Source organism: Mesoplodon bidens (genome assembly GCF_964165515.1).
Source record: "Mesoplodon bidens genome assembly, chromosome: 14".
Lineage (NCBI taxonomy): Eukaryota > Metazoa > Chordata > Mammalia > Artiodactyla > Ziphiidae > Mesoplodon > Mesoplodon bidens.
Genome location: NC_138170.1, coordinates 59755750 through 59897857, shown reverse-complemented (window position 1 = coordinate 59897857; position 142108 = coordinate 59755750). Strand labels below are relative to the sequence as shown.

Sequence of the window (142108 nt, the reverse complement as noted above, 5' to 3'; positions counted from 1 at the left end):
CCCCAGAGCACCTGCCGTGCACTCTCTCCTGGCCCAAGGTGACAGCGCACCCACGGGGGTGCAGAGACCAGGTGAGAGCAGCATGGCAGCGCCTGACTTACCTCCCTGTTCTCTATTATCAGAATCACTGTGTTCCTGCAGTATATGGAGCAGTTGGGGAACGGCCCTGGAGGACCACACTGACCTGGCTTTAAAAGTGGTGCATCAGGCTGGTGCAGCCACTCTCAGCCCGAGCTGCACATTAGAATCACTTGAGAGTAAAATGCTTGTTCCCAGGCCCCACCCTAATCCAGTGAAAGCTGAGTCTCTGGGAAGGGAGCCTGAGCATTGGCAGGTGGTACTGATGAAATGCTGCCAGGATTGAGAACTACTGAGCTGCCTCGGAGGGGTCAGTGTTAGAGCTGTTTCCTGGGAGAGCCCCTGTTTATGCCTGTTGTTGTGAGTCCCATTTACTTTAGCATTTGTCTTGCATATTTCATTTGTTAACTAGATACTGTTATTAATAGTTGCATTAAAATAAGCTGGCATGGGTTTGGTTGAACTCCACTTTTTTTTTACTTCTGGCTTCTACCAAGGACTCATTTATTAGGATGTGAAATTACATACACCATAGGGAAACATTCAGAAGGCTCCTAAATAGAGATGACTAACTTGACAAGTTATATCCTGTAAAAATGTGTGCTGGAGAATGCTACTCTGAATGGAGGCCAAAAGACAGTACCTGTGTCAATACTTGGGACAAAATATTTACATAAGAAATTTTGAATTGAAAATAGCATCCATTTAGCAGAATTTGCATAGAACTTACCAATTCTCAATACCTGAGGAGTTATTGTCAATTAAAAATGTTGTGGTCTACAGAGGAAGGTATCAGCAATTTCAAATTTATTAAGCATAGATTTTATTTTGAAAGCAATTGCAGATTTGTTCAAAACCTTCAAAATATGAAAACTAGCTTCAAAAAGGAAATTCTTCATAAAGATATCAGTGACACATTATTAGTGACAGATCAAGCTAGGAAACTAATTAAAGAACATAAGTACTAGGAACAATTATTCTGCCTATGATTTTGAATGTGCAGATAATTGATATAAAGTTTTTTTCAATGTCGCTTCAATGTACATGAGTTAATTTTTTGAAGCAAAATTTTATTTTGGAAAATAGTTTTAGAATATAATTATTTTACAGGGTCCTTAATCTAAAAACCAATTTGTCATCAATAAGTAAATATTTCCAAAAATAACATAATTTTAATTATTTTGGTGTTCTCTTTCATTCATTGTCCCAGTTTGGAAAATAAATTATATGGTCACCCTAGGTATAGGTATCATAATTTTGAAGATAAATGAAACCTCTTCAAACGTGCCCATTGTCGACATGCTGTCAACACGTATTTGAGTACATGCTGTGTGGACCATCAGAGGTGAAGTGCTCCGAGCTTGAGGTCCTCAGAGGCTACGGTGTGGTCAGAATTGTCCGTGTGGATGTTCAAGTCGCCAGAGATGGTGACAGGAGTCAGGATGGAGAGAGAAGCAGTGAGCCAGGCTCATGGATGCTCAGCGGAGGACAGAGGTGACGAGGAGGTTGGGAGCAGTGACAGGGCTGGAGGGCCGAGGCCGGATTCAAGGGAGCTAGGAGCAGACCCATCCCGACTCCAGGCCTGAAACACGTGGGATGAGAGAGCACAAGGAGCCCCCACTCGGGGGGCTGAGGAAGACAACCAGGCCTTCAGGTAAGAGCGGGCGAGAAGGGCTTGGGCCTCGGGGGGCTCAAGCGGGAAGGCTGCAGCGCAGGTGGGGCTGGGTGAGGTCCACGGAGCAGGGTGGAGACAAGGGTCCTGGTGGTGATGGGTGCCATGGGAGGCTTGCATATAAATGCCAATTTGCTCAACCTAAACTGTGCCCAGAACTGCTGGGCCAACACTGAAATCTTAACAACAGAAACAGAACTTTGGAGACAATCTACATCAAACTCTTCAATGGCAGAAAAAAAAAAAAAGGAAACCCAGGCCTTAAGAAGTTTGTGCTGATGCGAGGGGATAAAACTAGAATTCAGATCTCCTGTCTTCCAGTGTCCTGACTCATCTGACTGCCTTCTGGGCATCCCACAAACACACACCTGCTTCTGCACACTCGGGGGCTCTGGTCCAGCCTTTGTGGAGCTCTCTGGGTCCTGCAGACTCGGAGCCAATCTCCTAAGGCAACTAACTCTATCTTTCATTCCATGGTCTCAGCAGGAAACCTCTTCCGTGCCCTTTCTCCTCCAATTCAACCAAAACAAGCGGACGAGGAGCATCGACCAGCTTCTCCGGATGCAAGTGATGTCTAAACTCCGCTCATCTTAATTGGCCCATCTCTTGAGAGTTAAGCCTCTTTGAAAGAGGTTTCTTGGCTATAAGTTTTGCAACAAGGCTCTACTAAAAATTTTCAGCCAAACCGACCATGTTCAGATATTTCTTGTTTCTCTGGGCTCTTTAAACCCTTTGAACGGGACAAAACCTCCCTGAAGCAAGTTTTCCAGCGGCAGTCTCAGGGGGACCAACATGGTTTTATAAAGAAGACAATGCTTCTGTGACCAAGGATTTTCCAGCCCGAAAGAGGAATTTCCAAAATATAATGTTATCTTCTAGTCACCATCCTAAGAGAAGTGCTCCCTTGGGTTACCAATATATAAATGTAGTAAGTGGGAAATATGCTTGAATGCATGAATTCAGTTACTTTGGAAAGAGATATTTATTCAACTAATGGCTGTGAGGAATTCACAGTCCAGTGGGAAACCATGCACAAATGAACAATTTAAATCATATAATTAATATCATGGGGTTATGCACAGAGTGCATGACTGGCGATTGCAAACAACCTCATGAGAGAAATAATCATGAAGTGCCGAACAATTAGTGAGTGTTTGCTGCATGCTGGGCACTGTTCTAAGGGCTTCACATGTATTAACTCACTTATCCCTATGATTTATTGCAAGAAGTACTGTTATTATTCTCATTTTACAGATCATGCACCAGAGGCATGAATATGTCGAGTAACTTGCCCAAGGTCATAGGACTAGGAGAGGCAGATCTGGGAATTAAACCCAGGCAACCTGACTCCAGGGTCTATATACTTAACGACTTTGCTTCTTATGACGGTGGCACACGAAATAACCAAAGTGGCTGCATAGGGGGTTCTCTAGTAAGCTTGGCAATTTAAAATGTGTGTATAATTCTGCTAAGTGTATCTCAGGGTCTGTTAAATGTACAAAGTGAGGAGTCTGTTAAACATCCAATGCAAACTTTACTTCCCCCCATCACTCCTCCTGCTTCTTTGGACAGCCACCTGCCCTCACTTAAGCTGGGTGATTTTCATCTACAGTCCATAGTCCTTGTAGCTCCCTGAACACATTGGGCTCCCCATCCTCTTGTTAAACTCCTAATCATCCTTCAAGTCTCAGTCCAAATGCCACCTCCTCTTTGGAGACTTCCCTGACTTGCTCAGATAGACTTAGGCTCTCTGGATGCACAGTCCTGACCCACCTATTTTCCAGTGATGTCCTTAGTCCCTTCCCATTAGGGAACACAACACACACACATCACCAAGGACATGGAATGCAGGGAATGAGAGCTCTGAATCTAAGTAACCTGACAGTTCCAAACCCCTAATACAATGGCACTGGTAGAATGGGAGGCAGAGATATTTCAGGAAGAGAGAAACAGGATATGATGGTGAGAAAGAGAGAGGATCTAATTCCACGCGGACTGCACCACTCTTTCAAACCCTTCTGAGGTTCATTACTGTCTGTTACAATCACTGCTTTTCTAGGGCCAGAACCTTCTTCAGGTATCTACCCACAGGGAAACTGTTCCTCACCTTACGCTCTCATTTTTCCTGCAGAAATGAAAATCCCACTTCTGTTTACCTTCCTTTCATTCAACAAACATGTTTTAACTTCCTATTATGTGCCAGGCATTGTGACAGGTGCTGGGGTACAAAGATAAATAAGACCTGGTCCCTGCCCAAGATGCTTAGGGAGGCAAGGAGGCTTGCGACAGTGTGACACACAGTGACAGCATGCAACTTGAGGCTGAGGCAGGGGTGTCAGGAAAAGAAGCTGGAGGGAGAGGCAGGGGCCAGGCCATGGAAGGCTGTATCATTTAAAGTTCTCTCAGTTGCAAGTAACAGAAACTCTCCTCTCAGTCACTCAAGCAAAGGGGGAATTTTTGGAAGGAACCTGGGGAAACTCATGAACTCCAAGGTCAGGGAGATGGCAGAGTCTCAGAAAGGGGAGGAAGGACAAGAGCAGGACAGGAGGACCAGGTAACTCTCTCACTCTCTCTCACTCTCCCCTCCCCCAGAATGAGCTTCACCTGGAAATTGTTGCACCACCCTGCAGAGAGGGAACAGAGTGAAACTTCCCACCCGTTAAGGATTGACCTCTCCATGCAGCCTCCTTCAGCAGGGCTATCCAGCAAACCAAGCTGATGTGGCTGATTGGGGATGAACACTCACATCATTCTATCGATCACCTTGCACTTAAAAACCTTGTGAGGTTCCTTGAAGCATCAAATTGTCTTGAATGCTGACAAATGGATGTCCACAAGTTCCCGAATTTGGAAAACCAAATGCAGGCTGAATAATAAGAGTCTTCTGGCACGGCAGTCTCCCTGTTTTGCTTAGAAGCTTTATCCAAGAAAACCAGTAACTGTCAAAGACTCCTTTTCACTTCTCTTGGCCTCAATGGCTATAAGATATTACTTGTTTATAGGCCATTAGCCATTGAAAACTGTTCAGACCATCAGGGAGGAAGAAGTGCTGCCTCTGGGATCCACCTCTGCTTTTAGTATGAAGACCTAATTGAGGAGAAAAGTACTGTTTAAGTAACCATCTACGTGGAAAACAAATAAGGTTGAAAGACCACAATTTCAACGCAGGCTTTGCTTTCTTCTTTTCTTTCTTTCTTGTTTTTTGTTTTTGTTTTTGTTTTTTAAATGTCCTATAATTGAAAAATCCTGAGCTTAACTTCATCCCTGCCATCCCTCTTACACAAACTGGGCCCACAGGCAATAAGCTGCCCAAGTAAGCAAACACTATACTCGGCTTGGCAGCTGAGACTTTCTTATAAAAAATACAATTTCAGCTGAATAGCTCCTTTCTGAGACTCCTCTAGTTTCACACTTGGTTGAGGTGAGCAGGGTGTATTCAGATTAATGGCAAACTGGAATCTGAGTTCTCAACAAAGAGCCTTTACATGACTGCCCAGGACACAGAAACTGTGAGGCTCTGGAAGCCATAGAAACTGTGCAAACACCAAAACAAAACCCCAAATCAATTGAATTGTTGTTGGTCTGACATCCCCAAGGCCTCTGTAAACCTGTACGCTGATATTATGATATCGATTTTTTTTTCAATTATCCTAATACTCTACAAGTTCTCCTTGAAATTAGAGTAAAAGGGAGTTTCTTTCCAATCTCAGTAGGGGGATTGTGTGGCATTTTAAAGCCAAAGAGGGAACAGGGACAAGTCGAAGGTTACAAACTGCTGTGGTTATGACTAAGACATGCACCAAGCAAAATAAACGAGCAGACGAAGTTTTCTAAATGGCAAAGTGGTGGTGTAATTTAGTTTCCTCCTAGGAGAATACCCTCATTGAACTGGGGGACAGTGTGGAAACTCCAGGGGATCTTTCCAGCTCCTCTGACCTAAATGCAAGGCCTGGAATACCCACATGCTTCTACCTACAGAGAGGAGGCATTCTCTTGAAGTGGAAAACCAACCCTTTCATCCCAGATTCACTCTAATCCTGGCCAGTTAGCAAAGGTTTCTGAAGACAAATACCAGTCGAGCCCTGGCAGCCTCAGTGGGGAGTCGCCCACATGCGTGACAGCCTAGATGGTCCTGGCAAGGCTTGTTCACGAGCGGATCTGGGGCATCCCTCACCGAGCCCCGCAAAATACTTGGTCCTGCAGTATATCACTGAGGGCCAGCCAACACCACTGAGTAATTATCGTTCACGTGACTTTGTTTGCACCCAGGCTGGGGGTACCTAGGGATATTCTGGTGACGAGGGTGAAATCGATCTGAGACACCAGTGACGCAGTCCCAACGTGCCATGAATGGCGCATATCACAGAAAACACACAAAGCTCTATTTTCTACTCTGCAGCATCAAATCCAAGATCTTGGGAGGCTGGACTGTTACTGGAAGTTCTAAGTTGCCTTTTGCCTTCCGTGTCCCTTTTCCTATTTTCCTGATCATTACGTAGGAGCTACTCACCAGCTCAGGCAGTGTTAGTCCATCTGCTGACAGGCCCTTAAACACAGAATAAGTGGCAGATACTATATATCCATCTGGAGAAGGAAGGAGGAAAAGGAAGGAGTCCCAGTGTGGAGCCTCCCTCAACCTTTTTATTTTAAAGAGAAGGTATTTGGTAAATGAACTGTTTTGACTTTCAAGGGACTCTGGACATTTACAAAAACTAAGCCTTTTAGAAACAAGTGGCTCTAAGAAATTTCCTCTGACCAAACTCTAATTATATCTGCGGATAATATCCTTGGGTGAAAAGAAGTTCAGGACTGTCAGGCGTACCCTCCAACTGCAGACTCAATGGTAAAAACCTTTTTCATATGCACTTCCTTCCATGGAACATGATGGGGTGGCTGCCTGAGGAAAATGGCTCTGCCATGGCGCCCTGGCAACCTTGCACACCTCCACATAGGTCGCGTGGGCAAGGCTCGGCTGCAGGCTGCCCCTTGTCTTGTTGCAATGGCCTGAGATCATCATCCCAGGAACATGGCAAGGCGGGCAGTTTGTGAGGAATTGTCACAGTCACTTTGTCCACCTCTCCATCTAGTAGGACGCATTCACAGAACATTCTTCTCAGCCGGGGACTTTCCACCTGGCCGCTCCTTAGGGTACAGCTGCAGCCTATAAAGTGAATTCACTGCCTTCTAGAATTGGTGCCCTGTCCCCAGTCATGTTGCCTGTCGTCTGGCCCCTTTTGCTTTTGTGTTGTCCTCGGCACAAGGGGGCTGACTGTGGAGTAAACTGACCTCATCCACTTGGGTCCTTGTGTCTGACCTGCCAAACCTACTGCAGCGTGGCACCCACCTGGCCATGGCAGTGATCCCTGTTGCATAGGGACTGCCTGGCCACTTTCCAGCGGCTGTTTTTTTCCAGATGCCCTAGGAAGCCCTCCCTACCACAACATTGTCCCCCAAAAGGTTTCTGGGTGCCCCTGATCCTGCATATCCACAACAATGCCAAGTCCTACCCCAGTCACCTACCCCGGCTACAAATGATCTGCCAGTGATTGGGAAACTTTTTCTTACTAAGGAGCAAAGTGCAAACAAAGAGTTCCCTCTTCAGATCTATGAATGTTTGCAACTACACTGCCTTCACCACACCTGGAGTGGTGCCCTGGCAGCCTTTGGGCTGGGATGGTGCTTAGGTGTTGCCTGGGTAGATCAGGTAGGAGCCACTGCCTGAAGAACCATATGCAGAAAGACTGGCTCTGAGGCCAAGGTCCTTAAAGCAAGCTATACTAAAATCGATTCTCAATGTGTGTCATGGGAGAGGGATGGGGCAGTGTCGGCTCCCAGTTGGTGTTCACCCCTCTCCATGGTTTAAGGAGTAAGGCTGCATCTCGACAAAGCATACTTGGGGAACTAAAAGGGAGCTTTCTTAGCTTTTCCTCCTGAATAGGGCTTTGCCTATAAATTCTCTTAAATAAATCTATTTTCTGGAAAAAGCTGGGAATGGAGAAAATTAGTTTTACTTTAGTTTGACTCCTTTTCTAAGGAGGTTTCTAAATAAATCACCTGGAGACATTCAGATTATGCAGCTTCCTAAAAACAAGAGGTCTTTGTAATGTGTTGCTTTTGGTTACCAGGTCCAGAATTCTCCACAGTGAAGTTTCTCCCTGCGGCCTAAGGGTTGCAGGGGGTGGGGATGAGGAGGAAGGGAGGGGAGAAACTGGCCTTCCCGAGGGGCTTTCACGAGCCTGGCTCTATCTTTGAGGGATTTAATTGGGATAGTAGATGTGAAGGCACCATTTTTAGAAGGAAAAATAGACACTCAGGGATTTTACTTGTCCCAGAGTCACACATCTGATAACTGGCAGGTTTCAATCCAAGCTTTTCTCGGAAAAAATAAAAATAAAAATAAAAGATTTAAGTAAGTACAGTATGATTTTAGTAAATGCAATAAAACTATGCAGCAGTCATTTTGGGAAAACAACAGTCATTTAAGGTTTGCTCCTCATAGAGGAAAACAGAAAGCCAATAAGCTAAAAAAAGCCATGGAACAAATTAAAGTGAAGCTATGGGTTAAAAAAGCAAGCAAAGTGCAAAAGAGAATATAGTGTGCTACCTTTCATATAAGGAAAGAAGAGTTAAAAAAAAAAAAAGAAAGAAAGAAAGCTCTTTGGAGGGGACGTCCCTGGTGGTCCAGTGTTTAAGACTCCAAGCTCCCAATGCCGGGGGCCCAGGTTCAATCCCTGGTCAGGGAATTAGGTCCCACATGCACGCCACAACTAATTAGAATATACCCCACACCGCAGCAAAGATCCCGTGTGCCGCAACTAAGACCCGGTGCAGCCAAATAAATAAATACTAAAAAAAAAAACCAACAAAAAACTCTATGGAGCCGTGTCCATGACTTACTCGTCTTTGTATGTCCAGTGTACTCCCCAGGGACAATTTTGATCTTCTGCTTGATGGTGCTGTTTTTAGAGGTTAAATGATCAAGTAATGGTTTCATTGAAAAACATTACTTCATTGGCTTGGGATAGTCATCATGACCTTAGATTCCTGAACTTAGATTCCTGCCTTTATTGAATATCTGATTTATTTTATATAAAGGTTCCTCATACATTTTCTTCAAATGTCAGGATTAAGAGAATAGACATATTTGCCCCTGAATGTTTATCCTATTCTTCACTGATGATCAATTTAGAATGTGTCTGTTCAAGCAAGAATAAACATAGCAAATGATCTCTTTCTCCCTCCACCAAAAAGAAATTAAAAAATAAATAAAGGGAAGCTCTGAAGAAGGTTCAAATTCATAAATTCTGAATAACAGGGGATGAAGATGAAAGAAGGATTTCTAAAGTATGAAGCTGGGAGTATAGAATTATTTAAAGAAATACTGTTTTAGAACTCTCAAATACAGTATATATGTGAACTTCTTAAATGACTAGGTCCGAACAACTTTCCTGGAAAAATAAAGAAATCCTGTGCTTTTTCCTCACTGAAGAACACACTGGGTCTTACTTGATTTTGGAAACTGATTCACTCCCAGCACGTAGGAAAACAGATATTTCTTGTTACCCAGAGACCTCTCCTGTCATTTTTCCTGGGTGTGAGTTGGTGTTGCAAGCCCCCTCCTTGATCTATTTGGGCAGGAGTTTGTCTGAAGAACCTGCCAGAATAGGTTTCCTTTTATCTTCTCAAGAAAATCAGCTGTTTCCATTGGTTTTCTCTTATACATTTTATTGATTTCTGTTCTTATTTTTTATCATTCCCTTTGTTCTGCTTACTTTGGGTTCACTTTACCCTTCTTTGTCTAGTTTCTTATGGTGAAAGCCGAGATCATCAAATTGAGAGGTTTCTTCTTTTCCCATACAGGAGGTTAGTGCTATATAAATTTCCCTCTAAGCACTCTTTAGTTGCATCCCACACATTTTGGTATGGTTTCATTTTCATTCAGTTCAAAATACTTTTCCCCCCAATATTTTAAAATAGACTTTATTTTTTTAGAGGAGTTGTAGGTTCACAACAAAACTGAACAGCAAGTACAGAGATATCCTATACACTCCCAGTCCCCCTCCACACACACAGATGCCTCCACCAACATCTCCCACCACAGTGGTGCATTTATTACAATAAATTTAGTACATTAACACGTCATTATCACCCAAAGCTCACAGTTCACATGAGGGTTCACCCTTGGTGGTCCACATTCTGTGGGTTTGGACAAATGTATCATGACAGGTACCTACCATTATAGCATCAGACAAACAGTGTCACTGCCCTAAAAACCCTCTGTGCTCTGCCTATGCATCCCCCCCCTCCACTCGAATCCCTGGAAACCACTGGTCTTATTACTATCTCTAGAGTTTCCGGAACGTCATACAATTGGAATCATACACTATGTAGCCCTTTTCAGATTGGCTTCTTTCACTTAGTAATATGAATTTAAGTTTCTACCATGTCTTTTCATGACTTGACAGCTCATTTCTTTTTAGCGCTGAATAATATTCCATTGTCTGGATATACCATAGTTTATTTATCCATTTACCTACTGAAAGGCATCTTGGTTGCTTCCAAGTTTTGGCAGTTATGAATAAAGATTCTATAAACATCCTTGTGCAGGTTTTTGTGTGGTTATAAACTTTCATCTCAGTTGGGTAAATACCAAGGAGCATGATTGCCAGATCATATGCTAAGAGCATGTTTAGTTTTGTGAGAAACTGCCAAACTGTCTTCCACGGTGGCTGTACCATTCACATTCACACCAGCAATAAATGAGTGTTCTTGTTGCTCCACATCCTTGCCAGGCTAAATACTTTTTAATTTTCCTTTGACCCTTTGGTTATTTAGAAGTGTGTTATTCAGTTTCCAAATATTTGGGGATTTTCAAGACATCTTTCTTTTATTGGCTTCTAATTTAACTTCACTGTGGTCCATGAATATACTTTGTATGACTTGAATCCTTTAAAATTTATTGAGACTTGTTTTATGGTCCAGAATATGGTTTATCTTGGTAAATGTTCTTGGCACTTGGGGAAAAAGTATATTCTGCTGTTGTTGGGTAGAATGTTCTATAAATGTCAAGTAGGTCAATGTGGTTGGTAGTGTTACCCAAGTCTTCTATACCTTGACTAATTTTCTGTCTCCTTGTTCTATCAGTTATTGAGAGAGGAGTGTTGAAATTGCCAACCAACATTGTAGATTTGTCTATTTCTCCCTTCTTTCTATCAGTTTTTTTCTCCATTTATTGTGAAGCTCTGCTATTAGGTGCATAAACTTTTAGGAGTTGTGTTCTCTTGATGAATTGACCTCTTAATCATTATGAAGTGAACCTCTTTATCCCTGATAATATTCTTTTCCTTGAAATTCATTTTGTCTGATATAGTCACTGAAGCCTTCTTTTGGTATGGCATATCTTTTTCTATCCTTTTACTTTTAACCTATTTGAGTCTTTTTATTTAAAGTGGATTTCTTGTACACAGCGTTCAATGTAGGCAAGGTCTCATTATTTGTACCTAATCTGTCAATCTTGCCTTTTAATTATGGTGTTTAGACCATCTACATTTAATGGTCTACGTTTAATGTGTTTACTTCTACTGTTGGGATTAAATCTACCATCTGGTTACTTGTTTTCTATGTGTCGTATCTGTTCTTTGTTACTCTTTTCCTTCTTCTGTCTTCTTTTGGATTAACTGGATATGTATTATTATTATCTTTTGTCTCCTTTATTGGCTTATTAGCTATGTTTTTTTAAGTGGTTGCTTTAGGTTCAATAGTATACATCTATAATTTATCACAGTCTGTCTTCAAGAAATATTATACTACTTCACACACAGTATAAGAATCTTACAGCAGTATACTTGTATTTACCCTCTTTCAGTCTTTGTGTTATTGTTCTCATATATTTTACTTCTACATTTATTTTACAACCCTCTGTATATTATTTTTTGCTTTAAACTGTCAATTATCATTTAAAGTGATTTAAAAAAAAGTATTTTTTTTCTGTTTTCATCTAGTATCAATTTCCTTCTGCCTGAGTACTTGCTTTAACACATCTGTTACTCATGAATACTTTTGGCTCTTGTATGCCTTTGTTTTTGAAATACAATTTTACTGGGTACAGAATTTCAAGTTGACAGGATTTTTTTCTTTTCAGTACTTTAAAGATGTTGTTCCACTGCCTTCTAGCATATCAGTATAGTTATAACATTTAATTGTCATTGTTTACTAATTCTATCATATGCATTAATTCTGAGTCATTTTCAATTGATTACATTTTCTCCTCATTTTTGGGTTGTGTTTTCCTGTCACTTTGCATACCTGATAATTGGATCCCAAATGTTATGAATTTTACTTTGTTGAGTGCTAGATATTCTTGAATATTTAAATAAATACACAAATATATATATATAAATTTATTTATATACATATATGTATATATTTGAGCTTTGTTCTGGGTCACAGTTAAGTTACTTGAAAATAATTTGATCCTTTCAGGTCTTATGTTTAAGCTTTATGGCAGAACCAAAGCAACCTTTAGCCTAGGACTGAGTTTTTTCACAGTCATGAAGTAATAATACCCTTCTGAGTCCTCTACCTAATGCCTCAAATTTTGTATTTCCACTATGCCTGGTGGAAACATGAGCTATTCCCAACCCTATGTAACATCATAGGATTATTCTATCTGTACCTTTTGGGTGACTCTTTCTTCAGCTTCTGATATGTTCCTCACATGCTTATACTTATACTCAGCTGAAGACTTGGGGAGGGCCCAGCTAAGATCTCAAGAGATCTGTATATTCCACCTTGCAAACTCTAGCTGCCTTTGGACTCACCAAACTCTCAACTCCATCTTTTCTACTCACTCACAGAGACAATCTAGGCTCTGCCTGGGTTTTAACTCCCTGTACTGAGTCATGGACAGTCTCTCGAGGCAGAAAGCTGGGGCAACAATTTGTTTTCCTGTCAGGGATTACTGTCTTGTGCTGCTGTTCAATATCTGAAAACTGTTGTTGTTGTTTTCTCTATTTTTAAAAGTTGTGTAAATATGTTACTCCATCTTGGTCTAATTTTAAAGAGCAAAGGAAGTCCACTTTTTATATCAGAAGGTTAGAAAGTTTTGCGTTTTTTTTTTTTTCAAATTGCTTGGCTCCAAGTATTTATGCCTAAACATGTTTATTTTTTATGGCATTTCTTAAGTTTTTTTTAGCATCTTCTGGAAAACAAACCAACCTCTTCTAAGGTTTAAAAGATAATCCTCTTGGGGTAGAAAGAATGCAAGAAGAGTCATACATCAAACTTAAACAACCTTAAACAACAAATTTAAACAACAACCTTGGGACAAACTCAAGGCTATATGTAAGATGATAGATTTCTTCAAGATTTGTGTGAAAGGAAGCCTACTTACCAGGCTTTGATGTTTGATCATTCTTCAGAGAATGAGTGTATTCAAAGCAGGGTATGGACAAACAAGGTTAGAATGATTGTGATGTCCTATGGAGGAAGCAAATGTCTCATTTGGGAGGTGACTGGAGACACTATTTTCAAGATATTAGAATATCAGGATATTAGGACTCATTGTCTACAAATTACATATATTACCTTTCACAATCAGGTTGAGAGAGGAAAGATAAGGGAAAATGCAAAATAGAAATGAGTGACTAAGGAGATTCCCTTCTAAGGTTATCTAGAGATAACCTTCTAGACAAAGGTTTGTTGTCTAACCTAACAGCATTTGAAACTGACTTATCACTTGCCATCGCCTACCACGAGAAGCTGAAGAAGTGAGATACTCACTTTATCAACATGCATTAAATGTAGGGAGGCAATGTTCTGGCCAATGAGATACGTGGGGAAATCTGCCAGAGGGAGGGCCTCTGGGAATACTTCCTTTACTGTCAAAAGGAGAAAAGTCCTAACTAGTACTGCCCTTCCCCCTTTTTACCTTCTTCTTACCTTGAACTTGTATAACATGACTGGTATTGTGGGAGCCATCCTGAAGCCAAACAATAGATGAGGGCTTCCCTGGTGGCGCAGTGGTTGAGAGTCCGCCTACCGATGCAGGGGACACGGGTTCGTGCCCCAGTCCGGGAAGATCCCACATGCCGTGGAGCAGCTGGGCCCATGAGCCATGGCCGCTGAGCCTGCGTGTCCGGAGCCTGTGCTCCGCAACGGGAGAGGCCATGAGAGGCCCGCGTAATGCAAAAAAAAAAAAAAAAAAAAAAAAAAAAAAAAGATGAAATTACTCTAAGAATGGCAGAAGAGAAATAAAAAGAGTCTGGATCTTTCTTCACATTTTGAACATGTACAACCAATGCCAATAACCTCCTCCTTCTTATTATAGGGGAGGAATAACCCCTAATTTTTAGGCCATTATTTGTTTGGTTTTCTTAAGCATGAAGGCTAATTCCATTCCTTGCTGAAACAGAAACAGAAAGCAAATTGGCAGGGCTGCACTTTGTCTGAATATTGAAAACAAATGGTCCAGTAATAATGACCTGAACGCACTTGGAATAAGATAGATAAGGTGGGGCTTCCCTGGTGGCGCAGTGGTTGAGAGTCCGCCTGCCGATGCAGGGGACACGGGTTCGTGCCCCGGTCTGGGAAGATCCCACATGCCGCAGAGCGGCTAGGCCCGTGAGCCATGGCTGCTGAGCCTGCGCATCCGGAGCCTGTGCTCTGCAAGGGGAGAGGCCACAACAGTGAGAGGCCCGCCTACCGCAAAAAAAAAAAAAAAAAAGATAGATAAGGTGGCTAGTATTCATGACTCATTCCAGATTATTCTTTGCCATTTGTTTTACATGTTTGTACCTAAGAAGAGTTTTCAAATTCTTGAGAACTTGTCCACTGACTGTATAGTATCAGAAACCAAACTACTTTGCACACTCTTCCGAATGGCATGGAAACAAGAGAGGTTTGGATGCAGCAATGAGGTTCGAGGAGAGGGGGAAAAAAAGAATTGGTGTCGTTAGTTTTCAAAGGAAAGGGAAATGGAGAAAAAGAGTAACACACTTCCTCAGTTACTGATCCAGGAATCTTCAGATGAGATTCTGAACAAGTTCTTGATCTACCTTAATTTTCTCTTCCTTGTCCTTCAAGTTGCCATGGGGAATTCAGTATGAAAAATGAGTACTTCTTTTGCTTGAGCCATTCACCATTTATAATCATAGAGCCCAACAGTGAGCAGTCTATCATCTTTTTTTTAATATAAATTTACTTATTTATCTTTGGCTGCATTGGGTCTTCGTTGCTAAGCGCGGGCTTTCTCTAGTTGCAGTGAGCAGGGGCTACTCTTCGTTGTGGTGCGTGGGCTTCTCATTGCGGTGGCTTCTCTTGTTGCGGAGCACGGGTTCTAGGCACACGGGCTTCAGTAGTTGTGGCAGGTGGGCTCAGTAGTTGTGGCTCGCAGGCTCTAGAGTGCAGGCTCAGTAGTTGTGGCACACGGGCTTAGTTGCTCTGTGGCATGTGGGATCTTCCCGGCCCAGGGCTCGAACCCGTGTCCCCTGCATTGGCAGGTGGATTCTTAACCACTGCGTGACCAGGGAAGTCCAGGCTATCATCTTTGTTGTAACTTTTGCTTCATTCAAAACTGAGCCTTTCATATATACGTAGGGCATCTTCACAATTTGCAATTCACATGGCAAGCAACACTGGCCAACTTGAGCATAACTAATTATCCTAATCCTCAAGGAGGTGAGAAGAAGCTAAGAGATGAACTGAGTCCTCTGTATGTCTCTGAGGCAGGAAGAATTATCGGGAGGCTTAGACACAGAAAGCCTTCCTTCCATGGCTTTCGTAGCACACTGACAACCCATTTGCTTCCAAACAACTAGTACTCAGAGCAGAGATTGCCATGTCTTCCACCACTTCTGGAACACACCATAGTTCCTAGCAGCTGAGCCCTATGAACAGACAGTAACACATACAAGAAGACAAGTTATCAGAGATGGGGGGAAAACCAACAGATCAGAAAAAGTTTTCAGTGAAATAGGGTTGTGGATGTGAGGGACAACTTCCAAAAATAATTAGGTCCATGTAAGTAGATTAAATTACAACAAACATACACAAAAGAGTCCCTGAAACTTAAAAAACAAAAGGAAAGGAGAAAGGTCATGCATGAGATGGGAATTTGTGGCCTGAAAGTGGAAAAGTATCTCAAATCATAGGTCAACATTAATTCCTTAACCAGAAGAATTTTTAAAAATTACTTCCAGACAAAAAGAGCAAGTGACATGCGAAGCAAAAAGATTCTGGTTACCATCACACATCTCAACTGCAACTAAGAATATGATGTATTTTAGGCCACTGGACAAAAAGAGCTGTAATCCCAAATACTATACCCAACCAAGGTATCACTTACCTATTAGGATGAAAAAAGAACTGTGGCTTACCAGAGATTCAGAGAGTATATTACCCCACCTGAGGAAAATACTAAGAATCAAACAAGATATTAATTAGAAGAGAGACTTCAATGTAGAGGAAAATAAAGGAAGCAGAGGGAAATAGGGGTGAGCAATAAACCTTAATATACGTGTATATGTGTATATAGCCAAGAGCTAGGGAGGCAAAATGCATGAGACAGTCCTACACAATAAAGAAGGCCTCAGGACCAAAAGATTTCTCAGCCAAGTTCCACCTAACCTTTAACAGGTAATTTCAATGATCTCATATATAAACAATTCTAAACCACAGACAAAGATGAAAATCTCCCCAATTCATTTTATGAAACAGCATTATTCTAAAAACTTTTTATTGAAAAAAAATGTGTACATGTAAGTTAGATGAATTTTCATTAACTAAACAATGCACCGTAAACAGGCATCCAGATAAAGAAATAAAACATTACCAGCGCTCCAGAAGTCCCCCTCAGACTTCCTTTCAGACACTGTCTCCTCCCCTGCCTACTTCCCACTGAGGATAACCACTTTCCTAACTTCTAACAGCAAAGATTACTTCTGCCTGTTTTTGTACTTTATATGAAGGAAAGCATATAACATTCTTTTATATCTGGCTTTTTAGGCTGATCATAATGCTTCTGAGATTCATCCATATGTTGCACATAGTTATAAACTGTTCATTCTCATTGGATCATATTCCATTGTATGAACACACAAAAATGTATTTATCCATTCTACAGGTGGATGGACTTTTAGGTAGTTTCAGGTTTGAGGCTATTACTAATAGTGTTGCTATAAACATTCTAAAACATATCTTTTGGTGAACATATGTATGCATTTTATTGGGTGTATGCCTAGAAGCAGAATTACTAGATTCCATGGTATGAATATTTTCACTTTAGTAGATTCTGCCGAATGGTTTTCCAATAAACTGGAAACTGTATTTGAAAAAATTTGCCTTCTCACCAGCAGTGGGTAAGCCTTCTGATTACTCCCATATTTTGCCAACCTGCATAATTTTTTACACCTAATAAAATAATCCACTAAAGAAATCTATAGACTAATCTCACTTATGAATATTCATGCTAAAGTTCTAAATAAAAGATTAGCAACTGGAATACTGATTTATAAGAAAAGAATAACACATTATGACCAAGCAGGCTTTATTACAAGGAGACAAGAGTGGTTTCATGTCAGCAACTCCACACATAATCCAGCTAGGCAACAGATTAAAAGAAAGTAACACATGACCACATCAAAAGATGCTGAAAAAACATTTGATAAAATTAGCAGCTATACCTAACAGAATCTCTTGGTAAAACAGGAAAGAATGTATTTAAATAAGATAAAGATTATTTACCAAGTAGCAACACAAATATTCTAAGTAACTAAATACTCAAACTATTTTTGCTAAAATCAATAACAGAGATGCCTGCTATCACTGTTATCACTCAATACTATGATGGAGTTTACAGACAATAAAGATTCTAGAAAAGAATCTGTCAAACATTGCAAAAAACGTTGAATTATTTTTGTGTCATCATTATATTTCTACAAATTCCAAGAGACTAGTGAAAACTGCTGAAATTAATGAGAAAAGTTAGCAAGTATATATAGTAAAGTTGTATACAAGATAAGTACACAGAAAAAAACAGGCTTTTCCTTTATTTATAATAAGCCTTTAGAAATGGAAATGGAAAAAAGAATCCATTCACAGTAATGACCAAAAGGCTAAGAAATAAGAATACATTTAATAAAAAAGATGCAAGACTTGAATGAAGAAAACTCTCAAATCTTACTAAAGCTATAGACAAGACCTGAGCAAACTGAAAATGATACAATTTTCTTAGTTCTTAGAAGACAATATCATATGTCAAATTTCCCAAAATTAATCTGAAAATTTAATGCAATTTCAACCCTTAATTGGATAAAGTGATCACAAATTTCAAATGGCCAAGACAAGTAGTAAAAAGAACAGTAGGCAGGCGTGTGGAGTAGGAAAATGTTCTGCCTGATCATTTTATAAAACCACTGTTCACAAACAGAATAGAAAACCACTGTAACTGAATCCATGATACTGCCATATGTAAAGAGAACTAGAAGTGAAACAGAATAGCATATTGAGAAGTAAATCTCATCATATGTGAAAATTTAATATACGACAAAGTTGGTGTTTCAATTCATTAGGAAAAGATAGTTTATTTAATAAAGGGTGCTAGAACAATTGGCAACTCACTCGGAAGAAAGTAAAGTTGCATCCATAGCTTGCATTGTATACAAAAACAAATTCCAAATGGAGTAGACAAATTAAAAATAAATAAAATGCAGAAGCCATTCCAGGAGACTATACATGCCACTCAGGGGTGAAGACCTTAAACAACACAGAATACTTCAAAATGTTTATATATTCACAAATGTCTGTATTTTGAAAAATAAAATAATATATAGGATATATACTAGTATAAAGTTTTGAATGAGAAAAGATATTATAAATATGGTCAATAGATAAATCAAAGATCTGGAGAAAATTTTCAAATAATAAGAGAAAGAGTTTATAATACACAAAGAGCACTTATAATTTTTTTAAAAGACTGCAAATATGGGTGAAATGTTAATAAAAATGAAAAATAAAAATGAATTAAAAATTTAAATGTGAATTTAAAAATACAAATATGCAATTCACCTTAAGAGTGAAATCCAAATGGCTAAGTTTTCTATGGAAAAAGTACTTATTAATGTGGTTAATAGACAGCTTATAAGAGTTAGAAAAAAATGTTTGCAACCAAGAGTAGGAAGGCTTAATATACAAAAAGCTCCTACAAACTAGATAAAAGACAAACACAATAGAAACATGAGCAAAAATATGAAAATTAAAATGAATATAAAGGTACAAATAAAAATATGAATATTTATGGTAGGCAGAATTCTAAGATGGTCCCCATGATCTCTGCCCCTGCTGTTACTCCTATGATAATGCTATATTTACAGGGCAAAGGGCCTTTGCAGATGTAACTAAGGATACTAACCAGTTGACCTTAACATACAGAAGTTATCTGGGTGGACCTAACCTAGTCACATGAGCCCTTTAAAAAGGCTGGTAGCAGAAAACAGAGTCAAAGCATGAGAAGGGTTCGATGAATGCCTGCTAGCTTTGAAGATGGAGGGGACCATGTGCAAGGACTGGAGGGTAGCCTTTAGGAGCTGAGAACAACCCTAGTTGACAGTCAGCAAGGGAACAGAGACCTCCATCTTGCAACCATCCTACAATCCCAAGGAAGCGAATTCTGCCAACATGTATGAGCTTGGAAGTGAATTCTTCCCCAGAGCCTTCAGCTAAGAGCCCAGCCTGGCACACACCTTCATTCCAGCCTTATTGGAAACTAAATAGAGAGCCCAATCAAAGCCTGCTTGAAGTTCTGACCCACAGAACCATGAGATAATCAGTGGGTGCTGTTTTAAGCTGTTAAATTTGTGGTAGTTTGTTATGCAGAGATAGAAAACTAATACAATAATTATGAATGAAATCCAAATGACCAAAGAACATATGGAAAGTTTTCCAGATTTACAGTAGTAATGAAAATGCAAATTAAAAAACACTGCGGAATCACTATACCCACCACCAGGCTTTTTTTCCTTTCCTTTTCTTTTTTTAAAATGCTACAACAGTTTTTGCTAATGGGTATAAAGGGTAACAGTATTTTTATACATTTACTGATGGAAATATAAATTGTCCCAGCTTTTTTGGGAGACAACCTGTCAACATTTATTTAAACATTTTAAATCGACATACCCCTTAACCCAGCAATCCTACACCAGGGAATCTATTCCATAGAAGTAAAATCATCATGGTCATGAATATGTGCACAGGCACAATGACCATAACAGTAAAAACATGGTGACAAAGTAAATGCCCATCAATATGGAAGAGGTTTAATAACCTCTTCATCATCATACAGTATTACCCAGCACTAAAAAGAGTAAGAGCTATAAGACAGACTTGGAGGGATTTTTATCATACATTGTTGGATAAGAAAAGATGCAGAGGATATATATGATCCCATTTAAAGCAAACTGACCCACCCCAAAAATCTCATTTTATATAAAATTGTGTGTGTATATTAAGAAATTTAAAAGCGATTATATATGTATAGACTTGTAAGGGGCTCACAATACACATTACATTTTAGAAGTTGCAGAGTAACTGTAGAAAAAGACAAAACCCTGTATGCAATGTTTGTGTATACATATTAGTAGGAATAAGAATAGATATATCAGGCTGCTACAAGGGAGGTGGGAGTGAAATGGTATGGCGGGATATGATTAGTTTTGCCATTATGCATCTTTATTATTTCATTTATTGCTCTTTTGTGATGTTCTTTTAATTAACTGTATTAATTTATAGTACTATTAATTTGTATCACTTTTAATCTAACATCAAATCATCTCCCTTCCCTTTGTTTTTCCTCAGTACTTATCACTAATATTCAATGTATTTTACTTACTTGTTTTTTGTTTTCCCCAACTGTAATGTCAGCTACAGGTAAAGGATTTTATCTGTTCACTGCTGAACGCCAGCACCTAGAACTCTCTGGCACATAGCAGGCACTCAACCATTGAGGAAACTAATATTTTATGTATAATTTAAGGGCTCCTCTTGATGTTCATTTTAACCTGATTTCTCCTAAAAAACCTTTCAGAAGCTATCAGGAGTGTGACAGAATTACATGATAAGAAGACTGAATTCAGGGAGTTAATAATAGTTATTTCTTTGATACTTATTACTGCCTGACTTTTTTTTTTTTTTTTTTTTTGCGGTACGTGGGCCTCTCACTGTTGTGGCCTCTCCCGTTGCAGAGCACAGGCTCCGGACGCCCAGGCCCCACGGCCATGGCTCACGGGCCCAGCCGCTCCGCGGCATGTGGGATCTTCCCGGACCGGGGCACGAGCCCGCGTCCCCTGCATCGGCAGGTGGACTCTCAACCACTGCGCCACAAGGGAAGCCCACTGCCTGACATTTTATCAGGTGTTATATATTATCTCAAGTCAATCTAAGTAGGCAGATCTATAATACCCATTTTGGAGATGAAAAACCAACTCAGATTAGCTTATCTAAAGTCTCATGGCCAATAAATGTCCTGTGCCCAGGCCAAAATCCTGTTCTCTCCTCTGTGCTATACTGATCGTAAAGGAATCATGTTTCAATAATTAAAAAAGAGATAACAGTTCTTACATAATATATAGGTTTAATATTATTTTGAGATTTACTTAGTTGAATATTTCATAGTCACATAATTCACTGCTCTGTTGATGATTCTATTAATGATTTAAAAGTCGTTTGACTGTTAAATATAAATACCCTGTCCCTAACTAGTGTTCCTGAAACAATTAAGCTGTTCAGCTCCAGGTCTCAAGCCTCCTGGGCCCTGCTGGAGTGGTAGCAGCATACCAAGACAACACAGAACTATTCCTAGGAGAGGTAATAAACATTCAGACAATTACCATCAAATCTTCAAGACAAAATCAGCCCTAAGAACGTCCTGAGGGATTTTGTCCCGGACTCTTCAACTCCAAAGCAAGCTCCCCAGAGAAATGTCTTTCTTGACAACCTTCTACTGGGAGAAGCTTCCTACCTCTTTGGAGAAAAATGCCAGTCAGGAAGAGCAGGACCATCTGAGGGTCACAAGGGCAAAGAGTGGTGGACCCTGTCTGGGCCCAAGACAGTCAAGGCAGGGTTAGGTTCCAGGCTGGAGAGTTCCCCGTCAAGGGATCAGAGGCCAGGGGGTTGGTGTTCAGGAGGATAGGGGGACAGAAGGGATACCACAACAGGGCTTAGAGAGATCTCCTACTCCCCGACATGCTTTGCTCAGTTCCAAAGCAGCCAAAACTGGAAGAGCGTAGCAGAAGAGGGTGCTGCCTTGGGCATTCTGTTGCCACCTTTCAGGTGAGGTCCAAATTCCTCCCCAAGGAGGGTGCAGACCTCAACCTTACTGTCAGCTCCACAGACCTAAATACATTTGAGATTGCCAAGGGACTGGCAGGGATGTTTTCCTTTGTTTTTGGTGATCTGGACAGATTTAGAGTTTCAAAATGTGTTCTCTGATCACTCAACCAATAAATATTTATCGAGTACTTTCTATATGGTAAGGCACCAGGAGAAGTGTTGAGGAATATAAGAAAAACAAATATGGTCCCTGCCTCAAGGAGCTTAGAGACAACAGCAAACAAATAACCATCAACTCTTATTTTTTAGGTGACAAGTGAGCAATACCTAATAGGTAAAATCTGAGTTGAGAATGGGGTTAGAATCAAAGCATTCAGAATAAAACTCATCACTACCTGCTCATGCCTCAAAAAAAAAAAATCCAAAAGATTTTGAAAGATATGTATGTAAATTAGACTTATAGTATATTCCTTGCCAATCTTTGTACTCCCAAAACAATTCTAAAATTCACACAAAATGTGATTATCTGCAGAGGCAAGCTGTATATAACTTGCATACATCAAGGGTATAAAACTGCCTTGATCTACAACCTTCAAGTTCAAAAGTAAAATTATTTCTGCCTCCAGAAAGCAATGACGTTTCTAAGAGAAAAAAGTCTGCTTGCAAGTTTTATTTTTTTTTATTGTAATCATCAGATATATATTCCTAGGTATCCTACAACAATGAGAAACAAGAAGCTTATTGTCCTGCTTGTTTAAAAGGCTGATCAAAGGAATAAAAGAAAGTCTGAATGTTTCAGAGTTGGGAAAAAACTTCATTTCTTCTGACCCCGAGATATACAAGGAAACTGAACAGGTACTATTTCATTGAAAAAGTTTCCTCTTAAACGAACTGATTGTTAAATGGTATTTTGGCTAAACAAGCATACTTTCAAAATCTGTGAATGGCAATTGGCAGAATCTAACCATATCCTTGTTAGCTCTGAAGGGACACTATTAACATTACTTACGTGGTATACATGCTCTATCTTAATGTTCCATTCATTTAAACATTTATCAGATGCACAAGGCTCCATGGTTTACCTGCAAGCTATGTATAAAAATACTGCTTTTTCAGTCAGCAAAATACTAAGATATTTACCACATATGAAAGAATTCCTACATGGCACTTGAGTATTGGTGGTGAGCGGGGGTCAGGTGTGTTATCCATAAATTACTGCAAAAAGATACGTGAGACCACTGAGTTCTTTTTCTAAAATACACACTGAGCGAAATAATTCCATCAATAGGATATTCTGAAATATGTGGACTCAAAGCTTGTAGAAAAATATGTAAATATTTTTTTAAATGCTTCTAAAAGCACAAAGTCATTCAAAACAACAGAACTCATTCTATAAAAATGATTCTATCTTTTCATGAGATTACCACTTGGCTACATTAGGACATTTCTTACATGTCTGGTCTTCATTCTGACATATGCAGATGACACAGCATACCTGGGCCTATGTTAATATAGCTTCCTACAATATAATAAAAAGCTATGTTGTCTGACACTTTAACCGGGGGACTCCTGGATACTTTTGACGTAGTTCCCCAAAATCTTTAATTTAGATGACAGGGATCAATGAAAAAAACCCAGAACTGGAACCATTCACTTTTACAGATCAAAAGGCTCTTAGAGGTCATCTTTACAAGTCTTTTAAGGAGAAAGGAAGACAATGGGTAATGGGTCCAGATCAGAGGCTAACTGTGTTTTCCTTTTCAGTGTGGTCCATCTTTCCCAACACCCTCACCCAAGTTATCCAGCACCGAAAGTAAACTTTCTGATGAGTTTCTTTTGCTTTAAGGTAAGTTAATCTTATTTATTTCTGAAAAATTACTGCCTTGGTCCCACTTCCATAAGGAAGGAGTAGGTGATGTCAGTATTCATTAACATTTCAACACATTTTAAATAAACCACAAGCTGCTTATTTTCTCAACATATGCTTAATATAAAATTTTGCTTTCCATGCATGCAGTTTTTTTTTTTAATTAAAGAAAGTTTTTCACTTTGGGAATTCTCATTTGTGAATGATGGGTTTCCCTATCATTACCCTTACTTTGATGATGCTGTTATATGAGGTAATTCAAAAATATCTTTGGTTTGAGGTTATAGATTGGGAACCTGATACACACCCTGGATCTTATAAGGACATGAAAAACTTTGGCATGTGAATTAATAATACTAATTCTAGTACTCCAAGTGCTATTTAACAGATGTTTTGCTGTGGGTTCTCCTTTATATCACTGGATTAATTATCTCTTTAAAGAGGCACACAGGAAAAGTCAAAAGAGAATTAGCATCTGGACCAGTCTTCCTGTAAGGTGAATGGCTAAATAACCAAGGACGAGAGAATTTTCTATGAAACAGACCCTTCCAGTAGGAAAGATATTGCAGATTTTATTCTCCCAAATAGTCAGATCCTTCTTCAAGTCTGACCAAAAACACCATTACCTTTAGTCTAATAACAACTAAGAATAAGAAAGGGCTTAGGGTTTTCTAAGATCTAAGTGAAACTTGAAATGAGTAATTTTCCGCTTGGTGGGTTTTGGATTCTGTTTGGTTTTGAAAGTATACAAAATATACTAAATTAGAATTTGTGTTTCAGAAAACATGGAATCTAATTTTCAAAGTTGCATGTCAGTGCTTCTCCACAGAGCTAGAGCGTCCCCATCATTGTAAACGACAGGTGTAACTGAGAAGTAACAAGTGGAGGGACGTGTTATGGTTACAGCGTTGGATGAGACCAGATTTCCAGGTGTTCCTGGTGAATACTCTTAAGTGCCAGGACAACCTAGGACCCCTCAACACCTCAGTGGTGCCCTTGGGAAACCTAAAGCAGGTTAGAATACCATTCTGAACCTGGGCTGACCCCAGAGGGTCCATCAATCCCTGAAAAACTTTTGGAGGCCTCTTGACCTTCTGAGCTAGATGACTCTAAAACAACTCCAGCAAATCACATCTCAGTTCTCATTACAAGGGACAAAAGGGACATTTCTGACACTACTGAAAAATGTGTACATACCAAAGAATAGAACACTTATTACTACAGCAGCATATGAAACATCATAGAACAGTGGATAGTTTCAAGGACACCAGAAGCGGTACCTTTTAGATTCTTTATATTATTGTGGCTCCAGGTTGGAACAAAGAGACAGTGAGTTCTGAGCAGAAGCCCTTGAAAAATAATGTTGATCTGAAGGAGCAAGGGGTAGAAGGCTTATGCTTGCCTGTTAAGTAGCCAAACAAAGAAAAAATAAAAGCACATAAAATTTATATGTGTATATGTATGTATAATTTTTTAAATTATGTAACTGAACACTTGAGAAAAAATATACATATGTCCCTGAAAGTATCATGATCCAATCGTGTGGGGTATTTTAATTTTACTGGTTTTACAAAGCCCCAAACTCTCTATAATGATAAATTTCTCCACCTTCCTTACAATCAATAATTAAGATTGGTTCATTACTTTGGATTCACATCTACTTTGTCTAATACACTTTTATTTCTCTGCACCCCTTTACTACCTAACCCCCAAAACAAAATCAGGTTGTATTTAAGTATTTTAACTGCAAACCCACTAGATTCCAAATCTGACAAATATTTCAATTCATGAGACACCTATAGCACATTATCTATATTTGTACACTTTATTTAAAAACAAATAATACACTTAGAGCCACCAAAAAAGGATATCTTAATTAGCTTATCCATACCCTGAATTTACAAAAGAAACTTCTTGCACCACAAAAATTAGCATTTGGATTAATTTACATTAATTGATATTACACCTAAATTTTAAAATACCTGAAGATCAAACAATCTGGCCCAGGGATCACCAGTTGGAGGGGTGAAGGGGTGTGGAGAAAAGGAGTTATTGATGAATCTGAACTGATGATGCCCTGAGGTCAGCTCTAGTAAACTGAAGTGGAGAAGACATAAAATAACCAGTAGATTACAGGATTTGTAATCCTTCTGGATTACAAAACCAGAAGTGGTTCCTCCTAAAAACAGGTATTAGATCATATAGTTGGGATAGGTATAGGGCATACGGATTGGAAAAAAGCTGTGTGGAGAAGGGGGTTGTATTTGTTTCTCACAAGAGGCAAACTTCAGCCAAACAATGAAAAGAAAGTACGGAGGGTGGTATGTGGTAGACTGAAGGCTTTCTGATTGCTGATAACACCAAATTTAGCAGCTCTCTACAAGTCAACTAAAATACCATTCTCTAAGACATTTTCAGAGAGGAGCTAACACACAACCAGGGAAAAATCATTCTACGTTAACAAGGCACTCACTGGTTCACAGCCTGTTAAAAACCCAGGCAGACATTACAGTTAATCTAAATTAAAATGAAGTTTCTAATTTGCATCCAAGGGATGACGGGCATGTGGTCCCAGTTAAATCAAATCTAAAGCTTGACTAGCAAAGATCCAGAAAATTCTTAAGCACCCTTAAGCACCACTTCAGGAATACTCCTAGAATAAGTAAGTGGGATCTAGAGATCTCTGTTTGGCTTTATATTCACTTTTTTTTTCTCTTTTTTTTGGATTAAAAAAAAAAGATGCAATCTGTTTAATACTCTGTGAACCCGGCATCCCTTACAATGACACTGAGATCCAGTTGGATGATGGATATATAACCAATTAAAAAACTTTCAGTGGCAAAAAGCAGTAGAATGATTCAAATCATCTACCAAGGACCTGACCTGTCCTTTGTTTTTTAAACACAGATATGTTAGTTTTCTGGACCTTCTTCTAAAATGAACTGAAGGAATTGATACGTTTCAGAAAAATATACATACAATTTCTGTCAGCTACTACTTTTGTACAACCTGAATCCCAGTGTTAAACAAAATAATGCAATTATATAAATATCTAAACAACACAGTAACAGAGGCAACTTCTGAGTAAATAAAATTAATGATTACGTACTTAATAGCCTTGAAATAGCTTTCAAAGAATAAAGTAAGCTGAAGAAAATTATACTTAAGAGCTCTTTTCCCATGTAAATCAATAACAGTTTGGCTCTTGGCTGAAAGCATCACACAGACATATACTAACCAAAGACTATCTCCAACTCACTATCAACATTGATGATAAATTTTAAGCAGTTCTTTCAAAAGAAAATCAAAAGTAATTCTAAGCCTTTCAATCTGATTTGTGACATCTTTGTTCAATATAACTTAAATGACAAAGCCTGAGAAAAGCACCAACACAGATTTTTAAATTGCATCCATTATTTTAGATGTCATAAAGATTTGCTTGAGTCAAAATGGCAGCAATGACAAAGAGGTAGATATGAAAGATGCCATTTAAATACTATTCTTAGGTGGAATTTTAACTAGTTCAGGTGTTTAAAAATCATTAAAAATGATTTTTACTAGTTGAATCTTCATCACATAAGAATCATAACATGCTCTTGTGTAAAGGGGAAATATATGAAGTGCTAAAAAGTGAGCCTTTAAAAATTACATTTACTTAGCCAACGTTAAAGAGATCCCATAATTTTGGTGAATCAATAATTTCTCCTACTACCTGAACTTGACTCACAATGAAAGAATAGCCATTTTCTTCTCTACTGAAATTTCTAGGAATTCACATTCAAAATTCTTGGAAAGTACTTATGGTGCTCAGAAGAGCACGAAGACAGCGCATGAAATGTCCCCTGAAGTCCTAGAAGTTGAACAGATACATTAAAAAGACATTGATGGTCACAAATCAGGACCTTCACAGATTGGCAAACACTCACACACACACACACACACACACACGCACACGCACACACTCTCTCTCCCTCTCTCCCTCTCTCCCACCCCTTCCCCCACAAAGAAACTCAATCCTCATCCTCACTGTAAGGCTGCATTTGTATTTTTTGTTTTAAAGGCACCTCTCTTTCTCTAGCTATTGCCTTCTTGATGATATCTGTTTCGTCAAAAATCCTGAATGTTCAATGGAAATAGTTCAGTACTGAGAATGGAATACTTTTCAATTCACATTTGAATAGCCAGGTTTTCTTACATTCAGATTTTAATAAACTAGAATGACAGTCTTTAAAACAAGCATGCTAGCCTATAATGAATATAGTATATACAGTAATTTAAACATTTAGAACTATATATTATACTGCAAAAGCAAACAGCACAACACTCATCATACTCATCATTACCTGCTGTGTACACTAACTCCAAAAATGAACATACAAAACAGTAAAATGCACCTATGGTTTTATATATATATATATAGTCTATATATATTATATATATTCCTACAATATATATAATATATATTTATAAAATATACATACATTTTAGACATTTTCAAATAAATCTTCATCATTATCTCCAAAAGAAATTTATAGCAAGAATACTGAAGGAATGAAAGTCAGATAACCAAAAAATTTCTCACAAAGTTTGTTATCAGTGATGCAGCTCAATTTCCCCCCTTTTAGTCATAACTAAAATGATTATAAAAGCTAAATACTTTGCATAACTAATTATCTGTTTAATGGCAAAAATTGCTAAACTTGTTCAATAGAAAAATACTGAAGGTCATTATATCACTTATGTTAAATATCTGTCTATGGTTCAAGTAGCAAACGAGCTCCATATGACAGCTGAGTTTTGAGAAGGGTGCTGCAAGCTCCCAGAGATGTATCCATAGCATGTGAAGATAAGGCAGGGACCCACATCTCCTGCTGATTTCCATATTGTTCCAATACATTTCATACAAAATATTTACAAATGAAGCACTATGACAGCATTTCAGTGACTGTTCAAATCTGGTATTTGTTCATTTTGTCAATTTTCATTGAATTTTTGATAAGCTGAGGGAAAAATCAGACACATATATATGCTTCTATCTGGTTGGAAGACAGCTTTGGCTCATTTCTACACTGAGATCATAACAGTGCTAGTGGAGAAGAATCTCTGTTTCTGGGGACAATCTCCAAGAGCACAGCACTGGATTTCTAAGGAACTTTCAACAGTTCCATCCTTTGCACTATAGTCTACATATCTCATGGTTGTTTTCTACTTACTAACAGAAAAATGCATTTCAACCATGCGGCATAAAACGCAGGTGAAGAGAGTGGTTTGGTTTAGAGAATTCCAGTGACAGAAGGAAAGCAGGCACTGCAGACCTTGGAAAGTAATTAAAGCAATAATTGGTAGAACAATAGCCTGTAGTCATCCATCACAAATATGCCAATTAAGAGCACCTGACTGGAATTTTCCAGTATCCTTCTACAAATGTTAGGTCAGCAACATCATTTATTTACTTTGTGAACAATCAAAAGAGGAATTCGCCAAACACAATGTGGAATTCTATACCTGCATGGGAATATAAACATTTAACTGGTAGCTCATATCCAGGTCAAATCATTTGAATACACAAAGGAGTCCCTTGAGCCCACTGTGAACCAAAGCACAGATGAAATGACAAGGTAGCTGTGTCAAAATATTAAAGCATATCTGTATATCAATTAGGCAAATTTAACACAGGTCTTTAAAGAAAACTTGCCTGTATACAACAGAATTCCAGAGGCAGATAAGCAGAAATTTTAAAGAAAAACTGTCGATTAATATTGACACTATCGTGATAATACTTCTTCAGGGAGTAGACGTACATATTATCAGAAGTGACATTGTTATGCTAATGGAATACAAGGGCATAGGAATGTAGGAATTATATTAAAAGGTTAAAATATTTATGGATATGGACTTTTTTAAAGGCTGAGAGCCTATTAAAAATACATTTTGCTGAAAATTTGGGTATTAGTAACTTATTTCTAATTTCCAGATTGGTCTCTGACATTTTGGGCAAATAAGAAAGAGTGTGAGGAGAGCTGAGACAGTTGTAGGGATGAGGTGTATATACTGGGTCCAGTGGGGTCATGGAAATCCCAAGAGTTGACCATATGTGGGTCATAGGTAAGGTGCGCTCAGGGAACCCTGGTCCTTCAAGAATGGTTTTCCCTAGAAACAGTATTGATTCACTGCCTATTAAAACATGCTGTGTATTCCAGTTAGACACTGGAGGTGGGGTAGGGAGAGGGAAAGAAATAGAGAACCCTTTAGCCAATATTATACACCAAACTATTCCATCCAGATTTCCAAGAGGTTCTTCTCTTTGGAGATATTGATAAGGGAATTCCTGGGGCACAAAACATTTGCTTTATTTAGTACTTCTGCAAAAGCAGCTGCCTAAGGTTAACCATATCCTTTGGCCTATTAAAACATAATAATTATGAACTATTTTTGGTAGGTGTCAGATAATTTGAATATAAGAGACAAAGAGTAGAGATCATCTGAAGCATGGTTATGTGGGTTTTGATAAATAAGTACTTGCAAATAACTTCCAGCTTTTCAACCACTGAAAGTAAGATTTCATTGATAGGAAATAATCACTCTGGTACTATAAACATCACATGAATGAAATGAATTTTAAAATTAACAGAAATTATTATAAAGATATGACCTGCTTGCCATTAAAAATAAACAGAATCTTAAACCTGAATAAGTTAAATCCTTTAGTAAAAGCAGACTCTATCAACTATTCTTCATAATGGTGAGTGTTTTTGACAGCTAAACTTTAGAATGGTACCAAATCTATTTTCAAAAATGTAATACAATATAGAAATCTGCTTAAAAACTAAATATTTGTTTAGCATTTCTGAATAATAATATATTTAACATGTTATTGCATTTCTTTTTTTCCCTCTAATAGGTAAAATGTTTTGCCAGGTGCTTTATGAGAACAGTTGAAAGGAGAGCTAAATTAAAAACGCATTTTAACACTGCCTGGTCATTATGCACATAGGGGTTAGTACAGCAGATATGATAAAGATTACTGTTTTGTCTACCTAATATGTTTAACAAGATTTCTCAGGGGAGAACTAGGTCTAAATTTCCATTCTTCCTCTACTCATTCCCAGCCATCAACCTTTTTAGTTATCCCTTATAATGTGCCCTATTTACTCAATAGGGGCAAGCTAAACCTATGTTCTTCGCTCAGGCCTGCCTAGCGAATTAGAACAACCTCAGAAATAAAAGCTCCTATTTTGGGAAAAATTTTAAAGTTTTCAGGCTCACAGATTCAGCTGAGCTTGCAGCAACCTGAACAAACCTTAGTTTTAGAAAACGAATTGCAAAACTATACTTTAACAAATGTTCTCTGTGCTCCTTCAGCAGAACAAAAGGGCTGGATGGGTTGACTCTTGCCCCGGTCTTCTGTATCTCTTTTGTGCAGTTGATTATTTATAAAGAGCTAGAAGGTGAAGATGATGCATTGTGTCATACAAAGACTTTAGCCAGTGCATCAGCCCCAGCACTGGCTATATAGCATTTGGATGGGTGGAAAGCTACATCATGGATTGATTCTTCAAACTTTTTCCGATGAGCTGTGAACTCTTGGATACACGTTTTACTTTCTAGGTTCCATAAACGTATTGAACAGTCATGACCTATATCAAAAGAAAAGAAATTAAGAGAAAAATTACATTAAATATAAAAACGGTAAGAATAAATAAATAATCCATAGTTGTACTTACTGCCAGACATTAAGTACAGGCCATTTGGATCAACTGCTAAACTTGTAACAGCTTCTAGGTGGGCTACCATCGAGTGGATCAGTTTGCCTTTGGAAAAAGAGATTGTTACTCTTTAGTAATAGTTTACCTTATCCTGAATACAGGCCAGCTACCTCGCTGTACTGGCTTCGCCAGTCACCCCTCTTTGTGTAGTCTCTACATCAATAGCTTTTCCAACTGCTAAAACAACACGTGTCTCCCTCCCTGCTCTGGCCACGATGGTGATGAGAAACAAAAGCTCAAATTTCGGATTATATTTTTGTCTTTCACAATATGGAAGTACAAAGTCATATATGTACACAAATATTCCTTTAAGCCATGTTCATTAACTAAAACTCAGACATTATTCATCACTGACTTTGCATCCTTTAGCTACAGGCAAATTATCTGTGTTGTGGAAGCAGAAGAAAATACTGAGACAATGACAAAGTAACAGAGAGAAAACCTGGCCACAATTTTGGTGGAAACAGTATATAGAAAGAGATTAAAAATGTTAAGTTATTCATCACTTGTAGCTAAGCAAAGTTAGCAAAAGTCAACACATTTACAAAGCCAGTAGCAGATACTCAGGTAAATATGGCCGCTAATACAGTGAGTTGTTCTCCCAACCAGCTCTTCATGCATTTCCTTTAGACTAGTGAAATATAAGCTAATAAAAATTGGGAAAGCCTCCATACCTCAGTGCAAATCAGTCAGGACCAAATAATCAGTATTATAATACAGAAAAAAATTAGTCCATGGAAAAACAAATAAAATAAATCAAATGACTCAGGGGTTTGCCATCTGCAACACTAAGGCTCTTCAAAAATCAAACAATTTTAAATAAAATATAACGATCATATGCATCTACTTCCAGCAAATTTCTACTTTTCCACAATATATTCAAAACAAGAGATCATTTTATTGGTATCTGAATGAATTTTTCATTGTGTTCCTAGTAATAACCTTGGCTCTAGGGCCAAAATATAACACCTATTTACTATTAAATAAACCAAGATGATTCTATATGCTATCGTTCTTAGCAGATTTAGATGGAGTAAAAAGAAACTGATCTGGGAGAGGATTTGTGTTTCAGTGCCTATTCGCTGACTATAAAGCCACTGACAGACACCAAAATTACAGCTGGGATTTTTTTTTTTTGCTTTAACAATAATCAATTTAAATAAGTTCTTACCTGTATTGTTATCGTAGAATTTGATATGCCTGTCTTCATGAGCAGTGATGCTGATGGGAAGAGTGGGATGACTGATGACTCTATTTATTTGGCAGGAAGAGTTGGCTGCTAAAAAGAAAAAATTAAAGAGCAATACAAATTTGTCAAAGCTACTATTTCTTCACACAAAAGAGAACTGAATATCACCTAAGAGATTGGAAAAGTAAATGATATGACTTTAACTTGTCTTTAGTTCATTTATTCTGCAATTGTGTTCATAATTGCGATGTTAGGAAATAAGAATTACCTGAGCAACACTCTACTGACAAATCTAGAGTACCTGGGAATTAGAATTTCCTTTTCCACCACCTGCTATCAATGGATGCCGCCTAGAGCTTAGCCCAGAGCCACTGACATTTCTCATTCTACAGTGTTCTATGATACTTTTGCTACTTTAATAAAATTCCATTACTTTATGTAGATAATTCCCAAATTTAAATCTCAGCTCATTCTAGATACAGAGCTCTTTATCACATGGTTATCATCTAAAGATAAACATGACAAAGATAATTTTTAACTCTTTAATCTTCTCTTTCTCATAATAGAAATGGTCATTTGACAGTCTACCATGTTTGGAATCTGAAAATAGCATCTTAATAGTATTTTTTGCACACTATTTAATAGTGTTCAAAGAGATCTTAATTATACACACAATGAGACAGGCAGGCCACATGTCATTAGGCTCATAACACAGTGAATGAACCAAGGTCTAGAAAACATCTGTGACTTCCCCAAAATCACAGTAACAAAGCTAGTACCTATTCTGATTTCTATCTCTATCCCAACTAGATGACTCATGCAAATCAGGCAACTGCCAAAATTGCTACCTAAACTATCACAAGTTCTTCCTGACAGCCTTTTATGAAATGGAAATCAATTATTAAGAACTTAAGTTTAATTAGTGATTTTTGTTACAATACTTTTTACAAGAAAAAAGGGAAAATCTACACAAAGATAACACTAATTTAAGATATGTCAAAGTTAAAAAGTAATTATTATATCATGGTCTTGGGAGAAGAAGGGATGTCCTTATAAAGTACGTTATTGGGACAACTGGCAAATTTGAGTGTAAACAATAACAGCATGTGTCATTGTCAAATTTCCTGATTTTGATAATGCAATGTGCTGTCAGAGAATGTCCTTATTCTTAGGAATTACATGCTAAAGGATCTAGGGGTATAGGTAATATAATGTCTCTTAAATGGCTCAGAATTTTAAATTATACACATACACAGAGAATGATAAAGTAAATGTGACAAATATGGCAAAATGTTAAAAACTGGTGAATCTGGGTGAAGGTTAACCAAGAATTCTTGTACTGTTTTTGAAACTTTTCTTTAAATTTAAAATTATTTCAAAAATAAAGAGTTCCTAAAATTTTTTAAATCTTAGAATAGGTATCATGAAGTTACACTCATAATAGAAAATATAGTGATGCATAGCTAAAAATAGCTCCAATATTAGTCTACTCTATTAGATTTTCATGTGGTACCTAGAAATATGACATTTTAAAAGCTGAAGGTAGTCTTTTTCCAATGCTAATGGCAGGTGGCCACCCAGCCTGTTATCTAAGTGCACAACAAAAAGTCACTTGACCATGTGGAGTAAGCTCTGGGTCAGTTATATTCATTTTAAATGGTCTTAAACAAAGAGTTTAGATTAAAAATTCAGCCTATGGATATTTTTTCCTCCAGAGATAACACACCATTGACCAATATCTGCTGTAAGGTCTAGCAGGAGAATAACAACAAATTACAAATACTTTAAGTAAAGTATCCAATATATTTTGGGAGAGAAGTTTCTGAGAATAGCTTCAATTACTTTGAAATCTAGAAAAGAAGCATGATAGAAATCAGACAAAGAAAGATCTTATTTAGTAATACTTTTTAAGGAAATTTCTCCAGGTGATGGTAAATCAGACAAGTAAAAGTAAGCAAAATACAAAGAACACTAGAAATAAACTGTAGGTCTACTAGCCATCATTCTAACAACGAGTCTAAAAGAATCCTCCACATATTTATATTCAGCTTATGACCTAAAAATAGTTTACCTTTCCAATGGGTTCACAAGTACCCAATTGCCTGCTTCAACTACCTTTGACTTAATCATAGTCAAATCACCACTGCCATCAATAAGAAGAAAGGTGATTTATTCTGATTCTAACAACAAACATCTTTCATCCTTTTAAACTATACGAAATTCACTTTTACCTTAAAACATGTTTGGTCTGAACTTTAATTTAAAAAAACACCTGCTAAATTCCAGAATACAATAACATAGTCAAATATAAACAGCTGAGGGAGTCACAGTAAAAAGAAATAAATGTGCTTTATATAACTCTAAAGTAATCAAACTGATAACTTAGGAAATGTCAGGACATATTATTATAACTCGAAATAGTTATCAATAATTCCAACAATGCTGCCTTTGCTCAAAACATTCTCACATTCTTCTTTAGAAAATGCTTCTAGTATCAGGCGAAAAGTCATATGACTTTACAGTTATACATCGTGAGGGAGAAATGGAATTGCCTAGTTTAGCTTATCCATCTCACTCACTGACTTGAGACCTTATTCATTTGTAGCAGTCATTAAAATCAACATTTACGTTGAGGACGTTCAAAGAATTGACCATACTCTCTGAAGGTAATTTGAAAAATGTTCATATCCTTCTTAATTTCATATTGGCTTTTTATTTTATTACAGTAGCTTTAGGTCATATATCTAAGCATGATTTTAAATTTACTAAGAGAGGGCGAAGTCAAGAGGGCATACTAGGAGGACGTGGAATTTGCATCTCCTCACAACCAGGGCACCTACCAGGCACTGGTGGGGGACCATGGACACATAAGGGGATGGGAGGAACCCCCAGTGACCTGGTAGGATGTGGGGCTTTGGGGGGAGTGAAGGGGGAGAAGTGGAGGCAGGACGGGACTGGCCCCCTGAGGGATGGATGGGGGAGGGGAAGGGATCCCATGCCGAAGGGAGAAACTGGGGAACCATTGGGAGGGCAGAGGATCTATACAGATTGCCAACAAACACATGAAAAGATGCTCAACATCACTAATCATTAGAGAAATGCAAATCAAAACTACAATGAGGTATCACCTCACACTGGTCAGAACGGCCATCATCAAAAAATCTACAAACAATAAATGCTGGAGAGGGTGTGGAGACAAGGGAACCCTCTTGCACTGTTGGTGGGAATGTAAATCGATAGAGCCACTATGGAGAACAGTAGGGAGGTTCCTTAAAAAACTAAAAATAGAACTACCATATGACCCAGTAATCCCACTACTGGGCATATACCCTGAGAAAACCATAATTCAAAAAGTGTCAGGTACCACAATGTTTACTGCAGCTCTATTTACAAAAGCCAGGACATGGAAGCAACCTAAGTGTCCATCGACAGGTGAATGGAAAAAGAAGATGTGGCACATATATACAATGGAATATTACTCAGCCATAAAAAGAAACAAAATTGAGTTATTTGTAGTGAGGTGGATGGACCTAGAGTCTGTCATATAGAGTGAAGTAAGTCAGAAAGAGAAAAACAAATACTGTATGCTAACACATATATATGGATTCTTAAAAAAAAACTGGTCATGAAGAACCTAGGGGCAGGACAGGAATAAAGACGCAGACCTACAACAGAATGGACCTGAGGACACAGGGAGGGGGAAGGGTAAGCTGGGATGAAGTGAGAGAGTGGCATGGACATATATACACTACCAAACGTAAAATAGATAGCTAGTGGGAAGCAGCCACATAGCACAGGGAGATCAGCTCGGTGCTTTGTGACCACCTGCGGGGGGGATAGGGAAGGTGGGAGGGAGACACAAGAGGGAGGGGATATGGGGATGTATGTATACATATAGCTGAGTCACTTTTTGATACAGCAGAATCTAACACACCATTGTAAAGCAATTATACCCTAATAAAGATGTTAAAAAAATAAAAAAATTAAAAATACAAAAGAGAAGTTCATAGTCACTGAAAAAAAAACAACTTTATACTGATAATATTCCTCTGGGCTCAGCCCATAACACTATTTCCTGTTGCCATGACATCAGTGGTCACCATTACAATCCCCAGGATTCTGTGAAGTCGCGAGAGAGAGAGAGAGAGAGAGAGAGAGAGAGAGAGAGAGAGAGAAAGCCAGAGAGGACAGTAGTTTTTCTTTCTTATTTCCCTTCTTTTTCCACTTCTTTCCTTCTTTTATCTCAAAGAAACACCAAAAGAAAAGTGCAAGCCAAACAGGCAAGGGAGGCAGGGGAAATCTTTGCCTTTTCTCCATATGTTGGCTCCTAAGGATGCACCAGGCTCCTTGAAGATGTGCCCTGAGTCAAGCTATCTGGACGGAACACTCTTGGTTGCCTAAGCAGAACACCTGCTTCCCTGCTTCCTCCTTCACAACACAACCCAACTTGGTAAATGGAATAAATGTAGCCAGAGGGTTCAAAGGAAGCTGGTCCATCCCCAGCTCCTGGGGAGGATCCCAATTCCAAGTCTATGCCAAGGATGTTTTTGTGTGTGTGTGTGTGTGTGTGTGTGTGTGTGTGTGTGTGTGTAGTGTCCCCCTTGCTGGTGATTGCTTCAGGACCGCAGGCTTGAGCCCATCATCACAGGGCTCTCTCCAGTTGACTGTGACTATTCAAGGGTGGGCTGTGTCCCAAGATGTATCAAGCAGACAGGAAGGAAAAACTTGAATCGTATGTTTTTCAGGGTGAGGTCACCTCTCTTGTTGGAAATGAACAAGGGAGCAGGTTGTTCCAGGTATGCTGGCAGCCATGCTGTGACCACAGGGCAAGTTAGTCTGAGGAAAAAGCCAGCACACAAAGGAGGAAGGCAGCCAGATGAATCAGAGAAATGGAGCTGGAGCTCTGATTGTCTTGTGCCTAGAGGTCAGTGCTTTGCGATGACCTAGAGGGGTGGGACAGGGAGGATGGGAGGGAGGCTCAAGAGGGAAGGGATATGAGGACACATGTATGCATATGGCTGATTCACTTTGTTGTGCAACAGAAACTAACACGGTATTGTGAAGCAATTATACTCCAATAAAGACCTATTAAAAAAAAGTATTTAGACATTAAAAAAAATAAAAAATAAAAAATAAAAAAATAAAATAAGCTACAAGGATATATCGTACAACATGAGGAATACAGCCAATATTTTATAATAACTATAAATGGAGTATAACCTTTAAAAATTGTGAATGACAATACTGTACACCTATAACATATAATATTGTACAGCAACTATTCTTTCAAAAAGTAAAATTATGAGAAATGAACAACAGATTTATTTTATACAGGCCTATCTCATTTTATTGTGCTTTGCAGATATTGTGTTGTTTTACAAATTGAAGGTCTGTGGCAACCCTGTATTTAGCAAGTCTATTGGTTCCATTTTTTCAATAGAATTTGTTCACTTCGTGTCTATGTCAGAGTTTGGTAATTCTCGCAACATTTCAAACTTTTTCATTATTAATATTTGTTATGGTGATCTGTGGTCCCTGATCTTTGATATTACTAATGTATTTGTTTTGGGGTGCCATGAACTGCACCCATATAAGATGGTGAACTTGATAAATGTTGTGTGTATTCTGACTGCTCCACCGACCAGCTGTAACCCCATCTCTCTCCTCCTTGGGCCTTCCTAGTCTCTGAGGCACAACAATATCGAAATTAGGCCAATCAGTAACCCTACAATGACCAAGTGCTCAAATGAAAGGAAGAGTTGCACACTTCTCACTTTAAATTAAAAGCCAGGAATGGTTAAGCTTAGCGAGGAAGGCATGTGGAAAGGATAAGCCAAAAGCTAGGCCTCTTGCTCCAGTTAGCCAAAAGTTGTGAATGCAGAGGAAAAGTTCTTGAAGGAAATTGAAAGTGCTATTCCAGTGAACACATGAATAAGAAAGCAAAACAGTATGGAGAAAGTCTTAGTGGGCTGGATAGAAAATCAAACCAGCCACAACATTCCCTTAAGCCAAAGCCTAATCCAGAGCAAGGTCCTAACTCTTTTCAATTCTATGAAGGCTGAGAGAGGTTAGGAAGCTGCAGAAGAAAAGTCTGAAGCTAGCAGAGGTTGGTTCATGAGATTTAAGGAAAGAAGTACTGTCTCTGTAACATCAAAGTGCAAAGTGAAGCAGCAAGTGCTGATATAGAAGCTGTAGCAAGTTACTTAGAAGATCTAGCTAAGATAATGAATAAAGGTGGCTGCACTAAACAACAGATTTTCAATGTAGATGAAACAGCCTTCTATTGGAAGAAGATGCCACCTAGGACTTTCATAGCTAGAGGGAAGTCATGCCTGGCTTCGAAGCCTCAAAGAACAGGCTGACTCTCTCGTTAGGTGCTAACGCAGCTGGTGACTCGAAGGTGAAGCCAATGTTCATTTACCATTCTGAAGATCCTATGGCCCTTAAGAATTATGCTAAATCTACTCTGCCTGTGCTTTATAAAGGGAAAAACAAAGCCTGGATGACAGCATATCTGTTTACTACATGGTTTACTGAATATTATAAGCCCACTCTTGAGAGCTGCTGCTCAGAAAAAAAGATTCCTTTCAAAATATTACTGTTCACTGACAATGCACCTGGTCACCCAAGAGCTCTAATGAAGATGTACAGTGAGATTCATGTTTTTTTCATGCCTGCTAACACAACCTCCATTCCACAGCCCATGGATCAAGGAGTAATTTTGACTTTCAAGTCTTATTATTTAAGAAATACATTTCGTAAGGCTACAGCTGCCATAGCTAGTGATTTCTCTGATGGATCTGGGCAAAGCCAACTGAAAACCTCCTGGAAAGGATTTACCATTCCAGATGCCATTAAAAACATTTGTGATTCATGGGAAGAGGTCAAAATGTCAACATGAACAGGAGTTTGGAATAGGTTAGTTCCAACCCTCATGGATGACTTTGAGGGGTTCAAGACTTCAGTGAAGGAAGTAACTTCAGGTGTGGTGGAAATAGCACGAGAACTAGAATTAGAAGTGGAGCCTGAAGACATGACTGAATTGCTGTAATCTCATGATAAAACTTGAATGGATGAGGAGTTGCTTCTTATGAATGAGCAAAGAAAGTGGTTTCTTGAGATAGAATCTACTCCTGGTGAGGCTGCTGTGAAGACTGTTGAAATGACAACAAAGGATTACATAATTACAAAAATCTTGTTGATCAAACAGCGGTGGGGTTTGAGAGGATTGATTCCCATTTCAAGAGAAGTTCTACTGTGGGTAGAATGCTATCAAACATCAACACATGCTACAGAGAAGTTGTTCATGAAAGGAAGAGTCAGTCGATGCGACAAACTTCACTGCTGTCTTATTTTAAGAAATTACCACAGTCACCCAACCTTCAGCAACCACCCGCTGATCAGTCAGCAGCCATCAACATCATGGCGAGACCCTCCCCCAGCAAAAAGATCATGACTCACTGAAGGCTCAGATGGTGGTTAGCATTTTTCAGCAATAAAGTACTTTTAAATTAAGATATGTACACACTTAACAGTCTGTAGTATAGGGTAAACATTACTCTTATATGCACTGGGAAGGCAAAAATGTCATGTGACTCACTCTGTTGCAATATTTGCTTTATTTCAAAGGTCTGAAACTGAACCCATAAAAACTCCAAGATATGCCTGTATTCAGAATAAATATTATTGCCTTCAAATAGAATTGAAAACTAAGCATTTGGTATAAAATTAAACTTGACTTCTCTTTAGAACAGCTCAAATGCTACTTCAAACAGTACAGTTATACATGTGAATAAACTTAACCTAAAGACTTAAAATCAACTGTAAATCATTATATCCTTCTAATAACTGTATTATATGATTTTGAGGCAGAACACTTTATAATGACAAGTGTTTTTCATAGTTGACTCTAGTAGTTATAATTCTGATAACGTTTAAAAAATTGATCCAAACACAGACTACTTAAAATTGGTATACATACTTGAATCTAGGTTGGATTCTAAAGTGAGAATGCGTTGTTGTGTTTCCATGTTAAAGATGCTTGTGTATCCTTTGCTGAATGATGCTACCATATGGCTCGGGTCACTGCTCACTAGATCCACAGAGGCAGGGATTCCCAATTCTAAGAGTCAGAACATATTAGAAGAGAATGGCAGTTAGAGGGTCTACTTCACAATGTGCTTAGAATATAGCAAAACAAACGGTGGTATAAGAAGTAAATAAGGCTCAACATTAGAATAAGAATTAGCTCATAGTCATTCAGTGCAGATTGTTTCTTCCGTTACTCTTAGTCCTAGTCTATTTTATCATCCTTACTTGTTTACCACATCTTCTACCAGTCACTCACAGCTACTGTATTCATTGAATCCAAGCCTTTATTTAGAAATAAATGGAATACATATGGACTACAAGTTTTTCTGCTTCCACCTCAAATCAACCTGGGGTTTAGAGGGGCATCACAGAAATTCTTCATTTTAAAAGCCCATCTCTTAATAGGAATTCTAACTCTCTAAAAGTATGGAATTTAAGAAGTAAAAACTCAAATTGTTATTTATTGGTAGAGTTATGCAAATATCAAATGCAGGCAACTCATCAAAACCTAGGCACAAGTTATGGCAGCTCAAGAATAAAGAAGGGGCTTCCCTGGTGGCGCCGTGGTTGAGAGTCTGCCTGCCGATGCAGGGGACACGGGTTCGTGCCCCGGTCTGGGAAGATCCCACATGCCGCGGAGTGGCTGGGCCCATGAGCCACGGCCGCTGAGCCTGCATGTCCGGAGCCTGTGCTCCACAATGTGAGAGGCCACCACAGAGAGAGGCCCACGTACCGCAAAAAAAAAAAAAAAGAAAGAAAAGAAAGCCCACACGCAGCAACGAAGACCCAACACAGCCAAAAGTAAATAAATAATAAATAAATAAATTTAAAAAAAAAAAAGAATAAAGAAGGTATTTTTATTTATCATCTAGAATAGGGTAAAACTTGGAACTTATTTATCAACATAAAAAAAATAATTCTATGTATATGTGAATATAATCTGATTTTAAAAATCTGGTTCAAAATCTAAGTAAGCTAACAGTTCAAAAATGTGTATCTTCCAGAAGGTACATTAACGGCCAATGAGCACACAAAAAAGGTGCTCAGAATAATTAGCCACCAAGGAAATACAAATTAAAATCACAATGAAATACTGCTACACACCCACCAAAATGGCTAAAATTAAATACATCCTCAACACCAAATGTTTGTAATTAAGGATACAGAGCAACTGGAATTCTCACACGTTGCAGTCAGTGGTGTAACATGGAACAACTACTTTCAAAGAAAGTTTGGCAATTTCACATAAAGTTAAAACACACAATTCTAATTCTAAAGCCCAGAAATTCTATTTCCAGGTCTTTACCTGCCTGTGATTTAAAAAAAAAAAAAAAAAAGTTCACAGCAGCTTTGTTCATAATAGGAAAAAATGGAAACAACCCAAATGTTCATGAAGAGGTAAATGATAAACAGTGGTTTAAGGAAATACTTACTACTAAACAATAAAAATAAATTATTAACGTTTATTACCACATGGATGAATCACAAGAACACTACATTGAGAGGTAAACGTCAGACACAAAAAGAGCACTCATTGTATGATTTCATTTATGTGAAGTTTAAGAATAGACAAAACTAATTGATAATGAAAGAAATCACAACAGTGGGTACCGCTGGTTAGGAGTGGGGAAGGGGGATGACTGGGAAGAACACAAAGAAACCTTAGGGCAGTGAAGGAAATGTTCCATCTTGATAGGTGCAAGAGTTTTATGTATTTGTCAAACTCATGAAAATGTACCCTTAATATCTGTTTTTTACTGTATAGAAATTATATCTCAATTTTTAAAAATTCAAAAAAGGCATGCTATTTCACCAAACAGTATGCTTTTTAAACTTATACATACTAAGTTGGAAATTCAAGCAAATATATTTTTACTGCTTAAAAACAACCTTCAAATTAAATTTAAACAGTAAGAGTTTGTAGAATCATTTATTTATTTGTTTTTTTTTAGAATAATTTTATAAAACACTGAGTAAAATAAGGGAAAAAAAGTATGTACCTTGATTATCATTAAATACACTCAGGGCTGGAGCAGCCTCGGTTGTATTCCATAAACGGAGAGTGCCATCTGCTGAACAGGACAACAAACGCTGGTGTGCTGCGCTGTAAGCCAAACCCCAGACTGCATCGGTGTGGCCTAGGAGAGGGCCTCTTAAAACAGAAGGATCTATAAGAACAGCAAGAGTGCAGGGAAAAAAGCACAAATCATAAAGGTACTTAGATTCCAAAGGAAAGTAAAATATACAAAACAAAAAGTATAAAATACACCTCCTAGTTTCTTTTTTTCTTCTGAAATGTGGCAAAAACAGGCTTGGAAACATGCAAATGTAGGGTTTAAAATGTCTAAGTTAAAATTTTAAAGTACATATATTTCTCCTTAAAAAATTACATATTTCCTTCTCCCTCCCTTTTTTCTTTCCACTTGTCTTGATTTTTTTAAAAAGCATGTTAACATAAACCATTTGAATTTAATCTACTTTCAGAGAAACCACAACTCACATTCCCCAAGGAAGTGAACAGAGACCCTTTCCCTCCTCTGATGTCCTTCAGCACTTTGGATACACTCTTCAGGCCATTTGTGCTATGAATGGCAGTCATTCTTGGGAGCAAGAGGCCTCTGTCATCCCTAATGGACGTGAACTGAGACCTACAGGAATCCCTAAATGCTCAAACAGCAAGATGTGACACATGAATGATGTGCATATGGGGGAGGGGCAAGGAGAAAGCAGGGGAGGGGGTTTGCTTAGCACTGTTTCCTGATAAAAGCCAACTTGGAAATTTTACTTGTTAACCCTCACAATGAGTCTATGAAGTGGTACTTTCAAGATGGCTCACAGATGTTAGATTTAAAATGCCAGTGGTGTTATCTGTCCTATATCCTCTCTTAGTCATACCATAAAATATTTATTGAAGATATACTATGTAGTAGGCACTATGCTAGATGCAGCGGCCATGCAGATGATCAAGACACAGTACCATCCTTGTCTTCAAAAGACAATGTGGTAAGTACAATAATAGTGACAGATATCTGTTACCATGGAGACTGACTGGGATGAATGAAAGCTTCTTGGAGAGAATGACACCTAGAGTACAGATGTTGGCCAGTCAAAGGACAGAGGGAAGGCATTCCTGGCAAAGGAGGCAGCTCCTACAAAATCACAGAAGGAAAAATAGCATGCTATGTGAGGAAATTTGTAAGAAAGTCAGTATTACTGGACTGTGAAATTTGAGGCAAGAAGTGGAAGAGATGAGAGTGGCTAGTTTATGGTGGGATTTCTATGACGTATTAAAGAAATTATCCTAAAAGCAATAGGGAACCACTGAAGGGTTTCCCAGGAGAAGCAGGGTGAAGTAAGTATTTAATAAGGTAACTTTGATTATAGTGTAGAAGACAGATTGGAAAGAATCAAGATGAAGGCAAGGGGCCTGTTTCAGAAGACTGGGAGAGTGAAGGTGAAGACCCAAACGAGGACAGTGATAAAAGGGCCAGAGCAGGAGTAAATTCAAGAAATATTTAGGGGGAGATAATTAATAAGGTATAGATAGTAAAATGGTACAAGGAATCAAGGATAACTCTTAGGTTTCTCGTTTCGATAATTCTGGTAGTGCCACCAACTGATAAAGAATACATGGAAAGGGAATTCCCTGGCAGTCCAGTGGTTAGGACTCGGCATTCTCACCTCGATCCCTGGTCGGGGAATTAAGATCCCGCAAGCCACGTGATGCCACCCCTGCCCTCCCAAAATATATATATATGGAAGAAGAAACAATGCTTGTAGGGATTTATGTACAATGAGGCAGCCACTTTGAGATGTTCTGTAGGTAGTCTGCAGCCTAAAGAAGAGATTTATGAGTCAATAGCATATAAAACCACAAAGTGGATTCAATCTACCAAAGAAGATTGATGCAATGCAAAGAATGAGTTAGGGTCTGGCCTCGATAAATGTTAATATTTAAGGTGAGAAAAATAAAAGGAGTTTATGATGGACAGGGAATAGAAACTGTCATAGAGTTAAGTGTCAAAAAAGCCTATAGTGAACAGATTTCAAAAAGGACGGAGTGGTCCACAGTTTCAGATAGCCAGTATACCCAGTAAAATAAGGACTGTAAAATACCCCTTGGATCAGCCAAATTAGGTAGATACTGATATCTTGTTATATTTAAGTGGAACAGCCAGAAGGTAGAATGCAGAGGGATCATGCACAGGGAAAGGACATGAAATTAGTTAACTAGTAATTGTGTTTCCTAGACAATATCACCAAAGAGACACAGGAATGAAAGAAATGAAGGAAAGAGAGACTAAACAAAAGCCAGAGAGTCAGAAAAGGCTTCTCCTTGCCCAGGATGGGAGACACCTGAATTTACTTACATGCTGAGGGGATGGAAAGAGAACAAAGAGGGTAAAGCTTCAGATGAGGGCAAGAGAGAGCAGAAGAGAAAGAGTCAGCCAGAAACAGAGAAGAAGAATGATATTAGAGTGAAGTCTCAAAGGAAACAAGAGAACGAGGTCAAGAGCAAAGGGGAAGGGTTGGCTTATCACTACAGAATGAGGTCACCGATATCTGGTACAGGGATAAAGTAAGTAAGGAAAAGCATGAGACAGATAAATCTGTAAGAGAATCGTGGAGGGAGAGGGGGTGCTACCCTTCACAAAATATATGTTAAATGCTTATTAAATAAATGTTAGAAGGAACTTTTAGTTACTGAATTTCTTATCTTTACTTAGGTTTATTAGTAAAATTAATTCAATGATAACAAAAATAAAATATGGTTTTATGACATACTTGACACTTCATACCATTCTAGAATTTAAGGAGAATTTTAAGAGGAAACCAAAATAGTTCCTAAACAGTTTTTGCAAGGGAATTTATGATCATATCTAGTGATAGATTATAATACAGTTTTTTGTTTCATGGTGCTGTTCCCAAATCTAAAGGGCACTTCTTAATTTTTTAAGGCCTTTTAAATATTTTGGCACCATACACTTTAAAAATCATTAGCCTCTATACCCTCCAATAACTGATCAAGAAGATGATGCCACCATTCATTTTCCTTCAAAGTTATTTGTCAAGAATAGTGACAAAATATGATTACAGATTAGTAATAATGTATCAAGTACTGTACAGATGCCTACAATGAAGAAAACAATTGTCAATCAAGCCAGCATTTCCAATCAAGACTTCTTACAATCCAAGTAAGACTTCTGGGGGTGGGAACTGTTTTCTTGGGAAAAATACGTTGTTTTCTCTTTTCTTTTAGCATTATGTATATCAAATTGATTCCCAAATATAGGAGTCCTTTTTAACAAAATAAATATATGGTTCCCTTTTACCAATTTATTTTCAAAAAATCTCATTTTATCCTTATATATGCTATGTAAAATGCATAAAAAGAAAATATTTTATTCTTTCATATCTTTGGGGAATCACATACCGTAAGAGTCATAGGGATCGATGTTGGGGTTGGTGGTGTTCCAGCCCTGGATCAGTCCGTCAGTCCCGCCACTATAGCACTGCTCACCATTGCTGCTCATTACCACACAAAGCACTGGACCTCTGGGAAGGAAAATCAATTTCTATTCTCAAAAATCTATCTGATAATAGGACTTGTTAAAAACAAGAATGCTTAATTATTCAAAAGGCTTTCTCTTTTTCTGCTTTGGATAACAAATAAAAAACTATCAAAGCATTATTCATTTTTCTTCCTCTGCTAAACCAGTGGTTGGTAAACTATGGCCTATGGACCAAATCCAACCAGTGGGCTGCTTTCGTACAGTCCTCAAGCATTTATGGCTTTTACATCTTTTAAAGGGTTGTAATACAAAACCAAACTAAAAACAAGAATGTACAACATTAAATATGCAGCCAGCAAAGCCTAAAAACATTTACTAACTGGCCCTTTATTTATAAAAAGTATGCCAATCTCTGTGCTAAATCAAGTGAACAGGTACATTCCTTAAACTTAAATGGAAACAGGAAAAGCGTGCAACATGTGATCACAATAAAAAAAAGTCTCAGGTACTTTTAAGGAAAAAAGATCAGGATTTCTCATGGTTAAACTTAATTGCCTCAACTTCATTGTAAGAGAGATATATACATCATCTACACATCATGCAAATAAAATCTAATTTCAGCAAGGATCCCAATTTGGTAGTGATAAACTTGTCTCTAGCATTATATTATCTGCCAGTTTCTTTTACATTTACACAAAACACTACTAAATACAAAAAATACATAACACAAATACATACGTGAAAGAAAAGAAAATGTGCTAATTAGGCTGATTTACAATGATGTTGATTTTTTTTTTTTTTTTGCGGTATGCAGGCCTCTCACTGTTGTGGCCTCTCCCGTTGCGGAGCACAGGCTCCAGACGCGCAGGCCCAGCGGCCATGGCTCACGGGCCCAGCTGCTCCGCGGCATGTGGGATCCTCCTGGACCGGGGCATGAACCTGCGTCCCCTGCACCGGCAGGCGGACTCTCAACCACTGCGCCACCAGGGAAGCCCATGATGTTGATTTAACACAAAGAAAAAGCACATACTTACTTATGAGCTCTGAATGTATAGATAGGCTCCACATCAAGAGAAGTGCTCCTAAATCAGAGAGAGGAGGACTTTTACCACTCTGAGTTTTCAGTAGTAAACAGTATGACAATGTATATCACAAAATTGCCCCTAGAAATACCAACACTATGATAATATACCATTCTCAACCCCAGGACACAAGAAAGCTTACTTAACATGGATCATATATATTTGTGACTTCAAGAAACAAAATTCTTGTTTAGTAACAATACCTTGTTACAGCGCTTTTAGCATTGTCCTAATCTATTTGACTAAAGGAGGAGATAGCCTCACTCAGGGGAAAAAACATGGGCTTTGAAGAGAGAAATTTCTGGATTCAATTTCCAATTCTGTCACTAACTGGCTAACTTTAGGCAAATTATTTAATCTTTTGGAACTCCAGATTCCTCTATGTTTAAAATAAAACAGAAAAATAGGGATAACACCAAATATTCACAGGATTAAATGAGATTCTACATGGTAAAAGAGCCTAGGACAGAACCATACACATAGTAGAATTTCAATCAAAAGTACTTTAATTTCCTTGCATTTGCATAAAGGTTAACATGCCTGTCCTTAATACTTGTAGAAACTGTCCAAATCATCAGATTATTCATTACTCAGAACACTGAGTATATGGGTACTCTACAGGGCCTAATACTGGCCATGACTGATAATGGAAACTCGATTTAAAATCGGACTGCATTGTAGTTTTTTTATAGGCATATGATATCTCTCCTCATTACCAAAGTTTTAAGTTCAAAGGTAAACAGGCTACTGTTACTTGCAATGTGAAGATGTTGTTACTAAGCTATCACCAGCAAAAAATTTATTTCAATATTTTTCTAAATTTTAGTCAAGAATATATGATGAGACATTCACATTCTCTAGTCCAATATGATGTCCACTGTGACTAAAGAACTTGAAAGACAAAAGGCACAATTTATAACCAAGAAATACTTCTTCTCTGCTGAAGACACCTAATCTACATGAGGATTCACTTGGTTTTAAGCAAGATCTGGTTGAGCTATCTGATGAATCAAGTATTTTATCTAGTTTATATATGACTCACAGCAGGAATGTCATTGATCTCTTTTAAATTGGGCAATAGATATTCTCTACCAGTAGTAAAACTTCCATAATCTCCTCCATTTGATGTTCATTTCTACTCTTTAATAAAAGAGGTGTCAAACACTGTAGAAGGGCCCTTGCTGGCAGATGCTGGGTTCTGGACCATGTGACCCAAGGAAAAAAGGAGAGGAGTTCCAATAAGGACCCCACCAAGTGGGATCAGGACTAGCGTGGTGACTGATAAAAGGGATTTATACCAACTCATGTCTGTCCATGCTTAGAGAGGAACCAAGAGGCCAAGGCAAGTATTAGTGGTTAAATGAGAGCAACAGTGTCTTTCAGTCTAGACATTTTGGTCAAGGTCAAAAGAAAAGACCAAAGAGAGGTCTCTCACCTCTCCCTGTCCCCCTATCCCCCATCAGCCTTCCCTCCCTCCCACTCCATAAGTCCAAACCTAGTAAACAACAGGACAAGCTTGGGGTGCAGGTTTGATGATTTTAAACATGCACATATTTGTATACAACACCAGCAGAAACCTTCAGTGCAGATAAAGAGCTCCCCAAATGTGATAGTTATTTAAAACACTATATAAAGATTACAATCAGCATTCACAAACCATCAGATAATACCAATTCTCCCTAAGGGTCAGTTTTCCAACCTAAATTAGCTTGTGAGTATGAAGGGAAAAACACCCTAAATTATGTGACATAGTAAAGAAGAAAGAATTAGAAGAGATATTTGGGGAACTTAACAGAAAATGATAAAGTAAGCATTTTTCTTCTGAAAAACTATTAATTAAAATATTTAAATACAGTTAAAGGAGAATATTCTCACTTTTTGGCTGGGGCTGTTTTCTGCAAATTCCACATTTTTAATGTGTGATCCTCTGATGCTGTTATCAAAACAGGCTCAATGGGGTGGAAAGCAAGGGCTCTAATGCCATCAAAGTGACTTCTTAATGTAAACTTAGGGTTCCATGTCTTCCTCAATGCATCTTTATTGTTTGCTATCTATTAAAGAAACAAAAGAAAAATACCAATACATTTAGTTCAGGATAGGAAAAAAACTATATTTCAACATTAATTCTTACTGATTTGTCATCAAACCATCACATTTTGCAACTTTCAAAACAATATAATTTTTAAACATAAATAACCAAATCAATAGGCAAAATTAGCAATATGTTAGCAATGGTATTCTCTGAAGAAATATGAACGCTATAATAAGAAAACAGGCAACATAATTCAATACAGAAAGAGGATCAAATAATAACATAAAATAGATCTTCACTAAGATGATTTTTTTAAAAGACAAGTAATTTCAACCTAAATTATAGAATAGAAACTAATTTTGGGTAAGAGTTGAAAAACTAAGTTATCTTTAAACCTGTTAACATTACAGAATATGATGATACTTTTGAAATTTTCAATGCTTTCTGACAAAAGCTAAATTTTCTTCAAATTGGTAACATAGTTTATAAACCAGAAATATAAAATGTTAAAACTGGAAGAGACAATCAGATGTTACAAAAAAAGATTCCATTGGTAAAATAAATACATTATTATGTTTCTTTTCTCCACAGAATCTCCATCTCAACAACTGAAAAAAATGCTCTGTTTTTTCATTCCAAGTAATAGGAAAGCCAAAGAGGTTACTATTTGACTTTACACAAGCACCATGAATGAACTCCTCACACTCCAAGGCTAACAATCATGCTAGGTTTAAGCAAGAGTGGGGCAAGTATTGGTAACACACTGGAGAAATGTTAACCAGACTTACAATGACAAAAATCATCAATGATACTAACAATAGCTGCTATTTTGAGCCTTATTCATTATTTTGTACATTATTCCAAAAGGCTTAACATGCATTAACTCAGTTAATCCTCACAACAACTCTATGAAGTAGGAATTAACATTATCCCCACTTTACAGACTAGGCATGTTAGGGAAAGAGAAGTTAAGTGACTTGCTGTCTAGTAAATGGAGGAGTCAGGATTCAAAATCAATCAGTCTGGCTTCAGAGGCTATGTATTAATATAAACTATACTTCAGAGCCCAGAAGTTTAGAAATCTGCAGAAAAATCTGGACAGGACATGTCACAACTGGGGCAATAAGTGAAGACAAAACACACTATGCAAGGAACTCTTCTAAGTGGGGCTGGTTATCTTTGGGGCAAGCGGGGTTGCAGGGGGAGGTGAAGAAGACAAGGGCAACTGAACTGACTCCTGCCCACTCTTATTAAAGAGCTAAAAGGTTTTCACATGTAAGAGCACTTAGATTCCTTCCGAGCATCTTAATGTGGTAGGCAGCCACTAACATAGCTCCCAATCAGCCCACTTATTTTTACCTTTGGGAAGTCGCCTTCCACATTACAGGGCTGCTCTGTATGACTAACAGCATACAGTAGAAGTTGGAACAAATTACTTCCAAAATTAGGTTATAAAACCTTCCATCTTGAGTGTTCCTGCTCTCTATCTTTTCAGGTGCACTCACACTGAGAGAAGCCGGCTGCTCTGCTGAGGAGCCCACAGAGAGGCTCACGTGGTGAGGAACTAGTCTCCAGCCAATAGCCAGCAAGAAACCAAGGCCTTCTAACAACTACGTGAGTGAGCTTGGAAGTAGATTTTCCCCAAGTCAGGTCTGTGTAAGACTGCAGCCCTTGCCAACATCTTGACTACAGCTGCATGAACAACCAGAACTACACAGCTAAACTGCCCCCAGACTGCTGACCCACAGAAACTATGAGATATAAATGTTTATTGTTTTAAGCTGTTAAGCATGGTGCAAGTTGTTACATAGCAATAGACTGCTAATATGCTTAGTAAAACTAGGAACTACTTTTAGAAGCAAACACTAAGTTTTCTAACAATTAAGAGCTATGAAAAAAGAATGAGCTTTCTCTAGAGAGAGGACTGAGTTCTATCATGTATTAGACAAATTCTTTGTGGAGTTAGTGCAGAGGGAACAAAAGCATCTAATGGGAAGTTCTGCTTCTGGCCATGATGGACTAGATCATTAGGACCAACTGTGTACTGAGGACAGGTAGTAAAGCAGAGCTAAAAATAAAAAAATGAAGATCCAACAAAATAGTGGGAAAAAACCCAGGATCCAGGGGAAGACAGAGGCCTCAGGAAGTGAGCCTGATCTCTGGAGCTGTTTTCCCCGGAGGGTGTTTACTGATTCCAGAGGAGGTGGCTGAGAGGCTGAGTGGTGCTTCTGACAGCTTTGCGACGCAGGGGGATATAAACTGGTGTCCAGTGCCTGCCAAGACAGTAGGGCTTAGCAGAACACCTTGCTTTAGGTTTTAATTTCAAGGGCCTGTATCTTACACATAAGAGTGAACTGGAAGAACACCAGTCCTTACAAAGACCATAGATCAACTTTAGATCATCTCAAAAATTGAAAATGAAGTCAGGTGGTCCAGATTTCTAGTGGCTGCAGACATATGAGAGAAGAAAATTAAAATATACTCTCTGGGGGAAGATAAACTTAGGCCTGAAGTTATTTCTACAGACAATTTTTCAAATACAGTTATTTGGGCATACTAAAAAATAACTGTACCCATATGAGATAACACAGCATAAATGAAAACAAGCAGAAACAACACATAATAGTAACAGAACTACTGAGTCTCTGATTCAAACTTTAAAATAATCATGCTTACTATGTTCAAGAAGATAAAAGACAAGATTGAAAATTCTGGAAGAAATCTGTAAACCATTTTTAAAAAGTAGCTCTAGAAGCAAAAAATATAAGACTTCAATAGATGAGTTCAATTGCAGATTACACATAACTGAAGAGAGAATTAGCTAACCAGAAGATGAGTCATTAAAAAAATCCAGGCTGAAGTACAGAAAAACAAAAGATGGAAAATACAGACGAAAGGGGATCGGAGAGAGAGAATATAAAAAGGGGATCTAACAATGTAACTAGAGTTCTAGAAGGAGGGGAGGAGGGGGAGGAGGGGGAGAGGGAGAGAAGGAGAGAGGGAGAGAGGGGGAGAGGGGGAGAGGGAGAGAGGGGGAGAGAGAGAGAGGGGGAGAGGGGGAGAGGGGGAGAGGGGGAGAGGGGGAGAGGGGGAGAGGGGGAGAGGGAGAGAGGGAGAGAGGGAGAGAGGGAGAGAGGGAGGGAGAGAGAGAGAGGGAGGGAGGGAGGGAGGGGGAGAGGGAGAGAGGGGGAGAGGGAGAGAGAGAGAGGGAGAAGGGGGGGAGAGAGAGAGAGAGAAGGAGAGAGGGAGGGAGGGAGAGAGGGAGAGAGAGAGAGAGGGAGAGAGAGAGAGAGGGAGAGAGCTGAGAGGGGGAGGGAGGGAGGGAGGGGGAGAGGGGGAGAGGGAGAGGGGGGAGAGGGAGAGAGGGAGAAGAGGGGAGAGAGAGGGAGAGAGGGAGAGAGGGAGAGAGGGAGAGAGGGAGGGAGGGAGGGAGGGAGGGAGGTGTAAAAGCAGTATCTGGAGAGAAATGGCTGAGAACTTTACAAAACTCATGGAAACATATTAAGCCAAGAAGCTCTAAGAATTTCAAGGAGGTTAAATAAAAAGAAAATTAAACCTTAGCTGACAATCAAGGCATAGAGAAATACCAGTCACGGAAAAAAATCAGATTACCACTGAATAACCAAAAATAGAACTGACAGTTGACTTTAGCAGAAAACAACAACAAAATATAATGAAACAATAGATTTAAAGCACTAAAAAAATTTTTGCCAAGTGAAATTCAAAATCAGAGATAACAGTTAACCTACTCAGGCAAAAAAAGACAAAGACAATTTAAGAAAATCAGAAACTAAGAGAACTGGGCACCAGTAGATCTTCACTAAAGAGAAATATTGTGTTCTTAGAGTAAAAGAAAAGTGATCCCAGATGGACAGTCAGATATGCAGGGGAGAATGGAAAAAAGCAAAATAGATAATTTAAATGGGTAATTCTAACTGACTATTGAGTGTACAAAACAGAAGCTTGTAGGACATAAATGTATACAGAAATAAAATATATAACAAGAATGACATATACGCAGGGTGAGAGTTTTTTAAATAAAGTGTTCTAAAGATCTTTGCATGTAAAATTTTGATAAGGATGTGTGTGGTAATCTCTAATCTAAAAAGTAATGAAAGAGTGCATAAACTCCAAATAATGGGGAGGGGTGAATAATAAAAAATAATCAACCCCAACTCAGGAAAAAATAGGAGAAAAGCAAACAGCACAGGTGCCACAAATAGATGGCAGGATTAAATCCAAATTAAGGATTATATCCTTAACTATTTTAAAAAGAAATGGACTAAATGTTTTCTAATTTAAAAAGGTTGTCAAAGGTTAAAAAATAAAAGCCAACTACATGGTGTTTTTAAAAGACATGTAAAATATAAGGATATAAAAACACTGAAAACAGAAATTTCTTTTTTTTTTCAAAATTTGTATCGCATATGTGGAGAATGGAGTGCAAGGGGCCGTTTAGATTAGGTTATTGTAGTAGTTCCAGGTGAAGAAAAAATGGACTAGGAGGGGAGGTAAAAAGACGTACTATATGGATTTCAGTTGTTTTTGGAGGTAAAACCCAAAAGACTTACTAAAGGACTTAGCATAGAGGGAGAGAGTTTTTGATTTGCAGGAAGGAGTGAGTGGCGAGGGTTCCTCTTCTGAGCACTTCCAAGGTTCACTTAGGGATCCATCCTACATCCTCCATGTGGCAGGAGCTACATTGTATTCCCCAACAAAGATAATGAATATCAAAGTGAGAGGATTTTAATGAAGAGCTAAGATAGGCGGTGACTACTTTATGAAATAAGCAACTGTTTTTCTGATAAATGATTATGATGAGCAATTATAAAACAACTGTATTTGAGATTAAGTAAATGCATGCATGCATAAAGGTGTAAAGATCCCAATTATGGTCCAAATCACTGATAGGTCAGCCTTAACATCTGGAAAGCATCCTGTACACACCCTTGCCTAACAACAGCTAAAACTACTTCTCAGCAGGATACTGATGATGTATTAAAGAAGCAAGACAAATGTTGCCTTTAGGCAGGCATGAATTTCAACTAATCACTGGTGCCCTAAAACATAAGACAAAATCCAAATTTGGTGATAGAAAAGGGAATTCTTTCCCTTATCTAAAACCAATGAATAAGCTATACTAATTCATGAATTTAGGTAAAGCCCATAATTTTAGTCACTGCATGATGTGAAAAGTATTATTGTTTATTTTTATAATATATACATATTTTCAAAGTTCGTGATTAAAACTAAACCAAATTCTACACTTGTGAAGAAGTCTTACCATCGACACTTTTTCTATAAAATTAACTTTTTTATTTTTAAAAAATAAATAAAAACAACAAAACTAAAACTACTACTCACATCATAAGTTAATGAGTCTGCTTCATTGGCCACTGTAAGGCCTGCCAATTCTCCAAGTCCCAGTTCACTTTCAAGGGCTTCATCTGCTCCCATGATGAATGACTTCCCAGAAGAAGGAGGAAACGTCAATGCTTCCACTGAAGGGGAAAGACAAAAGAAACATTTAAAAAAACATGTAAATAGTCAACAATTAGTCTCATAAGGGCATGTCTACATTTGATTATTTTTAAATGCTTTTAAACACAATAAAATTCAGTGAGCAGAAAATCCTGAAGAATTGCTTACTTTTTTAAATATCTTAACCATATAAAGTTATCATCTAAGAAAAGTACAACATGAAACAAATCCATTGTCCTTTCTTTTTCACTATAGAGAAAAATGTATAAGTAATAAACCTATACAGCACACACAAGCTATGGAAATTTTTTCTGAAACTGGACTGGAAATCAAGAAGCATCAGTCACAGGCAATGAAATCTACAGCATATTTCTTAAGTGCCTTATCTATTTCTGAAAATCCTGCACTGAGGGGGAAGACTTAGGACCAATCCTACAGATCATAAGTTAGATATTCAATGCTTCAGTTCTAAGATTCTTAACATTTTTTTTCCTATCAAGGGCACTTTCTTTGCTTTATATCATCCTTTTTTATACATGTGTCATTTAGTACATATTCTGCCTCTATTATTAGAATTCTGCAAGATGAAATCTCTGATAAAACTCTTTTGGAGTTATTAGAATAAGAGAAAAACTAACTTTTCTTCTTATCTAGACCTGACCTTAGAATAAATGAAATTGATTAAAATTCTCACATCTATAAGTGTCAACTGAATGAATATCCTAGTGAACAGCAAACATACCTATTGAGGCCTATGACTTCACATCTTAATTCAAAAGACACATGTCTACATCAAATAAATTGTTCACCTAGAATATAAAGGCGTAACATGTGGTTTTTCATTATTTAACGTATGGAAAATGAATTCCCAGTATACTGTAATTAACTCTAACAAATAACTAACCACGTAATGGTCAAACAGTTCACTGAAAAAGTATTCTGAACATGAAACTCTATTCATCAAGGTCCCGTCAGTTTATGTCTCTCTAAAACATAGCTGAATTTAAAGCCAAGAAAGAATAAAACATATGATTTTTCTGTGGCTTTTTCCCAGGTTGTTTTGTTCATTAAATAATAATGTGAAGAGGCATATCTACTGCAAATAATTACAATACTTAAATTCAAGGAAATTAAAAAAAATAAAATTTGAAATATATTCATTAATCATTAAGATTACTTTTATGTCATTCTGGACTTTCAGCTAATGTAAATATATATATTTTAAAATCAATTTAAACATATACATTTATAAATAGATATATCAGAACTTAAAAGATAGAAAACTCTATTTATATACCATAAGACTGTACTGTAAAAAACTGGGAACAACCTAAATATCCAAAAGAGGCGGACTTCCCTGGTGGTGCAGTGGTTAAGAATCCACTTGCTAATGCACGGGACATGGGTTCGAGCCCTGGTCCGGGAGGAACCCACATGCCGTGGAGCAACTAAGCCCGTGCGCCACAACTACCGAGCCTGCGCTCTGGAGCCTGCGAGCCACAAATGCTGAGCCCACGTGCTGCAACTGCTGAGCCCGTGCGCCTCTAGAGCCCGTGCTCCGCAACAAGAGAAGTCACCGCAATGAGAAGCCTGCACACCACAGTGAAGAGTAGCCCCCACTCGCCAGAACTAGAGAAAGCCTGTGCACAGCAACGAAGACCCAATGCAGCCAAAAATAAATAAATAAATAAATAAATAAATATATGTATGTATATATATATATATATATATATATATATATATATACACACACACACACACACATATATATTTAAAAAGGGGGAATGGTTAAGAATAAAGTCTAAAATAGAATAATCTTAAAATTATGAAGATTATTTTTATGATTTCATACAAATAAATAAAATTGAATTATTCTACATGGTGACTATAACTCTGCAAAAAGTGCACATAGACAAGGACTGAAAGAGAACAAGGAAAAACAGAAAGTAGAAAATGTGACTAGACCTTCAGGTGTCTTTTTTCCCTTTTTCATTTGTGAATGATAAATTGCTTAAATATTTAAAAATATTTACGTGAGTCTCAAACATTTACTATTTATAGTAATAATAATTTAAAGTAATTTTCTCTTTGTTGGAATGGTATAATTAGAACTACCTGTGTACACACCAAATACATGGCTTCTGTGGAGCTTGGGGATGTTCTAAACTATAATTTAGAGTTGATTTTTAAGTTTATGCATCCTTTTTCAAATCTTAGAGATTACAGTTGGAATCAAACCCCCTTGAATATAAGAAAGCCTACATATGGGGAGTACTACGTAGTTCAAACATTTGTAGAATAAAATTCTTCTCTTAGAGAGCCCTTTCTAATAACTTAATTTATATAAGTACATCCAAGTGCTTTTTGTGCTCTAGTGTCTAAAATACTTGCCTTCATCTGCCCTATTTATTTCATGTTCAGGAAGCCTGGAGCTGCTGGGTCTGGAAGGTGAACCCACAGATGGCTGCAATGAGGGAAGTTCATCAACATCTCTCAAATTAGCAAGCATATCTTGCAGTTTTGACCTATTGGGCCCTAGCCCCCAAAAAGGGAGGGAGAGAACAAAAAAGAGGAAATAGAATTATCCAACTGCATCAAAATGGAGTCATAAACCTTACTCACATCTGCCAACATTCACCTTTAAAACTACCCTACTATACTATATTAAAAAGTAATTATTTTCTAAGTTTTCAAATTATTTTAAAAGTTTATTATTTCTTGAAAAAATTGTGTTTTACATATATTTTTTAGATTAAGCTAATGGAATAATATCACTACTTGCACAAAAAAATGCTCATGTGCAATTTGGACCATTAAAAATAGTATTATTCTATAATCCTTGTATACTGCTCTAAAGGCAGACAGATACCACAGACTGTGAAGCTACTGCATACATTGAATTAAACAATCACGTTCTTTTTTGTTTGTTTATATTAAGTTGCATTCATTGCCTTAAGTCCTGAAGCTATGGTATCCGAGGTGAAGTCTCATGCCCTGCCAATTACTTACCTGTACTTTGATGCTGCATTCTCCCACATCCCTGTTTTGATTGTTTTATATAGGATAGAGGCTGAAACAGATCTTCAGTAGTTTTTCCTGTTATAAGTTTAATTAAGAATGGGAAAATCTTACCCATAGTCCATTATGGTTTTTTTCCTATACCAGCAAAGAATACAACTATTTTAAAGCAACTTTAACTACTACCTAGAAATATATTCTAAGACAGTATGATTGAAGAACACAATCTGACTGGAAATATTTCTACTAGACCATATTAAAAAGACTCAACTTCTTCCAATGAGTAACAGTTCAATTTTAAAAATACCCATGGTGGTTTATAAATTAATGCTCCATATATCAATTCAAAGCTTTCCTTCAGTTCTATTTTCATTTTAAGTCTTCCAGTTCTGTTTTTATATTGTCTTCACTCGTTCCCAGACTATCATTTTATCAAGATAACCTGAACTGATGATAAACAAAATGTGCTGAACCTCAGTCTACAGTCCCTCTCTCTTCAGTGAAAGACATTAAAATTTCTCCTCCTAAAGAATCATTTTTCTTCACCATACTAAAAAGCTATGTGCCATATGCCTGAATAGTGATCAAAATCCCCAGGTCCAGGAAACCCAATAGCTTCTATTAGCAGGAATACTGTTCCAGTCAAATGGTGCAGTTTTAGACCTTAAATGCTAAATTCCAACTATAGTGATGCTTTGCTATTTGACAAGAACCTAATAATAAATATAATAGTAGATGGATTCTACATAAGTCCTGGATGCTTTTCCAACTGAAAGATCTTGTACATTTTAAGACATTCATTATTGTAGCATAATGGCTTAAATATATCAACTTTAAGTCAATCTGACAATTAAAATATTCTCCTTGTTTCTTGTGTATGACAGACAAATATTCCTTAAAATTTCAGTTTAACTGCTTTTATCATGGCTCTGAAAAGCCATAACAAACCATGTCTCACTATTGTTTAAGATTAAATTTTTATCAGTATTTTTTTTGTTCTTCTGAGAATGCTTATTTTGTCCTTTTTTAAAAAACATTTTTATTGGAGTATAATTGCTTTACAATGGTGTGTTAGTTTCTGCTTTATAACAAAGTGAATCAGTTATACATATACATATGTCCCCATATCTCTTCCCTCTTGCGTTTCCCTCCCTCCCACCCTCTCTTTTAGCTGGTCACAAAGCACTGAGCTGATCTCCCTGTGCTATGTGACTGCTTCCCACTAGCTATCTATTTTACATTTGGTAGTGTATATATGTCCAGATATACACTACCACTGTCTCACTTTGTCCCAGCTTACCCTTCCCCCTCCCTGTGTCCTCAAGTCCATTCTCTAGTAGGTCTGCATCTTGATTCCCGTCTTGCCCCTAGGTTCTTCATGACCTTTTTTTTTTTTAGATTCCATATGTATGTGTTAGCATACGGTATTTGTTTTTCTCTTTCTGACTTACTTCACTCTGTATGACAGACTCTAGGTCCATCCACCTCACTACAAATAACTCAATTTCGTTCGTTTTTATGGCTGAGTAATATTCCATTGTATATATGTGCCATATCTTCTTTATCCATTCATCTGTCGATGGATACTTAGGTTGCTTCCATGTCCTGGCTATTGTACATGGAGCTGCAATGAACATTGTGGTACATGACTCTTTTCGAATTATGGTTTTCTCAGGGTATATGCCCAGTAGTGGGATTGCTGGGTCGTATGGTAGTTCTATTTTTAGTTTTTTTAAGGAACCTCCATACTGTTCTCCATAGTGGCTGTATCAATTTACATTTATTTTTTAATAAAAAGTATAAAATGTTCTTATGTTTTAATATTAAACCTTCCTCATTGGGATTTAATTTACATTGAGAAGGCATCAAATGTCATTCTCTCCCAGTTACATAATGGTTGGTACAGTACTAACGTCAATAATGGCCACTGACTTTTTATCCATTAAAGCTAAATACTTGTAAATTCTAAGATATTTTAAATAAAAATTTACGTATTTATCGGTAACTACTAGATTTAAAAGAATGACTGGCCTTTGATAATCCCTAGCATCACTATAAAAAGAGAAAAAGAAAAGGCATATCCTTCCAGCCTTTTGCAATTTTAAACACATGCCTCACTCCAGTTGGATTTTAATCCTACTTTACACTATTTTAATATCCCAAAGGATGAAATTCCTATTGCGATAAAAGGGAAACCCATGTCCATACTGTCAATAACAGTGGTAACACAAGGAGATAGTTCAGCCTTGCTCTCCTAAGAAGGTGTTTAAGATGGTTTTCAGGGATGTTTGAAAGCTTTTGTATTTCTATTTTAAATACTTAACTAGATCTATTGTTAAACTTTATTAATAATTTGAATAAGTTATATAGATATAATTCACAGGGCTAGAAATTTCATTTTAGCTTCCATTTTTGATGTGGTACTCATTTTGTTGGAAAAAAAATCTAATTGGTAATATTACAAATGAAATCGGCCAAAAATTTAAATTAGAAAAATAAATACTTAAAAAAAGTTGTGTATCTGACTCTGTGCCCTGTATAGCATATAGTGATGAGAGCAAATGAACTGTGTGTTATGAACACATAGAATATTCAGGGGTAGAAATTAACTATAGAATATTCAGGGGTAGAAATTAACTTTCTTTCTGTCTCCAAGACTTAAAATTATAAGTAATAATTTTGGTGGCTTGCCAGAGAGTCAGTCACACTAGACGAGATTTAAAATTGTCAACAGTGAAAAATCATTACTGTAATTAAGCACATCTAATTTTAAAAATCAAGTGATCAATATGTTTGAAAACATAGTTCCACATACTCATGACACTCTGGATTTATTACTGGAATATATTATAATTCCATAATTATACACACAGCCTTTTTTTTTTTTTAAAGTTCATAATCAAACAGCTAACTATTTAATTTCAACCCCTGAGAACAAGTGAAAAGGAAAGAGGTCAGGAGCAGAAAAGAAAAAGAGTAAGTAGTTTTAGGAAAACATTGGAGAAAAAAATTGGGGGATATGAAACAGGTAAGATTTATGATTTACAGATACAATGTTTTCCACTTACTCTTCACCCCCTTTTTCCCCTTTCTCTCCTTTTTGTATTGTTCCTTGAGTTTGGTAATTACTCCCTGGTCCACATTCCAAGCTTCAGGCATGAGACACTGGTCTTCCTTTTCTAAACAGAGTGAAACAAATGAAACAGCCTTTTTCAATACAATATTGAACAATATTCAATAAAATATTGAACAGTGAACAGTAAATTCACTGTTATGTCAATGGATGGACATAACAACCATTTTCTTCATAGTAGCACTAATTTTAAGGTCATTACTTATTCATTAGATAGATACATGTCACATAAAATATAATATCCAAGAAACAAGTGATCAATTCAATTTCCTAGGTAATAATATTAAATCTCTCTTGAAATAGACATAGAAAAAAAAAAAAAAACCCTGCAAGATTTGAGCTACTTTTAGTACATTAAGCCCCAAAAGTCTATATTCAAGAACCCCTCATTTTCGGGCTTCCATGGTGGCGCAGTGGTTGGGAGTCCGCCTGCCAATGCAGGGGGCGCGGGTTCTTGCCCCGGCCCGGGAGGACACCACATGCCGTGGAGTGGCTGGGCCCATGAGCCATGGCTGCTGAGCCTGTGCGTCCGGAGCCTGTGCTCCACAGTGGGAGAGGCCACAACGGTGAGAGGCCCGCATACCGCAAAAAAAAAAAAAAAAAAAAAAAAAAAAACCCTCATTTTCATCCCATTTTCTGAATTTGATTAGGATTGACTCACAAAAAAACCCATTTCTTATTAAGTTATGTAATGAAAGAAGATTATTAAACATTTGTACAAAATAGTCTTCAGTGATCTTTTCATTTCAAAAATTGTATATTTTTGGCATGGGTTTATCAGCAAATGATCATTTTTATTTTATAGGCTTTATAAATAGCACTTTGTAAACTTATTAATCAACCTGGCATTCAATGTTTAAAACAATTTAAGTGACCTGTTAATTTAAAAATATTTAAATCAGGAAACTGAGCTTCTAGTAAAAAAGAAATTCAATCAGTAATTTTCACTATTTCAGGAGTAGAAAATTTAAAGAGTAAATATGTTATATATTTTATACTTACTATAAAATAATTTACTATATACATATAATGCTATATAAGTGTTAGCTTAGAACACTCACTTGAATTCAAGACTCATACATATACCCAACTGCTTACTCTATATTTCCATTAGGAAGTCAAAATTCAAACCAAACATGGGCTTCCCTGGTGGCGCAGTGGTTGAGAGTCCGCCTGCCGATGCAGGGGACACGGGTTCGTGCCCCGGTCCCGGAGGATCCCGCATGCCGCGGAGCGGCTGGGCCCGCGAGCCATGGCCGCGGAGCCTGTGTGTCCGGAGCCTGTGCTCCGCAGCGGGAGAGGCCACAGCAGTGAGAGGCCCGCGTACAGCAAAAAAAAAAAAAAAAAATTCAAACCAAACATACAAAACCAAACTCCCAATCTTCCCCATCCAATCTGTTCCAACTACAGGGTTCCCCATCTTATTTGAAGGCAATTCCACACTTCCATTTGATCAGACCAAAAATCTCCCTTTCTTCCAAACCCCACATCAAATATTTCAGGAAATACCGTTTTCTCTACCTTTAAAACACATCCAGAATCTGACCACTTCTCAGCATATCCACTACTTCCCTAACCTCTGGCTCTTGCTAGAATTACTGCAAATGTTTTCCCACTCTCCCCTCCAAGTCTACTGCCAACACTGATTGCCCTGGGTAGTCTATTCTCAACACAGCAGCCAAAGTGATGCTTTAAAACAAAAGCTGGATCATGTCACCTTTCCAGCTCAAATCGTTCCCATGGTTCCCCATCTCACCAGTGGTCTACATAGCTCCACTTGATTTGGTCATTTCTTACTACATTCCCCTCAGAATCACTCTGCTCCAGCCACTCTAGCTTCTTTGAATTCCTCAAGCATACCAGGGTTACGGCTATCTTAGGGCATTTGCTCTGGTTTTCTTCTTGAACACTCCTTCCCTGGATACCATGTGGCTAACTCCCTCATCAATATTGTCTTTTGTTCAAATGTTACCCTCTCAATGGGCCTTACCATGACCAATCTATTTCATATTGTAACCTGTTCCCCTCCACCCCACCCTGACCCGAGCACTCTCTATCCCACTTACTCTGTTCTATTTTTTTCTATTTCCCATAGCATTTATCATATTCTGACATACTATATCATTTATCATGTTTGTCCCTTACTGCTATATCCTGTTAGTAGAATGTAGGACCACAGGGGTAGAGATCTTCACCTAGAAGACTTGGCACATAGAAGGCATGTGATCAATATTTGTTCAGTGATTGGAATAAACCAAAATGAACCAGAATAAACAGAAATCTATTTTTAACAAGTTTCAATCCACAGTTTAAAAAACAGATAATTGGGTCTCTGAATATAAACTCAACATTTTTATTGAGTTTTTATAGGTTAAACATTTTTATAGATATAACTACCAATATATTCTACTAACAATAGTAGAAATAGTCTACTTTTTTCAGAAAGTCTAACAATCAAAAATGTTAATTTTCATCAATCACATCTTAATAATAAATTAAACTGAGTTGGCTCTTGGATCCTAGAATGTCTTCAGTTTTTTAAAGTAAAAATTTAGCTATATCATACTCTTAACTAGGTGTTATACTGATAACAACAGTAACGGAAGATCACAGGAGAACTGTGGTAAAATCTATTTGCTTGTGAGAAACTAAGGAGATTCTTAACATAAGCACAGTAATGCTTTTTTTAGGGGTATGGGGAACAGATAAAGGAAGCCCTTAAAGTGATTTAAATGCCCATTCAACTAAACAGGATTTGCAATCTAGTTTTGTTAATTGATTAAAAGTGAAATGACTTGAATTTGAATTATAAAATCCTTAACACATACAAGGCCAAACTCCTGGTAAAGAAACCTTCAGTCAACTGAAAGACTCCATTCACTCACACTCATAAACAGAAATGTCCAAGACACTACTAAAGAGTGAGACAGCTCAGATGTGGGAACAGTCACTCATTTTCACCAGTAAATTCACAGCAGGTTACAGACCTGTATCACATAATACTCCAGGCCATGACCCACACCTTAAAGCAAAGGAAGTTATGAAGGGACAATGCAGCTGTCTTTGGAGAAAAATGAATCCCAATTACCCTTGCAATAAGATTGGCAAAGAAAAGGCCAACTATTATTTATACAGATGTGTGACTCCTCAGAGAGTGACCTCAGTGTAGCACAGTGGATCTAACTATATTGGAAGAATTGAGGCCTAAAATATATAAATAACTTGATACATAAGCTCAGTAAGGAATAAGACAGAAGCGAGATTCGTTTCACTTTAACTTCCCCTGGTTTCCAATCTTTGTTCTGTTGGCGGGGGAGGGGGGGGGAGCCAGTCACTAAATAGCCATTATATTCTTCAATGACTAAGTAATTATCCCAAATAATTCTTCAAATATTTACCACAAAAAAGGAAAAGAAGTGGCATTATCGCTATCAGAGTCCCTGAAGACAAAGCCTCAAGGAAAAATTAAGATAGTTACTGTTTCCCTAACCTTATCTGTCTTTAAAGTACATAGACTGTAAGCCAAGGGAATCCTGGAATTCTTCAACCTCAGAAGAAAATTTTCTCATTCTCAGTATCTACATGCCTTCTCTCTCTCTGTCTCTCTCCTTCTCTCTCTCACACACACATACACACACCTGATAGAACTGATCACTTTTGAAGAATTTATCACAATCCTACCTTACTGATAGGACAATTCATTTCCAAACGCCTAGAATGATCTGTGCTGTAGAAGTTTGCCCTAAAATACTTGTTTGAACCCTTATTAGATGTTTAAAATATTAAATTTGTTTAGAACCATTTGTGCAAAAAAATTCTATGCCTTGTACAAAATAATGAAACTTGACTAAAATGAATGAATAACTACATCTTTTTAACTTATACTTCTTTTTGCACAGAAAATGCCAAAGATGAGATAGCTAAAATCCTCTACTACATTCTCATACTCAATTTCCACAAAATCTAGATTTGCAAGTTCTACTGTCTAGGCAGAAAACAGAGAACATTCTATATATGAATTCAAATTATTTTCATACTGTATTGCTTATGTTAAAAGATGAGGTAACTAGTTGTACAACCTTCTTTAAACACACACACACATATACCCTGGAAAATAGGTGACAATAGAAAAAAGTCCACAGAATGTTCAACATTTCAACATTACAAGAGATTTAAAGTGTTCTTCAAGATGTTGCCCTCCTAGTAAAATATTAGTTTCGTTCATTTATATAACATCTCTAGTTGGATCCAGTATGCTTTCTTACCCCAGTCTGTTCCATCGCCTGCACTTCTGGATTCATTGTCTCCTTCTTCTGATGTAACCAAAAAGTCAAACTCCTTTAGAGCTTCTTTTGTATCTCGATCTTCACTGCTATCAGGCAATACTTTTTTCCTAACAATCTAATGAAAAAAACATGCTCAATTAAAATATTAGGATATATTATGGGATTAATTTAAGTAAAGAAGACAATATCCTTTTACCACTGAATGAGAAAACCCAATTTCTCATTGCATCTTTGTTGTGTTAAATAACTGTAACACCTATCCAATTCAGTAGAAAACACAGATGTCATTTTTAAAAGATATACATTATACATTTTAAAGTAGTAATTTAAACTTTGTTAAATGATGGCTTGTTTGTTTTAAATAAACAAATGGAATCATATATTGAAAACACTGGAATATAAGACTTGCATTTAAATTACAGATAGATGAAAAATGTCCCTGACATACTGTACTATGAGAACCACAACCAAATCTTACATTTCTTGGATGTAGTCTGTGCAGCAAGCAGATACTCTAATCTAACCAAAGAAAGAAACACTTCATAAAACATTGCAAGAGTTTTTCAGAATATAACCATGATAAATTTTAACTCTAGTACATCATTCCCTTACAAAAGCTAAAATCACAAAAGCTACAAACTCAGAAATGCATGCATGCCACAAGACTGAGAAGGTATTCTGTGGGGCAGGGGGAACAATGCCCATTATTATTTCTACTGTCCCAACCTTGCATCAATTTCCTCTAATAATTGTCTATATATTCAAATTTTTCTTCAAATATTGATCTTTTAGAGACATAATCTAGATTTAATAGCGAATCTGACAAGGGCCATTATGTCTCATTTTTATACATTTAGAAATATCTCTGGAATCATAAGGTGAAGAGATCAAACATGAGAAAAGAGAAGGAGATGGGGAGGAGGAAAATGACCCAGAGTGTAATGCAAAGAAAAATCAAACTCCAATACAGGGCAAAGAGCAAGAAAGGACAATGAACATATGTAGCTTTTTGAAGAAAATGCCTGAAGAAAATAGACTTAACACAACCAACAGCTACTAAGAGCCTTATGTTTCTGTATTTTCTTAGTTGAATCTATTGAACTTTTTTTTTTTTTTATTTTTTATTTTTTTTTATTTTGCGGTACGCGGGCCTCTCACTGTTGTGGCCTCTCCCCTTGCGGAGCACAGGCTCCGGATGCGCAGGCTCAGCGGCCATGGCTCACGGGCCCAGCCGCTCCGCGGCATATGGGATCCTCCCGGACCGGGGCACGAACCCGTATCCCCTGCATCGGCAGGCGGACTCTCAACCACTGCGCCACCAGGGAGGCCCTATTGAACTATTTTTGATTAAAGAAATAAAATAACATTTTAAGAACCTGCTTGTTCTACTAAACATTTTAACAGCATAATTTTCAGCCATTCTCTCTCTATACAGCACTGCAATAAATCTTCTAAGTCCTGCTTATACATTGCTACATAGAGTTAGATTTTTAAAGTCTTTTGGCAGGTAGCTATTATACTGCAGCTGTGAAAATCAATGTAATATATAATAAAAATTAGCAAAACTATTATAAAGAAACCAATTATTTGTTTAGAAATATTTTTCTAAAGGAAAAACTAGAAAAAATTTTGGGTCCAATATTTAAATGGGGTTAAGTATGTTTATATTAGCTGTGCCTTCATTGCTTGGTCACAGAATTGCTATTATCTGCACTAATTGGAGGTCAAGATATTTATGAATTCAATTATTTAAAAAGAAACCAGTTTACAGTTAGGAATTTCTATTAAGACCACACTTGATAGTTGTAATAAACAGCTTATAGATTTTTTAATATTTACACTGATATAATGACTAACAACAAAACATAAAGCATCATAATTAGTTATTAACCACTGAGCTATGAATAATGTATTCTGATGGAAAAATAATATCTCAGTACAATCATCCCATAGAAATCACAAGTCAGCACAGAATTTCCAAATGATTAGGACAGAGAAAAGTTATCATACAAGTTTCGGCATTTTCTTTTACTACAGTATATTTAAACATGTGCTATAACTACTTGTTTGAATAATAAAAAGAGGGAGTAACTATGTGAAGTTCAAATAATACCCATGGCAGTGCTGTATTAGCACAGTACTACTGAATAGTGGCCCGGGGAAACATTAATCTGGAAGTAGTAAGTTGAGAGTCTCTGATGAAAGCAGAGGACATAAGAGAACAGAGAAATTACACTTAGAAAGCACTTTATAGTTAAACATATCACTTTCATACACAGTGTTTCATTTATTCCTCACAAAATACTCTGGGGATAAGATGGTTACTTATTATAATCCCCATTTTACAAACTGAAAAACTAAGCCTGAAGGATTAAGAAGCACAGATAATTAGTGACAGAACTGGGACTTTAGCCCAAGGCTTTGACTCGTTCCAGTCTGCTTTATTTACACTACCTTACTTTCTCCTCCCTCTTCTTAAATAAACGTGAAGGAGGAAATGTGAACACTCTCCTAAACAAAGAGAAGCACGCCCTCATCTCTTACTTAAAAAAAGGAGAAGGAGAAAGAGGGAGAAGGAAGGAGAAGAGGGAATATGAAGAGAGAAAGAAAAGAGGGGAGAGGTTAAAAAGGGGAGAGGGTGGAAGGGGATAGAATAAAGAAGGGAAGAGAAGGGCGAATTTAGATACTTCTTATTCCAGGACTCTACCATGGAAACAATAAACTTACAAAAATCTAAACAAAACCACAGAATAACCCTAAAGAAGTTTGGAGAAATCTAATGGAAGAGTTCTGAAAACGTGTAGAACTTGCCTACCATAGCAACCCTGACATGAGAAACAAAAACCACACCGATTAGAGTTGACGCCAGTCACCATCAGGCACCATAATGGGTCTGTCAGTTCTATTGTCTTATAGCACCAATAACAATGCATTGTTATAACACACATTTACCATGTTCACTAACCCTATAAAAATGTTGAAATGTTTAATGAATTAACAAAAAGCTAATGAATGAAGGCCTATAAGAAAAAGCTGCTATAATAAAAAGTCTTGAATTTGAAATCAATACAAAAACTTTTATTAGATTAAATTTCCCCAAACTTATGAGGAATTTAGATTAAATTTCCCCAAACTTTTTTTTCTTTATGGAAAAAAAAAGTTAAGGGTTGAAGTTGAAGGGTATGGATTAAAGTATGCATAATGGTCCCTAAAAATGTTTATATCTGAGTTATTCAACTCACCGTTGAAGTATCAATGATGCTTTTCTCTCTTCCATCAATGTCATCATCTTCATCTTCATCACTGAAATCTGCAGCTGCACTTTCAAGGAATTTAAAATTATCCAGCACGGAGGCAGAATCTGTTAACTCAGATTTTCTGGTTTAAAACATATACACCTTGCTCAGTTAATTTTTTAAACTCGACATAAGAATTAATCCATGATATACAGTACTAACTTCTGTTTATATTGTATTATGACACCCCCAAATCATATTATGATCTACATTGATTCTTATCTATTACATTTCCATGGATTCTAACTGGAAAAGCAATATAGGAAGGAAGTGTCTACTCTTTTTTTTTTTCGGTACGCAGGCCTCTCACTGTTGTGGCCTCTCCTGTTGCGGAGCACAGGCTCCAGACACACAGGCTCAGCGGCCATGGCTCACGGGCCTAGCCGCTCCACAGCATGTGGGATCCTCCTGGACCGGGGCACAAACCTGTGTCCCCTGCATCGGCAGGCGGACTCTCAACCACTGCGCCACCAGGGAAGCCCTGCCTACTCTTTTAAAAGTACTTTGTAATCATACCTACTACTTAGATTAATGGCAATCCAATATAAAGAACTCCCCCTCCTGATTCACTATTATGTTGATTTTTAAGCCAAACTTAATGCATTTCTTTTAAAAATATTTTTCTTATTATCTCTACCACTGTTTTTTTTCTATTTCTTTTCCTCTCTGCAACTCTTCCTCTGACACAGAAGTTTCCATAACTAAGAAAATAACTAGTAAATACATCATTTTTTCTCTGATGCAATCTTGCATTTCTGAACAGCTAAAGAGCTGAAAAAAGCAAATGTGTACATAAAGTTACTAAAAACAATATTTTAGTCAAATTAATATTACTACAAAACTTGATGCTGTTGGTTAAACCTTTTTGAAATGATTGACTTTTCAAATATGTAAGATTTTATTTTAGTTCTCTCTAAAGAATTTTAACAAAAAATTTCTTAATAGCCAGAAAAGAATGATTTCTCTCATTAGGAAATGTTATAGATAAGAAGACATTTTCCTGAAAAAATTTAGCCACAACTATGGGCAAAATTCTCAAAACAGATAAATCTTAAATTTCAAATCTGCTCAGAGCTATGTTTTTGTCTTTTTCCAACCTACTACGCTCCATCCCTATAGAAGTCAGATTCAGAATAATACCTTTATCAGTTTCAAAAGAGAGGTCAAGGCCAAAACACAAGACAACTAGAGTGGTCTTTCCTGAGGGTCTTTATAATAATTTGAGCTAATTCATTAGGTAAAAATATAACCAGGATTAATGCCTACATTGTCTACTTCTACACAGAGAAACAATCTACATCTTACATTTATTAAAACAAGTTATATAGCCTTAACTATTAATGAATACATTTAAGAAGGCTCCAGTGACATTTGCTTATAAAAGTCGTATTTTTAAACCTTTACCTAAACCCCATAATTTTAGTTTATGTTCCAAATAATAGAAACTATGTTCTCACTAGAAAACGTATAGAGCGCAATTAAAACCATTCTTCCAGCCTAAACATGAGTTAAAATAAAGTAACATCATACTCAGACATTCAAAGAATCTTTGGCTTTTTATTTCTTTAAGAATTTGGTTTTTTATTTCTTTAAGAATCATGTCAATTTTTTTCAATAAAGAAGCATCTCCTTATTTAACTGTCCACATTCATTTTAACCAGAATTACATATAATTGTATGATACATAATCCAAAAAGCAAAAAAAAATTTCTGCTATTGAATTTTTCACTTATTCTATCAATTAAAATATATATACTTGAAATAGATACTTTTCAAGGGGAAGATGAGTTACAGCATTATTAGATACATGCAAATGGCTAAGAAAAGGTTTACATCAAAAGAATTAAGCATTTATATGATCTCTGGGTCACCAGGAATGAAATTTCACTCTTACTGATTTGAAGTGAATTTCCAAATAAGATCTTTTACGAAGTTCTAATAGTGACTGAGCTTCAAGATATTAAAATCTATATTAAATCCATAAATTTCAAGCAATTAAAAAATCTTTAAAAATATTCTTAAAGTAATCATAAATGATAACTAATGTTATCTTCTACCAAATAAAATTTTAATTTTTTTATTAAACTTTATCATTAAATTACTTCTGTAGCAGTATCTAAAAGTACAAGTATCACAAGTGTCACCCATAAGCCAAAAACATTAATAAGAACTAAAACTACAGCCAAACAACTTTCCAGACAAAATACTTACCCAATCATTGCTGTCTCTTTAACTTCAGCCTCTGTGCCATTTATAACTGAGTCCTGATTTTTGTCATCTTCCCTGTCAGTGACATCACTTGAAAAGCCCAACAAAGCTCGCACTCGTTTGGATTTCACATCTAGAATAGTATCTGTGTAACCCACCTCCTGTAGATACCTGTGTGTGAAGAGGATCTTTACAATTCAGTCATATTGGAATCAGTATTCTATTGCTGAATATGTAAATAAAAACATTTCTTTAAATTCATATGCCTGCATAAGACTTAACAGTACAGTACTATGCTAGTAAGACTTGCTAACAAATAATCTTCCAGCTGCAGATGGAGCTGTCTCTTGCAGTACCAGCCTCTATGGTCACTGAGAAAAATCAAAGAACTATACAATACACCATTCATTTATCATAAGAAGAAGCTATTCCTTAATATACCTAATGGCACATTCTTTCTTCTAGGCAGGGTTGGAGTAAACTCACTCTCAGATTCTACTGAGTTACTATTTTATAATAGTAACTATAATAACCAATAGTCTTTTTACACTTCTGATATTAAACTATCATTGGATAAATTGAAATCTACAGAGAAAGTTTCTAGCATATATCTCCATGACATACAAAGTTTCTAGCATATATGGTTTCCTCCATGACATAAAAAAGACAGTATATTCCAAAGAGTCACTTCCACAGAAGGGAAGCTTCTATCCTAACGACAACTCTAAAATAAAAATAGACCACAACTCAATTGTGGGATGTGAGATAAGTGGGTGCACAGGGGTGTGTGTGCTGCAGAAAGGCAGCAGCATAGAAAACAGAGAATAGGCTTTGTATGGAGAGTTACACCTGGGTTCAAAGCCCATTTCTTCCACCTTCTTCCTGTGTAACATTAATTCTCCTGAACCTTAGTTTTCCTTCTCCTAAAAGAGACACACCTAGAACAGTGTCTGGCATATAGAAGGTGCTCAGTATCTATTAACAACAAAGATGACCAAAAAAGATGAAAAGTGGTAGTGGCAAGAACATGAAAAAGGCAAATGCCACTAATAATGTTGTTAAGAAACATGATAGACAAATGTCTACCATTAACTTATAAGCACTAACTTAGAGGTAAGTATCAAGTCTATGAGATGAAAGAGAAAACAAAGATCAAAAAGACAACCAGTCTGATCTAAGACCACTTTAAGATCTGGTATTAAGAGTTGTTATAGGGGCTTCCCTGGTGGCGCAGTGGTTGAGAGTCTGCCTGCCGATGTAGGGGACACGGGTTCGTGCCCCGGTCCGGGAGGATCCCACATGCCGCGGAGTGGCTGGGACCGTGCGCCATGGCCGCTGAGCCTGCGCGTCCAGAGCCTGTGCTCCGCAACGAGAGAGGGAGGCCCGCGTACCGCAAAAAAAAAAAAAAAAAAGAGTTGTTATAGCTCAAAGAGATACCTCACAAAGATATGTGACCAAAATGGAATAAATGTATCCTATCAAGTCAAGGTACTCATTTTTCAATCCTATCCAGTACCTATAGAAAATTTTTGATTAAAATTTGGATAGTAAATTTCAAACGTTCCTGATTTTAATCAGTTGGTTCTTGCAAACAAACACAAAGGTATTATGCTTTTCTGTTTTTAACAAATAATACTTGATACATAACTCACTTTGGCAACAAAATCACATTACATATAACCGTTTCCAAAACTGCTCATTCCATAGATAAGTTGCCTTTACTAAATAGTTACTTCCTTATTCATTAATAAAATGTCACCTTTGAGAGGCAGATTACGAGTCTTTTATTTTTTTATTTTTTTACGGTACGCGGGCCTCTCACTGTTGTGGCCTCTCCCATTGCGGAGCACAGGCTCCGGACACGCAGGCTCAGTGGCCATGGCTCACGGGCCCAGCCACTCCGCGGCATGTGGGATCCTCCCGGACCGGGGCACGAACCCGTGTCCCCTGCATCGGCAGGCGGACTCTCAACCACTGCGCCACCAGGGAAGCCCGAGTCTTTTAAAAGATATTTCTTGGATTGCTCACTATGATAACCACTTGTCATTAAAAAAAACAAAAAAAAACAAAAGCAGCACTTTAAGGAATTATTTATTTATAAAAGGAAAATGCAAAAATCACATTTAAGACCAAAGTGAAAACCCATTTATTAAATAGTAATGAAGTCTCTGGAGACTGAATTCAGCTAGAGACGGAACTCACTGGAGACTGGAGCTCATGAGGCCCTTTGGGATGACTGTGGTTCAAGTTTATAAAATTTTATTATATGGTTCACTGCTGTACTTACTATGAGGAAAGTAGAGTAAAGTTGGAAAAAAATCTAGTAACTTTGAAAAACTGAGACCGGAGGAGCGACTGGTTCAAAGTGGTGGAGTAGAAGGATGTGCGCTCACTCCCTCTTGCAAAGAGCACCGGAATCCCAACTAGCTGCTGAACAGTCATCAAAAGGAAGACACTGGAACTCACCAAAAAAGATACCCCACATCCAAAGACAAAGGAGAAGCCGCAGTGAGACGGTGGGAGGGGTGCAATCACAATAAAATCAAATCCCACAACCGCTGGGTGGATGACTCACAGACCGGTGAAAACTTATACCACAGAAGTCCACTCACTGGAGTGAAGGTTCTGAGCCCCACGTCAGGCTTCCCAACCTGGGGGTCCAGCAACAGGAGGAGGAATTCCCAGAGAATCAGACTTTAAAGGCTAGCAGGATTTGATTGCAGGACTTCAACAGGACTGGGGGAAACGGAGACTCCACTCTTGGAGGGCACACACAAAGTAGTGTGCGTGTCAGTACCCAGGGGGAAGGAGCAATGACCAGACTGAACCAGACCTGCCTGCTAGTGTTGGAGGTTCTCCTGCAGAGGCAGGGGGTGGCTGTGTCCCACCGTGAGGACAAGGACACTGGCAGCTAAAGATCTGGGAAGTACTCCTTGGCATGAGCCCTCCAGAGTCCACCTTTAGCCCCACCAAAGAGCTGGGCAGGCTCCAGTGCTGGGTCACCTCAGGCCAAATAACCAACAGGGAGGGAATGCAGCCCCACCCATCAGCAAACAAGGAGGTTAAAGTTTTACTGAGTTGTTCTCACCAGAGCAAACCCAGCTCTACCCACAACCAGTCCCTCCCATCAGGAAGCTTCCACGAGCCTCTTAGACAGCCTCATCCACCAGAAGCAAGAAAAAACACAATCCTGCAGCCTGTAGAATGAAAACCACATTCACAGAAAGACAGACAAAATGAAAACGCAGAGGGCTATGTACCCGATGAAGGAACAAGATACAAACCCAGAAAAACAATTAAATGAAGTGGAGATACACAACCTTCCAGAAAAAGAATTCAGAATAATGATAGTGAAGATGATCCAGGACCTCAGAAAAAGAATGGAGGCAAAGATCAAGAAGATGCAAGAAAAGTTTAACAAAGACCTACAAGAATGAAAGGACAAACACCTAGAAGAATTAAAGAACAAACAAGCAGAGATGAACACTACAATAACTGAAATGAAAAACATACTAGAAGGAATCAATAGCAGAATAACTGAGGCAGAAGAACGGATAAGTGACCTGGAAGACAGAATGGTAGAATTCACTGCCGTGGAACAGAGTAAAGAAAAAGAATGAAAAGAAATGAAGACAGCCTAAGAGGCCTCTGGGACAACATTAAATGCACCAACATTCGCATTATAGGGGCCCCAGAAGGAGAAGAGAGAGAAAAAGGACTCAAGAAAATATTTGAAGAGATTATAGTCAAAATCTTCCCTAACATGGGAAAGGAAATAGACACCCAAGTCCAGGAAGTGCAGAGAGCCCCAGGCAGGATAAACCCAAGAAGAAACATGCCGAGACACATAGTAATCAAACTGACAAAAATTAAAGACTTAAAAAAATTGTTAAAAGCAACAAGAGAAAAATGACAAATAACATACAAGGGAACTCCCATAAGGTTAACAACTGATTTCTCAGCAGAAACTCTACAAGCCAGAAGGGAGTGGCATGATATACTTAAAGTGATGAAAAGGAAGAAACTACAATCAAGATTTCTCCATCCAGCAAGGATCTCATTCAGATTCAACGGAGAAATCAAAACCTTTACAGACAAGCAAAAGCTAAGAGAATGCAGCCCCACCAAACCACCTCTACAACAAATGCTAAAGGAACTTCTCTAAGTGGGAAACACAAGAGAAGAAAAGGACCTACAAAAACAAACCCAAAACAATTAAGAAAATGGTAAGAGGAACATACATATCGATAATTACCTTAAATATGAATGGATTAAATGCTCCAACCCAAAGACACAGGCTCGCTGAATGGATACAAAAACAAGACCCATCTATAGGCTGTCTACAAGAGACCCACTTCAACCTAGGGACACATACAGACTGAAAGTGAAGAGATGGAAAACGATATTCCATGCAAATAGAAATCAAAGGAAAGCTGGAGTAGCAATACTCATATCAGATAAAATAGACTTTAAAATAAAGAATGTTACAAGAGACAAGGAAGGACACTATATAATGGTCAAGGGTTCAATCCAAGAAGAAGATATAACAATTATAAATATATATACACCCAACATAGGAGCACCTCAATACATAAGGCAAATCTAACTGCTATAAAAGAGGAAATCGACAGTAACACAATAAATATTGGGGGACTTTAACACCTCACTTACACCAATGGACAGATCATCCAGACAGAAAATTAATAAGGAAACACAAGCTTTAAAGGACACAGTAGATCAGATAGATTTAATTGATATTTATAGGACATTCCATCCAAAAACAGCAGATTACACTTTCTTCTCAAGTGCACACGGAACATTCTCCAGGATAGATCACATCTTGGGTCACAAATCAAGCCTTGGTAAATTTAAGAAAATTGAAATCATATCAAGCATCTTTTCCGACCACAACGCTATGAGATTAGAAATAAGTTACAGGGAAAAAATGCAAAAAATACAAACACAGGGAGGCCAAACAATACATTACTAAATAACCAAGAGATCACCGAAGAAATCAAAGACTAAATCAAAAAATACCTAGAGACAAATGACAACAAAAACACAACGATCCCCAAACCTATGGGATGCAGCAAAAGCAGTTCTAAGAGGGAAGTTTAGAGCAATTCAATCTCACCTCAAGAAACAAGAAAAATCTCAAATAAACAATCTAAACTTACACCTAAAGGAACTAGAGAAAGAACAAACAAAACCCAAAGTTAGCAGAAGGAAAGAAATCATAAAGATCAGAGCAGAAATAAATGAAATAGAAACAAAGAAAACAATAAAAAGATCAATAAAATTAAAAGCTGGTTCTTTGAGAAGATAAAATTGACAAATCATTAGCCAGACTCATCAAGAAAAAGAGGGAGAGGACTCAAATGAATAAAATTAGAAATGAAAAAGGAGAAGTTACAACAGACACCACAGAAATACAAAGCATCTTAAGAGACTATTACAAGCAACACTATGCCAATAAAATGGACAACCTGGAAGAAATAGACAAATTCTTAGAAAGGTATAACCTTCCAAGACTGAACCAGGAAGAAACAGAAAATATGAACAGACCAATCACAAGTAATGAAATTGAAACTGTGATTAAAAATCTTCCAACAAACAGAAGTCCAGCACCAGATGGCTTCATAGGTGAATTCCATCAAACATTTAGAGAAGAGCTAACACCCATCCTTCTCAAACTCTTCCAAAAATTGCAGAGGAAGGAACACTCCCAAACTCATTCTATGAGGCCACCATCACCCTGATACCAAAACCAGACAAAGATACTACAAAAAAAGAAAATTACAGACCAATATCACTGATGAATATAGATGCAAAAATCCTCAACAAAATACTAGCAAACAGAATCCAACAACACATTAAAAGGATCATACACCATGATCAAGTGGGATTTATCCCAGGGATGCAAGGATTCTTCAATATACGCACATCAATCAATGTGATACATCAATATTAACAAATTGAAGAATAAAAGCCATATGATCATCTCAATAGATGCAGAAAAAGCTTTTGACAGAATTCAACACCCATTTATGATAAAAACTCCCCAGAAAGTGGGCATAGAGGGAACCTACCTCAACATAATAAAGGCCATATATGACAAACCCACAGCAAACATCATTCTCAATGGTGAAAAACTGAAAGCATTTCCTCTAAGATCAGGAACAAGACAAGGATGTCCACTCTCTCCACTATTATTCAACATAGTCCTAACCACAGCAATCAAAGAAGAAAAAGAAATAAAAGGAATCCAAATTGGAAAAGAAGAAGTAAAATTGTCACTGTTTGCAGATGACATGATACTATACATACAGAATCCTAAAGATGCCACCAGGAAACTACTAGAGCTAATCAATAAATTTGGTAAAGCTGCAGGATACAAAATTAATGCACAGAAATCTCTTACATTCCTATACACTAACAATGAAATATCAGAAAGAGAAATTAAGGAAACAATCCTATTCACCACTGCAACAAAAAGAATAAAATAACTAGGAATAAACCTACCTAAGCAGACAAAAGACCTGTATGCAGAAAACCATAAGACACTGATGAAAGAAATCAAAGATGACACAAACAGATGGAGAGATATACCATGTTCTTGGATGGGAAAAATCAATATTGTGAAAATGACTCTACTACCCAAAGCAATCTACAGAGTCAATGAAATCCCTATCAAACTACCAATGGCATTTTTTTACAGAACTGGAACAAAAAATCTAAAATTTGTATGGAGACACAAAAGACCTCAAATAGCCAAAGCAATCTTGAGGGAAAAAAATGGAGCTGGAGGAATCAGACTCCCTGACTTCAGACTAAACTACAAAGCTACAGTAATCAAGAAAGTATGGTACTGGCACAAAAACAGAAATATAGATCAATGGAACAGGATAGAAAGCCCAGAGATAAACCCACACACCTATGGTCAACTAATGTATGACAAAAGAGGCAAAGATATACAATGGAGGAAAGACAGTCTCTTCAGTAAGTGGTACTGGGAAAACTAGACAGCTACATGTAAAGGAATGAAATTAGAACACTCCCTAACACCATACACAAAAATCAACTCAAAATGGATTAAAGACCTAAATTTAAGACACAGCACTATAAAACCCCTACAGGAAAACACAGGAAGAATGTTCTTTGATATAAATCACAGCAAGATCTTTTTTATTTTTTTTTTATTTTTTTTTTATTTTTTTTTTTTTATTTTTTGCGGTACGCGGGCCTCTCACTGTTGTGGCCTCTCCCGTTGCGGAGCACAGGCTCCGGACGCGCAGGCTCAGCGGCCATGGCTCACGGGCCCAGCCGCTCCGCGGCACGCGGGATCCTCCCAGACCGGGGCACGAACCCGCGTCCCCTGCATCGGCAGGCGGACTCTCAACCACTGCGCCACCAGGGAAGCCCAGCAAGATCTTTTTTGACCCACCTCCTAGAGTAATGGAAATAAAAACAAAAATAAACAAATGGGACCTAATGAAACTTAAAAGCTTTTGCACAGCAAAGGAAACTATAAACAAGACGAAAAGACAACCCTCAGAATGGGAGAAAATATTTGCTAACAAATCAACAAAGGATTAATCTCCAAAATATATAAACAGCCCATGCAGCTCAATATTAAAAAAACAGACAACCCATTCCAAAAATGGGCAGAAGACCTAAACAGACATTTCTCCAAAGAAGACATACACATGGCCAAGAGGCACATGAAAAGCTGCCCAACATCACTAATCATTAGAGAAATGCAAATCACAACTACAATGAGGTATCACCTCACACTGGTTAGAATGAGCATCATCAGAAAATCTACAAACAGCAAATGCTGCTGAGGGTGTGGAAGAAAGGGAACCCTCTTGCACTGTTGGTGGGAATGTAAACTGATACAGCCACCATGGAGAAGAGTATGGAGATTCCTTAAAAAACTAAAAATAGAATCACCATATGACTCAGCAATCCCACTACTGGGCATACACCCAGAGAAAACCATAATTCAAAAAGACACATGCACCCCAGTGTTCACTGCAGCACTATTTACAATAGCCAGGTTGTGGAAGCAACCTAAATGCCCACTGACAGACGAATAGTTAAAGAAGATGTGGTACATATATACAATGGAGTATTACTCAGCCATAAAAAGGAACGAAATTGAGTCATTTGTAGAGACGTGGATGGACCTAGAGACTGTCATACAGAGTGAAGTAAGTCAGAAAGAGAAAAACAGATATCATATATTAACGCATATATGTGGATTCTCGAAAAATGGTACAGATGAACCAGTTTGCAAGGCAGAAATAGAGACACAGATGTAGAGAACAAACGTACGGACACCAAGGGGGAAAAGTGGGGGGGGGGGGTGAATTGGGAGATTGGGATTGACATATATACACTAATATGTATAAAATAGATAATAAGAACCTGCTGTATAAAAAATAAATAAATAAAATTTAAAACATAAATAAATAGTAATGAAGTCTCATTTCCTTCTCACTTTGAGGAGATAAAAAATAGATGTAAGGAGACACTTTAATATTCTCTTCCCATCATCAAAAGAAATGGCTGGCATGCAATCTGCTCTGGAAACCACAGGTTTAGACTATTCACAAGCAACTGCAAAAGTTTAAACCAGGTAGCAAATTTCATTTTACTGAGGCACAAATCAAAATACCAATTTCAAATGTGATATGCAAGGGTCAGGCACTGAGCTGGTGAGTAGGTCTACCCCACTCTGAACATCTGAACCTCAACCTAGCTTTGATCCCTCTTTATACTCTGAAGTTCACATTTTATAGGAGAAACTATATGTTAGCATAAAATTTACAAACTTGGGAAATCCAAGAAGTTCTTCCATCTATTTAAAATAAAGTTTAAAAACATAACACAAAAATTACATGATTAGACTTATATTAAAACGTATGTATATTCATGTATAAAAGGTACAAGGAAAAGAGTAACTTTAAGGGTACAGAATTCTTTAAACTATAAATTTAAGCATATATAAATTAGAAGCTTTAAGCTGTACACTTCCGATAAATCTAAAATTATGGAGAACTTATTCTTAATAATTCTTACTAATATTTAATGAAAAAATAAATTCCTCCATAGGGAAAAAGTATTTAATATGAAAAAGGAACAGTAAGTCAAAGAAGCTTTTTCACAGCAGATACTTTCATGAGATACTTACTGTCTGAGTAGTTGTCGACCTTGTTTCCACATTAACTGGCTGTTTTGCTGTGGCTGCACCTCTGTTTCATTACCTTCATCTGGAAAACATTAAATCATAAAAAAACTGACGTTATATACATTAGAGGGTATCTCAATAAATTAAAAATGTCCAATAAAAATTTATAAGATTAAGAACACTACACTGTAAGGTATGTTTTAGGACAATGGAAATTCTGTTTTTAAGTTTAATTTCCAAAACAAAGCTCTAATATAAATTCATTATTGCTACTAGATTTCCCTGAGAATTTCAGAACTAAAATAAAGACTTTTCCCCAATTTTTAGGTAACCTGAGAATTTTCCTTCAGGACAAATCAAGTCACACAAGTCAAAAGTATTACGAAGCACCACATCAGAATTAGAACAAAATGGCCAGGAACGATGTTTCCAAAAAAAAAAAAAAAAAAGCCAATCTGGTAAAGAGTAGATAGATAAGAAATAATCCCTGCTCTGCATCTGGCGACGCTCGCAGCGCACCGCACCCGGCCCAGCTTCTTTCAAAATGTCTACTGTTCATGAAATTCTCTACAAGCTCAGCTTGGAGGGTGATCACTCCACACCTCCAAGTGCATACGGGTCAGTCAAAGCGTACACCAACTTTGATGCTGAGCGGGATGCTCTGAACATTGAAATGGCCATCAAGACTAAGGGTGTGGATGAGGTCACCATCATCAACATTTTGATCAACCGCAGCAATGAACAGAGACAGGATATTGCCTTCGCCTACGAGAGAAGGACCAAAAAGGAACTTGCATCAGCACTGAAGTCAGCCTTGTCCGGCCACCTGGAAGACAGTGATTTTGGGCCTACTGAAAACACTTGCTCAGTATGATGCTTCCAAGCTGAAAGCCTCTATGAAGGGGCTGGGGACCGATGAGGACTCCCTCATTGAGTTCATCTGCTCAAGGACCAACCAGGAGCTGCAGGAAATCAACAGAGTCGACAAGGAAATGTACAAGACCAATCTGGAGAAGGATATCATTTCCGACACATCTGGTGACTTCCGCAAGCTGATGGTTGCCCTATCGAAGGGTCGAAGAGCAGAGGATGGCTCTGTCATTGATTATGAACTGATTGACCAAGATGCCCGGGATCTCTATGATGCTGGCAGAAGAGGAGAGGAACTGACGTTCCCAAGTGGATCAGCATGATGACCGAGTGGAGTGTGTGCCACCTCCAGAAAGTATTTGAAAGGTATAAGAGCTACAGCCCTTATGACATGCTGGAGAGCATCAAGAAGGAGGTCAAAGGAGACCTGGAAAATGCCTTCCTGAACCTAGTCCAGTGCATTCAGAACAAGCCCCTGTATTTTGCTGACAGACTGTACGACTCCATGAAGGGCAAGGGCACTCGTGATAAGGTCCTGATTAGAATCATGATCTACCACAGTGAAGTGGACATGTTGAAAATTAGATCTGAATGCAAGAAAAAGTATGGCAAGTCCCTGTACTACTACATTCAGCAAGACATCAAGGGCGACTACCAGAAAGCGCCGCTGTACCTGTGTGGTGGGGATGACTGAAGCCCACAATGGCCCGAGGGTACAGGACAGCTGCTCCGCACTCCCAGCTAACAGTTCTACACAGTCAGCTTGTGGCTAACAGCCCCCTTGTGTCCATCCCTGGGAGGATGATGTTAGCACTGCCCACCCCACCTGCTCCATCCTTAGTTTAGTTGCCCAAGCATTACGTGGCTTTCCGGTCTAGTCTCTCTTTACAGTCAAAGAAATGAACATTCCAAGGAGCTGGAAGTGAAATCTATGATGTGAAACACTCTGCCTTCTGAGTAATGTGTCATAAACATGAATAAACTGAATTTTTACTTTAGGAACAAGTAAAAAAAAAAAAAGAAAGAATCCCAAGCCAAATCTATTTCCTTCACTAGTTATTAAATGAAAACCTCAAGCATTCTTTTTTTAAGACATTCTTTAGATGAAAACCTCCTAGGCCCTGTAAAGCTTCAATTCATCATTTGGTAGAAGCCGAATCTTTCAAAAAGATGATAAAGGACTTCCCTGGTGGCACAGTGGTTAAGAATCTGCCTGCCAATGCAGGGGACATAGGTTCGAGCCCTGGTCTGGGAAGATCTCACATGCTGCGGAGCAACTAAGCCCGTGTGCCACAACTACTGAGCCTGCGCCCTAGAGCCCGCAAACCACAGCTACTGAGCCCATGTGCCAAAACTACTGAAGCCCGCGCACCTAAAGCCCATGCTCCGCAACAAGAGAAGCCACGACAATGAGAAGCCCATGCACTGAAACGAGTAGCCCCCACTTGCCACAACTAGAGAAAGCCTGCGTGCAGCAATGAAGACCCAATGCAGCCAAAAATAAAAAATAATAAATAAATAAATATGCCTAAATCCTTTCTACACCACCCTCAGATATACTCAACTGCCTTTGCCTACTTTGGCAGCTAGTGATGTTACCAAGGAGTGGTACATCCATTCAATGGAATACTACTCAACAAGAACAAGGAATGAACTACTGACACACACCAACATATAAGAATTTCAAATGCATTATGCTAAACGGGAGACCCTAGATTCAAAAGACTACATTCTGTATGATTCTGGAATTGATATGATTTTCTCAAAAAGGCAAAACTGTAGGAACAAAAAACATATTAGTGGTTGCCAGGGAATTAGAGTAGGGAAGGAGGGGTTAACTACAAAGGGTATTAGTAACAAGACTGTATGTGTTTATGAAAACACCAAAAAGGTGAATTTCACTGTATATAAATTATACCTTAATAAAAAATAAATTAAGCCAAATCAAATAAGAATGCACCTTCACCCTCTTTTTAAAAAGTGTATTCTTATACCGAGATAAAATCCGACTCCTTGGGTGATCATTTCGTAATATATTAAAATATCAAACCACTATGTTGTATACCTGAAACTAATATAATATTGCCAGTCAATTATACTTCAATGAAAGAAAAAGAGAAAAAGAAAGCAAGCACTCAGTCTTGACTCAGTTAACCCAGCTATATGACAAAAACAGCAAGGCTATGACTGCTGCTTATTATATTATTCCACTCTGGATCATGACTAGGCTCCAGATGATTGCAAGGAAGCAAACGAAACCTCATGGAAATATAACCAGTCACAACACTTACTAAGAATGAAGAGATTCAAAGACCTATAGAGCTTGAGGAGTCCTTATCTCCTTGGTAATGGATTTGAGGAAAACTGCTTACCTTAATTCTTTTATTAGATTAGTGTATGAAATAATGATCTAAGATTACGTCTGCAATCATAGATTTAACTACACAAACATAAAACAGGCTCTTTACTCAACATTGCCAAAATCTATTTTCCACTGATTTAGAGAAATAATCAGTGGTATAGCCTTCTGTAAGAGCAACAAGTTTCAATGCCTGCAAAGTAATTATAAAGACAGAAATCCTGATTCTGGATAAATTTCTCCAAAGTAAATTTTCCTTTCTCTATTAAAAAAAAAAAATCTGACTCTCTGGGTCACATGTGAACTTTTTTTCCCCACACTTCCTTATCCAGGCTAAACACTTAGTTATCTCAATGGTTAGTAAGTATTCATCAACTATCAGATTCATTCTTACCTTATCAAGTTCAAAAAGTGACATTATACAAAAGTGAGGATTTTAAAGTGGGTAAGAACTGAATTTCTTGGTAATGTTAAAAGTGTCTGACTGGCACTTCCAGTCAAGTTGGAGTAACAGGGACCCAATTTACCCTCCTGCTTGAAGCAACTATAAATCAAAATGGTTAAGACATTGGACATCAGGCAACAGAGGGCAGCAATCCCTGAGAAAAGGGAACCAAACAGGTGAGCCTATGATTGTTCCAGCTTACTGCCTTGATAGAGTTTCCCGATCACAGCATAGGGAGGGAGAACAAAAATAATATCTGAAGAAACAGGGGCTGAAAAGTTCCAAATTTCATGAAAACTATAAACCCATAGATCCAAGAAACCCAACAAATCCCAAGCATAAGAAACACTGGGGTGGGGGGGGGGAACTACACCAAAGCACATCATAATAAAATTGCTTAAAACCAATGATAGAGAGATAAACCTTAAAAGCAGCCAGAGAAAAAGGTCACTCATATACAGAGGAATAAAGATAAGAATGACAGAAGATATCCCATCAGAAACAATGCAAGCAGCAAAATAAAGACTTTTTCAGACACACAAAAGCTCAAAGAATTCATTATCAGCAACCTGTATTACAAAATATGTTAAAGAAAGTCCTTAAGACAGAAGGAAAATGATACCAGAGAATATGGATGCACACAAAGGAATGATGAGCACTGGAAATATATGCTTTTTATGTTATTTAAATCTTTTTGAAAGAGAACTGACTGCTGAAACAAAAATAATAATGTAGTGTATGGTTTATATATATACAGAGAAGTAAAATATATGAAAACAATTGCACAAAGACAGAAAGTAGAGATGGAAGTACACTGTTAGGAGGTTCTCATACTACACATGAAGCGGTATACTAGCACTTAAAGACAGAACTCTAATAACTTAAAAACATATACTATAAATCCTAAAGCAACCAATAAAATAAGAGTTGTAGCTAATAAGTCAGCAAAAGAGATAAAAAGAAATCATAAAAAATACTACATTAGGGGCTTCCCTGGTGGCGCAGTGGTTAAGAATCTGCCTGCCAATGCAGGGGACACAGGTTCGAGCCCTGGGCTGGGAAGATCCCACATGCCACGGAGCAACTAAGCCCATGCACAACAACTACTGAAGCCAGTGCGCCTAGAGCCCGTGCTCTGCAACAAGAGAAGCCACTGCAAGGAGAAGCCCACACAATGCAATGAAGAGTAGCCCCCGCTCACTGCAACTAGAGAAAGCCTGCACGTAGCAACGAAGACCCAATGCAGCCAAAAATAAATGAATAAAATAAATTTTTGAAAATATATACTAGGTTAATCCAAAAGAAATCAAAAAATGAGGAAAAGGTAGCAAAGAACAGATTTAACAAATAGAAACCAAACAGCAAAGGTGACAGGTTTAAAGCTCACTGTATCAATAATCACATTAAACGTGAATGGTCTAAACATCTCAGTTAAAAGGCAGAATTTGTTACTCTGGATAAAGATATTCTATTTTTAATAAGTATCTGGCTTCTAATATTAAGTAGGAGAAACTGAAATATGAAAGATAAATAGATTTTAACGTAACTTAGGGTAATGTTCTCCTGAAGTAGAAATGTAAAGGTTTGGAAGTGGAACAAAACAGAAAAAATGTCAGAGGGGAAACGAATTTTTTTGAAAAACGTTTCAGAAAACATCTGGATTATCAGTTTCAGGAAAATATAGTAAATGGATAAAAGAATGAAGAAGGAAAAATGCCTGCTTCTTTAATTTGGATACACCACCTTCTACCCTCTCCTAGTCACTGTCCTCATCACTGTCATCTACAAATCCCTTGATAATGCTCTAAACCAGGCATCCTTCCTCTGTAACCAAACCTTTACATCATCTTGAGTGAAGTTAATATTCATGTGGGTGATCCACTTCAGCTTCTGCACAACCACCACCCTCTCTAACTGTCATGCCTTAGATATGTCATTATGAAGAACTGTCACTGATGCAAACTCACTCTCTGAGCATATCCTTCAGGCTCAATACCCCTAATTCACCAGGCACTTTGATTTAGGTGGGACCTTAGATCAGGGGCTGGCAAATTTTGGCCTGCAGGTCAAATCCAGCCTGCCACACTCATTCATTTATGTGTTGTGGCTGCTTTCATGTTATGATGGCAGAGTTGAGTAGCTTCAACAGAGAACACATGGCCTACAAAGCCCAAATATTACTATCTGGCCCTTTACAAAAGAGTTTTCTGACCTGCTCTAGACTGTTACCTATCCCCTTACTTTGATCCCTTAGCCTCCCTTTGCCTTCACTTTCTTTCCTCTCTAGTTTTAGTTCAGTGTCTATCAATTCAACCATTCTTTTGACAGTGTCTTCATGTCCCCTCGTCTCTCCATGAATTCAACTGTTAACTATTTTCATTCTATTATCTTTTACCTAGGCTGCCAACTGTGCAGACCAGCAGCACTTCTACATAAACTTACGATTACACACCTCAATCGGACCCTTAGCTTTTCTCAATCTTACTATTTCTTAGTAGATTTGTTCTCCTGTTCATTATTATTTTAAACCTTCTCCACTTTTCTTAAACCTCTGATGCATTCTTAGCAGATAATCCAGTCTCATACATAAAGCTATCGTATTAAATACCCACGACCAGACCGAAACCCACATCTACACACCTATCACCTAACTTCCTATATTCTCTCTTGGTAACAATAAAAGACATGCTCCTCCTGCCATTCTCCAGCTATGTTCAGAATCCAATCCCTATCATTTCTTCAGATACCTTCATATCATATCTCTGCTCTCTCTTTTTTATTTGCTCCTCCTCTAAGAAACATGTCACACACACACATACACACACACCCATTCTCTCTCTTCCTTGACCCCATGGGTCCTTTCAGCTATTTCCTCCTAATCCTTCAACTTCACCTCCACAATCTAGGCTTCCTTAAAGCTTACTACACTTAGTCTTCACTTTCTACGCACAGTCTTTGTTTCTGCCCTCAACTCTCTCCTAAGACTGCTCACAATAAAGTTCCCAGTGAGCTGTGTGTCACTAAATCCTAGAGATACTCTTCAGACCCCTGGGCATTAATCAGTAGTGCTGAAGGATCCTTCCTTCTGGAAACCCTCTCTTCTCTTTATCTCCATGCTCCTGATTTTCCTCCTACCATTAAAATAATCCTCATCAGTTTCCTTTTCAGGTTTCTATTCTTCTACCAGTTTTTTAAATGTTGCCATTCCTCAGGGCTCCATTTTAGACCCTCTTCTTACTCTGCATAAGGTCCCTGGCTGAGCTCTTCCACCCCAGTGGCAATGAGTGTCATTAGTACTAAATGCTATATGCTCTCAAATCTACATATTAAACCCATGTCTCTGGCTTGAGCTCCACACTCACATGCTCAGCTGTCTACTAGCCATTTCTGCTGGATGCCCTAACAAGTAAATCCAAAAGTGAACCCACCATCTTCCAAACGTACTTCTGGTCTAGTTTTTTAAACTAGAAGTGTGGGAGTCATCCTTGATTCTGATTCTCTCCTTTTTAAATCCCCTACATCTAAACAAGAACTAATTTCCTGCAGATTTTACTTCCTAAATATTTCCTGAACACACCCACTTCTCTTCAACTACATTGTTAGTACCCTTGTCAAGGTAACCTTCCTCATTTACCCAGGTGGCTGCAAAGTCCTCTAACCAGTCTCCCCATCTCCAGTTTTACTCCTCTCTAACCCATCTTCCACACTGCTGTCAGCGTGATCTAAGAGCAAATCTGATCACAAGAGCCCTGATTAAGACCCTTCAAAAGCCTTCTCATAACTCTTAGTTAATCTGCCCTCCTGGTTAACCCTCTAGCTGCATCTAGAAACACTCTTTCCCTCTCCCCCTCTACTAACTAATTATTTTGTTTCTCAAATGTGGCAAATTCTTCCCTCAGAAACTTTACCGCTAATGCTCTGCCTTTCTTCTACCTCTCATTCAACAAATATTTAGTCGGTCCTCTTTCCCTGGTTAATTCTTACTTGTCTTTCAAATGTCAACTTCAAATATCACTTCCTGCAAGAAGGCTTCCTTGATCACTTACAACTAGATTTGGTTCTCCTGCTACTATACTCCATAACACCTATTACTTTTCCATATAATTTTATTGTAATCCCTTTTTTCTTTCATCTTCCCTGTAAAAATCCAACAGGGTACTATATTTTTATTCACAGAATTTGATTCTGGCTCTGACACAAGCATTACATATTTCATATTTAAAAGTTGAACAGTAGTTTGAAAGATGGACAGATGGAATGATACTAGGTATTACATACTAAGAAAATGAACCTAGAAGTTAGGAATTATTTCCAGAATTTTCCCCAGTTTACAGATAAGGAATGGAGCAACCTCAGAGAGACTAAGTAATATCACAGGTATTTAAAGTGTTAGGACAGAGTCAAACTTACATGTATCCAATTTCAAAGCCCAAACTTTTTCTACTGAGCCACATTCTTTACTTATAAGCATTTTGTATATACTGCAACTAGGCCTTTATACTCCTAAATCGATATCTAAAAATTAGGAAACAAACATGTTTCTGTAAAAGTAGTGATTAAAATCACTCCTTTGATTCAGACAATGTACTTTTAGGATAGTCTTCAACAAATAGCCTAGATTTAAAAACAAGAAAAAAAAATTTTTTTTAATCTAAGTGCATCTCAAGTTAAAAGAAGAGATGCCAAAGTAAAAGATAGAACAATGAAAAAAAAAAGAAAGAAAAAAAATGTCAGTGATCAATTGGTATTGCTCTAAACGTCAAGGATTCAATATTCAGCTGTGGAAACGTGTTAATTACATTACTACACTGAATTGAACTATAAAATTGGTGGCACATTCAGAATAATTTTCTTCTTTCATACACTGTCAAACACAGAAACAGTGTGGAAAAATGGGGAGAATTTGAATTTTGGAGTCAATGGACCTGGGTTCAGATCCATATTCCCATTACTTAATAGCTGTGTGACCTTGGGCAAGTTTCTCCACTTCTCTGAGTTTAAATTTCATGCAGGTAAAATGAAAATAATATTATTTTTATTGAATAACTATATTAAGAATTAAAGTTAACATACATAAAGCCCACAGTAACCAAGAAAGGTATTTCAGTATGTGATAGTTATATCAGACATTTGATCCAGGAATTTAACCTGACATCATGTCAAAAACACACTCATCTGAAACATGGTGATAAGTTTTCAACAATTTTTCTTACTTTTTCCTAACACCTACTAATAAGTCAATTATATTCCTTAATATCTTTACAAGTACTATTTTTGTATTGTTTGATGGGGTGATGAGGAATATAGGAGAAGGAAAAAGAAGAAATAGCACAAAAAGATAACAAATGTTTCAGCAGTTAAAAGATGTTCTGGTTACAGAACATCCTGTGGGTTAAGTCTAAAACAATTTTGCACCTGAAATTGAGGGATCAGACTTAAAGGATGAGTAATTCTCTTGTACTTAAAGAAGAAATCTCCTACCTCCATAGTTTCTACCCTTTCTCTCAGGATTTCAAGGGCAAGATGTACTTTGTATTACACATCTCAAAGTTCTCATTAATACTGGAGGGACCCAGCAACACACAGTTATGTTGGTGCATGTTAGCCCATGAATTCTGATCCTTCCAGTAAGTGCAGAACATAAGCAGAAAGTGAGGAGCTAAAAGAATGGGGAAGAGGGAAACAGAAGGAAGGTGGTAGAAAATGATCTAAATGACACTTAGTGATTAGTGCCCAAAGATAAGTAGGTCAGAAAAAATAACTAATATGCAAATAATTAGAAATTAACTTGCCGTTATAAATACTGTTGCTACAAAATACTAGATATTAACTTCTTTTTAATCATTTAAACTTCCTTTAAAATTAGCTTACCAGAGTCATAGCTTGGAGGCTTCATATCTCCCTGATTCAATTCTGTTCCATATTTCAACTTGTGGTATTTAGCTCTACCAAAGAAATGAGAAAATACAAACCATCTTAAAACATATTTAAATGAACTTTAAGATATGTAACAGGAGTAGTCATCAGTAGGCAGTAGTCCTGACTTTCAACAGTTCAAAGACTTCCACAGTGTCAAAGCCCTAATACAAAAGTGCTTGCCATTATTATTTTGTTGTTGTTATACCATCAAGTCCTGTTATAATAAATAAAGGAATAACACTGAGAATCATAAATCTTGTTTCTATAGTTACAAATGAACCAGATAACATTCTAGTTTCTGCAGTATTCAAATTTTCTTGATGACTGCCAGAGTACAATTCTATCAAAAGCAGTAGATAAGTTTGGATTGTGAAATAAACTTGAGAAAGACTAATCATTCTCAAAATTGAGTTTTGTTGTTTGTTTTTTTTTTTATAAAAAGGTCATTCATAATACTCTGCATTGTCAGGCAATTATGCTTTGCCAAGTATGCATTAGAGTGAACAATCCAAAGGAGGGAGGGGGAACCAGCCTAAATCATCAATGTTGAATAAGGCATTCTAGTAGGAATAAATATATTTTTTAGTAGCCAAGGTATCTTTTGCCTTTTCAGGAAGAACTGTGAACAGGAATATCTTCTTTTAAAAGCTAACTAGATGTTATTATCTCTGGTTTATCCAATTTAACCATCTCAGGTTTAACCATCTGAGACCAAAAAAATAATCCAGATAAGGTAAAAAATTTAAAGGTTAACTAAAAATGGCCATACTTAATGTATTTGTATATTTTGACTTGTTTGCTTCCCCAAAATATTGAGGCTATTACAATAAATATTCAATGTAATAAGACTGGGATAATAACAACAAAAATAATTTGAAAAACCAAAGTAATAAAGAAGGCATAAAAGGGTAACCAAATAGCCAAAATTTGAAAGTCATTTTTTTCTTTATAAAAGACTGAGCACTTACTTTAAAGTTTTTATATTTCAAGAAAATGAAAATTATTTGCTCGAATGTGTAAAATACTGGAATTCTTCATATTACTTTGCAATAATTATTTTGCAGTTACAACACAAAAAAAATCAACATTTTATACAGAGGGGAATCCTAAAACCTCTGAAAGTTACAGATAGCTGATGTTCTATTTCTTAAAGTAGGTGGTAGGTACATGAGTATTTTTTATATTAGTCTTTATATGTTTTGCATATATAATAAACGTTTTGTAATAATATGTATCCATTAAAAAGAATAAAGAATCTTTGTGTGCAGATATGGGATTGATCTTTAAGCTTAAGTAAAAAAACAAGGTACAAAATACTCTGTGTGTGTGTGTGCGCGTGTACACCTCTGTGTGTTTTTTATATGTGTGTTATGGTTTTTAAGTATAACTGTCAATCTTCAGATTTTTTAGAAACACACTTCATCTACCATAAGACAAACTAACAATACCTCCTATAAGGCAAAATAGCAATTGAAAGTAACTGGCCCCCCAAAAAAAGTGAAAAAAGAACAAAAAAAAAAAAAAAAGAAAGAAAGTAACTGGCCTGAGGACAGAATAAAAGCAGCAATAAAGTTTTATGGTGTTAACTTATGTATTTTTGTTTTACATATATATACATATTTATTTATATACACACACACACACACACAGATACATGAGGAAAACATTTTCAAACACAAAATACTGCACTATAGTGCATTCTAGTGGTCTTAGGAAAAACTACAACAGAGCTTATAGAAAAGGGAATAGAAAACATTCTATACAACATATGTAGTAACACACTATGAACTAACATTTCATAAAAAATTAGATAAAGACAAAATAAGTAAAGAACTGCTGTGTTTGCTACAAGCTGTGCTCCCATGAATCAGGGTCTCCCTAGTGAATTGTTAAGTTCACTGAAAAATAATTTACTCACAGAACTCAACTTAGTAACATTCCTTTTGAAGTCAATATGCTAAAATACCTTCCCACTCATATTGCTTCCAATTGTTTTAACACTTCATCTCACTGTTAGCAATACTCTTGTTCCCTAAGCTTTTTCTGTCTAAATCTGACTGACTGCAAGTTAAATAGCAGATCTCATGCCTAAGAACTCTACATTTGATACATAGCTAGGCCTCCCAACTGGTCTTTACTAGATAAAACGGCATAAAATTACATAATTATAATATATTAAAGAAGTCCCATTATAGCTTTGTTTTCAAAGTCAATTATTATATATAATATGCCTGGAATATAACACAGAATTCCAATCACAGTTTAAACGTTGATACTTAAAAATAATTTGATTAGAAATTGAGTTATTTGTAGTGAGATGGATGGACCTAGAGTCTGTCATACAGAGTGAAGTAAGTCAGAAAGAGAAAAACAAATACCGTATGCTAACACATATATATGGAATCTAAAAAAAAAACAAAAAACAAAAAAAAAGGTTACGAAGAACCTAGGGGCAGGACAGGAATAAAGACACAGACGTAGAGATAGCTAGTGGGAAGCAACCGCATAGCACAGGGAGATCAGCTCGGTGCTCTGTGACCACCTAAAGGTGTGGGATAGGGAAGTTGGGAGGGAGACACAAGAGGGAAGAGATATGGGGATATATGTATATGTATAGCTGATTCACTTTGTTATAAAGCAGAAACTAACACACCACTGTAAAGCAATTATACTCCAATAAAGATGTAAAAAAAATAATAATTTGATAAAATCCAACGAACTGTTATTGAATTCTTATGACATGCCAGGCACTGTACTGGCTGGTGGGAATAATGTGCAGCTTGTAGTCAGTTAAGGATAAAGGCAAGGAGATAAAGAAGAGACAGAAATGTAAATAAATAACTCTAGCACATGGTGGATAAGAGCTATGAGTTATATCAAATGTTATATGAAGTTAGATAAGGGATTATCTAATTCTGTCAAAGGTCCTGACAGTAGTCAAGGAGAGCTACCAAAAAGAAGGTAACACATGAGATTTTAGCTAAACCTCAAAACCTATAGTTCCACAATCAGACAAATGGACTGATGAAGAGGGTATTTTGGTCAGAAGGAACATCTTAAAAGTGGAAAAAAGTACACAGTGGTGTGGGTGTTTGTATAGGACTAGAAAGGAGCCTGGATGTAGAAGGTTTTACTAAGAAGAACTCTGAAATTAGCTAGATATTTTTAAGCAGGGATATAACATCTGTGTTTAGAAACTGAATTCCACGGACGTGGAAAATTAATCAGAATGAGAAAATGTATTAGAGGCAAGGAGGACAGTTGGGTTTTTACAGTGGTGCAGACACAAGAGATACGTGGAGCAAACAGAAGAAATGTTTCAGAATTATATTTTACATAGTGTTTGAGGTTCTTCAATATAGAACTTCCTGAATAAACCTTAGGTTATACCCTGTGTGTTCTTGGAAAATTATATGTAAATTTTCTCATTTTGTAAATTTTATCACACTTTAAGGAATGCTTTGTAATCCACTGCTAGGGGCTTCCCTGGTGGCACAGTGGTTGGGAAGCCCGTGCGCCATAGCTACTGAGCCTGCACTCTAGAGCCTGCGAGCCACAACTGCTGAAGCCCACGTGCCTAGAGCCCGTCTCTGCAACAGGAGAGGCCACTGTGGTGAGAGCCCTGCGCAACCCAACGAAGGGTAGCCCCTGCTCGCCTCAATTAGAGAAAAGCCTGCACGCAGCAACAAAGACCCAGTGCAGCCAAAAATATAAATAAAATAAATAAATTAAAAAAAAATCAATAGCATAAAAAAAAATCCACTGCTAGGTGTGTAATCCTTCTTTAATGTTAAATATTCAGTTTTACTTAACTTTGGACCTTTTTAAGTGGGATGACTTAGAAAATCTGTAATACAGCAATTTAAAACCATGATCCTTACTTAGGTTTTTACAAGTTAAATGACAAGATGTCTGAAATTTGCTCTAAAATAGATTGAGATGAAGCAAGATTGACAAAAATGCTAACTGTTGAGGCTTGGAGGTGTATATAAAAGATATTAGTCTCTGTACACCTATGTTTCAAATTTTCCTCAATTAAAAAAATTTTTTTTAATTGGCTTAATGTGTCAGAAAAAATAACTTCAGAATCAAAAGAACTGAAATGTTCCAATTTTTAAAAAATTCCTTTGCATTAATTAAAAATAATTTCACAGTGAAAAGAACTCAAATGTTTAAGAGCTCTAATCCACAGAATTTTTTTTATTCCTTAGTTTATTACACTTCAGTGGTGCCATTACATCAGGAATAATCTCAAATCATTCCATGGACTTCCAAAGATACAAAATCAGGGACACTTTTCCAGGAGAATCCCTTTAAGTTAAAAAGCAAAAAACAAAAAAACAATCTTCCCTAGACCCAGCCACTATCTCTCTTTATCTTTCTGTTCTCCAAAGTCAAACTACTTGAAACAATAAACAACTCTATCTGTCTCCCCTTTATCTACCCTTCTCACCTCTCAGTCCTCTGTGATCTGGTTTATGTTCCTGCTACCTCACTGAAGCTTTCTGGCAAGGATACCAACAAGCGCCTAACTGGCAAATCCAGGACTATTTTCAGTATACAACTTACTTGCGATTTGTTTGGCATCTGCAATTGTCAAATTCCCACCTGCTTTAGCTTGCTTCCAGTATACTGCTCTCTCCTTCCTTCTCTACCATTCTTTTGTTGGCTCTTCTTTCTCTGTCTTTTCCTCAAACATTTCCATTTCCTGTGGCTCCCGCTAGTAATCTCTTCTTGTCCCACAATACCTGTTCCGTTTGTTTCAGAGTTCTTATAATTTTACCCACAATACTGATGATTCCCAACTACACATCTCTAGTCATGAGTCCCCCTCCCATAGTGGCTTTTCAACCCTAATTCTTTATCTTTAATTCACTTGATAATTTTCAAACTTCTCACTCAAGCCAGAAACCTGGGACTCATTCTTGAATTATCTTTCTTCCTTATCCCCTATACCAAATCATCTCCAAATTTTATGCATTTTTTTTTTCTATTTAAAATGTTTCATAGGGAATTCCCTGGAGGTCCAGTGGTTAGGATTCCAGGCTTTCACTGCCAGGGGCACGATCCCTGGTTGGGGAACTAAGATCCTGCAAGCCACGAGGCGCGGCCAAAAAATAATAATAAAAATAAAAACTAAAATAAAATGTTTCATAGTGGCTAACTCCTCTATTCTAGCAGCTACTATGTTATCATTTCTCATCCTAAACTATTACAATCTTCCTGCCTCTACTGACAGATCTTTTCAGTCCATCCCCTAAACTGAGGTCAGGGTGATCTTTCTAAAATCTATTTTAGACTATTCCATGCTTAAACCTTTCAACTGCATGACAACTAAATGTAATATGTATTCCTAGATTGGATCCTGGACCAGGAAAAAAAATACTACAAAGATCATTATTAGGACATTTGGTAGAAAAAAATGCTATAAAATCATCAGCGGAACACATGAATATGGGCTATATTACATAATAGAACTATATAGACATTAAATTTCCTTAATTTGATAATGAGCTGTAATTATTTAAGGGAATGTCCTTGCTTTTAGAAGATGGTCCCTTAAGTACTTAAGGGCAAAGGGGTATAAGTCTGCAAAGAAGCAGCAAATGATTCAGGGAAAAAAAACAATGAGTATACAGAGAGAACATGATACAAGTAAATACAGCAAAACGTTGTCAACTGGTGAATCTGGGTGAAGGTTATATAGTTCCTGCAACTTCTATTTGTTTGAGATTATTTTAGAAGAAAATGTTTTTAAAAACTTGCAGTGTAAGATAAAAGTTTGAACTCCTTAGTTAGGCTCTCCATGATCTGGTTCTTGCCCATCGCCACCATTATTGCTTATAAATCACAATTAACCTTACCCTCCATAATCAGCAATCACAAATTTCTGAACACACCAAAATGCTTTGTTCCATGTCAAACGTATCTTCTCTACTGCTTGAACCTTGCTCATCTGGCAAACACCTTTTTTTTTTTTTGCGGTACGCGGGTCTCTCACTGTTGTGGGCTCTCCCGTTGCGGAGCACAGGCTCCGGAAGCACAGGCTCAGCGGCCATGGCTCACGGGCCCAGCCTCTCCGTGGCATGTGGGATCTTCCCGTACCGGGGCACGAACCCGTGTCCCCTGCATTGGCAGGCGGACTCTCAACCACTGCACCACCAGGGAAACCCCAAACACCTTATTTTTTATGATGCTGTTCAAGTCTCAGCCCCGCTAATCACACCCTCCTTTCTACTTTCACTGCCTCCAGATCCAAACAACCACTCCCTTCTCTGTGACCCCACTGTACCCTGTGCTGACTTCTCCCACAGCACCTAACTTACTGCACTGTACTTTTGTGGTTTCCAAGTCTGTGTCCCACTACTCTAGGCCCTGAAGGGACAAGGTTTGTGACTTGCTTCTTCTCAATTCCAGCACAGTACTTAAGTTGGATGGATAGATTAATGAATATGTTAATGAGAATGCGTGCACACACACGCACACCCACACACATATACACCGTATCCTTGGTTAGTTTAATATTTGTATATTTTAATTTTTCTGACTTACAAGATAGTATAATGTACTGGTAAAGAGTACAAGCTTCAGAATCAGACGGACTGGAGGGATCTGAATCACAGCTCTACTGTAACTCTGCAACTCTACGTAAGTTACTTAGTTTTTAAGCCTCAGGGGCTGGTACATGGTAGTTAATAAATAGTTGCCATTATTAATGTTATTACACTCTCTCTTTGATTATGCCTATCATTTAGATTGCTTAAGATCTCAAATATTCCCAAATTACACACTTAAAAAAAATTTTTTCCCCCACCATCTCCGCAATACAGTTTTCAATCAACCTCTCAAGGAATGAAAAGAACCACCAATTTTTCACTAAGAGGTCAATCTGTTTTCAACCTCTTGTGTCGTTTAGAGATCCCACGTGGAGGTAAACACAACTTCTAATAAAGTTTTATCTATTTCTTGATATCCATAAGTAGCATCTTCTAAACGGTAGAAGATGCTTCAAAAAACTGAAAAGGACATGTGATCAAAAACAAAGCAAAATAGAGAATTTCAATATCACCTAACAAGTACTCAATAATCTAAAATAAAGAACTGTCTTATACTGTTGACAAAACATTCCAAAGACCATCCACTAAAGCAAACAAACTTAATTCATATGAAAACTTCCAAAATTCTCATCCATGACTTATTGTCCTTTACTTGTGAACCAAGTTTAGTTCTTGAATATCTTAGACACTAGCAGAATAGAAAGGTAAGATTCACTTCTGGAGAGATATGAATAGTTGATAGCAAAGGATCAAAATACCAAAAATGTCTATAAAAGGATTCTCAACACAGTCTGCCAGAGTAGGTTTCTTCCATAGAAAATACACCAAACTGAATAACACTAGATGATAAGGAAAAGAGAGTAAGTATTATAGAAATTTCCTTTACAACTCAAAAACTATTTCAATTCTATAAAGAAATAGATATCAACAGTTCAGGAAGTACATACATTTCTTTAGAAAGGACAGAGTGGGGGAAAATGTTGCTAAAATCTTAAAAATCATATAAATCAGTTTTTTGATCATTATTACTAAACATTCATTAACAAATTAACATATTACAACCATTTCTAAATGTTTATTACAAATACTACTTCCTGAATTAAAAAGTAGAACACATTACAATGTGGATTTGTTGTAGGAATAACAGAAAAATCACTCCAATATTTAAGAGAATACTACCTTCCATGTCACTGAATTACCTTTCCTGTTTAAGAGCATACTCCAGCATCTTGATCCTCCTCACAAGATCCTTCTTCAAATTTTCTTGACCTTTCCTTTCCCCCTGAAGGAAGGCAATCTGAGCCTGAGTAAGGAAAAGAAAGACAAAACTCAGTTTAGACGAAATAAACTTTTTCAAACTCAGCTGAAGAAAGAACCTTTGGAAGATAAAACAATTAGATGTAAAAACATTTCTTTTTACAGATCTGTCACAAAGTATACAGAAGGGCACTGACTGCAAGTGGGGGAAATGCTTAACTTATTTTTTAAAAAAAGGACATCTATATAAATGTCACTTCAGACTAGGGATGTTACAACACATAGTCCATATCCTCTAAGAGTCTATAATTTAAAACAACCAATATAAGTGCAGACATATACAAAATACAGTACAGTTTGCTCAAGTGTTTGTCTTTTAAGGTACTGAGGGAGATTCTCCTTTATAAAAAGTGAAGATGGAGAACTACCATATGACCCACTATTCCACTTTTAGGCATTTATCTGAAGAACATGAAAACACTAGTTCAAAACACTAATATGCACCCCCATGTTCATTGCAGCATTATTTATAATAGCCAAGATATGGAAACTAGTTCAGTGTCCATCGATGGATGAATGGATAATGAAGATGTGGTGTACACACACACACACACACACACACACACACACACACACACACACACAACCCGGAATACTACTCAGCCATAAAAAAAATGAAATCCTGTCATTTGCAACAACATAGATGGAACGCAAGGATATTATGCTAAGCAAAATAAGTCAGATAGAGAAAGACAAATACTGTATGAGTTCACTCATATGTGGAATCTTAAAAAAAATAAAGATGAACAAACAAAACAAAAACAAATTCATAGATACAAAGAAGAGATTAATGGTTACCAGAGGGGAAAAGGGTTGGGGGGGCAGGCAACATAGGTCTAAGGCGTCAACTGTATGGTGATGGATGGTAACTGGACTTGTGGTGGTGGTCATTTTGTAGTTCATACAGATGCTGAACTATAGTGCTGTACACCTGAAACTTACATAATTTTTTTTAAAGAGTGAAGATGGGGAAAGGGGGTAAAGTAGAATCATGAGTTCTTATAATAAGCCTTGTAAAGTAAGAGTTCTCTGAGTTTCACCATCTACTTAAATTTTATGATGGATTCCTTGTCTTGAGAGACTTTATCCTGGACCTCCCCTTCAAATAAGAAATAGCTGCCTTTTCTCAGTCTCCACCTTTCACCCCATCCCCATTTAGATTTAATATGCAGGGGGAAAGAAAGTGAAAGCTGGGAAAAGGAAAATCAGAGAAAATGGCCCTCTATAAGTTCCTGGCCCCTCCCAAACATGAGAAAAAGAAAAAAAGAAAAAACCTACATTTTAACATGAAACAAACTGTAAAACTCTAGTCTTCAGTTAGACAAAGGGGATAGGAAAGAGCAGCTCTCCATAATAATTAAAAAGACATTTAGAATTGAAATAATACTTTCCACTTAAGGAATTAAAACTATGTTGCAAATACTAACTTGTTAAAGTAACTCATAACACCACTAGGAGTGTGGGAGGAGATCTACTTAAGGGCCCTCAAAAATAGCTATCAGTTTCACTATTCTCACATTCTTTCCCCTCTCATTTCTATTATATTAACTCAGATAACGTTATTTATATTTCCACAGTGCTTTCCATTTAAGAAAGCAAAAATTTACATTTAATGATGATCTTACCACATCCCTAAGGAACTGTGGATTATCCAACTAAGGTTTAGTGAATGAACCATTAAACTTACTTCTATTTGGTTTAAATGACACTCATTTCTTTTTTTTTCAGTACCATAATAAACACAAAATCCAACTCACCGAGCTTCTTATAACTTTTAGAATGTAGGTACTATCATGTTTTTGTTCTAATTTCAATGAGCTCTTAAAATTTATATTGCAATTATAAGAAGGATTATTTTTATCTTATTGAAATATTTAAAAACAGGCTAAAGATAGTTCAGTTGTATACACAGAGGAAAAGGCATCAAATATCTACAATATCTGTATTTAATGATCATATAACTTTTTGAAATCGTATGTTCTACAATGAGATCATTATTTTATATAAGCAGAATTAATAATACATGCATTAAAAGCTGACAAAAATGAATGTCCTGGGCTTCCCTGGTGGTGCAGTGGTTAAGAGTCCGCCTGCCGATGCAGGGGACACAAGTTCGTGCCCCGGTGCGGGAAGATCCCACATGCCGCGGAGCAGCTAGGCCCACGAGCCATGGCTGCTGAGCCTGCGCGTCCAGAGCCTGTGCTCCCCAACGGGAGAGGCCACAACAGTGAGAGGCCCGCGTACCGCAAAAAAAAAAAAAAGAATGTCCTGTCAAAAGGATATAACAGGCCACCTTGTTTGGTCAAACAATGTTTTGGCCTAGAAGACAGGCTTCAAAATGGCTGTAATAATTTAATAATTTAATCAGTATAATCATATAACTAAAGTAATAATAAAATTATCAATTTCTTCCTTTCTATACCCTTTGACTAGCTTTCTATTTCTGTCACCATCATTGGTCCTGGGTGATTCTGACACTTCAGCATATAATACTCAAAAGTCTTTACTGCAACTTATTCCCCAGCCTACCAACTACTCCTTATACTTCCAAGACACTTGCTTCCCCATCCTCCTATCAGTTCACACACTGGACTACTTAATTATTTAATAAAAAATAAAAGACCCAGAATTGTTGGAGAGAAAAATCACAAAGAAGATGGAGGTGCCTAGAAAAGACAAACAAAAAGGAATAATAGAAATATCTGTGATATTCCTTGGTGATCAAAGAATATCTCTGTGACATTTCTGTCACAGATGCATAATGTGAAATCAACCATATGGAAACATCAGGCAAACTAAAATTATGGGGCATTTTACATTAACTTTCTTGTAATCTTCAAAAGCATCAGGTCACAAAAGTCAAGGAAAGACTGTTTCAGACTGAAGGAGATTAAAAAGATATGAAAACCAAATGTAATGCATGATTCTGGACTAGATTTGGCTATAAAAGGATATTATTGGGACAAATGGCAAAATATGAATGGGTCTGAGGACTAGATGGTAGTAATACATCAGTGCTAATTTCCTGATTTTGACAACTGCATGTGGTTACATAGGATAGTACTTGTCTATAGGAGACAAACACTAAAGTATTTGGTGGGTGGCAATGGGCCATCAGGTTGCCTGGCACCTTGCCCTCAAATGGTTCAGAAAAAAAAAATTCTTTGTACTGCCCTTGCAACTTTTCTGTCAATATAAGATTTTTGTTTTTGAAAAAAAACACTATGCCAACTTCCTTAATATGATAAGATACAAACAATTCAATTCAAAGCCAGTATCATGTGTAATAGAGAAACCCAAGTAGTAATGACAATAGGAACAAAACAAGGATGTCTCCACTTCTTACCACAAATATTTAACGTTGCTCTGGAGGTGGTGGCCAATGTCATTAGTCAAGAAAGAATTAAGTTTGGAAAAAATGAAAACACTAATTCAAAAAGATGCATGCACCCTAATGTTCATAGCAAGACTGTTCACAACAGTCAAGACGTGGAAGGAACCAAACTGCCCATCAACAAATAAATGGATAAAGAAGATGTGGTGTGTATATATATATATATATATATATATATATATATATATATATATATATAGAGAGAGAGAGAGAGAGAGAGAGAGAGAGAGAGAGAGAGGAGTATTCCATATATATACATACAATGGAATACTACTCAGCCATAAGAAAGAACAACATTCTGCCATTTGCAGCAATATGGATAGACCTGGAAAATATTATGCTTAGGAAAATAAGTCAGACAGAGGAAGACAAATAACTGTGTGATATCACTTATATGTGAAATCTAAAAAATAATACAAATGAATATATATGCAAAACAGAAACAGACTCACAGATATAGAAAGCAAACTTGTGGTTACCAAAGGGGAGAGGGAAGTGGAGAGGGACAGATTAGGGGATTGGGATTAACAGATACAAACTATGTATAAAACAGATAAGCAACAAGAACATATTGTATAGCACAAGGAATTATAGGCATTATCTTATAATAACTTATATGGAGTATAATCTGTAAAAACACTGGATCACTATGCTGTACACCTAAAAACAATATAATACTGTAAATCAACTATACTTCAATTAAGAAAAAAAGAAAGAAGTTTATAAATAAAAAAGAGAAAATAAAATCATATTATTTGCAAATGATATGACCAGATATCTGGAAAATCCAAGAAAATATAGACTATAAACTATTACAAAAATAGAGGAATTTTAGCAAAGTAACTGCATATAAAAATAATAAATCAAAACCCATGGCTTCTATAAAAACTAGTTAGATGATATAATGAAAGAAAACAATCCCATTTATAATAACAAAAAGGATAAGATAATTAGAATAAACTTTACAACAAAAAAATAAGAGCTATACAAAGAATGTTTTAAATGCTACTAAAGAGCACAAAAATGACTTGAACAAATGAGAAGCAAAACCATGTTCTTAAACAAGAAGATTCTGCATTACAATGATTTTATTTCTCCTTAAATTAATCTTTTAAAATTATGCAAGCCCAATTAAAATACCAGTACAATGTTTTTAGAAAATATCATACATTAAAAAAAAATCATACATGAGTCTAAAGTATATATGGAAAAATAAACAAGAATAAAAAAATTATTTTAAAGCTCTAAAATATTTTAAAACATTATGATTTATAGTCACTTAAAAAGTGGTACTGATGTACAAACAGACCTATCTATAGCACAGACAATCCAAAAACAAACCCAAATACATACAGGAATTTAGTATAAACTAAAGGTGACATTGCACATCATTGGGGAAAATGTAAATTATTCAATAAATGTTGATGGGTAGCCATCTAGAAATTATTTCTCACATCAAAACAAATGCCAAAAGGATCAAAAAATTTGAAGGAACCCCAAAGTACTAGAAGAAAAGGTAGAGTTTGTTTTTAATAATCTCAGGGTTAGGAATGTCTTTTTGAAAATAAGACAAAACCCAAAGTCATAAAAGACTAATAAATTTCACCTCAAAAAGAAAATATTTATACATGGTAATTTAAAAGTTGCTGAAAACCTATCATGAGAAATAAGACAGCTCTCTTTTGACAAATATCAAAACAAAATCAGAAAAGTAGTCATATCACAAATCACAAGTTTGCTTTTCTTGATGTATAAAGAGCACCTACAAATTAATAAGGAAAAGATCAAGAACTCAACAGAAAAAAAACACTAAGAACATGTTGACTGAAAGGAAATAAAAAGGCTCAAACACATGAAAAAGATGTTTAATCTCACAAGAGAAATGCCAACTAAAATTGTAATCACATTTCCCCCTTTCCATCAGATTAATAAAGTTCAGTAATTTGATAATATATTGGAGAAAATGTATTCGTATGTTGGCTGTGGTGGTGTTAATCAGTTTCACCACTACTGTGGACAACTTGGCAATATCTATCAACTTCGTAAATGCATATACTCTTTTTATTTAATTATTTATTTATTTTTTGGCTGTGTTGGGTCTTTGCTGCTGCATGCGGGCTTTCTCTAGTTGCAGTGAGCAGGGATTACTCTTCGTTGAGGTGCGCGGGCTTCTTACTGCAGTGGCTTCTCTTCTTGCAGAGCACAGGCTCTAGGTGCATGGGCTTCAGTAGTTGTGGCACATGGGCTCAGTAGTTGTGGCTCGCAGGCTTCAGAGCGCAGGCTCAGTAGTTGTGGTGCACAGGCTTAGTTGCTCCGCAGCATGTGGGATCTTCCTGGACCAGGGCTCAAACCTGTGTCCCCTGAATTGGCAGGTGGACTTAACCATTGTGCCACCAGGGAAGTCTTGGTAAATGCATATACCCTTTACCCAGCAATTCTAATTCTAGACTGTTATCCTTCAAATATATCTGTACATATGTGAAATGATATACTGAAAAAATACAGACAAGAATATATGTATAATCTAAATGTCCACCTACAGAGAACTAGTTAAATAAATTATAAATACAATTGGAAAAAAATTAGGTCCTTAACTAAGACCTACAAGAACAGAGGAAGAAAAAGTCAATTTCTTACATTTTTCTCCCCGGAAACTCTACTCAGAAAGTTAGAAACAAACATCTTAAAACACATGTTCTTACAGAAGAAAGCTAATTCTTTCTGTAGAAACAACCTGAAAATATCATAGTCTAATGCATATATATGGAATCTAAAAAAAAAAAAAAAAGGTACTGATGAACCTAGTTGCAGGGCAGGAATAAAGATGTAGACATAGAGAATGGACTTGAGGACAGGGGGTGGGAGGGGGAAGCTGGGGCAAAGTGAGAGCAGCATCAACATATATACACTACCGAATGTAAAATAGTTAGCTAGTGGGAAGCAGCAGCATAGAACAGGGAGATCAGCTCGGTGCTTTGTGATGACCTAGAGGGGTGGGATAGGGAGGGTGGGAGGGAGCTCAAGACGGAGGGGATATGGGGACATATGCATGCATATGGCTGATTCACTTTGGTGTACAACAGAAACTAACACAGTACTGTGAAATAATTATACTCCAATAAAGGTCTATTAAAAAAAAATAACAACCTGAGTCTAAAACACAGTAGTTGGTATAAATCCTTCCTTTTGAGAATAAAGATTAAGTCCCAGGTACAGATTCTCCTAATATGGCAGGATACTGTTTTCTGAATTGGACTGTTTAATTGCAAAGGCAGGGGAGGGGGGTGGACAGAAGGGAAGAAAAGACTGAAAGGAAGAATAAAAGGGTAGGAAGAAAGAAGAATAGAAAAGAAAGAAAAGAAGAAAAATAGAAGGAAAAGTGGGATACATCTATAGAAAGGGATACTACGCAGTTGTTACAAAGGAGATAGCTCTAAATATATTGATAATGATATTTAAGATAGATTAAGTGAAAAAAGAAGACAGACATTTCATGTAGTTTTTGAAAAAAAAAAGGTAAACATACCATTATGCTTCTGTGCATAGGTAATAACTCTGGAATGATTCAGAAGTATGTAGTAAATGTGAATGTCTCCAAAGAAAGCAACTGGGTGGCTGAGAGGGAGAGGAAGAGGAGTTAAATCTACCTTTAAATGTACATGTCGCCCTTTATACCTGCTGAATGCTGTACCATAGGCATGTTGCTACACATAAAAGTCTCTTAACTGAAGAATTTAAAGACTTAAAGCCAAACAAAACTCGTTCACCACATATGGCACTATAAGCCACCAGTTTGTAGACCCTGTCTTGGATGTTTCAATCCAAATTCATTATTTCTACAAGGGAGAAAAAAGAAGCTCCAAGAGATTAAATGGTGTATCCCTAAAGGGGACAGCATTCTCACAAATGAACTAAGGTGATAGTCCAAGACCATGAATGAATCACCACTTAGAAACTCAAGGCACACACCCAATGTAGTGGGGGTATTAGCAACAAGGACATGACAGAAAATACATGGCCGAAAAGGCTCCTTAAAAGTTCTCCCTGAACATTACCACAACAAAATTCCTTCTGAAATAAAACAGACAGGTCTCTAGTTACCAAATATATTCCTAGCCTCCAGTATTAACCAGTAATATGGAATCGTGATGAATTCAGCTATTTACTTTTTTCTTTTATTGGTATACTTCTCCATGAAGCTACAATTTGACCACTTCTTTTTAGAAAACTTGCGTCAGCCTACACTGTCACCTCAACATTCTCACAGATTAAAGTCTCCTAAACTTTCTAGGGTTCCAGGAACAAAAGTGAGATTGAGACATACAACTAAAATCTTAAGAAAAAATTAGAAAAACTAAAGATTCAATCTGATCAAGTAGATAAGGTATGAAAATAGCTTTTAAGTATTACAAAAAATATTTTAAAAATTTTAAGTCATCATTTATCTCTACTAGTAAAGTTAATGGTGATGGCACATATTTTTGAAAAGTTTGGAATTATCTTCAAGGAAAATAAATGTTAAAAATTCCACAAGTTTTTTATATTATATACCTAAATTTAGGCCTCCAATTTCCTAACCATTAGAAATAAAAAAAGATGAAAACAATAGTAACTAGATATTTTACATTTTAAGCCTACATGGTAAACAGGAAATTTATTTACCTTTATTATTTTCAATTCTAACTTATCAAAAGGATATATATAAGGAATATAAGTCTGCTATATCTAAGCAGGTTTACCTGCAAACATGGGAATATCTAATAATTAAATTACTTTAAATGTATCATTTAGTTTTTTGAAACCATTTAAACTATCTTGTACTTTAAAATTTTAAAGGGTTAAAATTTTAAATGAAAATCACTGAAAAGGACATTCACAGAAAGATAGACAAGATGAAAAGGCAGAGGGCTATATACCAGATGAAGGAACAAGATAAAACCCCAGAAAAACAACTAAATGAAATGGAGATAGGCAATCTTCCAGAAAAAGAATTCAGAATAATAGAATTCAGAATAATGATAGTGAAGATGATACAGGACCTCGGAAAAAGAATGGAGGCAAAGATCCAGAAGATGCAAGAAATGTTTAACAAAGACCTAGAAGAATTAAAGAAGAAATAAACAGAGATGAACAATACAATAACTGAAATGAAATATACACTAGAAGGAATCAATAGCACAATAACTGAGGCAGAACAGATAAGTGACCTGGAAGACAGGATGGTGGAATTCACTGCTGCAGAACAGAATAAAGAAAAAAGAATGAAAAGAAATGAAGACAGCCTAAGAGACCTCTAGGACAATATTAAACGCAACAACATTCACATTATAGGTGTCCCAGAAGGAGAAGAGAGAGAGAAAGGACTTGAGAAAATATTTGAAGAGATTATAGTTGAAAAACTTCCCTAACATGGGAAAGGAAATAGTCACCCAAATCCAGGAAGTGCAGCGAGACCCATACAGGATAAACCCAAGGAGAAACACACCGAAACACATGGTAATCAAATTGGCAAAAATTAAAGACAAAGAAAATTACTGAAAGCAAGGGAAAAATGACAAATAACATATAAGGGAACTCCCATAATGTTAACAGCTGGTTTATCAGCAGAAATTCTACAAGCCAGAAGGGAGTGGCATGATATACTTAAAGTGATGAAATGGAAGAACCTACAACCAAGATTACTCTACCCAGCAAGGATCTCATTCAGATTCGATGGAGAAATCAAAAGCTTTACAGACAAGCAAAAGCTAAGAGAATTCAGCACCACCAAACCACCTCTACAACAAATGCTAAAGGAACTTCTCTAAGTGGGAAACAAAAGAGAAGAAAAGGACCTACAAAAACAAACCCAAAACAATTAAGAAAAGGGTAATAGGAACATACATATCGATAATTACCTTAAATATGAATGCACTAAATGCTCCAACCAAAAGACACAGGCTGGCTGAATGGACACAAAAACAAGACCCATATATACGCTGTCTACAAGAGACCCACTTCAGACTTAGGGACACATACAGACTGAAAGTGAGGGGATGGATAAAGATATCCCATGCAAATGGAAATTAAAAGAAAGCTGGAGTAGCAATACTCATATCAGATAAAATAGGCTTTAAAATAAGGTGTTATAAGAGACACGGAAGGACACTACATAATGATCAAGGGATCAATCCAAGAAGAAGATATAACAATTATAAATATATATGCACCCAACATAGGAGCACCTCAATACATAAGGCAACTGCTAACAGCTCTAAAAGAGGAAATCGACAGTAACACAATAATAGTGGGGGATATTAACACCTCACTTACACCAATGGACAGATCATCCAAAATGAAAATGAATAAGGAAACAGAAGCTTTAAATGACACAAGACACCAGATAGATTTAATTGATATTTATAGGACATTCCATCCCAAAACAGCAGATTACACTTTCTTCTCAAGTGCGCATGGAACATTCTCCAGGATAGATCACATCTTGGGTCACAAATCAATCCTCAGTAAATTTAAGAAAATTGAAATCATATCAAGCATCTTTTCTGACCACAACACTATGAGATTAGAAATCAATTACAGGGAAAAAACCGTAAAAAACACAAACACATGGAGGCTAAACAGTATGTTACTAAATAACCAAGAGATCACTGAAGAAATCAAAGAGGAAATCAGAAAACACCTAGAGACAAATGACAATGAAAACACGACAATCCAAAACCTATGGGATGCAGCAAAAGCAGTTCTAAGAGGGAAGTTTAGAGCAATTCAATCTCACCTCAAGAAACAAGAAAAATCTCAAATAAACAATCTAACATTACACCTGAAGGAACTAAAGAAGAACAAACAAAGCTCAAAGTTAGCAGAAGGAAAGAAATCATAAAGATCAGAGCAGAAATAAATGAAATAGAGACAAAGAAAACAATAGAAAAGATCAATAAAACTAAAAGCTGTTTCTTTGAGAAGATAAGCAAAATTGATAAACGTTTAGCCAGACTCATCAAGAAAAAGAGGGAGACGACTCAAATCAATAAAATTAGAAATGAAAAAGGAGAAGTTACAAAAGACACTGCAGAAATACAAAGCATCCTAAGAGACTACTACAAGCAATTCTATGCCAATAAAATGGACAACCTGGAAGAAATGGACAAATCCTTAGAAAGGTATAACCTTCCAAGACGGAACCACAAAGAAACAGAAAATATGAACAGACCAATCACAAATAATGAAATTGAAACTGTGATTAAAAATCTTCCAACAAACAAAAGTCCAGGACCAGATGGCTTCACAGGTGAATTCTATCAAACATTTAGAGAAGAGCTAACACCCATCCTTCTCAAACTCTTCCAAAAAATTGCACAGGAAGGAAAACTCCCAAACTCATTCTATGAGGCCACCATCACCCTGATAGTAAAACCAGATAAAGATACTTCAAAAAAAGAAAATTACAGACCAATATCACTGAAGAATATAGATGCAAAAGTCCTCAACAAAACACTAACAAACAAAATCACTGAAAAGTATATTCAAAAAGAAAAGTACATAAAGTATTAGTCTGGGTTGGATATTTTTCAGTTGTTTTTCTGTCATCTGCTATGGGAGAGAATGAGCACTCACTTTTACAAAGATCTATAATAAAGTGCCAGAAAACAACTAATTTAAGGTTCTGTCAATTGAGCACAAACTCACAAATAACAAGAGAAATCCATGAAAAGTAAAAGTCAATAAAATAGTTTACTTAACCTAAAGAAGAGCATACAGTGAAATTTCAATTATCTGCTTTATATCTTAATGTCTTCTATAAACTATACCTATTTCCTCTGAAAAGCTTTGGATTACATTATTCTCTTGCATCTAGGCTGCTAGTTGTTTTTCTCTGGGCACACAATCATTGCCTCTAGCTAGCCCTCTCTCCTAAAGACAGTGTCTTCACTTGGCAGCATCAAACTTCAGCATCAGAATCACCTAGAGGGGCTTCCCTGGTGGCTCAGTGGTTGAGAATCCGCCTGCCAATGCAGGGGACACGGCTTCCAGCCCTGGTCCAGGAAGATCCCACATGCTGTGGAGCAACTAAGCCCGTGCACCACAACTACTGAGCCTGCGCTCTAGAGCCATGAGCCACAACTACTGAGCACACGTGCCACAACTACTGAAGCCCACGCACCTAGAGCCCATGCTCCGCAACAAAGACAAGCCACTGCAATGAGAAGCCCGCTCACTGCAACAAAGAGTAGCCCCTGCTCGCTGCAACTAGAGAAAGCCTGCGCACAGCAGTGAAGACCCAACACAGCCAAAAATAAATAAACAAATATATAAATAAATTTATAAAAAAAAATTGTGTGTATTTTTAATTAAACTTTCCATTTGGTTCTTTTTTTAAAACTACCCTATGACCACATTTTTAAATTATTTATTTATTTTATTTATTTATTTTGGCTGTGTTGGGTCTTCGTTGCTGCACGCGGGCTTTCTCTAGCAGCAGACCCAATGCAGCCATAAATAAATAGATAACATAACATAACATAACATAACATAACATAACATAACATAACATAACAAGACAGAATAGCTCCTTGCCAAGGAGCATTAAATAACTTTTTTAAAGATATAAACCCACAAGATCAAAGTGAACATACAGAGGCAACAGGGGTCAAGGGATGATAAATATTTAGAAGGTGGAAAACAGATGAAGAAAGAGTACTAACTCAGCAGCTCAGAAACCTAACTACCTGCAGAGGGAGTTCAATGAGAAGCTAGTAGATTTCCCCCAAAGCACCTTGAAAAGCTCAGAAATTAAGAGGTATGAAGATTCACAGAGGGGGCAGGTGTGTCACAGGGCTTAAAACAGGGGGGAAGGTTAAAAGTATATGAAGTGCAGTCAAACCTACAGGAACCCACCTCTACTCCCTGAAATAAAACAACTACTTCTAACCCACCTCCCCAAGATACTAGACATTTAGCCTCTGAAGAAATGTAAACAGAAAGGTCTTGACTCAGAATGCCAGGAATAGTAGAGGGCAAGAATGAGGCAGTGACAGAAAGAACAAAACAAAACAGGATGACTAAGTGAAAGCTTTAAAAGGTAAGATCTATAATCTACTTCTCTAGCCAGGTTCCATCTACCTCTGCAGCTAGGCTCTCTCTCCAAGGCAGATGATTAGAATACCATTTTCTAGAAAACTGAATAAACTCAGAGAAAAATCTTAAATGCCATTTAAGTATGACATTCAGGGGTCTTTCAACAAAAAAACCATTTCACCTAAATCAGATCATCCTTCAGTGAAGGCCTAATCATCCTGTAGTGAAGCCTCCATGTCAGACAGCTAGTCTAGAAATAGAGGACTTCCCACCAGTTTATGAGTGCCACACTCTTAAAAATGGTCGACCTTGACATTTGAGAAAAGGCTCCATGCAATAAGATATAGAGACAAAAACATGAGGATTAAAAGGAACACAGGGGCTTCCCTGGTGGTGCAGTGGTTAAGAATCCGCCTGCCACTGCAGGGGACACGGGTTCAAGCCCTGGTCCGGGAATATCCCACATGCCGCAGAGCAACTAAGCCCGTGCACCACAACTACTGAGCCTGCACTCTAGAGCCCACGAACCACAACTAAAGAAGCCCACATGCCACAACTACTGAAGCCTGTGCACCTAGAGCCCGTGCTCTGCAACAAGAGAAGCCACCGCAATGAGAAGCCCTTGCACCACAACGAAGAGTAGCCCCTGCTCGCCGCAACTAGAGAAAGCCCGCGCACAGCAATGAAGACCCAACGCAGCCAATAATTAAATAAATAAATAAATAAATAAAATCCACCCACCCATTTATTCCGTGCTTACCATGTAACGAAACTGTGCTGGGGTGGACACAGTCCACGACAGACATAGTCCATTTTTTCACAGAGCTTATAATCTACATAAAATACTGTTTTTTTTAAGGAGTAGTTTTTTATATTCTCATAAATACAGCATAAGCCTTTATAACTTCTGAAGAAATTATTATAATCAGAGTTAAGATACATGTAGTAAACTATTCAACTGCAAGACATTTTGCATAATGATATATGTGTGATAAGATATGCTACAAAGGAAAAGTAATAGAAAATATAAATGAAAGAAATAACTTAAAAAAATCTACCTTTAAAGAAAGGTCAATATTAATCAACACAATAACCAGATTCAACTTAAAAACAAATGAGAGACTGATGAAGAGCCATGAGACTTATAAAGATGATAAATCACTACACGGAAAACTGAAGAGCCTAAATAGTAATAAGAAATACAAATTATAACAGTTTTAAATATTAACAATTGGTAAAGCTGGGTGAAGATTTTTGTATACTCTTTGTGGAACTTTCCTATAAGTTTGAATTTTTTTTTAAGTTTTGTCCCATAAATTTTTTTTTTTTGCTGTACGCGGGCCTCTCACTGCTGTGGCCTCTCCCGTTGCGGAGCACAGGCTCCGGACACACAGGCTCCGCGGCCATGGCTCGCGGGCCCAGCCGCTCCGCGGCATGTGGGATCTTCCGGGATAGGGGCACGAACCCGTGTCCCCTGCATCGGCAGGCGGACTCTCAACCACTGCGCCACCAGGGAAGCCCTGTCCCATAAATTTTTAAAAAAGTTTTATCCCTGATGTATCCCATATATACCTGTTAAATTAAAAAGGTAAATTAAGTGATAAAACCCAATGTTCACAAGCAGATGAATTACAGATATATCTTTATATGGATGGTGGCAATGCAAATTAATTAAATTTCTTTTGTTAAAAGGAGCTGACAAAGCTACCCACATACTCTATGATTTGGCAATTTTGCTTTTAGATATACAAAAGAACACCAGCCCTTTCCTCCACACTGTCCAAACAAAAAGTAATGTGCAAAGCTATTCAGATACACTCTAATTTTGCTTTTATTTATGTCATTTGAATTATTTCCTTCTAATTTCCCCTTCAATCCATTTCTCTACGTAGATGGAATCATGGTGCAAAATTTTATAGCTTACTTTTTGTCATGAAAACACTTTCCGTGTTATTACTGTCTTTATACCATCATTTTTATTGGGTTTATTATACAACTTCAAGTAAATTTACCATAACTTATTTAACCATTGTAGCAGATCTTGTGGAATGGCTATTCAAAACACACATTCCTCATCCCTTTTTTACCTAGCTTGTAACTTCCCACTATAGAATCTGGAAAGCCAAATGACTGCTTTCCTAGATTCTGTTATAGTCACGCATATCCAAGTAACCAATGAGATGTCTGCTGGGGATGGAAAGAAGGTACTTCTGGGGAAAGTTTATCATTCACTGATAAAGGAGACTCACTCCAAAACAAACAAACAAAAAACCACAAACAAACCTTTTTGCTGCTTTTCACTGTGGTCTTGATGTCTCTAACTATAGCACTCTTGTAATCATAATGTAACAAGAAGGAAGACAATAAGCCCACACCCTGAGGGTGAAAGATGGCAGAGGAGAAAAAGTTTATGTCCTCACTGAGCAACTGTACAGCTTATGTCAGATAAAAGGACTACCCACCACTAGACTTGTGAGAAACATGATCTTTAGTTGTTATGTCACTGTTAACAGGATTTACCCGCAGCCAAAAGCATTCCTAAATGATACTAATTTCACTACACTTTAACATTTATATTATAATTTTTCACTATTACAAAATAAATTGCCTGAGAAACATGATCTTTAGTTGTTATGTCACTGTTAACAGGGTTTACCCGCAGCCAAAAGCATTCCTAAATGATACTAATTTCACTACACTTTAACATTTATATTATAATTTTTCACTATTACAAAATAAATTGCCAATGATGATCTTCATGTATACACTTTTTTTTTTTTTTGCCGTACGCAGGCCTCTCACTGTTGTGGCTCTCCCATTGTGGAGCACAGGCTCCAGACGCGCAGGCTCAGTGGCCATGGCTCACAGGCCCAGCCACTCCGCAGCATGTGGGATCTTCCCGGACAGGGGCATGAACCCGTGTCCCCTGCATCGGTAGGCGGACTCTCAACCACTGCGCCACCAGGGAAGCCCCATGTATACACATTTTTAAGGTAATTTTTTGTTTACTTCTCTGGGATAGACTACGACAAATAGAATTACTAGGTCAAAGTATAACTGTTTCCTTATAGATACCAACCAGTTGACAATACAAACAACAATGTATGACAGTAAAGTTTAATACATCTTCCCTAGCATTGAGTGTTATCATTGATTTTAAAAAATTCATAGACAGGGACTTTCCTGATGGCACAGTGGTTAGGAATCTGCCTGCCAGTGCAGGGGACGTGGGTTTGAGCACTGGTGCAGGAAGATCCCACATGCTGTGGAGCAACTAGGCCCGTGCACCACGACTACTGAGCCTGCGCTCTAGAGCCAGCAAGCCACAACTACTGAAGGCCACATGCCTAGAGCCCATGCTCCGCAACAAGACAAGCCACCGCAATGAGAAGCCCACACACTGCAACTAGAGAAAGGCTGTGCGCAGCAACGAAGACCCAATGCAGCAAGAAAGGAAGGAAGGAAGGAAGGAAGGAAGGAAGGAAGATTCATAGACAGAAAAGGGTACCTCATTGCTTTAATGTATATTTCTTTGACGAGAATTATTAATATGGACCATTTTGCCATATGTTGACCATTGTCCTATAACAAAGCCATCCAAACTCATAAAGAGATCAGTTTGATAAGCTATATCTTGTTTGCTTTTTAAAAATATTCCTCCTTATTAAAAATACTGTAGGGGCTTCCCTAGTGGCGCAGTGGTTGCGAGTCTGCCTGCCGATGCAGGGGACACGGGTTCGTGCCCTGGTCCGGGAGGATCCCACGTGCAGCAGAGCGGCTGGGCCCGTGAGCCATGGCCGCTGAGCCTGCGCGTCCGGAGTCTGTGCTCCGCAGCGGGAGAGGCCACAACAGTGAGAGGCACGCGTACCGCAAAAAAAAAAAAAATACTGTAAAATGGAAAAAAAATTCAAACTATATATAAAGATATACAGGAACAACCAACAGATCACTCCTTTACCCCCATTTCATTACCTAGAGATAACCAATGTGAACAGTTTGCTGAAGTCCCTTCTGAACTTTCCTGTATGCAGAAGTAGAAAGATAAGCAAAAATAACATCTGTTTTGGCTACATAATTACTAAAAATAAGTATAAGGACTTATACACATATGAAAATATATAAAATTAATAAATCGAACTTTTATTGAGCTCTTCCTATGTTATATTGCTCTGAATAAGTGTTTTATAACTCATTTCATTGTCACACAAACAAAAACAAAAGTTAAAATAACTATGTACAAACCCATCATATTTAAAACATAAATGTGTACACTAACAGAGATCTGAAGAAAACATAGATGCTAGAGTTAAGTTTTTATTAAGACATTTTGCCTTATATGTAAATAATATACAAAGGCAATAAGAATATAATGAAAAGAGCTTGTAAGGAAGGAGGGTAAGACTGAAATATAAGTTTATATGTTACTGATTTTACTGTTAAGGTGGGCATTCCATGTAGGTGGTAGGTAACACAAGGCTGGAGTTTCCAGACTAGAAATATATTTGGTAATCTTGGTTTTCATATACACACAAAACCATAACATTTCCCAAAACAATTAAAGTAGCTATAAGAGTATGTGTATATATATTCCTTTTATTAATTTTTAAAAATAAGATCCAGAAAAGATGCCTTTTTAAAATTAAATCCATTACATAAAACAATGCCTGTTATTTTAAGTGATGTTCCTAATATAAATACAAATCCAATGACTTCATCTTAGCCTTCTTTATAAGTATTAGATTTATTTAGCTTTAATAAATAAAACTATCATTCTGTTTCCTGTTAAAATTGTAACACTAATCTGAAAAATTACCAAAAATAAATTATAGGAAAAAAGAAAACTAATCCTACTTGTGACTACAGATAGAAGATAATCTCAATAAATGAAGAGACGGACATTCCATGCTCTTACAAAGGACATAAACAAGCAAATTAGAGAAAAGGAAATCCAAAAGGCTAACAAATTTAGGAAGAGATGCTTAATCTCAGTGATAACCAGAAAAATACAAATTAATATAAATAGGAGATATAACTTCACATTTATCAGACTAGCAAGAACTAGAACTCTAGATAATGCCAAGTGTTAACAGCAATGTGCGATCATGCACTGCTAGTGGAAACGTAGTCAAGGGCAATCAGTCTGGAAACCAATCAGCAAATTACTTAAATTAAGTCTACATATACCCAACAAACCAGTAATTCCATTACCCATTAATATGTCACAGAAATTCTCAAACAGTTAAAAGTAATGGTTTTCATGTCCATAACATATCACAGATGAATGTTTTTAAAAAGTAAGAGAAAATTATACAATTTGATTTTTGTAAATTAAAAAATACATGCACAGGAAAAACAATAATATTTTACAAAGATACATAAAAAAATGGAAGGAGAATATGAGAGGAATGGAGATAAAAATGGACAAGTAAATTAAAGAAGAGAGGGACTGGGTACAGACCAATAATAATGTGCAATGAATTGAAAAGTATGAGAACTCAACCCTCTGCACCTGAGTTCAAAGCAAGATTACCAAAAATAATGACTTTAAGAATACAGAAGCAAAAATCCTAAATTCTAAATAAAATATAAACAAATCAAATACATCAGTATATCAAAAGGAAAAATACTCCACAACCAGGCTTATGCCATTAGTAAGATAAGTGAGAAAAAATAACATATTATCTTAGGAGATGCAAAAAATCAATTAACAGAATTTATTACCTATTTCTGTTAACAACTCCTAGAAAACTAAGAAGAAACTTCCTTAACATGCTAAATAGTAATTTTTATTTTTTATAAATTTATTTATTTATTTTTGGCTGCATTGGGTCTTCGTTGCTGCACGCGGGCTTTCTCTAATTGCAGTGAGCGGGGGCTACTCTTTGTTGCTGTGCGCGGGCTTCTCATTGCAGTGGCTCTTCTTGTTGCCGAGCACAGGCTCTAGGCATGCGGGCTTCAGTAGTTGTGGCACACGGGCTCAGTAGTTGTGGCTCGCAGGCTCTAGAACACAGGTTCAGTAGCTGTGGCACACAGGCTTAGCTGCTCTGAGGCATGTGGGATCTTCCCAGACCAGGGCTTGAACCCCTGTCCCCCACATTGGCAGGCAGATTCTCAACCACTGCACCACCAGAGAAGCCCTAGATAGTAATTTTTAGAAACCACTAACAAATACCACAACTTAACAGTTACACAGTTTCCATTTAATTTTTTTTAAGTTTTTTTTTTTTAAAGGAACAAAAGGAGACTCTCCAGCACCACTATCATAATATAAGGTTCTGGGATTGATAACCAGTACTGGAAAAAAGGAGGAATAAATATTGGAAATAATTACACTTGGCTTTTCTAGCTAAAATAACCAAACATTAGAAAGAATAAGGTATTTCTGCAAGGTAACTAGATGACTTTGCACACATAAGCACAGCTTTCCCACATATTGGAAATAACCAGTTAGAAATGTAATGGAAAAAGAATCCCACTCACAAAAGTAATAAAACCTATAAATTCTTAAGTTTATTCCTAGATATTTTAAGTACAGGATATCTCTGCTTAAGGAAAGAGAGAAATCTTAGTTGGAAAAACTTAAAATGTAAAGATGCAATTATTGCCAAGGCAAATGCGAGTTCAATAAAAAACCCAACTGTGTGTGTTTACATGTGTATATACATAAAATTCTGGAGGGACACACATTAGATTGTTAGTAGAATGTATGTCTAAACAGATTTGTGACAAGGATTGGAGAGGAAGGAGTACTATCTACTTTTTATATTTCTATATATTTCTTGTGGTTTGAATATACAGCTATTCTTATTTTATTTATTTATTTTTTAAATTTTATTGACTTATTTATTTTATTTTTGGCTGCGTTGGGTCCTCGTTGCTGTGCACGGGCTTTCTCTAGTTGTGGCAAGCGGGGGCTACTCTTCGTTGCGGTGCGCGGGCTTCTCACTGTGGTGGCTTCTCTTGTTGCGGAGCACGGGCTCTAGGCGCACGGGCTTCAGTAGCTGTGGCTCACAGGCTCTAGAGCGCAGGCTCAGTAGTTGTGGCTCACGGGCTTAGTTGCTCCGCGGCATGTGGGATCTTCCCGGGCCAGGGCTCGAACCCGTGTCCCTTGCATTAGCAGGCAGATTCTTAACCACTGCGCCACCAGCCAGGCAACTCCCTAGCTCTTCTTATTTTAAATAAATCATTTCTTCTGACAAAGATTCTCTCCTTGACAAAACTTTAGTCAGGCTTCTCTGAGTTCTCTCTTCTATTAGACCCAATCTTTGGATTTCCATGGCCATCTTTACGTTGCCCAATTTTATCAAAAATCTTACTAAATCGGGGCTTCCCCGGTGGCGTAGTGGTTGAGAGTCTGCCTGCCAATGCAGCGGACACGGGTTTGAGCCCTGGTCTGGGAAGATCCCACATGCCACGGAGCAACTAGGCCGGTGAGCCACAACTACTGAACCTGCGCGTCTGGAGCCTGTGCTCCGCAGCAAGAGAGGCCGCGACAGTGAAAGGCCCGCACACCGCGATGAAGAGTGGCCCCCACTCACCGCAACTAGAGAAAGCCCTCGCACAGAAACGAAGACCCAACACAGCCATAAATAAATAAATAAATAAATAAATAAATAAATAAATAAAATTAAAAAAAAAAAGAATCTTACTAAATCAGTTTAGCAAGAACCCATCACCTCCAATATCTGACCAACCTCATTATCAATCAAATTCCTCATCCCCACCATCCCCTGGGTGATATCTGATCACCCTGGCCTGCCTTCAGCAAGAATCCTGTCAGGTCAGTTTAGTCAGAAACCCCCCTGATCTCTGATGTTCTTCTTCGTAATTTCCGTCCACCTACCGCCCCACCCTGCCCCGCAACACACATGCGCACACACACCCTCCTCACTGGCCACATATCCCACCTTTCCTTGTTGTACTCGGGATTGAGCCCAGTTCCATATTAAGGTCTCTTTCCCTCTACCTCAATGGTTCCTGATCAAAATCTGCTTTTACCATTTTAACCGCTGTCCAGCTCTGGTTTTCTTTAAAACTGCTAAATGTAAAATTTAGACAGTTTCTAAAAATAAAATCTAAATTTAACTCTGAATTCTAAATAAGGACTCAAATTGTTTCTTTTTTGTAAAAAAATTAGTTGTTTCTAGTCAATGTTTCATGCTCTAAATCTCTTCTCTAGTTCATTTTATAGCAAGTTTACAAAAACATTGCTTAAAAAAAATCAATATAAGTAGATTCCTTAACTAGGGAAGTCAAGTTTTGTTAAAACAAGCTTTTATTAACAACTACCTGACTTTCAATTATCATAATACGCTGATTTTCTGATTTTAAAAAAACGAATATAAGGGACTTCCCTGGTGATCCAGTGGTTAAGACTCTGTGCTTCTACTGTAGGGGGCACGGGTTCAATCCCTGGTCAGGGAAATAAGATCCCACATGCTGCATGGCGTGGCCAAAAAACAAACAAACAACAAAAAAAAACACTAATATAAAAAATTAGGTTAGGGCCTCCCTGGTGGCGCAGTGGTTGAGAGTCCGCCTGCCGATGCAGGGGATACGGGTTCGTGCCCCGGTCTGGGAGGATCCCATATGCCGCGGAGCATCTGGGCCCGTGAGCCATGGCCGCTGGGCCTGCGCATCCGGAGCCTGTGCTCCGCAACGGGAGAGGCCACAGCAGTGAGAGGCCCGCATACCGCAAAAAGAAAAAAAAAAAAAAGAAAAAAATTAGGTTAAAATGTCAAGAGTAACAATCTTTACTCAGTCTGAAAAGCAAACAAAAGAGAACACAAAGTAGGTAAAATAGGGAAGACTCATAGACATATATAAAAAATATTTGATATAAATTACATCATTTAAGCTTTGAAGTATATTGAATCTAAAAGATCAATAAATTCCTGCTTTCACTTTTCAAAAAAGTCAGTGAACATAACTTAATTTTTCCTGATAACTCAGGGCCATACTATATACATCAACTATTGAACTGTATGGTACAAAACTTCAGTGTTCTCTGATGTGATGTGAAATTCCTACTCCTGGTTCTCTCACTAATCTGTGTAACTTATTAAAGTTATTTAACTGCTCTGAGCCTCAGTTCCATCAAGCATAAAATGAAACAGTTTAACATTCTTTACTTCTATAAAACCAAAGATGACATGTGTGAAAAACAGAACTGAATAAGTACTGATCCCAAGATGAAGAATATTCTTTTTAAAAAGATTTCTATTTGCTTGCATTCTACTTATTTGCATCCTTTTCATGGGAGACTAATGGTATACAATTGAGTTAATGTTTTCCAAGGCAGTATTAATTTGGCTAATTTTTTAAAAATTTATTATTGAATCCAAGACAACAGCCACCTTCCAAAAGATATCCTCATCCTACAGAATAATCATCCTCTTCTCTAAAGTTATCTGTATTTTGGTCAGCAGTAAGGCAGCAGGGGAAGGAAAGGGGGCTCTGCATTATTAGTCCAGGAGCTCCTTCCTGCAAATTTGAACTCAATTCTAACATCGTCATTATTAACATGTACTGTGATAGGTGCTAGAAAAAAAAATTTTTTTAAATTGGGTTCAGAGGAAGTTGCTAAAGCTCCAAGAGGAAAGGTACTGTTTCTGCTATTGACTGCTATATCCCCAAGCCCCAGAAGTCACTTGCATGTTGCAGATACCCAATAAATATCTGTTAAATTAAGTGAACAGATTCTTAAAAAGGAAACAGTATAAGGTAACACAGCCTAAGTGCCAAATGACACAGCAAGTACACTTGACCCTTGAACAACAGGGGGTTAGGGGCATCTCCCCTCCGTGTAATCGAAAATCCTTGTATAGCTTATAGTTGGCCCTCCATACTGGCAGTTCCTGTACATCCGTGGTTCCTCAGCAGCGGATTCAGCCAACCTCGGATGGTGTAGTACTGTAGTATTTACTATTGAAAAAAATCTGCGTATAAGTAGACCTACACAGTTCAAAGTCGTGTTGTTCAAGGATCAACTGTACTAAAAAAGGAACAACCACTAAAAACTAAGGGTATCTAAAAACTCTTCATGTTGGAAATGGAACTTAAGCTAAATCTGAATAAAGAATCCATAAATCTGAAAGAGTAATATAAACTATGAGGCGGTGGAGGGACATTCCAGAATGCAAACCCTTTTGAGCAATGGTTTAAAGAAAAAAAAAGAAAAAGTAGACATGGCTTATGCGCAAAGCAAGATTACACTATTTTGGTTTGGAAAGACCAAATAGGTAGGAAATATAAACAGCCTAATTATGGAGAGATTTGAAATCTTCTACAGGAAAAAATGAAAAATAAAAAAAGAATGTCTTGAACAAATCAATATTTTTAGAAGCTTGAGAGGCAATACTGTGCAGAATGCCTTGGCCAAAGGACAGACCAGAGGTAAAAAATCAGGAAGGTCCCTTGCTGCAGTCACCCAGATATGAGGTGATGAGGGTCTGAACCAGGGTAACAACAGTATTAGGAATTAAATAATTGAAAATGGATTTAGGGACTTCCCTGGCAGTCCAGTGGTTTAGATTCCAGGCTTCGATTGCAAGGGGCACGGGTTCGATCACTGGTCAGGGAACTAAGATCCTGCGTGCTGTGCGGCGCAAACACAAAATAAATAAATAAAATTTAAAATTAATTAATTAAATGGATTTAAAACTACACAGAGTTTATAAAATCAGATGTGTGGCTGGGAGAGTGAAGACAAGAGAGTACAATGTTCAGTGAAAGCTGAATCTAGGTTTTTAGACAAGGTAAATGAGAGGTTGGGTATGGGGAGGAAGGTCAAGTTGGTTTGGGAGAAGGATTTTAGAAAGTACAATTGAGTTTCAAGTGATAAGTCATCCAGGTGAAGATTTTAGCAAGAAATTAGACATGTAGAATTGTAACTGTGTAAAGTACCAGGACTAACTAAAGATATAATTTTATGAGCCATCTAAACAAAAGCAATCAACTGGAGTGAGAGGACTTAAAGTGTAACTACTGACGGGAATTCCCTGGCGGTCCAGTGGTTAGGACACCACACTTTTACTGCCAAGGGTGTGAGTTCAATCCCTGCTCGGGGAACTAAGATCCCACAAGCCACGTGGCATGAAAAATAATAATAATAATAAAATAAAATTATTTTTTTAAAGTGTAACTACTGGAAAAAAGAGTATAATCTGGTGAACAATTATCTGACTGGAGAACGGGAAGCAAGATCATAAGAGACTGAGAAATGAATAACCCAAAAAAGAGAAAGAGAACAAAGAAGCTGAGAGAGAGAAAGATGAGATTAGTATAAAACTGAAGGGAGTAAATGTGGCCTGTACAGAGAAATGAAAGAGAATAAGGGATAGCGGGACCATACTAATGGATAAGAGCTAAGAAGGGGGTTCCTTTTGTTGTTACTACTGGTTGGTTGGTTTTTAAATAGGAAAAACTAAAATGGCATTGGCAAAGTGGATATTACCATAGGTATGATGGACTCAGCTCTACCTGAAGTTAAGTATCACTGCTTGATTATAAGCTCTGTGTGAGCTGGAACCATATCTGCCTGTTCTCCGTGGTGTCTCCAAAGTGTAGGAGGAATGCCAGGTATTCAATAAGTGCCTAGGGTTCCAACCAAAAACCTTGCAAGCAAAAGCATAATTTTTTTTTTTTTTTTTTAATCCACAACAAATTTTCTATGAGCTTTTGGCAACTTTGGTATTTTCATATTTTAGTCTCTTTGTGCTCATTCTCACTTAGTTGGCTAGCTACATGGATCCGAAAGGCTAAACTTTAATTTCTGATGAAAAGATGCAGGCTTAGTGATAAGGAAATCGGAACTTTTCATTCTGAATTCTGGATAATGGAAGCATTTCTATTTTATTATTTAAAGAAGCAGAGTTCAAAAATATTTGAAATCACAACGTATTGGTAATGCAACTACAAACGAGACGAAAAGTAGAATACAAAGTAATGATGACTAGATATTTTATTTAAAATTAGATTTATCTTCACAGAAGAACTATTCCATTTGTTATCTACTTAGAAGGAATATGAACTGTAGAAAAGAAGAAAAAATTGTCACATTATCCTGATGATTGTAAAGACTTCTTAGGACATGATGCCAAAGACACTTCCTGGCAGCCAGTGTTTAACACACAAAGGGAGTAGAAAACAAACCTACAGGCAAAACTACCAAAACCCAAGCACCATTCTCTGCAGCTAACATCAGGCTGCAATTATGAAGCCAGCGGCATCCCTGAAAATGAGCTCTGTCAGAATTACGTGGCAGGGCTCAGGCAATGCTCTAAACAGCAGAATTCAGACACAACTTTGCTCTAAAAGGCTCCTTCCAGTGGAAGTCATAGCTAGCAGCAAGAGACAGATACACTGTTCCTCTATATACCAACATAAAGTTGGATATGGAGGGCTTACCGTACTATACCATTTTATATGAGGGACTTGAGCATCTATGGATTTTGGTATCCATGGGGGTGGGGTCCTGGAACCAACGCTTTGCAGACACCAAGGGACAACCATTGTACATCACAATGACAAACACTGTAAATATCAAAGAAGTGTAGGACACAAGACTTGCCCTTAAGGACACAATTTAGCTGGGAGACAAGGTATACATATAGAGACACATATTTAATACATATTCATGTAACTATGTAACCTAATACATGATTCATTCAAGAACCATATATTGGGGCTTCCCTGGTGGCGCAGTGGTTGAGAGTCCGCCTGCCGATGCAGGGGACACGGGTTCGTGCCCCGGTCCGGGAAGATCCCACATGCCGCGGAGCAACTAGGCCCGTGAGCCATGGCTGCTGAGCCTGCGCGTCCGGAGCCTGAGCTCCGCAATGGGAGAGGCCACAACAGTGAGAGGCCCACATACAGAAAAAAAAAAAAAAAAAAAAAAAAAAAAAAAGAACCATATATTAATAAGCAACTGCTATATGCAAGTCATTCGGCTGAACCTTAGGGAAATAAGAACACCCTTAAGGTGACTCACAATCTAGTGAGGAAACAAATATGCAAAGTATGAGATAGGTGGTATAATCAAGATACAGTTGAAGTTCTCACCACTAATCCTCTCTTAAACAACCCTATGGATAACCAGTATTCTCTAGCCCCTTTGTAAAACACTGCCCAAAGCCCAAGGTATGTTAAACATTCAAAGCTAGAGTATGGTATTCTCTGTAGTTTACTCATACACATTGGTTGACCAAGAGTCAACTAGATTTCCTCCCAAACCTGTTTACGTCAGCTGCACTTGTTACTTTGATTAGATAATTCAATTAAATATTAAATAAACCAGCAAAATACGGGTATGAAGACAAAGACTACGTTGAATGCTTCAGAAAGACAAGACAGTAAAGGAGACACCCTAAAAAATACTGCTGCCAAATTAGATGTGGGGGAAACTGTAAAAGACTGGAGAAAGGTCATTAAAAATCTACGGTTTTACACTCACTGTGCTTTACTCAAGGAAAACCAAAACCAGGAATCATTAACAATACATTATAATTGTAGCTTATTCAAGAATGACAACACAGAACTCCGATCAGCATTCTAAAAAACAACAGTGAAGGGTCAGTGGGCCTGGTCTTATGCTGGCAAATGACCGTATGTTTATATATTTTTAACTTAAATTATTTCAAGTGTCATTTTAACCATCTTTTCGGATTTACTGACCAACCAGTCTGTATGGTATTGGATAACAAAGCTTCTTTCTTATATATACAAAACTGTTAGGGGAGCATGAAGCTTCACTGTGTCTGGAGATTAGAGAGGTTTCCCAAAGAAAGTAAAATGAATGTTGGAAGATGATTAGAAATTCACCAGACAAGGGAGAGGAAAATATCCAGGCCTGTACGTTGACTCAGAAGCATGAGAGAACAAGAAAAATGTCAAAATATTTCCTTCTACTTACTATGCCCAGGCCATCACTCAAACTTTTCTCATGGCAAATTATTTAACCTCTCTTCTCATCTATGAATTAGGGAATAATTATGAATACCCACCACATATAGTTTTGCAAGGATTAAAAAAGATTATAGGGACTTTCCTGGTGGCGCAGTGGTTAAGAATCTGCCTGCCAATGCAGGGGGACACGGGTTCGAGCCCTGATCCGGGAAGATCCCACATGCTGTGGAGCAACTAAGCCTGTGCACCACAACTACTGAGCCTGCACTCTAGAGCCCTTAAGCCACAACTGCTGAGCCCACGTGCCACAACTACTGAGCCCGCACGCCACAACTACTGAAGCCTGCTTGCCTAGAGCCCGTGCTCCACAACAAGAGAAGCCACCGCAATGAGAAGCCCGGGCACCACAAAGAAGAGTAGCCCCCGCTCGCCGCAACTAGAGAAAGCCCGTGCACCACAACAAAGACCCAATGCAGTCATAAATTAATTAATTAATTAATTAATTTAAAAAAAGATTATACATGTAAAGTGTTTAGCACCATACCTGGCACATGGCAAGTGCTGAGTAAATAAAACTATTATTATTTTTGGAGGGTAAAGAAGAAACAAAAGAGAGAAAACAACAGATGGAGTATGGGTTCTATTACTGGGACCAGGGCACCATCTTCCCTGACTGACTGCTTTTTCAAGTTCAGTAAGTATGCTGACCCAGATCCCCAGGCTCCTCCTATTCCCTCCTTTCAGCTTGATAGGAACCCACATTCCTCAGGAGCAGGTTTTAGTTGTGCCTATCATTTAGGCTCCTTAGCTCACAGCTTAACTTTCTCATTTAGGAGGTATAAACAAAAAAACTGAGAACAAGTCCCAGACTGGGCTGTAATTTTCCATTAGGTGAAACTGGTATCACCCTTGTGGAATTTGACATCGTGTTTATTTCTCCTAACTAGATATGCTGGTACTGGATCCAATTTCTGCCACATGTAAATGAGTGCTAATAAAACCTGTGTGTACAGTGATGAAACACTCCCCCCCCCGGCCCCACCCTTTCTTTGGATCCCTGTAGTGCAGTTATGCCAGAACGTATTCACCACACCCAAAATACCTATTCCACCCAACCTTACTCAATATTTCCCAGAGCTCACCTGAATTCCAGGGCTTCTGCTCCCTTATTTTTCTCCCTATCTTATCTCCAGAACAAAATACCTACTCATTTTCCTTTGGCCATACTGCTTCTAACTAACTCTATGACAAATTTTCCTTCTTACGTAACAGTATTTTCTAATATCCCATCATCTTGTTCAGATAGGGTATTTTTATAATAAAGGTTAAACAGCATTAAAGTCTGCCAAAGAAGGTGATTTTTATTTCCTCAAATACCTTACTGCATAAGAGCAAATACATGATTGACATATTACTCTGTTCAAATATAGCATATGTAAAGTAGGTGAGCTAAGAATAACCTAATAACTAAAGCACTACACAAAATTTGACATATGATCAATAAATACAAACTATATTAATAAATATACACAGAACTTAATTAGGCTATTCTCAGAGCAAGCTGCAAAAGTCCCAAATTTGCAGACATTTTTAAAAAAGAAATAAACATTTTATTTCAATATTCACTACACAAAAATAAATAAAAGTATTAAAAGAAACTAGAGTGATACATTATTAAACACATTTGAGGAACATAAATCGTTGAAGACTCTTCCTAAGCCCCTTACAATATAATTGTTTCATTAAATTATTTTACCTGAAGAAAAGCTTGAAATAAATAAGAATTTTCTTTAAATTATGACAGCTATTCAAAGCATACCTAAACAGTTAAGCCACGAACTAGTTTAAGTGATCCATTCGGCATAGTAGCTGCTTACATTCTCTTCACCCTATTAGTAGTGATTTCAGGTAAATATTATAATTCTCTTGTCTATTTCAGATCAGAAGCAGTCATTCAGGGTGAGGGATCAATAAAAGGAGACAATGTGGTATGGAGAACAATGAACTGGCCTGAGTACTGGGACTCCTGAGTTCCAACCTCAATCTACACCAACTCACAGAGTGATCTAAGACAATTCACTTCCTCTCTCTGGCTCTAAATGATAAAACAAGGGATGAGACTGCTTAAGTTCTAAGGTCCCTCAGGAGGTAAAAATATGATTAGTGTCTATCCCTGTCAGCCTTAAAATTCTACAATAGTTAAGTGCTAAAATGAAGACTATAGAAAATACATCCATTAGGAATTAAGAACAGGTGAATGTGTGCAGTGCAGTTTCTGCCTCCTGTCTGCCTATGTTCCCCTCAACCTCTCTGCTCCTTTCCCTGTCTATTCTTTTCTTCTATCCCCTTTTCAACTTCTCTTTCTTTCCTCAGGTTTCTCTCCCAAACTACAATTTTCCTCTATTATATCTCCAGTCTGCAATGCCTACAAGTTATTACCACCTACTACTGCCATCTCTGGGCTGCTCCCTGCTTTCACTACTGTCAATTTATTGTCCTTAAATCACTACTAATAGGGCAAAGAGAATGTAAGCAGCTACTATGCCAAATGGATCACTGAAACTAGTTCATGGCTTCTAAAACATGATTTAAATAAATAATACAATCAAATGCATTCTGTCCCTAGAAATTTCAACCAAGAAGAGCAAACCATTTATTGGACACCTATTATGGGCCATGTACTGTGCATAGTTTATCTTTTAAAAACCTTACAACTACTCTGCTTGGTGGGTATGTTATCTACAATTTACAAATAAAAGTGAGGTCCAGGGAATTCCCTGGTGATCCAGTGGTTAGGACTCCGCGCTTTCACTGCCGAGGGCCCAGGTTCAATCCCTGGTCAGGAACTAAGATCTCACAAGCCGCGTGGCCAAAAACTAAATAAATAAAAATTTTAAAGGTAAAATAAAATAAATAAAAATGAGGTCCAAAAAATTATAAATCAGAAGTTATGGAGCTGTCTGACTAGAAGATCCACACTTTCCACTGTCAAATTATGATGGTCAATAAATTGTTTTATCAAAATGGCGACCAGGGGCTTCCCTGGTGGTGCAGTGGTTGAGAGTCCACCTGCCGATGCAGAGGACACAGGTTCGTGCCCCAGTCCGGGAAGATCCCACATGCCGCGGAGCGGCTAGGCCCGTGAGCCATGGTCTCTGAGCCTGCGCGTCCAGAGCCTGTGCTCCGCAACGGGAGAGGCCACAACAGTGAGAGGCCCGCGTACCGCAAAAAATAAATAAATAAATAAAATTAAATTTAATTTAATTAAATTTAAAAATGGCAACCAAAGCAAGAAACTCCAAAGATCCCAAGGGCAATTTTATTTCTAATGGCCCAGAATTAAAACTTTCATAAATCAAAAAGTATAAAAAAAAAAAAAGTGTAGCTGACATCAAGTACATAGTAGGCTGACAAAGGGAAACCAGTCCCAATTATTTGGACTTCCAAACATCTTTCAAAGGCTGATTAGTAAAGGGGTTTGTTTTAAATTCTGCCTAAATTACCAAAATTTTGGAGAAAAGTTGTAAGTATCCTCCTACCAATACAAAGAAAAGTAATTTAGATAGTAAATAATATTTAGGGCTAAATAGGCACATCTCTTGAAAGAAATGCTATCAACGATATTTCTCCCCAAATAATTATTGGGGCCATTTTTATTTGTCAGTTTTTGAAAGTAATATAAGAGAATTTAATTTCTAGTAACAACGCCGTGAAACAACTCTCCTACTGAAAAGAGCTAAAAATTCTAGATCAAATATTTCTACAATCATCTTAAAAAGCAAAGCTGGTAAGAAAGTAAGGAATCATTTGACCAAAATTGAAGGGAAAATGGGAACCCATGAGGTAAGGGAACAAAAGCTACTTTTGCCCTTTGGTGATGACCAATCAGAACAAATCCGAGCTTCAGTTTTGACAGCTTTGCAGGACCCAAAAGGCAAAATGCAAAGACCAGAACCATCCAGAATATACAGTCTAATAGGAGATATACATTTAGCTAAGGCCCTAAAGGGCCTATACCCTCAAGGCAAAGGTGAAACAGAAGTATACTGGTCCACAAAAGTATTTACAACCAAAATAGGCGTCAACTATTTGGGTGGTCCAAAACTTCAAGCAACGAATTTGCTTTAAAGTGGTTCAGTCTAGGTAATGCCTCTAGAAACCCACCAGAAACAAAGGCAAAATTTTCTGAAGAAGATACCTTTATTTGAGGCCTGATTTAGTCCTATACTTTTTAAAGGACAGCGAGCAGCACACAGATATCTATGCATACAAAGAAACAAGTCATCATGAGCAGAAGCCAGCAAAAACAGCAGACCACAGAAAGGGACCTCCAAGACTTCACACATAGGAAGAAGAGAGACACCAACTTCGAAATAACTGGGGACTTCCCTGGTGGCACAGTGGTTAAGAATCCGCCTGCCAATGCAGGGGACACGGGTTCCAGCCCTGGTCCCGGAAGATCCCACATTCTGCGGAGCAACTAAGCCCACGCGCCACAACTACTGCGCCTGCGCTCTGGAGCCCACGAGCCACAACTACTGAGCCCACCTGCCACAACTACTGAAGCCCGTGTGCCTAGAGCCCGTGCTCTGCGACAAGAGAAGCCACCGCAATGAGAAGCCCATGCACCACAACAAAGAGTAGTCCCCGCTCGCTGCAACTAGAGAAAGCCCGCATGCAGCAACGAAGACCCAATGCAGCCAAAGATAAATAAATAAATTAATTAAAAACAAAGAAAAAGAAATAACTATACTTACTAGGTTTAAAGAATAAAAGATGACCCTGAAAATATCTTCAGGGAATAGGAGGCTGCTAAGAAAAGATGCAGCAGATTTATAAATGGAACCAAAACTGAAGTTCAAGAATAACCAAAATCACAAACTCACTGGATGACCTTAAAAGACTAGATTCAACTGGAGAGAAAATTAATGGACTGGATGATAAATCAGAATAAATTATCTGGAATAAAGCATGTAGTGATAAAAAGACGGGAAATATAGAGCAGATAAAGAAGGACTAAGATACATGTAATCAGAGACCCAAAAGGAAAAGAAAAGAGAATTAGAGGAGAAATCTAAAGAGATAATGACCAAGAATTCTGCAGAACTAATGAGATGTCAATCTAGAGATTCAAGCCTAACAAATTCCCAAATAAAATGAAAGGAAATCTATACCTTGACACATCACAATGACACTACAGAACACCAAAGTCAAGAGGAAATCTTAAATGTAGCTAATAAAATAAGCTAGAGAACAGTATATAGAACACAGTAAAATCTCCATGCTTGTTGTTTTAAAATAAAAAGGGAAATGATAAGTCACATTAGTGTGACTTTGATTAACTGAGAAGGTTGTAAGGATCAAGGAAGATAATGTATTTGAGAAGTTTTTTAAAAACCATAAACGTATCTGGAGATTTAAGTGACAGGGCTTGTATGAAACCTATTTCATTCTTGGTCATTTAACCCCTCTCTGGGCTTCACTTTACCCCTAAAAGAAAGTTGTAGGTGATTACTTCCAAAGTTTATTCCAGCTCAAAGATTACTATATCATTATATCTCTCATTCAGCAGGAGGTGATTCAAACTATAATATTCTACTGCCTAAAAATGCTAGGTACCATCAGAAAGAATAATAGAAAATAACAGAAATTATATCCCAAATTATATAAAAAGTCATCCATATCTGGAATACAAAAACAAGTGTTGAAATCACCAACATACATAATAACAGAAAAGGATAACTAAAGCAATGGTTCTCAATCCTTGCTGTATATTAGAGTCACCAGGAAATTGAAAAGAATACTAACGCCATGGCCCCCCTAATTCTTACCTGATTTAAATGATCTGGGGTACAGGCCAGGAAATGAATATTTTTTAAAGTTTCCCAGATTATTCTAAGATTGCAGCTAAAGTTGAAAAACACTGAACTAAAGTGACAAACAGTAGGATATGCTTTAAAAGAGTAAAACCTCTATAATCTTTCCAAAATATATTTAAAGATTATAAATTGTCAAGAATATGAATAGAATGAAAAACGAACCTGTTTACAAAATTATACCGTACCACAATGGGGTTCACCTGTTCCAAGTTAAAAGGAAGTGGTTTAAAAAGGCCAAATAATACCAAAGATTAGTTTTATAGAGTGGCTGGTAAATGTATATAATTTATCCAAAAAGTCACGCAAGATTAAGACAAACATATTCAGAGAAATTTATATGTTCCAAACAACAGACACATAGTGGATTATAAAGAAAAGCAAGAACATTTCAAGTATACAGTCAACGTTTTGAGGCTGACTGACGGACAGATGAGGCGAGAGGGCGCTGAAGGGCCGGGTCGGGGCGTCCGTCTGAGCCCAGCCCTGTGAGTGAACCCTGCCTGTTACGTGCTCTGGAGGGAGCTCACATCCAGCCTGGGCGCCCAGCTCACGTGACAGACGGGTCACACTGCTGGCCACCCCCCCTCTCTCGGCGAGTCCCCTTGGGGAACAGAAAGATGGGCTGTGAGCACCCACCAGGCCAGGAGCGTGGTGGCCGGCTGCCCGGGGGAGTCCGCTCCTCCCAGGAACCTTGCCTCTGCTCCCCTGGGCCCCAGGGCGGCCGCCTCGGGCCTGCTTTTCCTGGCCTGAGGGTCCCCGTGGCCTCTCCTGGGCTCCTGGACACTGAGTCCCACCCTGGATCCCACCTGATGGTGCCTCAGGAGGGGACAGGATACCGCAGGGTGGCCCCCACTTCCTCCCGGCCTTCCCTCACCGTGTCCCCCCTCACAGTGGCCCTGATGCTACCTGTCTGGGCGCTCTGAGGGCAGCGGGGAGAGAGACTGATTGCTATGGAATGGCAATAATTCACTCCTCCATAAATGTCCCTGAGCACCACGATCAGACCCAGAGTATTAGACTGCATGGTCCCAGGATGACACTTAACATGCTCTAGCCTTAGAAGATTTATGACTGAAGATTCTGCTTTTCTCTGGGGACAAGGAGACAAACTGGAGTACAAACTTAACATCATGCACTTGCTACCATTTATTTATTCGGCACTTACTTTGTGTTATGTACCAGACCTCTGCTAGATATTTTAAAATATCTCATTTAATTCTCACAAGGTAGTTTATCAGCCTCACCTTACAAATAAGGACACTAAGGTCCTGAGAGGTCAGAATTACGGTAAACATATATTTTTAGCATGAAATAAAATAGTAAGTTTTAAAGCAAAGATTTAAATCCAGGTCTATGCCATGTTGCCTTTCGCTGTAATTGGAAATAATAGTTATAATAATAAAAAATAAACTGTCATTTTAAGTGCTTATTTTGTCCATTTAAATGCTCAGTAGGGCTCCCCTGGTGGCGCAGTGGTTAAGAATCCGCCTGCCAATGCAGGAGACATGGGTTCGAGCCCTGCTCCCGGAAGATCCCACATGCCGCGGAACAACTAAGCCCATGCACCACAACTACTAAGCCTGCGCTCTAGGGCCCACGAGACACAACTACTGAAGCCCGCGTGCCTAGAGCCCGTGCTCCGCAATAAGAGAAGTCACCGCAATGAGAAGCCTGCACACTGCAATGAAGAGTAGCCCCTGCTCGTCGCAACCAGAGAAAAGCCCGCGTGCAGCAACGAAGACCCAAAAGCAGCCAAAGATAAATAAATAAATAAATAAATAAATAAATAAATGCCCAGTAAGCCTTCACAATAGTCCTATGAAGCTGCTCAGTCAAAATAATTGAGTCATAATTGACTCCCCTTTTTCTCAAATCTCACAACCTATCCTTCGGCATATCTTGCTAATTCTACCTCCAAAAATGTATTCAGGATCCATTAGATTTTGAGGATGTATCACGTGTGAATATTATTCACTTATCCTATCACTATTACCCTAGTTCATCTCTGGCTTGGATTATTAAAATAGCCTCCTAACTAGACTTTGATTTGTCTCCCCTTTCTCCCCTCCAAGTCTATTCTGGATCCTTGCAAAGGGTTCCATTTAAAGATGGTGTCACTCTTTTGCTCAAAACATTTCAACAGTTGCTTTAAAAATAAAGTCCTTACAATGAGCAAGACTCAGTATCTCTGACATCATTTCTTCCATCCTCCTCCTCTACTCCAGCCACACTTGCCTCGTTACACTGTAAACATTCAGAGCATGTTTCCCCTTCCCCCTACTGTTCCCTCTGCCTAGAACACTCGTTCCTCAGATGTCACCTTTTCAGGTCTTTGTTTAAATAGCACCTTATCAATAGTAAAGCCTTTCTTCCCCACTCCACCCTCTCAAGCGCTCCATAGCCTCCTTACCCTACCTTATCATGGCACTTATTACCACCCAACGTTTGATGAATGTATTCATTTATTGCTGCCCGTCTTCCCCCACGATTTAAGCTTCATGCAGGTAGGATCTGTTTTACTTGTTATCGTTTCTCCAGTGCCTTAGAACAGGACTTGGTATGAAGTAGGTACTTGAAAACATTTGTTGAATGAAAATATGAACCAATAATGCCAAAACCCAGACTCATAAACATTCCAGTACAGAGCCTCCATACCATGTGCCCTAATATTCAATCATATCACCTTTTTTCATGCAATTCAGCATTTCCAGGTAGAGAGCAGAGCCTCCCCGACCACACACAAACTTCTAAATCTAGGAACAATACATTCTATTTTTTACTTACATGCTTCTTTCCCAGAAGTCAGTAATTTTCAAATACTGAGCCTTAGGTTCTCATTACTTCATAAATTCTTTCTTCCTGCTAATCTCCCCATTCAGTACTAGCCCTCCTCTCTTATGCTAGCCTAAGAAAATGTAAAGCCCCCAAATGATAAACACTGATTCTACTGCATTTTGTTTCTTCTATCACTCCAATTAAGACTGTTTCTTTGAAATCATCTAGCACAATGTCTCATACACAGAAAATTCTCTCAAATGTTATGATTTGTATTCTATCTCCAATTCCTTTCACAAATATAAAGCTCAATAATAACCTTAACCATTCTTTTCCCATGAATTACCTATTCTCATATGAATGGTGGTGGTGAGGGAGGAGGGGGATTGCCAAAAGTAAAAAGAGAATTTTATATTAACCTAGATGGGCAAGGGGGCAAAAAATGACCAATAAGTTTTTGGCACAATGTGGCCAGTTCCTTACTCCCAAGATCTGAAGGAAGGAGGAAGTGGTGCCGGCAGGCCAGGGAGATGAGAGCTTGGACTGCCTTTCACAACTCTGCCCTGGCAACTTGAAAGAGCAGGACTGACAGGTTCCTGAAGGGACAAATTAGACCTAATCTTAAAGGTATTTTTGTTGACTCTGGTGTTAATGACTTAAGCAGAGATTTAAAAATAAAAGGAGGATACCAACTGATCCAAATTTCATCATCATTCATTCAATTTTTATTTCCTACTGTTTTTCTAGAAAAATTCCAATGGGAAAAGAAAAATAAAGGACATGGTCAAATTTAATGATGTTGATGTTAAGAGATGATTTTTAAAATATATTTTCAATTATGCTAATAAGAGGGTCAAAGACCACAGATTCCTGTGAACTCTCTCCTTCCAAAACACATACTTGTTTTGTTTAAAAACTATGGCACATTTTCTAAGTTTCTCCATGGATGCTTAATTTAACTGGAGCACAAACCAAAAGATACTGTAAAAATGTAGTGCCCTTAATATGATGAGCACCAATGGGAAACCTACCAGAAGTTTAAGATTTGCGATAAATAACCCAGTAAGTAGTATGTGTATGTGTGTATACATTGGGGGAAGGCATAGAGGGGGCATAACTAAAGAGTAACTACGGTTACAGGTAAATTGAAAAGTTAAATGTGGGGGTGGGGGGGAAAGGAGTTGAGATAGGTTGGAAATTCTCAAATTTCCCAGGTAAGGAGGTAAAAATTGTTGTTTGTTTTTGAACAAAGTAGTGTGATTTATCTTACATTCCCTAAACTGGATAAGAAATTAAAGTTTAAGCAGCTGCATACAAAAATCATTATCCACAACTGTACAACATTAAAGTTAAAGCCTGCCTTTAATACTTCCATTAAGTCTGAAATCCACAAGCTCACTTATGGAATGCATTGTTAGTTCATGATGAGAAAAATTACAGATTTTTCCCTGACCACTCCATCTAAAACAGCTGCCCCTATCACACTCTACACTTGTACCCTGATTTATTTTTCCCATAGCAGCTGCACTGTGGATCAGTATACTATATAGTTGCATTTGCTGACTGTTTGCCTCCCAACTAAAACATAAGCTCTATGAGGGCAGAGGCTTTGTCAGTTTTGTTAATCCCAGGGCCTAGAGGCACAGTATAAGCACTCGATGAATATGCTGAATAAATGATGGAAGTGAAGTTCAAAGAGGTTAAAGGATTTCCTCAAGGTCACAGAGCTGGCAGCAACCACAGCTTGTATTATAACCCTTTCTGCTTGCGTCTTCCATGACCACTTCCACTCCACCAAAGCAGCCTGTTCCAGCACATGATTCTATTTCTCCTTTTCTTTTTTTTAAGTGCCAAAGAAAATACATGCTACCCAAAACGGTGACACCGTGGGTAGCATTTTAACTTCAAGTGTTTCACCAACCAAAACTACACTCAGATTTCATAAGCATACAGGATTAGCCAGTAAAACAGAAAGGCACAGCCACTCAGAGTTCTTTAAGTTCTTTGTGAAATTGGTATATGCCTTGGAAGTGCCTTGGAAGTTTTAAGAACAACCACTGAAACCTACTTACCAATTCAGAATGGCCTGCAAAATATCTGCCTCACTTTCATTCTTCTAAGAGCCCACAATAGCTTCCTCCCTGGATATACTGGGCTGACCAAAAAGTTCGTTCGGTTTTCAGTAAAAATAAGAGACACATTTTTCATTTTCACCAAGAACTTTATTGAACAATGTATTCATTAACTGAACGAACCTTCCGGCCAACCCAATACTTTACCTTGCAGATTATGAAAGGAAATGTAATCAACTTTAAAGCCCCTTTTAGTTCCTTTTAAATTACAAGTCAATCTCACAAAACCTTGAACAGAAAATTAACCCTTAGGAAGTTCAGATCCTGAGAACTGAAAACCATCCCTGAACCATCATCTGACTGTGATCCTCTAGGTCCTTCATTCAAAATCCACGAACCTGAAATAGCTAAAAGAAACGCGGGAGGGGGTGAGGGAGAAGGAAGAGAAGAAACATTTACATATATAAAAAGGGAGCTGACATTCCTAGTAACACTTTGGCCCAAGAGCAGCTTCTTGGCTAAAGTCAAGGCCCCACGGACACAACTTCTGGTCTTCTTTGATCACCTTCCTTACAGACAGGCGCCAACTGTCAATACCTTTTACGGGGACCGTCTCTAGACCTAGGATGGGACTCACTAGGACAGGAGATGATTTGCTCGTCTCGCAAAACTACTGTCAGCCCAATTAGTAAACTGAAAGGGAAGACCTAAGATGTGGAATGGCAAGAGCGCTGAAATGAGCCTGAGAGTTAAGAGTGGGAAGGAGCAGATGAAAAGGTGCGGGGAGGGTAAACAGCGCATCACGGGCGGGAGTGGGAACTTGGGTCGAGGAAGTGGGGTCAGCGAAAGGCAAAGGTGAAGGGAGGAGGGGGACAAGGCTCTGGATGGGATGGGCGGGAGCAAAGGGGGAGGGGACGAGCGAGGGTTGAGCGGGGGAGGGGGAAGGGTCCGGGGCGGGGCGGAAGGGAGCGAAGAGGCGGGATGAAGAGGGCCAGGCCGGGAGGGTCTTTACCTGCAGCTCCGCCCGCTCCACTTCCCACTGGGCTCTCTCGACCTCGAAGCGGGCCCACTCGTGCTGCAGGAAGTGCAGGATCCCCGGGAGACTGTACTGGGCTCGGGCCGCCCCCGCCGCAGCCGCCCCGTCGCCGGCCGCGGCAGCCTCCGCCAGAGGCCCGAGACCCTTGGCACCGCCGGCGCCCGGGTGGTTGTTGCTGAAGAAGACGCCGGGACCCGCTTGCTCGTCCATGGCGGCCGCGGGAACCGGGGGAGCTGCCCAGGCGCCCAGCAGCGGAGGCAACTGCAGCGGCCAGCAGCGCCTCCTCCTCCCTCCGCCGCTCCCCGCCCACACCCCAGTCAGCAGGGAGCAGCCGCCTGGGCGCGGGGGCCGACCGAGCCCGGGACGGGCCGGGAAATGGGTCAACTGCGGCGCGCGGGCTTCCCGGGGCTTGCTGGGAAATGTAGTCGCGGGGCGTGGCGCCGGCGAGCGCGGCCCGGGCGGCCTGTGGGGTTGCGATCGGCTGGGGCGGGGCCGCGGTCCAGCCCCAGCCCCAGTCCCGCCCATGTCCGCGACGGAGGGGGCCGCCCCCCGGCGGGGAGCGCGGGTTTCCTCACTCTAGGGGCAGGGCGCTGGCGGGTGGTGCTGCAGTCTCCCTCGCACGCGGAAGTTCTCGGGCGGCGCTCGCTGTTGCACACACACACACACGGAAGTTATCGCGCTGCAATGCCAGCCCGAGCTGCACATCTTTTAGGGCTTCCTGGTAGTTCTGCTAAGAAACAAGCTTAAAGCGAGCTTCGCCAGTCCGGCGCCTGGACCGGGGTTCTCCAGCCAGCACATTCAGACCTCTCCCTTCTACTCCGACTTGGGTGATTCTCTGACCCTAGACACTCCGGAGTTCTGTACATTTCCGTATCGCTGTCGCTCCTGCCTTTCTTTTACACTTAGGGTTCAATCAAACCTGTTGCCTGATCAGTTTTCACTTAGAAGGAACTCTGATCATCTCTCTCCTGGACTCAACACAGCAGCTTTCTGCTTATTCCAAATTCTGGTTTGTTGACACTTCATCTGAAACACTACTCCGCTGAAGTCCTTTTCCCTTTGTAGTTAATCTTGCAGTAAATCCTGTAAAAGTTTCGGATAGCCAAGGCTCTGTTACTTCAATCTCATTTTTTCTTATTCCCGGGCAATTTATAGTCATTTCAGCAAATATTTGACTCTAAGTGCTATCTGTCACTGGGGATATAAAGATAAATGACACAATTCCTGTCATCAAAGGGAGACTGGCAAATATACAGTCAATTCTCACAGTGCCTTAAAGTTCAACTACCTGAAAAAACAAAAGTCCCTTTCTGCTCCCTAGAGCTATCTTAGGTATCCAGGCACTTCTCCCTTTTCACTTGTCGGGTTCCCAGTTTCTTCCACGGTTCATTTGCAAACTGGCGATAGTATTAGCCTACCGAAAGCACTCTGAAGTCCTTTCAAGTGTTTCTCTCTAAATGTTATCCTTCTCCCAAGTCTTTGAAGTTATGTCACTATAAATTCACACTACAACGATAATGAAAGGAAGGCACCTGAAAAAAATTTAACAAATGAACTTGAAATTAAGCACTTATTTTGTCCCCATAGCAAGTCATTTTGTACTTCTTTTTGTGGGATGGAATTCTGGGATATCAGACCTTATGGCCATGAAAAAATGTAAAGATATAGGCTGGTGAGTGACATGTCAGGGAAGGACATCCTGTCCCTGTGCTCCCCCCTCCCCCTCTTCCCATTGCTACTTGTGGAAAGGACAGGAAACACATTGTATCTAATCTGGTTGCAAAGATGGCTAGCTCTCTCTCCCAGTAATTGAACTTTTCAGCTTTATGAATTCATTCTTTATTGTAATAAAAGTTTAATCCAGGCCTGACCAAATTCCCTATTTCGTAAATTATTTTGGCTGTAAGCATCCTCTGAGATACTACCCAATCCTCTCATTTTACAGTTTAGGAAACTAAAGTCCAAAGAAGTTGAACTTGTTCACAATGAGGCTTTGAGTGAGTGGCACAGTCAAAACTAGAAACCAGAATTCCTGATTGCTAGTTCTGTTAACAGGTTGCCTCCTCTCTTACTTGTCAGATCTATCAGAGTATCAAGGGGACAATAATGCAACAATGGCATATTTTTTCATCTGAAGGATTTAAGTAATCTTACAAGTTTTGAATGTTAAAAGTTTTTTTTCCCCCTCTAATAGAAGACATGTCTGACAATTCCTTTAAATACATTTATAACATACTATAAAACATGATTAAATTAAATGGTAACTGTTTAAGAACCCATAACACCTTTAGCTAGATTCACCAAGAAAAAAAGAAAGAGGACTCAAATAAATAAAATCAGAAATGAAAGAGGAGATGTTACAACTGATACCACAGAAATACAAAGAATCATAAGAGACAACTACAAACAATTATATGTCAACAAATTGGACAACCTAGAAGAAATGGACAAATTCCTAGAAACATACAACCTATTAAGACTGAATCAGGAAGAAATAGAAAATCTGAACCAAGCAATTATTAGTAAGGAGAGTGAATCGGTAATCAAAAACCACCTAATAAACAAAAGTCCAGGACCAGAGAGCTTCACTGGTGAATTCTACCTAACATTCAAAGAAGAATTAATACCAATCCTTCTCAAACCCTTCCAAAATATTGAAGAGGAGGGAACTCTTCCAAATTCATTTTATGAGTCCAGCATTACTCTGATGCCAAAACCAGACAAGGATGCCACATGAAAAGAAAATTACAGGCCAATATCCCTGATGAACATAGGTGCAAAAATCCTCAACAAAATATTAGCAAAATTCAGTAATACATTAAAAGGATCCTTCACCATGATCAAGTGGGATTTATTCCAGGAATGCAAGGCTGATTGAAAATCTGCAAATCAGTCAATGTGATACATCATATTAACAAAATGAAGAATAAAAATTATATGATCATCTCAATAGATGCAGAAAAAGCATTTGACAAAGTACAACATCCATTTATGATAAAAACTCTCAACAAAGCAGGTATAGAGGGAATGTACCTCAACAAAATAAAGGCCATTTATGACAGACCCACAGCTAACATCATACTAATGGTGAAAAGCTGAAAGCTTTTCCTCTAAGATCAGGAATAAGACAGGATGTTTACTCTTGTTACTGTTATTTAACATAGTATTGGAAGTGCTAGCCAGAGCAATTAAGTAAGAAAAAAGAAAATGCATCCAAATTGGAAGGAAAGAAGTAAAACTGTCACTCTTTGCAGATGACATAATACTATATCTAGATGCCATCAAAAAAGTTAGTACCAATGAACAAATTCAGTAGTGTTGCAGGATAAAAAAAAACCAATATACAAAAATCAGTAGTATCTCTCTATGCCAACAACAAACTATCAGAAAGAGAAATTAAGAAAAGAATCCCATTTACATTTGCATCAAAAAGCATACAATACCTAGGAATAAATTTAACCAAGGAGGTGAAAGACCTGTACACTGAAAACTATAAGATATTAAAGAAAGAAATTGAAGATCACACAAATAAATGGAAAGATATTCCATGCCCATGGCTTGGAAGAACTAATATTGTTAAATACTACCCAAAGCAATCTACAGATTCAGCGCAATCCCTATCAAAATTCCAATGTCATTTTTCACAGAAATAGAACAAGTATTCCTAATATTTGTATGACACCACAAAGGACTCTGAATAGTCAATGCAATCCTAAGAAGAACAAAGCTGGAAGCATTATGCTCCCTGATTTCAAACTCTATTACAAAACTATAGTAATTAAAATAGTATGGTATTGGCATAAATACAGACATAGATCAATAAAACAAAGTAGAGAGCCCAGAAATAAACCCACACATACATGGTCAATTAACTATAACAAAGGAGCCAAGAATATATAATGGGGAAAGATTGTCTCTTTGATAAATAGTGGTGGGAAAACTGGACAGCCACATGCAAAAGAATGAAACTGGACCACTAATTTATACCATACACAAAAATTAACTCAAGAAGGGTTAGACTTGAATGGGAGGCCTGAAACCATAAAACTAGAAGAAACATAAGTGGTAAGCTCCTTTTTTTGAATTAATTTTTATTGGACTACAGTTGATTTACAATGTTGTGTTAGTTTCTGCTGTACAGCAAAGTGAATCAGTTTTACAAATACATATGCATATACTACCGTGTATTGAGAAGAGTTCCCTGTGCTATACAGCAGGTCCTTATTAGTTATCTATTTTATATATGGTAGTGTGTATATGTCAATCCCAATCTCCCAATTTATCCCCCCACCACTTTTGCCCCCTAGTAACCGTAAGTTTGTCTGCTACATCTGTGACTCTATTTCTGTTTTGTAAATAGGTTCATTTGTAATATTTTTTTTTAGATTCCACATATAAGCGATATCATATGATATTTGTTTTTCTCTGTCTGACTGGTAAGCTCCTTGACATAGGTCTTGGTGATGATTTTTTAATCTGACACCAAAAGTAAAAGCAAGTAAAGCAAAATCAACAAGTGGGACTATATCAAACTAAAAAGCTTCTGCACAGCAAAGGAAACCATCAACAAAATAAAAAGGCAACCTACTAAATGGGAGAAATATTTGCAAATCATATATCTGATAAGGGTTTAATGTCCAAAATATATAAAGAACTTATACAACTCAACAGTAAAAAACAATCAGATTTTTAAATGGGCAGATGTGAATAGACATTTTTCCAAAGACACGCAGATGGCCAAAACAGACACAGGAAAAGATGTTCAACATCATTACTCATCAGGGAAATGCAAATAAAAACTAAGATGAGATATCACCTCACACCTGTTAGAATGGCAATAATCAAAAAGACAAGAAATAGGGCCTCCCTGGTGGCGCAGTGGTTGAGAGTCCGCCTGCCGATGCAGGGGATGCGGGTTCGTGCCCCGGTCTGGGAGGATCCCATATGCCGCGGAGCGGCTGGGCCCATGAGCCATGGCCGCTGGGCCTGCGCATCCGGAGCCTGTGCTCCGCAATGGGAGAGGTCACAACAGTGAGAGGCCCGCATACCGCACAAAAAATAAAAAATAAAAAAGACAAGAAATAACAAGTGTTGGGAAGGATGTGAAGAAAAGGGAACTATTGGTGGGAATATAAATAGTTGCAGCCACTATGGAAAACAATATGGAGTTTCCTCAAAACATTAAAAATAAAACTACTATGTGATCCAGCAATTCCACTACTGGGTATATATCTGAAAGAAACGAAATCACTATCTCAAAGATATATCTGCGTTCGCATGTTCATTGCAGCATTATCTATAATAGCCAAGACATGGAAACAACCTAAGTGTCCATCAAAGGATGAACAGATAAAGAATATGCAGTGTATATATATACAATGGAGTATTATTCAGCCATAAAAAAGAATGAAATCTTGCCATTTGCAACAACATGGATAGACCTCAAGGGCACAATGCTAAGTGAAATAAGTCAGAGAAAGACAAATACCATGTGATCTCTCTTATATATATATTTAAAAACACACACACCAAAAAACCCTAAAAAATCAATCTCATAGATAAAAAGAACAGATTCGTGGTTGTCAGTGGTGGGGGGTAGGAGAAATGGATGAGTGGGGCCAAAAGGTAATAAATAAATAAATATAGAGATAACTTGGACTATCACATATATACAACAGCACTGCTTTAATTCATAGTTTGACCTTATTATAATACCTTTTTGCCTTTCAAGGACTTATTAACACATAAAATAGTATTTATGATCTATCATGTTACAAAACCTTCACTCAGTACACCAAACTATTAAGAGTGGCTATATTAAAGAAATTTACTTCCCCCCCCCCAAATTTCCACATCTGGTAATATTTCTTTTGTAATTTAACAGAAAATATCATTACTTTACTTTTTTTTTTTTTTTTTTTTTTTTGTGGTACGCGGGCCTCTCACTGTTGTGGCCTCTCCCGTTGCGGAGCACAGGCTCCGGACGACGAACAGGCTCAGCGGCCATGGCTCACGGGCCCAGCCGCTCCACGGCATGTGGGATCTTCCCGCACCAGGGCACGAACCCGTGTCCCCTGCATCGGCAGGCGGACTCTCAACCACTGCGCCACCAGGGAAGCCCCAAAACATCATTACTTTTAAAAGAACTTCCCTTAGAGTTCTTTTGCTCTAAATTGCTTTAAGAAAATAAGGACCATGAATCTCATCACTTCTTCCTATACTGAATCCGCTCCTGAAAATGCTAATTTTTGAGTAGTGAGCTTACCAGTGATTTGTTT

The 142108-nt window shown here is 37.8% G+C and overlaps 1 protein-coding gene and 1 pseudogene across 4 annotated transcripts; one reads left to right on the top strand and one right to left on the bottom strand.

Annotated features, from left to right (window-relative positions):
- Positions 1 to 25738: 25738 nt before the first annotated feature.
- On the bottom strand, positions 25739 to 136204 carry STRN (striatin). 3 transcript variants are annotated; one of them, XM_081254160.1, is made up of 19 exons: positions 135807 to 136204; positions 97577 to 97680; positions 89773 to 89846; positions 80231 to 80309; positions 71038 to 71205; positions 68773 to 68908; positions 65510 to 65645; positions 61180 to 61290; positions 58103 to 58189; positions 57485 to 57628; positions 54977 to 55113; positions 49456 to 49631; positions 47533 to 47580; positions 46420 to 46541; positions 42986 to 43153; positions 40876 to 41016; positions 32877 to 32984; positions 31664 to 31750; positions 25739 to 31576 (listed from the first exon to the last, which is right to left on the bottom strand). In XM_081254160.1, exons 1-19 carry the CDS (start codon positions 136038 to 136040, stop codon positions 31407 to 31409), a joined length of 2430 nt encoding a protein of 809 aa, XP_081110286.1. In that variant the 5' UTR covers positions 136041 to 136204; the 3' UTR covers positions 25739 to 31406. The 3 variants fall into 3 exon arrangements, with proteins under 3 accessions (XP_081110286.1, XP_081110284.1, XP_081110285.1); XM_081254158.1 differs by lacking the exon at positions 58103 to 58189; XM_081254159.1 differs by lacking the exons at positions 57485 to 57628; positions 58103 to 58189.
- On the top strand, positions 80728 to 81908 carry LOC308627655 (annexin A2-like; annotated as a pseudogene). The gene has a single exon. The product of its transcript is annotated as an annexin A2-like (transcript).
- Positions 136205 to 142108: the final 5904 nt, after the last annotated feature.

Excerpts from the sequence above, each read along its gene's own strand:
- STRN (XM_081254160.1), bottom strand. The coding sequence starts at position 136,040 with ATGGACGAGCAAGCGGGTCCCGGCGTCTTCTTCAGCAACAACCACCCG. Across the intron at positions 71,206-80,230 it reads GGTCGACAACTACTCAGACA|GTATCTACAGGAGGTGGGTT; the intron begins GTAAGTATCTCA and ends CTTCACACACAG. Across the intron at positions 55,114-57,484 it reads AATAAATAGGGCAGATGAAG|TGGAAGCATTGACGTTTCCT; the intron begins GCAAGTATTTTA and ends TTTCCCCTTCAG.